Source organism: Choloepus didactylus, chromosome 17 (assembly GCF_015220235.1).
Source record: "Choloepus didactylus isolate mChoDid1 chromosome 17, mChoDid1.pri, whole genome shotgun sequence".
In the NCBI taxonomy this organism is placed as follows: domain Eukaryota; kingdom Metazoa; phylum Chordata; class Mammalia; order Pilosa; family Megalonychidae; genus Choloepus; species Choloepus didactylus.
Window position 1 is genome coordinate 65,741,746 of NC_051323.1, and position 144,179 is coordinate 65,885,924.

A 144,179-nucleotide genomic window follows, 5' to 3' on the forward strand; every position below is an offset into this window, starting at 1 on the left:
TATGATGTTTCAAATGTCTGTAAGTTCCTTGAGGGTAGGAAAAAGCTTTAATTCACCTTTGGATGCCTCCTGTTGAGCCCAGAGTCCCTGTCACCTGGTATGCGTTCAATAAATGCCGAATTAAGTGGGTATCTAGTTAATTCTTTTCTTCTAAAAAGCCTTAATTAGTTAAATGAACCTACATAAGGGTTTTAAAACAGCCGATTTCGTGAAGGATCTGTGTCTCACTCCTGCAGGTATCAAGCTGGTGGGGTGGGGGTGGGGAGAGTGGTAACTCTCCCACACTGTCCCTGAGATGGGCACAACGTGGCAGCACCACCCAACCCAACCTTCCTCCACCTAGAGGCTCCCCACACCTGTCCAGCTCTCTCTGTCCGCTCGGGCTCCCAGCTCTCCGCGAAGAGGACCACCGGGTGGGGGGAAAAGAGTGAGGAGGGGTGCAGCTCCGGCCTCCGGCGCGGGGGTGGGGAGCCCCACTGAAGTTCGTGTGGGCGTGTTTACCCGCAGACAAAGGGTCCCGGGACCCCAGCTGCCGCCGCCTTCGGGAAAGCACGAGCGCCGCGGTGACAAATGGACATTCCGCACATGAGCAGACGGACACCCGATCTGCGCCTTCCCCTGCGGTCCCCGCCCGCCGGGTCCAGCTGCCAGGCCCGGAGCCGCCCCGCGAGGTCCAGCTGCCAGCTCTCCACGCGCCGGCGGCACCGGGGGCGCTCTCCCGAGTGTCAGCGGCGCTGCAACCCTCGGTCCCGGCCAGCGTCCCGAGAACTTTCCTCTCGGCGTCTGGGGGCCGACGGCGCTAAGGGATCGGCAGATGCTGGGGAGCCCTCGGGGAGCGGAAGCTGCTTTCCAGTTAGCTGCTTCAAAGGACTTGCGAGGCTCCTGCGGCGACAGGGAGATTTCACGCGGCTCCCAACTCCACCCCCAATCCGCTGGCGCTTTTGAGAAACTCCTGGGGATCGAGGAGAAGGCGGCAGTAAGGAGCAGAGTCAAAACGGGATGAACAAAGGAACCGAGCGGATCCCGGGGAAGATGCTCCCCTCCCCCTCCGTCCCCACCCAGCCCTGCTCGCTGGCTCTTTCACGCGCGCAGGTATCCACCCGGATTTTGGCGTTGCAGGAGTGTTCTGTTTTTATACAAAGAGTCACTTCCGCGGGGCCAGGCGCCCCAGACTCCCCTCCCCACCCACAATCTGTTCACATTTCCTTCATTCACTCCGCCGACAGGTACTTGAGTGCCTGTTTTGTGCCAGGTGCGGTGCCAGGCGGGGTGCCTGTGCAGGTAACACTTCTCAGGAACTAGGGATGGATGGAGGGGGCTGCTGCGGAGAGGCGTGCGTTTTTAGGAATCCCACGCAGCGAAGCGACGCCTTTTTCAGTCCAAGTCTGTAATCACTCTCTTTGCAAAAGGCAGGGCTCCGCGCTCCAGCCGGGGGAGCGCCCAGACCGTGCGCCCTGCGCTCGCCGCGGGATGGGGGAGGGGGATCCCAACTTCCAAGTGCCTGGACCTCGCTAGGTGAGCCGAGGCCGAAAGGGGTCGGCGGCCTGGAGGAGGTCTGAGGGATGGGGGATGGGGGTGGGGGCGAAGGCAGCGGAGGGGGAGGGGAGCGAGCGCCCCCCGGGAGTGGATGGAGGGAGCGCTGGGAGCCCAGGAATAGGGAGCCGGCTGGCGGCGCAGCCTCCGCGCGGGGGCCGGGAGTCGCCGCCTTCGCTCCGGGCTTCGCGATCGCGGTTTCTCCTGCAGCCAGCCGGCGCTGCTGCAGCGGCAGCGCTTCCCGGAACAATGAGGCGCGCGGCGCGGGGCTGAGCGCAGCCCCAGCGCTGGCCCGGAGGCCGCGGCATCCGCCGCGCACCGCCGCCGGCTCTCCAGGCCGGCGTCCTTGCCCGGGACGGCCGCGGCTGCAGCTACAGCACCGCGGGAAGGCGGCGGGCCCAGTCCGGCCGTCCGGCACCATGCGGCGGCGGTCCGCGGAGCGCTGACCCTAGGGAGCCAGCCCCTCCATCCGGTAATCCCACATGCTGCCCGGGACGCGAATTCGGGGTCGCTCCGGGCTCCCCAAGTGGCCCGAGGAGGCAATGCGGGCTGGGGAGGCGGCGGCGGGGGCGAAGGCTGGGCAAGGCTGGGAGTTGGCACCAAAGCCGGGCTTTGGGCGTCCGCAGCCCCCAAGTTCCGCGGCGCGCCCGGGTGCGCCTGGTCCCCACTCCGGCGGGCGTCCGTGTGAGTGTGGGAGCGTGTGGCTGCGCGCTCCCGAGCCGCTGCCGGGGAATAAAAATGTGACACGCTCGTCTCCGACTCCAGCTCCGCGCCGGCTGAGGGAGCGCCGAGCACCGAGGTGTCCGGGCTTTTTGAGGATAGGCGTTTGGGAGAAGGTTGGTAAAGGGGGGTGCAGGGTCGGGCATTGTGGGGCGACGGCTTCCTGGTGCTGGATGCCGCCTGTGCGCTGCTCAGCGAGGAGTTGAGCTCCGCGAGAAAGAGAAAGACCTGAGTGTTGGGAATGTTGAGAGTGGTTTGGGGAGAAGCAAGAAATTCTGGACAGGGTAAGCTAGCTGTGGCGGATTTGCGCTATGAAGAGTGGCGGATACAATTTTGACCCTGTGGCTCAGTAAGAGTGGTCTTTCAATTGTATTTTATTTTCCTTTGGATCTGGAAGGGAATGGAGATGAAGGGCCTTTCTCCACCCCTTCTCCAGACAAAACTGCCCTACTTAAAGCTTAAAAGTGTGTGTTCTATTGATTGTTGGTTCTCTATAGCTATGATGGTGGGGGGCAGAAGGGATCTTTAGAATCCTAAATATCCTAGTTAATTTTTACACAGTTGCACGCGGAACACTATTGTTTCGAGTTGTGTTTTTATTTTGTTTTGTTTTCTAAACTTTCCACCATGTACAAAGTGTATATTTGGATTCCTTCTTTGAAATACGGAATGTAACATATGTCTTAGTCTTATTCAGATTTGACAGTGCTAGAGGGACAGAGTGAAGTTAAACTTGTAGCTAGTAGCAAGTGTTGCCTTCTAAAGCGAGTTGAATAGCTGTGTTTAGAGAAGCTGTGCTTTCCAGGAATTTAAATGAGATTTTTTTTTTTTTTTTTTTTTTTTTTTGGATTGCCTTCCAAGTCTCTCATACTAGTAGCATGTTTGTTTCTCAGGTTGAACTGTCAAAGCTGTTTTATAAATCTGAGAAGCAAAGCTGTTTTATAAATCTGAGAAGCACTGGGGGGGGGGATATACTTCTTGACCTGTTTTTATTGGACATGCTGAAAATTTGGTGAGAGGCAAATTACATTTGGTTAAAATCTGACTCTTCCTCTTCCATTGGAGTTCTAATCATGAAGGGGCATGCACATGTCAAAGCCATGGATTATCTGCTTGAATGAGGGAATTGTTTGCCAATCTGCCACACATTTTGTATTTAAGAGTACTTTCAGCACATTTAAAAAGCCCACATGGGTTACTTAATACTTCAGTTTTTTTAAATTCTGGTCAACATATTTTGCCACTTCGAAATCAAATTTATGACTGAGGAAGAATTCTAATCAATTGAAGTGCAATATGTCATCCTATCATTGTAAATTTAGGGTTAACACTTCTTTCAAAAGGAAAACTGATGTCTGCCCTTTAAGTTATTTATGTCCCTGCTCTTTCCCCCATTATTTTGCTGAAACTGACAACCAAAATTTTTACAGCACTTGGAAGGCTTGTATTTTGTATTAACACATTAGAAAAACTGTTGACAAATGTGATTGGATATTATGTTCACAATGGAAAAAAACCTAAACTGTTAGGTGAATTGCCTTAAATTTTATTATTAGGTTTAAAAGGGCCGTCAAACATATCAGAATTCTTGATCCTATTTTTACTGTAATTTATACATATTTTAGCATCTTATCGTTTTGCTTGTTTTGCTTGGTGCTATTGAAGCTTCTCGAGTTTTGAGCTAAATCACTTGGAGACATTGTGATCCTAGCCTTAGCTCAGTGGAGTTCTGAGCCCCACAATTTAAAGAGGATGTGAAAACTATTGGAGAGAGTTCAGACTGGAGATCAGCATTTGCTGCATTTATTATGTAGTGTACACAATGTAGGGTATAGAGATAAAAAGATGAAGATATTTAGACCAGAGGGATTCAATACTGAGATCATTTATTATTTGAAAATATGTGAATGGATTTATTATGCAGAGAAAGGCAATCAACTGTGCTCAGCTTCTGATGAGGATAATTAAGAGGGAATGGATTTTACTCTGTGGGATGAACCTAAATTGGGTTTAGGGAAGGATTTGTGACCAGCCAGCAGGATTGGTTCAACAGTGAAGTAGGTTGCTGAGGAATTCCTGTAGATGTTTCTTCCCTAAGCTTCTCTTTCTGAGATAATTTAAGTGTGTGACATTCTGATCTATTGCTTATACCAACTGAAATTTTATACTCTAGGTCTAGAATTTACCCAAGCATTTCTCAAATGCTTAGGACTTTCCTAAAGTGCCAACTCATTCCTAGACTTCTGCAGCTCCTGCTGAGTTAAATAAATGATGGGTTCCTTTCCAAAAACTTTCATAGTGTTTATTTGTCCTCTGGGATAATTTGTTTACAGATTTGGTACCTCCTTTTTGATACTTTGGAATAAAAAATACCTTACCCATGAGAATATGGAGTCGTTCGTTAAATTCAGCTTCTTTCTAAGCATACCATATTATTCCCAATTATATCCACCCCCCTCCTTCATCGCCTGTAATGTGATCTTAAAATTTAATTGCTTAAATTAAATTACTTTATTCAACTTGCTTAAATGTCTGAAGAAAACAGATAGTGCCCTCATGGTAGGGGTGTTAAATTTTGAGTTTGTAGGCGTGAAAGTGCCTCCTTAAAAAGGAACTATGGAGTGAAATTCACAAATGACTGTAAAATTAGTAATTACATAGAGTCAGATACTAATTTTGGAATCAGGGAAGTGCAGTTGTACAGTTACACAGAAATTTCCAATGTTCTTAACACCAAACGTTTGAGGTTCAGATGTCAAGGCCAAAGACTGAACAGTTTGTGGAAGATGAACAGCTACTGTTAGTGGATTAACATCTGGCTTTCAATATAATATGTCTTCCATTTCTCTAAAAGCCCTTATTCCCACTTCTAAGAGATTTGCTTGCAAATATTAAGTACACAGGACAAAAATAGAGGCATTAGTAAGACATAGATTTATAACACCCCTTACCAAATCCCACTCTGATCTGAAAACTCCCAGCCCTCTCCCCTTCCCCCATCCCCAAATGATGAGGAACACTTGCAATTCAAAATACTTGGAACCCACCTAGTCTGTGGGTGAAAGAAGTTTAAGCTGTGAGGTATGAGCTGGGGAATCATAAGGCTTTGGTCCAGCATGTAGCATCAGTCCTTGATAATTGACACTTAGAAGCCAGGTTCTAGCAGTTGTCAGGCTCCCATCTTTTGTCACCCTCCTGCCAGTTCTGCCAGCCACACTGGATCAAGTGCCTCCTTGTTTTGGTGAGGAATTGCTAAGTGAATTAAAACAGCATCTGAGGCACTCCCACTCTAGAGAAATTGTGTCTCCACAGAACGGCCCTGTGACCCCTACATGGCTTCCCGAGGAAAGAATTCCAAATGCATGGCAAAAAGATAGATGAGTGGGAAGTTGGATTAGCAGTTTTGCACTGGTCTTTCATAGAGAGTGAAGTGGAATGGAAAGCTATTGGCTGGGAGTCCACAGAGCCAAGTGCCAATAAGTGCTGCCACTGCAGCAACCCGCTTTGATGCAAACCTCACCAGAGCTCAGTTTCCAAGCTTGGATTGAATCTTCCCCAAAATATCTTCTGATGCTAGGATTCCACAAAACTGAGAACTGTATTTTCAGCTACTTAATAGCTAATTCCCATGCTCAGAAAAAGAATTAGCCTTTAGTTAATATTCTAGACATCACTTCAAACATCCCGTTATCCCAGGGGAGAATAGTAATACAAAGAATAACAAGAATGACTGATGAGCACTTACTGTGCACCACACCCTGCCAGATGCTTTACAAAGCTATTAAAGTAACTCTTAGCAACTATCTTGTGATGTATTATTATCCCCATTTGCAGGTAAGAAAACCGAGTCTCAGAAAGGTGAAATGCTTTGCTCACAGGTCCCCTAGTGAAAACCCGGGTTGTGTGTCTCCAAAGTCTATGCTGTTAGATGAAATCTGACTCACAGAAGTGCCTCTCTCAGCGTAGTGTCAGACCAGAGAACTACTACTCTGATTGTGAGCTCTGGGAAAAGAAAGATCTCATGTCTTCAACCCACTTATGGGAGCTTGCTTGATTAGGAAGATTGCATAAAACTGAAAGGTAATGGCAGAGGGCACTGATGTATACTAAAAGCATGTATTTGCCAGAACCTGGAAGCAGAAGAAGGTTGGAGTTTCAACTTAAAAAATAGTCTGTGAAATTTGAAATATCCTGGTCGTCAGTACTGGAATGAAAGTCAAGTTCATATGAAGTGGGTTAGAGCAAGTGAAAGTTCCAGAGGAAAATTTAAGCTAAGATTCAAGAGAATTATCCATATGCATTGAATTATTGGGTTGGTGAAGAGAACAAATGCAGGAAGTAGTCCCTTGGGACATTTAGAAATATATTGGCTAAAGCATTAGAGAATACACTCTAAAGAAAAATCTGTAAGGTCTTGATTATAAGTCTTTGTGTTCAGAAGTTTATAATTCACAGATTAAATTCTACTGTAGGCTACTTCTAGTATTTGAGCCAAAGAAGAAACTCTTTTATTAAATTTAGAACAATTGGTTCTCCATGTTCAAATTATACAGATTTATCAAATAGAGGCCCATGCATGTTTGTAATTGTTGTGATTTCTAAAATGACTTAGCTTTTAAATTAAATTTGGGAAAGGGTAAATCTCTTAGATAATCCAGTAGATTTCATTATTCAGAAACAAATGTGAAAAGCAGCTTCCCTAGAAGGGCAGTGATTATTTTTCTGGGATATAAGTATATTATTATGTGCTAAAAACCTGTATTTGTAGCACTGACTGACCACAAATAGGTAGAAAAAGTACAATTAAAATAGGATTTATTTTCTGAATGATAGATTTAACCCAATTACCGTCTTGGATCTATAGGTGTATAATCCAACAAATGAATTTGTTTTGCTATTAGAAGAGGTGTCTTGTGATATAAATTATATCTTAAATTTGGGGGAAATATATCCCATTAAAAAATCCCAAAATGAAAAGGGAATTGTCTTTAAAATTAGCATGTGCGTACAACCACACGCATGCTTACTCACAAAAATAGCAGGAATCCATCTCTGCACTTTCATATTGTTACATTAGAAATTAGGAGTGGGGAATTGAATTATGAGACTTGAGCATTAATTGTTGGAATTCGTGGCTATCGAGTGACAAAATCAGGACCAGAACCCGGACCTTCTGAGTGTGAGAAGCTGCTTCTGTCTGCATCATCTCTGAGAGAACTGCACATTCCAAATTATGTGTGGAAGTTGTCAAAAATGTTTAGGATTTACACTTTACTCTTAGTTTATTATAAATAGGACATATAGGGAATAAGCACTTGTGTATTTGTGTGTAAGTGTGTGTACGTGTAAATGATCTTTGTAACAGTGGCATATTCGGGATACCCTTGGTAGTTTGCAGAATGTTTTCCGCCGTGGAGACACATGCCTGAGGGAAGCTTCTGGGGCAGGGCATCCGGCAGAACTGGCCCACGGCTGGGGGCTGAGGTGGTGTAGATTAGCTATTTGCTGGGATGAAAGAGGGTGAGCCACCTTTTAAAATTATTATTTGAAGTAGCTTTTATTGCGTATTTTTCTTATACATACTACACGTGAGTCCCTACAAGGTGCCAGGTGTTTGTCTTTTCTCCCTGGAGGTATATTCCAGGGTGCACATACCACAACAGGGTGATGTAGATTAGATCAATTAGATTCAGAATGCAGTTGCTACAGCAAAGATTATTAAATCATCCATTTCCGGTGAACATTTTAAATTACTTGAGCAAGTGTGGGCTACTCTGAGAGCAGTCGAGTCTCACTTTGGGCCATAAATCAATTATGTCCTATGGTGCAGTACGATTTTTATCACGACACCAGGATGAAGTGGTTGGCTGCCCTCAGCAACGAGAGCTCTGGCTTTGGGGACTGACAGGGCTGCATGAGAATCCAGCTGCCACCACTTCCGGACTGGGGGTGCTAAGGCACCTTATTTAACCTTTGGGTGCACATTATCTTCATCTATTAAATGGGGACTGTAATACCTTTCCAGAAGATTTCAAGTGAAGATTAAGTGAGGTAACAAATAAAGGTCCTCTCACAGTTCCTGGCTTGCAGTGGGAAACCCAGAGAAAATCCGTCCCTTCACACCTCAAATGGGTAAGTGCGTCAAGTTCAGCAACACCAAATAATATTGCGACTCAGTCCTGTAGTTCTCCTGAAGTGTACTGCCTTGCAAACACTTTAGATATCAAAAGAAGACAATGAGCTTGAATTTTGTTAAAAAATATTTTACCTTCTAATTCCCAAAGTAATTTTTGAACAATTTATGAATAAGTGGGGAAGCTCGCAGATGCAACGTGGTTTACTTTTCAAAATATATTCATATATGTGTATATAATGTGTATGTAAGTATATAAAATTTCCATTTTTAAAAGACCAGTTTTCTCCCTTTGAGCCACAGTGTCATTGCCTGTAGTTACTAACTATATTTCTCTGCCCTTTGCTCAAAATTAGTAGCTGGGAGAGTGGAACTAATTAAGTAATTTGCCTGACTCAGTACTTGGTATTTTATAATAATATGCCAGAGATGCCATTAAATAGGTTACCTCATTTAACCATTTGAGGTGGCAGCTTCCAAAAGATAAACCTAAATATTTTTTATCTTTGCCACATTCTATACTTTGCTACACATAATTAAAATATATCATGCTCTAATACAGTCATACCCTAGGAATACCCCACATATCACTGTTTGGTACAAATGCAGAAAGAGCGGAATTAATTTTTTGGTTTGGGTTTTTTCCAATTGTATTGCATGACTGGTAAGCAGATGTAAAGAACAGAAGTAGGTAAAAGGAAAGCTTTTAGACTGCATTAACCGACAGGACTCCTATGGGCTAAGTTAAAAGAAACCTGGACCAAGGAGCCTCTGTTGTCTCTAGATAGTTCTTAAAACCCAATTACAGTGTGGGTGTACTTATCACACCATATTGAAAATGACAGGTGAGTTTGTAATACAGAAATCTATAACCTGACCTTGCATGATGGCTAACTCATTTGGTCCAGGAGTTGATGTGTCGTGTAGTGGAAAAGCAGCAGCCCCTAAATGCTCAGTCTGATACGTCAGTTTTATGCAACATGTGTCCAGGTGCCAGGAAGGGGTTTTCTTCCAGGTCCCTGCTTAACCCAAACAAGGACTCAGTGACCCCTTTCCACAGAATGATCCCTTGCCGAACTGAAGAGCATACATAGGTTAGTCCATTTGCTTTATGTATGTGGGAAAAGATAGGTATAGAATTAAATTAGAGGAGCAAGGTCATGTGTGTGTTTGTTTACTGTTTACTATTGGGGGTATAAAACAAGAATTGATGATTGCAATTAGGTATTTAAACATTCCCCTTGTTTATCCTGTGTGGTTGTTTGGCAAATCTTGTAAAGCGCCTTGGAAAGTTCAGTTGTGCACTTCAAATGAAATTGTCTTCATTTGGTACCAGCAGTCTCTAGAGTGGAGAAAAAACAGTGACTAAGTCATGGACCCCATTGCCTGTGATGGTAGAATGGGAGGTAGATCCTAAAGTTCACCCACAGAAACTCACATCCGTGAGTGCTTATTGAATAACCAGGTGCTTGTGTGCTCGACTTCACTGAACAAGACAGGTCTGGAGTTTACAGACCTTCCTTTTCTTTCCTTTTTTTTTCCCCTTTTCTTCTTTAATGCCGAAGACTTCATTTATTTTGATGTGACAGTTTTCTTGCCAGCTACACATATACTCATGTATGAGATTTCATCAACCTCAAATACAAAAGATAGAGACAGTAAATGATCAAAACCCAGCTCGTTGTCCTCTCTGTGATCTCAGAAGGGACACTGAGGAGCAAGCTTTCACCCCCAGCTTGTAAGTCCATAGGCCATAGAGCATTTGCTGACACATCCAAAGCTGGTGTGCCACTTGGTAAAAATCACCCATGTGATTCCTCTCTCCCTGTTTCCCCAAGCCAGAAATGGATGATGTCAGATGGAATTGGGGAGGAAAAAACAGCTTCATAGGAACATGATGTCATCTTCACCTTCTCCCCTAAACTACCACTCTTTTTTTCCCTCCGAAGAGTTCACAACTCTAATTCATTCCTCATTCTCTCTAAACATGCCTATATCAATAATGTGCTTCTTGTAGCCCTAGGTAGGGGAGAAAGCTGTGTCACCTAAACTCACCAAGACTCAGTTTTATTTCAGCTTTTGGGCCACTATTTCACCTGTCTGTTTGCTACAGCTATCTACCTACCCCAGAAGGTTGCTACATGGAAAAGTTATTAAATCCTTTGCTAACACAAGCTCCAATTTTAGATCAAAGCAGTAGTAATGATGATGTGATTATGTGCACAGATCCTAAGTATACAGCTTGATGAATTTTCACCAACTGAATATACCTATTTAACCAGCTAGAGTCAAGGAGCAAACATGATTTTCACCTAAGAAGCCTCCTCATACTGTCTTCTCTTCTCCACTATCCTGGTTTCTAACAGAATGTAATTAGTTTTGTGTCACTTGTTTGCGTTAAAATTTAAACAAAATAATTTTTTAACATTTTCGTATACTTTTCTAGAATTAAGATAAAGCCAACCAGTAGTGAAATAGTGCTTGTACCATTAAAGTAGAAAAGTTTGATCTTTGTTCATCAATGAAACTTTCATGCTGTATGCGGCACATTTTGTTATTAACAACCCTAGAATTCTTCATAATTTAAGAGCTTAGTTTTGCCATTTATTGGATGCTGTAGCTCTTCCTTTGAATCACTGCAACAGGATCAGAAAATAAATTTTAAAATGTTCTAAAAACTAGTACGTTATGCTCTAAATGTTGAAGATATATTTCAACATATTTTGTTTTATTAAAAATAGAGCTGGACATACAACTTTTATATGGAAAAATATACTTTAGAAATGAAATTTGCTTTACTAACTGAATTTAATTTCATTTGGCAACTTGTAGCCTCTGAATTGTGACTTTGGAATAATTTAGTTCTCCATTTGGAAACTGATGGACAGATAGTTCTGGAGGATATTTTACATTCTATAGTTAGACCCTTAGGAGATATTTTTAAGGGACTAGCTAGTAGAAAATTCATCAGGAAACAGAATGTTAAAGTCACATAGACTCTTGGGGAATTTGTCCTCAGACAGAAATTCTAAACTGTATTTTGGAAATAGTAAATACAAATCTAAGAACCCAGTCCAGGCCTGTCAGATACACAGTTGTTTAACTGGCCTGTACTCTAGGGCACTGTCCAACTTTGATAGAAGCTTCCACTAAACCAAAAACTAAAGTTCAAAGAGATGTAAAGAAAAGGTAGAATGACACCTTAATTTTTGGTAGAAGGGAAGAGAATAAGAAATAGAAGTGTGATTTAAAAAAAAAAAAAAAAGAATAATAGAAAAAGATTGTTTAGTAAAAATCTGATATATGCAGATTATATTGTATAAATTCAAGGTTTTCCTAAAGCCAAAAACATTGGCTTAAACCCCAAAACCAATGCACGTGATTCCATTTGGTATTGAGCAGTGGATTTGGTAGCCAAAGCTTATGTGGTATCAAGATGCTCATGATTTGGTTTCTGTCTCCTGAAGAGGAAGCTGTATCTGCTACCTGCTGCTGAAAATACTGGCTTTTCTACAACATGCCTTTGGGCATGTGCTATTTAAGTGGCTTGAAAATATGTGATTATGCTTCATGTGCTTGTCCAGACTCTGTATCCTTATGGAGACAGTGACATTTACAGTTTCTGGAGGGTAAAATGTTTCTTGGGCTTCAGCTTCTAGCATTTATCATATTCTTTGCCGAAGAAAATTTAGGAGAAGCTCTACACTGTTAGTAGTACCGGTAACAGGTCATATACGAATTCATTTTATGGCTATTCCCACTCCATTCTTGCCTGCCCCCCCCATCCATTTTCCTTGCTGGCAGGAAGTCATTTTCTAAACCCCAAATATGATCATGTAACATTCTTACCTGATTAAGATGCTCCTTTCATCTCTCATTGCACACAGAGCAAGGCCTGACATTTTTAGAATATCATGAGCTTCTGGATTTGGCCCCAGCTTATTTTCTCGACGTTCCCGCTTCCCTTTTAGCCATATCCATTCTCATACTCTCTACTCTGACCATATCTTAGGCTAAATCAATCAAACGATGTGCCGGGTTCTTTCTCCCTGTCATCTCTTTCCCTTACCCCCTCCACTTCCTGTTAATTTTTCTAGCATTCCTTCCCTGACCTCAGGGCAGGTGAGCAAACGTTCCCCCTGTTGGCTCCAATTCGTCTATTATTGCGTTTACTACTCTGTATAATAATTGTTTACTTCTTTCTTGCACCTGTTTAACTGTAAGTTCCTTGGAGGCAGCCACCAGGACTTTGTCCCTGCTACTTAGCACATTGTGTGATACTATGCTCAGTAGATGCATAGTAAATATTTGTTGAACGAATGGAGCTACAAGTCTTATTAGTTTGAAATGCATGCCTATTTCCCACTTCCTAAATGTGATTTCTAAAAAAAAAAAACTGAGGGGCAGGATTTTTTCTCCCTCTTTTTTCAAGTTGAATTTCCATGCATATGGCTCCTAAAATTTTCTAGTGATCTTTTTATATATAGAACCTTCTAGGGACAAGGGGACAAGTCCAAGTGGACCATTATGTAAATACATTATGTTCTTCAGGTTGCAGTTAATCATTTTGGAGTAATACGTTTACTAACAATGTCAGGAAATCAAAGTTAAACCATTCAGCATTATATTTTATGCCATTTGTGAACCTCACACAGAAAACCTCACATTTCTTTTCATAATTATTGCAAATACGGTTGGACTTCTTTGTTCCTTTCGTTAGCAAAACATTCAGAAGTGAGGGATGTGTAACTGGTAACTAATTAGTAAATAAATCAGATCTGTCCATGGAGAATTTATGGAAGCACAATGTCTCAGACTTATAAATGTTGCATCAAATCCCAACAATTAAAGCTACATACATTATCTGTACCTGGTGTGATAAGTGTGCTCCAGAGCAAATGGGCTCACCAGTGTTTTGTTGTGTTGCATTTTTTTCCTGCCTGCTTACAAAGCACCTATGAATAGATCCTGTATGAATTAAAATTTGTAAAAGGTGCTTCTGGACAGGGAGAGCATAAAACATCAGCTGTTGGTGAAGAATTATAAATCCAATGCCTTGATCCTTATTAAAAGGTTTAGTCCACCCCAGCTGCAGATGGGAAAGTAAACATCTTAAGCTTGAAGCCTGGAGAAGGTGCTATGGGACATTCTGCGTGAGATGCAGAAGCTTCCACTTGCCTTTGTGTGGGAAGCATGGCCATGGCCTCGTTCTGCCAGGGCTCCCAGCTGGAGAGGGCCACAGGCAGGGGCTGTGGCAGCCCCTCCTGTGGACAGAAGCAAGGGTTGGTGCTCATTCAGGGTCATTAGTGTTTATGTGGAATGTCTTGTATTTTCAAAGTTTTTTCTCAGTTTTACATCTTCCCTGAATATCTGGTGTCACTGTACTAAGCACTGTGCACTTCCCTCTCCACTGTCTTCATAAAAGCTGTTTGTTTATTTTTTTTTTCCATCAAATTTCGCAGTCTCCGAAAAGGTCAAGTTAGAGCTAAGGGCATGCCTGGGAAGTCTCCATTAATTAAAGGGACTCTCTTCCTTACTCTGAACCCATACTGGAAGAAAAATTTAAAAGTCACCAGCAGTTGAAGTGAGGGACCTTAGGTGAGTCTCAGTGGTAGATAGAACATTGCTGGATGAGGCAGGGATTGAATGAAACCACAGGGAGTTAGCAACAGCAACTACAGAAAAGGTGGAGCTTTTGAATCAACTACTTCATTGCTCCGTTTACATATGCATAAGATACAAAAGACCACTTGGGTGTTAAGGGAGAAAGAGTAATTGAGAAGAACCTAAATGTGGAGTTCCTCACCCCCGTGGAAATCATTTTAAATCACTTTCATGATAAAGCTAAGTGAATTTGAATGAGTTCTTGCGTGTGGGCTGTTAGCAGCAGTGGAGCAGCCGACTGTGGGGCTTGGGCACTTCTCCCTGCCTGGAGGCTCCACGGCCGCCCCGATCCCTGCGTGATTTCCACATCAGGAGCACAGTCCCACGGTGAGTCCTTGGATTTGTGCACCCAGCAGATGTCCTTTAGGTAAAGAAACTTGATCTTCTTGAGGAGCACCAGCTGGAAGCCAGAGCACTGGGGTGTTGCTGTTATATAAAGTAGTACAATTTGTAAATCTGTGAAAATTATTTCGTTTTTATTAATGACTTTCAGTTTCTGCATACCCCCGAGCCCTTTTTGTTTTCCTTATGAGTTTTGATAAGCCAGCTTCATAAGGTTTACATTGCCAGTTGGTTTCTTGGCACTTTTTAATTATGTTGTTGTCCTGGACAAGGTTTTTGATAACTGGATGTGTTTAGGAAATTCCACTGCTGTGTTCAGAAGGTTGATGCCATCCAAGAAGGCCTAACCCTGGGATAACACCAACCTGTCGTCTTTTTGTTGCACTCTAGGAACACATAATCATTGGATATTGGGACCGGTTTCAGATAGATCCCAAGCTTTTGGCAGAGGGGGTGAACTTGGCCTATTCAATATTAGGGGTGTTTTGCTTGTTTATTTGTTTTGATTTTCTGTTTATTTGTTTTTTCAACTTCTTTGGACATCTTGGGGCTTGCTCTCAGGCAGTGAGCCTTGGAAGAAACACAACTGATCGTAAATAATCTGTCCCTAACAAGAAGGAGGAGTCCTGCACGTACCTCATTTATGTTTCATGAATATCTGAGGTGATTGGAAATTTCGGTATCTCAGGTCCTCCAAGTGAATTACTGTGAAACATTCCATTTACACATAAAAAAAATAATAAATCTGTCTTTATTCTTTCTTGGAAAGAAAGGCCTTCACTAGTGCCCCAGGAATCCTGCAGGGTGATGGAGAATGTCTTCAGCTCTTTCTCTCTGCCAAATGAAAGATCAGGAAGAGCAGAGCTTCCTATATGGCAATTAGAAGAAATCCTTGTCCAAATACTGACCGAGTTCAGCGACCATCCCCTACCCCCACCCCCCAGTTGACCGAGGTGAGAGAAACTCTTTGATCCTTGGTGCTGCCTGTGTAAAGCTGGCTCCTGGCTGCCCTTCCGTCCTTGCTGTTTTCACCCAGGAACCTCCAAGCGCTCACCGGGGCCAGTTTGTTACATTGGTCTGCCAAGCCTAGTAAAGGGTCTGCCTCCTAATAGGCTCCATGAATAAATAAATAAAGGATTATCTCTTTCCCAAGCTCAAAGGTCAGGTAACTCCTGGACAGGATCCTTTGTTAAATCCTGTTTAATATCAGGAAGGGGCGAGGCGCAGAGAGAAAGCAGTGGGGGTCCCGGCAATTTGCAGCAGGTGTGTCAGAGGGGGGCCACCCCCTCTGAGCTCAGCTGTGGTCAAACGTTACCCTTTGGATCTCTGCATGGCCAGAGTATGAGGCCTCTGCTATATGTCAAATTAATAAGAAGGGCCTAAAAAGCAAACAAATCCTTTCTTCTCTCTCCAGGGGTTGTTAAAGTTCTGGAAGGGTCTGACTGGCAGCTTTGAGGGCCCCACTCCTGGTCCAGAGAGAGCTCAGGCAGCGGGAGGGGGAGTTTTCTGCTCATTGTAAGCTGTCAGCCCTTCCCCTCCCTGAGCTGGAGAAAACAGGGTGAGGAGCACGATGGTCCCTGAGCCCCGCAATCTCTTCGGGCGTCCCAGGAAGGGGGAGCTAGTTAGTATGGAGTTCAGAGATCACTTTTTATTTGGGGACTCCTGCGGGGGAAGATGAAAGGATGAGATGAGATGATGTGTTTGTGTTTGCTGCAGAAAATTAAAGTCCAAGTTTGGTTTTGCTCAGAATATATAAGTGGACAAAGGAAAGCTCTGTTCACAAGAAAACGTGTCAGTTGTTCACATGCCCTTTCTATTGGTTGCAATTATTTAGAACCCAAGAAAACTGAATTCTGATGAATTAATAAGGTTCCTCTCCAGAACTTCCGTATAGCACTGTTTATATCATATACGTGTCTTGTATTTGTGGATATTCTGGTTACCACCTCCAAATCCTCTCCAAACCCCCCAAACTTCTTAAGACCAGGAGCTTATCTAATTTACCTTTGGATCCCCAATGACTAGCAAATCCTTTCCATAGATATTAGTTGAAAAAAAGAAGATTCTTCCTTTGATTGTAGATACGGGTTTGTTGCAACCTTCCAAAGGCTCTTGCCACCCATCTACTTGTTTTACGTGATCTTTTCTTACTCCTATCTTCATAGCAGAATTTAATGGCCCTCCTTCAATGAATAATGTCTTTAATAAGTTTTTTTTTAATTGTACTTCCTAATACATGCTCTCCAGCCACGACTCACACATAAAGAATCAGAAATTTTTATAAAAGAAAGGTTAGAAATTTCTTTCCTGAAAAACAGTTTGGCTTATTAGTATTGTGTCTTCATCCTCCAGCCTCTGCTTGCATGCTAGATTGATGACATTTCATTTTTATATATTGGATTCTCTTCTTGCCTTTCCTCAATTTCTTGTCTCCCATTCAGTTTTTCCTCTGTTGTGTCAGTAGTTTAGCAGGAACAAGCATTGTTCAGCACTATTGGAGCTTCCAGGGCAGTGGCAGCTGTCTTTGCTTTGCTTTGTACACGGATATTTAGTTTATTATGGCAGGTTCTAAAAATTTATGGTCTATGAAAAGTTTGTTTTTAGTGTAACTGAGGTCAGAATTGGACATTTAATCTGAAATCCATATGGTACCACATTGCACCGTATGTGAAAGCACTTTGTAAACTGCAGAGGAGGGTGGCTTTAGAGGAAAGGCTGGGGGTTTGATGTCAACAGATTTAGGCTCAAAATCCAGGTCCTCCACTTTGCAGGGATTTATTCTTCCCCCAAGTGAAACTTCTTCATGAGTTCTTCTTTTCTTCTTTTCTATCATTTGTTCTGACAAACACACACACAAAAATAACCATGCTCTAGGGAGGCTTTAGTTTTTGCCTCTGTAAAGTAAGAGTAAATTATCCCTGTCTTCCAGGGTTATATTGATTTTGATAAACAATATTTTTTGCCCCTTGCTTAAGTAGCCCTTTGGTAAAAGTGATACGGGTTGGTTGGTTGTTTTGCTATTTCATTATGCTCTTATATAATAACTTATTCTTTGGAGTGATGTTTGGCTGATATAATTTACAACCCGGAGAGTGGTTTGTGGGCTTGAGGAAGTCGGAAGTCAGAGCAGAACGTTTTGGGATGAAAATTCCCTGACTTTGAGTTCTCCACAGGACTCAAATACACAGAATTTTAATCTTCTGCTTCTAGTCCACCTTTGGTGTTCACCATAGCAAGCAGTCATTGAAGTGAATGCCTGCTTAGCAACCATGAGCCCATTTCTGGGCCTGCCTCCTTCCTGAAGTATCCAGTGCATCAAGATTGCACCTGCAATAAACTACAGCCTCTGGCTACAGAAATAATTAAGTATGGGGGAAGGAGGGTTGTAAGCAGAAAGAGTTTGAAGTTATAGAAATCTAATCATTTATGTGTTTTGTTAAGTTCTTAGAAATGACTTAGCCATCTTTGTTTCTAAAATTGTAGGCTTTGTTGATACACTGGTATTGGAGTTATATGTTCCTGGCACACAGTAAACACTTGTCGAATTAATAGAGAAGATACAGCTTAAATGATTCAGAGAAAGGAAAAGGAAAAAAAAAAAAAAAGACAAGCTAAAGAGAATGAACAATTAATTGTTAGATCCCAGATTGCTAACAGTGGAGTAATGATAAAAATTTTCAGAAACCAAGGAACCCTGTTGGTTTTATTGGTTGGATGAATACGATGGTGTCAACCTGGGTCTAATATCCTGGCCCTGCCACTTCAAGTTGTGTGACATCAGAGTGGCTACATCATTAGGGGGACCCTGCGCAAAATTAAAATGTGGGGCCCCTTGTTCAAAAGCAGGGAAAAATATCCTTAAAGGTATTAAAATATAACAGTTTTTCCTTTCTTCTTGCTCTCATATTGTCATGGTAATTTTAATGTTATTCTAAACAATGAACAATTAAAATCTTAAGTTAGTACATAAATTTTACTGTTAATCTTTATATTATACAATATATTATACAATACCAATTTGAAATGCAAATGGTTTGTGGAATCACTGAAATTAGACAATTCTTATTGAGTAGCCCATACATGCATATCTATTTTATTTTTACCAGAACAGTGGAAACACTGCACAAAACTGACTCAACTGTTTTTCACTTCTCAGTACATTCTACCAACACACTTTACCTACACCGTACTGATGAAGGACTTTGCTTCTATGGCAGGAAAAGAGAGTCTTTCCTTCTCTGTCATCATTTTCTGCTTGAGTGGTTGGCTATACAGGAAAGTAAGTAATCGTATAAGAGGGTTCCTTGGTCGATCACGTTTCTTAGAATACCATGACCGCCTTTTTGCTTCTGAGATATGTTCAGGTTCAAGGGGAAAGCATGGCTTCTTGGGGATGTCATCTCCCCCCTTAGTCACAAAGGTAACACATTTACCTTGTACTGACTTTGAGTCTTGCTGAGCTCCCAGACTTCATGGGGCCACCAGAATTTTGTGTTCATGGGTGTCAAGAATGCTACAGGTGAACAGGGACTAGCTGTGAACCATGGACATGCACAGAGCACGTACTGAACAGTGGACACACGCAGCGCACGTATCTCTTCCCTGAGCAGTGGACACGCGCAGCACATGAATCTCTTCCCTGAACAGTGGACACGTGTAGCACACGTATCTCTTCCCTGAGCAGCGGACATGCACAGTGCACGTACTGAACAGTGGACATGCACAGTGCACATATCTCTTCCCTGAACAGTGGACATGCACAGTGCACGTATCTCTTCCCTGAGCAGTGGACATGCACAGTGCACGTGTCTCTTCCCTGAGCAGCAGACATGCACAGTGCACGTATCTCTTCCCTGAGCAGTGGACATGCACAGTGCACGTATCTCTTCCCTGAGCAGTGGACATGCACAGTACACTTATCTCTTTCCTAAACAGTGGACATGTGCAGTGCATGTATCTCTTCCCTGAGCAGTGGACATGTGCAGCACATGAATCTCTTCCCTGAACAATGGACATGCACAGTGCACATGTCTCGTCCCTGAGCAGTGGACATGCGCAGTACACGTATCTCTTCCCTTAACAGTGGACGTGCGCAGTGCACATATCTCTTCCCTGAACAGTGGACGTGCGCAGTGCACGTATCTCTTCCCTGAACAGTGGACGTGCGCAGTGCACATATCTCTTCCCTGAGCAGTGGATGTGCGCAGTGCACGTATCTCTTCCCTGAGCAGTGGACGTGCGCAGTGCACGTATCTCTTCCCTGAGCAGTGGATGTGCGCAGTGCACGTATCTCTTCCCTGAACAGTGGATGTGCGCAGTGCACGTATCTCTTCCCTGAGCAGTGGACATGCACAGTGCACATCTCTCTTCCCTGAACAGTGGACATGCACAGTGCACGTATCTCTTACGCACATGTGTGTGCTTCATTGTCCCACCCTCCTAGTGCACCTCATATATGCAATATAGATTCAAAGATAAAATTCTTATGAATTTCAAGATGATGACAGAAGAGCGTTAAACCCAGCGTGGCCCTTCTGAGTGTGGGGCCCATTGTGTCAGCCCAGTCCTTGTGTCCATGAAACCGGCACTAGTGACATCTAACTGATTCATAATTTCAGGGAGCCTCTGGTTCCTCATCATAAAATGAAGGCAATAATATTGCCTAATTCATAGGTGGCTGTTACGTTTTAATGAAGCTATGTTTATTGTTTATGTAATACCACACCTGGTACATAGCCATACTTTAATAGCAGTTAGTTACCACCACTTTTACTACTGAGCAAGTCTTCCAAACATGATGGTTCTATCGTTGTAAAGACAACTGAATGCAAACACAAATCAGAGCAATTAAAAATCACTTCCAGAATTAATTAGACTACAAAAAAGTTGTTTACAAATACATTTTATTATCTCTTTGGAAATGTGTCTGTAATGATGAATAAGCAGATAAAATATCATGCCTTAAGAATTTTGAAGACTAAAGCTGTTTTATAAAAATGCAAGACATGGACTCCGGTTCCCCATCTCCCTCTCGAGACCTCTGTACGTGTGGGCAACTTGTTTTACTCCTCTGTGCTTCAGTTTTCTCTTCTCTAAAATGAGACTGTCACATGTCAGACTGGATACTATAACTTTTAGTGGCATAATGTCTTACAGCTAGGACAAACCTCAGATAAAAATAAACACAAATGTGCACAATAAGGACATCGTGGAGAAATGAGATACGATAAGTCAGTTTTATTATCACTTTTCTCATTGACTGGGTGCTCGCAGTGTGTAAAGCACTATATAGCTTTCTTTTCTATAAACAGGGCTTTTGCCCTAGCAGAATTAATGTGTGTGTGTATCAGTATAAACAGACTTGCACTGTTTGCTAGCCACATTTCACTCTTGTAGAAACTCTAAGAATGTTCTTTCCATATCTCTTTAAAAGGTCCTGCACAGATAAAGCTCTCTAGGAGGACTGAAAACCTAATGTCCTGGAGTTAATACTCTCATATAGTCATATTTTTCTTGATGGGGTGAAGTACAGTGATGTGCTGGTGCCAGCTTGTAAATTTGCAGGAATTTTGCCAGCCAATTCTTAAAGTCATTAGTAAAAAATGAATTATATAAAGTTACAATTTAAATAAGTTGTATTAAAACCAAAAGTAATAAATACTCAAAACTCATCATTTCCTAATTATTTTATTACATTTTTACCACTACCTGTGCTCTTTAGATTAATTGTATCATATGTATATAGGGGAAATACTATACAATGGTGCATTTGTACTCATCTCTTTCCAACTCTGCATTCAGAGACATCATATTGGTAGTTTGAAATTGACCGTGTTGGAAGTATTTACACCCCAGAAATGGACAAATGCTAAAAATCCAGGCTTTGCCCTGGAGAGACAGTTGTTAAATATTTATCAACACAGTCCTGGGTAAGAATCGGATTTAACGTATACGTTCCTTTTGGAAGATTTTCTTACAGGCTGTGGCTATTGTAGACCATTAAAGAACACATTAGGGAGTATGAAAAAGAAAAAGGAAAAGGGAATGAACATTCTTTGAGCACCTGTGCCTGAGAATACATTCATTACCTTTCGTATATAGCTCACTTAAATCCTCCTTGAGGCTGGCTGAGCTGGATGATACTATCCCTTTGTGTAATTGAAGGAACTGATCTATAGGTTAGTAATTGCCCAAGTTGATACAGCTAATACGTGAAAGAATCTGTGCTGGGAAGGTATTTCAGTCCAGGTGTTGTGATGCTTTATTAAATACATATTATCTTTTCCTATAGGATGGACATTTTTCAAAGTTTGTGAAGGGAAAAGTGGTAAATGCTATGATGAGAGTCTTGAAGTATAATTAATACTCTGTCCATTCTTTCATTCATTTATTTGTACATCAAACATGGAGAGTCAACTGTGTGCTGGCCACTGGTCATGGAAAGATTTGATCTGAAGGAGAAGTAGTTTTGTATGAGATACTGTGGTTGCACAAAAGAAGACCAAGGACTATCAAGGGGCATTTAAGCTGGTTCCTAAAAGATGAAAACTCCAGTTTTCCATGTAGAGAAAACAGCCCTTGCACAGGTGTGCGGGTGTGTGACTGGCAAAGCATGGGGTCGCCGGGTTTACAGTGCTATGGGCAGAGGCTGGATTCTGGAGCAGTGACGGAAAATAGAGCATTGTGGCCAGACAGGCATTTGTAGGTAGTTTGAGGATTCTGATTTGTATGTAGTTTGTGTTTAACCCTGTTTCTATGGGAAAATATGTTCAGAGTTCCAAACAACCACTGAGACACATATGGAATACAGATGTCTGAACTTCTGCCCCCTTTGGCTTTTTCTCGATCCACAGCAGCATTTCTAGGGGCATGGCATGAGATGGGAAACTCATGGTGCCCCCAGATTTTGACTCAGCAAGTCTAGTGCAGACCCAGAATCTTAGAGATATGGAGCTGCCACATATGGAGAAATACTGTTTTGTAGTTTGTGGTGCTGTCTTCACACACGGAGGGAATGGCACACACGTCGTAATATAGCTCTTACGAGGGTCATGTCGCTGTTATACTCCATCTCTATCTATCTGCACAATGACCCTGTGAGGTGTTCAGAGCAGTTAATTGCTCTCCTTATTTTAAAGCGGAGAGGATGGAGGATGGCAGGGGTTAATTAGGTTGCACTGGGTCCTGCAGTTAGTAAATGGTGGACGAGGCTACTCATTGTTTTGCCAGGCATTTTCCTCTAGTGCGGTGTCCCACGTGGGTGTCGTGTGTGTTGTCAGGATGCCTCCTCATGGTGATCTGCTTTGGAACCAACTTCAGAAACACTGTGCCCTAAAGATGGGGCCACCTGCGCTCCCAGAAAATATTTTGAACTCCTTTGGAAAGATTTCAACAGATTTTATACACATATTTTTATTCTTAAGGTTCCTTGTTCTCAATGTCTGCAGCATTCTGTTTAGCTACATAACTTTAAAATTTTCTAGAAGGAAAATCCATGATCCAATCTATTCAGTATCTTTAGATGATAAATAGCATACTGTGAATAGAATAGATTTCTCTAGACTTTAAGTATTTCAGTCTCTTTTTACCCATTAATGGCAGAGAACAAGACTTAGAACGAGAGAGGAAGCTTGAACCAGAAGAGCTGTATTCTTATTCTGTAGGTCTGCTGCCAACTTGCCTTGTAACCCTACGTGACTTGTTTCATTTCCCCGGATCAAGAGGACCTCATTTGTAAAAAGAGAAGGTTGGAGTCCTGGTAAGGTCTCTCCCAGCTTTCACACACATGAAGCAAGTTCCTGAGTCTCCAGGATGAAGGGAGAAGTGTCAACACTCATATATGCACTTTGGCTTTTGTAACACAAATGAAACATTTACTTTGTAAGCAATGAACTCATGATTCTATTATTGTATTCATTTGTATGGGGGCTTGGGAAAAAACAGGAACTTTGTATTTTATCTATCAAATTAATTCTATTTAAAACAGTTCAATTGTTTATTTTCTCTAGGCATTAGTCACTTTTTCCACTGCAGTGCCCTGCCTCAGTCTAGAGACATGGTTTTCTTACATGATCTTGCCTCTATTTAATGCTTGGGTCATAAAGTAAAGCATAATAAAATTGCGTTCATTTCAGCCCATGCTTTTCAGTTGCTTCCACTGAAAACTAATATTTTGTTTTATTGTAGAATTGGAACTAAAAATACTACTAAAATCAGAAGGGCAACCAAGTCAGAAATTGTGTTTTTTAACACGTAATTCAATGTAAACCCACAGTAGCCAGACTTGACTGTACATTCTAAAAAAGCCAGAACATTTTTAGGGTAAATTGTTATCCTTTGAATTCAAAGTAATAATTCTACACTGTATGGAAATGAATTCAGATGCAGGTTTTTATCAAACTCATCTGACATTTTAAATAAATTTTTGACTGATGAATTCAGTGTTTCCATGATAGAGATCATAAACAGTTTTCTTTTTTTGAAAAGCAATCTGGGGAATGTATATTTGTACTGTAGTTAATGCTGTCTCAAGTCAGTGTAATATAGCTGCTGCAAACATTTGTAGAGCAAGGGGGAGAAAAAGCCTTTATTTAAATCTTGCCAACAGCAAAAATAAAATGAGCAAATGCACACTGGAATGAGAGGCAACATAAAGATTGGTAATGTTTTCTTACTGTGGTGCAGTAGTGTTGGCCTCTCATTTAAGCTACATGTAATATAGGGTGTTGTTGCTAATAATCTTATGTCTGAATGTGTGACCTGCAAGACGTGTTTGTTGAGTGAATAAATGTTGGATGAGTGATATCGAGGCTACCTCAGAGCTGTCATTTCCTCAACATGGAAATTGGATACAGATACTCTAATTGTAATCCATTTGCATATTTACATGGGAGTAAGAAATAAGAATAAATAAAAGCCTATGTTCCTTGCTGACACAGGTACTGTGAAGACAACTTTACCAGTTATTTCCATTAAATTATAGGATCTTGGAAGATGGAGACCATGTTACATTGACTTTTTTATTCCCACCATCTAGCACAGTGCCTGGCCATATAATACATGTGTAATACATTTGCATGTCTAATATAAGAATGAATATTTTCATCAAGGGTAGGAGGGACAGTTTATATGCAATTAATTAATTATAAATTGGAGGAAAGAGCTTTCCACAGGCCAGAGAGATTACAGCAGTAAGGAAAAAGGGGGGTGGGGCGGGTGGGAAGGTATACATATTTAACATAGATAGTGAAGCAGAATTTATCAGATTTTCGTCATGCATAGTGTCATATCAGACACTTACAGTTTTAAGACAGTATCTTTCTCCTCCATTGCTGCCATATTTTCCTGTGTCTTCCTGGTTAATTTTAAATTCGAATTCTAGTGATTCAGCTATGACTATAGGCTCACCCTTTTCTATTCCTTTAATTTCTGGTACTGACATTTCAAGAGGTGAGCTGGCCCACTCTCCAGAGCATATTTGGGTTTCTCCTTTTAGTGTTGGTGCTTCCTAATGTGTTATGACTGTAAAATATTTGGTCCTGCAGAGGCCCAGTAAAAGTTTTGTGCAATCCAAGTTGGGTGAATGCAGATATGTTGTTATTTTCACTTTTCGCTATTCTTTCTAGTTCCATATGTCGCCAAATAAACTTCCGGAAGTCATGCTTCTGATATCCCAAATATTAATTGTATGCGGTTGAGTTTTTATGTAAAACCATTTGTGAGGGATGGTCTTTAATACTGAAATCTACTGCATGTTATTTATGGCATTAGATGTGACAGAGACACTCAAATTAGAGTATGCCTCGTAAGTTTTTGATAGTATATTTCACAGAGGCTGGCATTTCCATACCATGGTACATTCGTAGATTAGGTAACAAGTAGTCTGATCTGTGTAAAGAAGATGATCTATTATAAAACCATGCCCTTACCCAAATTACAAAACATAGGATATAAGTTCGTACTCACCTTGTTATTTCTGCCACTTGCAATGCAGCCCTCTCACCCCCATGGACCTGATGCTTCACCATCCATTCATTCTCAGCTTAAATTTTACTGCCTCCAAAAGACCTTCGCATGCTCTCAAACTAAATTATGCCCTGATGTCTTTTGTCTCCACAGCACCTTACTCATTTCCTTCCCATCTCCTTCCCTGACCGGGTACTGAGGATACAGATGGGTTCCCTCGTGGAGCTTACATCCCACTGGAGAAGAAAGGCAGTGAACACGTATATGGGTGGTGATCACTACCATAAATGAAAACAAACCCTCCCAGAGGGGTAGGCAACAGAGCACTGTCATGGAAAGCCTTTCAGAAGTGGTGATATTTGAGCTCAGACTTAAGGAAAGTGCAGGAGAGTTTCTAGAGGAAGTAAGGTCTCTAGAGGAAAGTAAAGTTTCTAGAGGAAGTAAAGTCCAGCTGGGTTTCTAGAGAAAGCTTGTTCCAGGCAGGAGCAGCCAGGGGAGCATGGGAGTGAGGGGAGAGTGGTGGGAGATGGGGACTGAGAGACAACCAGGGGACAAGCCTTGTAGGTCAATGCAAGGAGTTTGTTTTATTTATTGAAGTATAAGGGAAGTGTAGAGGGTTGAGAGCAGGGAATTGGCTACATTGAATTTATATTTTAAATAAGTCTCACCCAGTTGTTGCCTGAAGAACCTGTAGAACACAGGCAAGATGGAAGCAGGGAGATCGGTTAGGTTGTCATACTGATCCGTGTAAGAGACAATTGTGGCTTGGACCATGCTGGGCAGTGGAGAAGGCATCTGGTGATCAGAGTCTGGGGATACATTTTAGAGTTAGGGCTGTCAGGATTTGCTAGTGGTTGGGATTGGATTTGTATATATGTGGGACAAAGGAATCGACCAACACCAAAATTTTTGACCTGGGCAGTTGGGTGAATGGCCATGCCATTTCCCAAGACAGGGGAGACTAAAGGAGGAACAGAGAATAACAAATGTTAAGTTCACGATGCCTGGAAAGCACTGACATGGAGATGCTGCCTGCATAGGCAGTTGGTTACAAGGATGTGGAGCTCAGTGCAGAAACTAAGGCTACAGACATACACGTGAATGGCAAAGTATATAGAAAATATAGCAGAATTATAACTACACATGTATGTACAGGGTATACTTTAATCCGTATCCACGAGTGTTCAAGAACTGTAACTTCAGCTAAATTCAACTTAAACTCGATTTGAGACCCCATTCCACTCAGCGGTGGACCACGTAACGGCTAATTCAACCAAACCTTTTAACTGATTCAGTCAAGTCAACATTGCAAACATAGGTGATTTTCCGTTCTTCTCCCTGTGGTGACATCTGGGGGCTTGGGGAGCCTCCTGGCAACAGGAGGAATTGTCTGGTCCCTGGTCTGCACCTGTGACATCCAGTGACATGCATGCTGTACCTGGGTGCTGGCTTCCCCACCTGATTTCCTGCCTTGTGGTACACTTCAATACATGTTGTCCTCTAGTGTCACCACTGCCCCAACTCTCCCACCACACCCAGTCCTGCAAATGTCCTGCAGCTCTCGGGGTTTTCTCTCCTTAGGGAGACACATTTGGGTGGGCACAGAAAACTCTGGCTCACAAGCTACTATTCCCAGTGGGGTGAGGAATACCTGCAAGACTTTTCCTTCCTAAAGTTTAAAGTGCCAAGAGGGGAAATCTCCCTCTGCATTCAGTCCCCACACTTGCCTAGGCTTCTAGTGTCCTCTTCCTCTGGGCACTAACCCTGCTGGGTTTGGGGGTGTCAGAGCTTAAGACCCCTCCTCAAAGACCCTTGCTAGCATCTAACTCTCCTGTTTCACCTCCTACTCTCCTTTTGCATCAACCCAGGGTTAGTTTTTTATCTCTCTTGGGTAGGAGGAACCTGGCTCAGCAAGCATTCTTCCTAAGTGCTTGACCCCGTTTCCCACCCCCTTGATATGCAGCTTTTGAGCTCAAAAGCCAGGAGCTGACATAACTGTCCCCTGGTTCCTTTGTGACAATTATCCTCTGTGACACTAGAGGTCTCATGTTTAAACCTGTGAATGGAGGAAGGTCATGGGGTAGAAGGGAATGTGGTGAAAGGAACCAATATCCTGAAAGATTTGCATACTTAATGTCTGTTTTTCCCACATCACTGTAGGCCCAATGAGGGGAGAAGTTTTGATTTTTTCCACCACTGAATATCTAGAATGCAGCACATAGTGGGGGCTCAGATATCTGTTGAACATATGAGTGAATAAAGTAGTAAGTAGGGGTGTAATGAAAGATTCGCATGGTGCGTGTATGTGTACACATGCTCATGGGTGTAAAGAAAATTTTGTGTTGCTGTTCACACAGGAACTGTGACTCAGTGACCCTCCCTGGCTAAAGTTTGTTGAAAATTAGAAGATATTATAAGGGCCAGCTGGTCCTCAGCCAGAACTAGAGACCTAGAAATTATTTCATAATCTGGCAACTTCTTGCTGGCTTTGAAAAATGAATACTCAGGAAGCAGACAAGAGAGAAAACATATGAACTATGTCTAATTATTCCTGAGTCTGCTGGAGACCTCTTATTTTTGAGTCTCTCCCAACCACCTCACAAGTCAGTGCTACTAAAACTTTTCCTTAGGGTCAACTCTGGGGACAGAAAAGAACATTCGGCTTTGGAGGACCATAGGGCATTTGAATGCCCCACACTTGAGAAATTTCTTTCATGTCTTGTGTTTTATATTAAATGTTCAAGTTGATTTTTGTTATTGACATTATAATATGTGTGTGATTTTTAAAAATTTTTTACAAACACTCCCTCTTGCTCCCTCCTCCCACCCCCTCTATCCCAGTAATCATTAACTTGGTCTCTATCGCTGCAAATTTGCTATTTCTAGTCATCTCTTATAAGTGATATCATACAATTTTTGTCTTTATGTGTCTTCCTTTTTACACTGAGCATAATGTTTTCAAGATTCTTCTATGTTACAGCATCACATAACTTCATTTTTTATAGCTAAATAATATTCCATTTTGTATCTGTAAAACATTTTGTTTACCTACTTGTTGATGGGCTTTTGGGTTGTTTCCAGCTTTGGGCTATTGTGAATAATGCTGCTATAAACATTGGTGTACAAGTATCTGTTTGCAACCCTGTTTTCAATCTCTTTCAGTATATACATAGAATTGAGATTGCTGGGTCAAATGGTAATTTTATATTTAACTTTTTGAGGAACCATCCTATTGCTTTCCACAGTGGCTGCACCAGTGTACATTTCCAGCAACAGTGCCACAGAGTTCCAATTTCTATGCCTCGCCACACTTTTTTTTTTTTTTTTTAATAATAACCATCCTTGTGGGTGTGAAGAAGTATCTCATCATGGTTTTAATTTGAATTTCCCTAATGGGTAATGATGTTGCACACCTTTTCATGTGTTCATTGGCTTTATTTGTATATCTTCTTTGGAGAACTGTTTATTCAAGTCCTTTGTCCATTGTTTAATTGGGTTTTTTGTCTTGTTGTTGAGTTGTAGTCGTTCTTTATATATTCTGAATATTAAACCTTTATCTGATAGATGGTTTAAAAGTATTTTCTCCCATTCCATCACTGTCTTTTCCCTTTCTTGATAATTTCCTTCAATGCACAAAAGTTTTTAACTTTGATAAAATCAAATTTATCGATTGTTTCTTTTGTTGCTCATGCTTTTGGTGTTTTATATATAAGAACTCATTACCAAATCCCTGGTCATGAAGATTTGTCCTATATTAGGTTCTAAGAATTTTATACTTTTAGCTCTTATGTTAGGCCCTTGACCCATTTTGAGTTGATTTTTGTATATGGTGTGAGGTAGGGGTCTACCTTCATTATTCTGTATGTAGATATCCAGTTTTCCCAACACCATTTGATGAAGAGACTATTCTTTCCCCACTGCATGCACATAACAGCCTTGTCAAAAATCAATTGGCCATCAATGTGTGGGTATATTTCTGGACTTTCAGTTTTGTTCCACTGATCTATATGTCTACTTTTGTGCCAGTACCACACTGTCTTGATTACTGCTGTTTTGTAATACAATTTGAAATGGGGAAGTGTGAGTCTTCCAAACCTGATCATCTTCTTCAAGATTATTTTGGCTATTTGGGACCCCTTAGAGTTCCATATAAATTTCAGGATGGGTTTTTAAGTTTCTTTAGAAAATGCTGCTGGAATTTTACTAGGGATTGCATTGAGTTTATATATTGCTTTGTGTACTATTGACATATTAACAAGGTTAGTTCTTTCAATCCATGAATGTGGGATGTATTGCCATTTATTTAGTTAGGCCTTCTTTAATTTCTTTCAGCAATGTTTTGAAATTTTCAGTATATAGGTTTTTTGTAGCCTTAGTTAAATTTATTCCTGCACATTTTATTGTTTTGGGTGGCATTGTAAATGAAATTGTTTTCTTAGTTCCCTTCTTCAGATTGTTCATTGCTATTGTATAGAAACTCATTCGTTTATTAGCCATAATAGTTTTCTTGTGGACACTCTTGTGTTTTTTACATATAAGATCATGTCATCTGCAAACAGAGATAGTTTTATTCCTTCCTTTCCAATTTGGATGTCTTTTATTTATTTTCCTTGCCTAATTGCTCTGGAAAGAACTTCTGGTACAATACTGAATAGCAGTGGTGAAAGTGGGCCTCCTTGTATCATTCCTGATCTTAGGGGGAACTCTTCAAGCCTTTCATCTTTGAGTATGAAATTCATAAATGCCTATCATCATGTTGAGAAAGTTTCCTTCTCTTCCTATTTTTCTAAATGTTTTTATCAAGAAAGGGTGTTGTACTTTGTTGACTGTTTTTTCTGTATCTATTGATACAATCGTGGGATTCTTTTCCTTCATTCTTTTATGTAGTATATTACATAGATTTATTTTCATAGTTGAGCCACCCTTGCATTACCAGGATGAATCCTACTTGGTCATGGGTATAATGTTTTTAAGACACCATTGGATTTGGTTTGCTAGCATATTGTTAAGAACTTTCACATCTATTTTTATAAGTGAAATTGGTCTGTAATTATCTTTGCTTGTGATTATCTTTACCAGGCTCTGGTTTCAGAGTACTGCTGGCCTCATAGAACAAATTAGGAAGTATTCCCTCCTTTTGAATTCTTGGAAATGTTTGAGCAGAATTGATATTACTTCTCCTTTAAATGTTTGGTAGAATTCACTGGTGAAGCCTAGACTTTTCTTTGGTAGAAAGTTTTTAATTACTGATTCAATCTCTGTACTTGTTGTAGGTTTGCTGATGTTTTCTATTTCTTCTTGAGTCAATTTAGATAACTGTTGTATTTCTAGAAGTTTTTCCAGTTGTTTTTTTTTTTCTTTTTAGATTATCTAGTGTGTTGGCCTACAATCGTTCATAATATTATCTTATTATTTTTTATTTCTGTAAGGTCACTAGTGATATCACCATTTTCCTTTCTGATTTTAGTTATTTGGAACTTTTTTTTTCTTAGTCAGTCTAGTTAAAGGTTTGTCAACTTTTGTTTTGTTTATTTATCTCCACTCTAGTCTTAATTATTTCCTTTCTCCTACTAACTTTGGGTAAACTTTGCTCTTGTTTTTCTAGTTCCCCAAGATGTAAAGTTAGGTTATTAATTTGAGATCTCTTCTTTTTTTGATATATGCATTCTTATCTAAAAATTTCCATATGAGCACTGCCTTTCCTGCATTTTTTTAAATGCAATTTTATTGAGATATATTCACATACCATGCAATCCATCCAAAGTATACAATCCATTGTCTCACAGTGTCATCACATAGGTGTGAATTCACCACCACAATCAATTTTAGAATGTTTTCATTACTCCAAAAAGAAAAATAAGAAAACAAATGTAAAAGAGAACCCAAAACATCCCATACCCCTTATCCTTCCCCCCATGTTGACCCCCAGTATTGGTGTGGTAGATTTGTTACTGTTGAAGAAAGAATATTAAGATATTACTGTTAACTGTAGTCCATAATTTACAATAGGTACATTTTTTGCCATATACCACACTAAATTTATTAACTCCTTATAAAAGTGTCATAGATTTCTTCTAGTTCATGAAAGAATTTACTTATATTTGTCATGTTAATCACAATCATCGTCCACCACGAGGTTCATTGTGTTATACATCCCTATATTTTAACCTCTAGCTTTTCTTCTGGTGACATACATAGCTCTAAAGTACCCCATTCAACCACATTCACATACGATTCAGCATTATCACTTATACTCACAATAACATGCTACCATCACCTCTATCCATTTCAAAACATTTAAGTTCAACCTAGTTAAAAATTCTGCACATTTTAAGCAACCACTCCCCGTTCTCTAGCCTCATTCTATCTCCTGGTAACCGAAACTCCAGATTTTATGGGTATAAGTTTACATATTATAGTTAGTTCCTATTATTGAGATCACACATTTGTTGTTTTGTGTTTCACTTATTTCACTCAGCATAATATCCTCAGGGTTCATTCAGGTTGTCACCTGCTTCAGGACTTCATTCCTTCTTGCTGCTGCATAATATTGCATTGTGTGTATATACCACATTTTATTTATCCATTCATCAGTTGATGGACCCTTCTGTTGTTTCCATCTTTTGGCAATTGTGAATAATGCCACTATGAATATCAGTGTGTAGCTGTCTGTGTCCCTGCTTTCAGATCTTATGGGTACATACTGAGTGGTGAGATTGTCAGATCATAAGGCAACTCAAAATTTAGTTTCCTGAGGAACCACCAAACTATCTTCCACAGTGGCTGCACCATTTTTCATTCCCTCCAGCAGTGAATGAGTGTTCCTGTTTCTCTACATCCTTTCCAACACTTGTAGTTTCCTGTTTATTTAATAGTGGCCATTTTTTTGGTTCCTATTTGCATGAAATATCTTTATCCAACCTTTCGCTTTCAAGGCGTCCTTGGGTGTAAGGTAAGTGTCTTGTAGACAGCATATAGTTGGATCTTTTTTTTTTTGTTAATCCATTCTGTCATGATTGGGGAGTTTAATTCATAATATTCGATGTTACTACTGTAAAGGCAGTACTTACTTCAACCATTTTCTCCTTTGGTTTTTAAAAATCACACACATATTATAATGTCAATAACAAAAATCAACTTGAACATTTAATATAAAACACAAGACATGAAAGAAATTTCTCAAGTGTGGGGCATTCAAATGACCATATTTTCTGTATGATTACTATGGGGATTATATTTATCATTCTAAAACTATTACAATTTAGTATGTATTGAATCCAACTTGACTTCAATAGCCTGCATGTACACAGTACCCAGGTCCTTCCAAACCTTCCTTTTATGTTGTTTATTTCCGCACTATTTGCTCAGTAACAAAGATTTATGCTTGTTTATTATGCATTTAAATTTTAAGCCTTATAAGAAGTAAAAGAAGACAAATGAAAAATAATATTGGCACATTTATTTACCCATATTGTTATTTACACTGGAGATCTTTATTTCTTCATCCAGCATCAAAATACTATCTAGTGTCCTTTCTTTTCAACATGGAGGACTCCCTTTAGCATTTCTTGTAAGGCAGGTGTAGTGGTAATGGCTCCTTCAGTTTTTGTTTGTCCATAAATGTCTTAATTTCTTCCTCATTTTTGAAGGACAACTTTTCCGGATATATTATTCTTGGGTTACATTTTTTTTTTTCTTTCTGTACTTTAAATATGTCCTCCCACTGCCCCTCTCCATGGTTTCTTTTGAGAAACTGGATGTTGATCTTGTTAAGGATCTCTTATGTGGTACATCACTTTTTGCTTGCTATTTTTAAAGATTCTGTCTTTTTCCTTGCATTGGACAGTTTGATCATAATGTGTCTCTGTGTACATCTCTGGGTTCATCCTGCTTGCTATTGGTTGAATTTCTTGGATTTGTATGTTTATATCTTTCATCAGATTTGGGAAACTTTCTGCCAATTTTCTTCAAATATTTTTTTCTGACCCTTTATCTCTGTCTGGGACTTATATGGTGCATATATTGGCATGCTTGATGGTGTCGCATAAGTTCTTCATGCTCTATTCATTTGTTTTTCATTCTTTTTTCCTTTCTGCTTCTTAACCTGGACAGTTTCAATTGGTTTGTCTTCAAGTTTGCTGATCCTTTCTTCTGCGTCCTCCAGTCTGCTCTTGAACACCTCTATTGAGTTTTTCATTTCAGTTATTATATTTTTGAGTTCCAGAGTTTCTATTTTGTTCTTCTTTATAATTTCCATCTTCTTATTGAAATTCTAATTTTGCTCATGTATTGCTTTCCTGATTTCCTTTAGTTCTTTGTCCATATTTTCCTTTAATTCATTGATTTTATTTATGAGAGTTATTCTGATATCTTTGATTAGAAATTCCAGACACTGTGCTTCTTTCAGAATATGTTCCATCAAATTCTTCTTTTCCTGTGACTGGGTCATACTTTTCAGTGTCCTTGTTTTGCAAGTTTTTTTGAATTTGGACATTCTGAGTATTATGTTGTGGTCAGTCTGGAAATCTAGTTCTCATACTCTTCAGTCTGCCAGACTAAGAGCAAAAAGGAAAAAGAAATGGAAGGACAGAAAGAGAAAGAGATAGCCTGCATGTACATAGTAACTATATCCCTCCATACCTTCCTTTTATGTTGTTTATTTATGCACTGTTGCTCAGTAACAAAGATCTATGCTTGTTTATTATGCATTTAAGTTTTAAGCCTTATAAAGAAGTAAAACGCAAATGAAAAATAATACCCAAGAAAAGAAAAGATAGAATATAGTAACAAACAGAAAACATACCACTACCACCACCACCAACAAAAACTAAGGGGAAAAACATAAGAAGTGCACTGCCTTTCCAAGTGTCTTGTTATGTGCTTGTGGGAAGCCAGAAGCTGCTGCTTTTGAGGCTGAAACACAGGCCAATGCCCCTGGCCTTCCCTCATTGATCTTTTAGTCCCCAAATAACAAAATGGGGGAAAAAAAGATATAAAGACAAAGCGGTGCACTGGGAGCTCTGGAGAAGACTGTAACCAAGGCCAGAGTCTCTTTTGTGCCCTCAGCAATCTGCTAGGGCAGGAGACACCACACACAGAGGGGCAGGGTTGGGGGGACACACACTAGCTCTTTATGTCCAGGTGGATGCTGGGGTAGGCTGGACGTGCTACTGCCCAGAGGGCCCAAAATGAGGCCAGCTTCCCTGCTGGTCCCTCATGGATCCCCCAGACTGACCTTGACCCTGAACCCCAATTTTTAGAGAAAGAGGTTTCTCTCCCAGTCCTGGCCCCAGCCGGCTGCTCCTGAAATCCAGACTGTGTTATCACAGCTGCAGCGATTTAAGCAGTTCTCCCATAGGGCTGGGCACTGGTTTGTGCTTTCACTTACAAAAGCTGAACTCTTAATATCCTCTCACTTCTTCTGGTACTTCTGTAGGTATTCTAAATGTACATTCTGGTTCCAGGGTTATCAACTAGTTAATTCCATCTCTTTTTCCAATTGTTTCATTTTTCTAGTGGAGGGAGTGATTTATAAAATTTCCTACTCCATCATTTTTTGTATGTGTTTTAATATAAAAATTGATGTGTTTCTCCCACCATATGCCTTCCATTAAAATTGCCATCCCAGGAAGACATGACTGGTTTATCACATGACTTCTTTGGATAATGTATATCACCAAAATGGTGCTAAGTCATTAACAATTGGGTGTTTTCTCTTGATAAGGTTTTAAAAGTTCCATCCCTATAATCAAACTTCAGGACTGTTAAGGCTATGTTACCACAGTCACTAAAAAACCTTAAAAGCAAATAACTATCATCTTTACTTTCCCAGAAAAAATGTTCACCTGGTACTTCTTCATTTCCCAGGTGATTTTATATACACCAGGCTCATCTTATTTACATGTATTTTATGAAACAAAAAATGAACTAATATTACTGCGAAATATAAATACTGACTATCCCCCATATCCTGAAAACTGAATGCAATTGTAGGATGTCTAAATTTAAAATGTTCTTACTAATATACTTTTTCCTTGGCTGTTCCAACAGCACTGGGAGGAAAGGAAAGCAAATATTATCATTGTCTTCATTTTGATTTCCTTCAGTAATACCTGTTACTGTGCTCCATCACATAATATCAGCAGGGCTTTTAAATAACTTCACTGTGACTCATCATTCTCATCTATAAAATGGCTTGACCATTGTTTCCAGGATTTCAGGAAGACTCAAATAGTAATGGCTCAGCCCCTGAGATGGGAAGCACTTGGGAGACAGAGGTAACCATGAATGTCAGACAGATGGAGGGCAAAATATCATCTGCATCACTGATAAGAGCCATGCAGAGCTTGCAGCCTGGACGTGAGGAACTTGCTTCACCCAGACACCCAGTCTAGACATTGGGCCAACCAACTGAGGGATAGTTTGGGTTTACTGTCTCTCAGTGGACGGGGGACTTCATTATTGATTTAGATTTAATGAATAGATTAGCTCCACCCAGTTGAGAAAGACTAATCTTCTCCTTGAGGAGGGTTGAGGGACGGAGTGAGAGGATACGGATGTCCGTCAACAGGGTGATATGAGGACTAGAACAGACTCCACCTTCCCAGGCAGTTAGGGTTAAACAAGATGTTACATGTAGCTGCTCAGCACAGAACCTGCTGGACACAGCACAGCTAATGATCTTAGATACTCATTATTTATGGTAGCAACAATAGGTACTTTAGGTGCATTTTCTCATTTGAAATATGTTATTATATAACAACCCTATGAGATTCATTATCTTCATTTTACTGAAGATGAAACTAAGGCTCAGAGAGGAAAAGCCACTTGCTCAAGTTCCCACAGATAGCAGGAGTCAGGGCAGGGATCCTTCCTTCACTGTAGCCCAGTGCTCTTCTTTTATAATTATAGTCTTAAATTATTTTTTTCTGGACTGATAATGTTATCTCATGAAAGTTTTAACCAAATCTGGAGTCCAGTGTAGAATGTTATATCTGTCTTGTGCAAATATATTAGAAGGAATTATTTTCCAAAGAGATTTAGAAATAGAAACATGAGTATAAGCATAATTAATGATTTCTCATTCTTATTTTAACTGCTTTTCCTTTTTATAAATTTTATTACAACTTTTATTTAATTGTGTAGATTATCAAATACTGTAAGTTTGAGGTAAAATAGGAATTTATGTGCTCAGATAGGGTAAAAGTTAATAGTTTGCAGTATTTATTTTAGATCTTTTCTTTGTAAGAAAGGAAGTACTTTTGGCAGCGGCTCAAGCATCCCTTCTTCTCCACAGCCCATCCAAATCTCTTTTCTCCCTTTTCAGAGGTAACTACTAGCTGAGGTTTGAATTGTGTGTTTTAAAATTTTACATAAATGGTATAGTTCTGTGTGTTTGCTTTTGTAGCTGCCATTTTTTCCCTCTGCTTTACACTTGCAATTTACCCATGCTGACCCATGGAGATGGAGCTAAGGCATTTAGCTTTTATTCTTTTTAGCTGTGGCTGTGCCACATGAGAGAAACAAGTGCCACATGGGTGTCTTTGAAGTCTTTTGAAGGCGATTCTTCTCCTAAGCACCTTTTCTTCTCTGGGTTTCTTGTGAGAAAGGTCTTTGTGTCTGGACAGAGGAGACATTTTGGAGTTTGAATTTATAGTATCCCTTTTGTTCTCTCTTTTTTTATTCAAAAATTCACATCCTAATTTCCCAGAGAACTAAGACATTTCCCTAAGGGCAAGGCATTATATGATATACACCCAACCTTACATGAGGTTTAATAAAAATTTTAGAATTATAGCAGCATAAATTATAATAAGCTGATTAACACAGTGAACCCATTAGAAGAAACTTATCAGGCATTCAGTGCATGACAGTTTTGCTTTTCATGACTTTGAAACACCAGAGGTCTTTATTTAAGCAGAGTTTATTTAGTGCTTATCAGCTTGAGTCAGGCTCTAGTGTTTATCTAAACTTGGACACATCACTTTAAAGAAAAAGACACTTACTGGTAAACATGGGACCAACATTCACGAAGTGAAATACATAAAGTTAGACCACTTTTTCAGTTATGCAGACTGTTGAGATCAGGATTGAAAAATAATACTCATGGGGCTCTACCTTTGGACCACGCACTATGTTAAGCATGTCACATCTAACATCTTATTCATCCCTCCAGAGCAGGGATGATACAGGTAGGGCTGCGACTCATGTATGATGAGGAAACAGGCTCAAAGAACTTATCCCAAATTGCATAGCTAGCAAGCATCTGAATGGGCATTCAGACCACAGGGCTTTGTTGTCAACCATACATTGTCTTTACTCTTTATAACAGAGATCTCACTTGTCTCAGTCTACAACTCCAAATCTCTAGAATGGGGACGGTGCCCTTGACTCATAACCCCAGTGGTGCCAATACTCCCTTGCCATCCCAAGCTTCCTCTGCCTGCCCACGATGATCCTCTGGGTCCCTCTCCAGGCTGCAGAATGGGAGGCATGTCTTTCCTGCAAAAGGGTAACTTCTGCTAGCATGTAGATCTGCTTTTAATGCTACCTGCCAGCTGCCTACACTTTTTTAAGCAGAAGCCCACTTATATTTTAGGAATCCAAAGTAAAACTTCCAGGCCTCCATGGCAAGTATGTAACCTTCATTATTCTTGACTATTAAACATCAGTGCTGAACCTCACTTACAGCTCCAATGATGAGCCTTGGCACATTATTCATTTAAAATGTAAATATTTGAATACTAATTATCATAAAACAAACAGGCCACAAAATGTCCAAAGCAGATGAATGCTGTTTTAGGAAACTAGCAGACCCTAGCTAGTAGGCAGCTTGTGTTGTCTCTGCACAACTAGAAACAGACTTCTGGAATCATATCTACCTCCCCCTGCCCCAAAAGCACCTGCTACCTCATTGCAAATAGTTCTCTAAAGCTCAGAGCTGCCCAGAGTGGCTCATGCATGTGAATCTTTGCCTTTTAAACAATTTTCCGTCTGCCCTGCCTCTTGAGCAGAAGCCTTGTAGGGCTGAAATTATTTGACCCAGAAAGATAATCTCATTATTTCATTTTATAGCAGTTGTCCCACCCTTGTCCAGCCTGAGCCCACTGCTCAGATCAGTTTGGTTGTCCCTCTGCTCACCAGTCGTGGCTGAGGCTTTCATTCCACCTGGCTTGAAATGACTAACTCTCGTCCATACCGATGCATCCTTCTATATCCACCTGTGGTCCCTCCCCCTCTTTGAAGCATTCCAGGATCACATTAATCTACATCGCTCTTAAACTCGTGTATATTCACTGGTCCTGGGTCTAAGAAACAAGGTCATGAGAATTGTTTTGTCCTCTTAGCTAGAAAGCCAACTCCTGGGATCATGGACCTTAACACCTTTATCCTCTCTGGAGCCCCCAGTGAATTGGCACCCCATTCTGACTCGATAAAAGCCACCGGGTTGGTATTCCAGTGCTGAGCTCTCTCTGGTGAAGGCCCAGCCCAGGCAGTGTGATTACCAAGGACTAACTAGGAAGATCAGTTACTCCGGAGAACAAAAGCCTGGGTGTTAGGGGGATCACTTGGTCTGCAATTATACATAGCACTTTGTGGCAGAAAGCAAAAAACCTGAAAATTATAAATATGGTGCTAGACTAGCAGCACCCAAGCAACTTTTCCTATCTTGGTGATATTGGTGAGCAATTCACCAGAAGGTAACCTCTTGGAGCTTCAGTTTCTGTACATGTGAAATGTGGGCAGTCACGTTCACTAAGGAGTTTGTTATAAAGATTAAACTGAGATGGCTCATGGTTGGCATCCGATAAAGGACTGTGTCTGTTATCACTCCTGCGAATTCTACTCTCCCAGCACCAGGACTAGTACTACGACTACTATTAATGGCACTAACCATGCAACAGGTGACTTATATCTGCTTGGATCCACCCAGACACTCCTACTGACCTGGGAAGTACAGCAAACCATGTGTCTCTTCCTACAGCAGCAAACCAGAAGAGAATGAACTAGGGAGCAGACCCTTAGTGTTCTGCGTTTAGCAGCTGGAGGCTTTCTGACATTTATGAAAAATGGAAAGAAAAGAAAAGGGTCATTTGTAAAAAGGGTCCCTTTGCAAAAATCTCCCCACTTAGTTAAATTTTATGAATTCTAGTTGTTCATTTTGATACCAATCAAAAGTGGTGGGGTCTCTGCCCTATTTGCTCAAATGACCAATTCCTGAGACACCAGGGTTTCAAAGAGAGAAAGATTATTGTTAAGCACGAAGCAGGAGAGCATATGGCCTGTCGGCCTAAAAATCTGTCTCCCCCCAACTGCAGTAGCTCTGATAGTTTTATGGTGTCAAAAGATGGGTAGGTTGTAGGATAATGAGCACCATGGCTCTACATGACATAATTAGAGGTGATCTAACTATTGAGCATACGCAGATTGATTATATGCTTAGCAAGACAGTTTAGGTATGGGATGGGTTAGTTCTGGGCTGACTCCAGTTCCTTCACTAATAAACATTAGGAGCTGTCTTTTATGATTATAAGACTCTAAAGTTGAAAAACAGGACTACGGGGTACAAATGAGGACCAGTCACAGGTTTTTATAATCGCAGTATAAAGGCCCTATAGTTTTACAGTTATTACCAAAGATCAAGGCAGACGGGCCACATTTCAGTAATTCCAGTTATTTCCCTCTGACTACTCAAATATACTAGAAAGTAAAAAAGAAATATCTATATAATGGTTCAGTAATCATAATCTGTTAAATCCTAACTTCTCAGTTACAATTTCATTTATTTCAAAAACACCAGCTGAGTTTCTTCCATGTGCCAACCCACATCCCGTAGGATGTGGAACCTGCCTTCCGGTAGACTACAGTGCTCCCCACTGTGATTCCTCAGGCACCCCAAATTTTAAATTAACCAGCATCCCTGCCACAATTTTTTCAAACTTAAGACGTTTGCCAAGCCAGGTCAGTTGAGTCTGCCAGCCCTTCCCAGCACACGGGATTGCCACATCGTTTCCAGAGTCACACAGCTCAGGGTCACAAGGGGAAGACGCTGGAGTTGCTGAGCTGGCCAGAGTGGCTGGCTGGGAGAGGCGTCTCTCGTTCAGGCTCACGTCACCTGTGCAGTGACCGTCCTTCCCAGGACGAACTGACAATCCCATCCCACCTCTAATGAGCGAAGCCATTGCTCTTTAGAAAGAGAACTGCCCTCACCACTACCCCAAGGCCCCTTGAACAAAGCTGAACTGACTCTCAACTTGACCTAGCTGACCCTTTTTTACTGTGTGTTCTGGAAATTAGCGTAAGAATGGGCCGGGACTAGAGGGAGAATGAATTAGGGAGCAGACCCTTAGCAGTCTGCGTTTAGCAGCTGAAGGCTTTCTTACATTTATAAAAAATGGAAAGAAAAGAAAAGGGGTGGTTTGTAAAAAGAGAAGATGAGGCTGTGAAGAAATAAAAGGATTCCAGCTGGGGGAGGTACCTTTTTTTCCTGCAGAATGTAATTTTTTTTTGGCTCTGTGACAAGAGCTAATTTTAGAACAATAATTCTTGAAAGAAAATGACTTCTGAAGGCTAAGATACATGGAGTGCCTCACTATATAGCTCACATACTAAATCGTCTCGATTATTTCGATGTTAAAATAAATACTTAGATTTAAGATCAGTTCAGGCAAGCCTTCTACGCAAAAAAAGACACAAAGGTTTTTCAAACCCGCAGAAAACCTGGCCAGCTGGCACTTGTAGCAGAGCGATCAATCAAAATGTGTTTTAAAAAAATACTCCCCATTCAAGAAAACTGGCAATAAAGTTTGTCAACCACAGGGCTTAAGAGGGACCTCATTAAAGTGGCAAAGCACAGAATTAACTTGTCTTTAAACCTTTGAACAAAGTAGAAAGTTAGCTGTACTAACTCCCAAGCTGCATTATAATGTTTATCTGTAATGTTTGCATTTCATAATTTCATCTGACAACTTGTAATAAATTGTGCCTTTTGGAAAATGATTTCTTTCAGAACAATTTGAAGGAGAATTTAAACACCCTTTTGTACTATTTTGAATATCCATGAAGGCAGTGTGACTCGTTTCTTTGTTTGGGAATTAGTATTTAAGATATGGGCATCAAAGTTCCTGAGCAAGTGGAATAAGCAAAATGATTTCCAGCAGTGGGGTGCTTTTGATTTTGACTACAATTGTAACCTTCCTGTTACCATAGAAGTTTCCCGGGAGCTTGGCTGGAAAAGGGAGAGAAAGCGGAAAGAAAGGGGAATGGAGAGTAGGTCAAATAAGCAGAGAATATCCACTCGGGAACTTAAATTTTAGCATTGCCGGGTAAAAATCACTATGGAAAGGAGGAGAAAGCCACACATCAGCTATGCAAAGTCTCTTGCCCACTCTCTTCCCAGGGGAAAGCTGGCAAGAACTCAACAGCTTCAGTCACTTCAGCCGTTCTCAACAAAGCACACGTGAACATATGATTGGGGAGCACTTTTTTATTGGCACCTGGGGACAGATGATTTGCCTGATGGGCCTCTTATATCTCCCTAATGCAATTTATATCACACCAGCTAATGATGGGGTATAGCAGTAAGCATTACAGAGTACTTTGTTTAAGCTATATCATTATAATATTCCAGACATCCTATATTAGGGGGAAAATGTGTTTTTTCTATTGCTTAGGCAAACATTTCTTTTTATTAGGCTATATGGTCATTTCAAGGAAAAGAATGATCGATGGCGATTTATGATGCCCCCAATTCAATCTAACCAGGGTTTTTAGGAATCTGCTGATGACAGAAACCCATGATCCTTATAATGATTTCTGTAGCATTTTGCCAGCCGAGGATTTGCTGTTGCCTTGAGATTTAATCATTTTGGAGAATGTTCCCTTAATTGGCAGCAGAAGTTTGCAGCTCCAGAGTTGCAGCGAAGCTTTTGGATTATTAGAAGTTGAGGCGTAATCATGAGTTGAGGCAGTGATCCCACTCCTTTCTATTATTACCATGCATTAGGAGCCACATAATTCTTACCTAATGAAAAATCATAATTCTTCGTGTTATAGTACTTATTCCTTTTGCTCCGAGGGCTTCGCAGTTATGACCTCTTTCTCCTAACCAGCACACCAGGCGCAGAGAACAAACTCAGTCACCAGGGCTCTGGCCTCACCACAGACCCCCTTATCCTAGGCTTTTCCTTTACTTTCTGTGGGTCCCCAGAGGTCCTCCCTTTAATGTCTGTAAACTCCCCTTGAAAAAGTCGTGATGTTCTCTCCAGTTGGGAACTTGGCATTTTCGTATTATGAAGTCTGTATGTCAGATCCTCTGCAGCCTGCCATGAAACTGTGTAGAGCTTGAAATGAAGTCAGATTCACCTTGGCTTGCGTTCCTGTGGCTTGCTGACATTGTTGATCTGAAGGAACATTCAGTTCATCTGTCATGATGGTGTTCAGTATGGGTTTCGGGTCATTTTCCCCTCCTCCCCAACAGATCTAGGTTTCTTTTTCATTGTTTCACCTGCAGCTGCTGTCTGCAGACACCCTGCCCTTTGACTCTGTGTTTAGAAAGTATTCTCCCAAGTCAGTGGCTGAAGATAAGGAATCCTCAGTTTTCCATTCTTTAGTAATTCACCAGTGCAGGGAAACCAGGCTATGATGATTTCCGGCCAGCAGGAAGTAATTTAAAAGGCTGCCTTTTAAATGAGCAACTACATCTTATTAAAGGCAGTTTTCTGATTTCTATTAGAAATGTTCAAATACTGGAAACAACTTCTAGACCTTCAGGTTGGGCCTTAAACCACAAAGCATTATCTCAGAAGTGGGCAGGCTTAGACAGATGGCTTGAAGGTGCTATTCAAAGTACATTCCCCAGATGTTCTTGTCTGCAAACTGTTTATTAACTGTGCTCAACAAAATATGTACAGAATTTGAGAGTAAGAATTTGGAAATTTTTACAGCAGTTGGACATTGCCAAAACATTCAGGCACGGCAATATGAAAGTATTATTCTGTAGCAATTTGGTGGTGGGAGAAGGGGATGTTCCTTTACCACTGATAGTTTGAGAAATCTTTCTTAGAAATTATAGCCACATTCGGTATGATCAGATGGAATCAGAATTTAGGGTTTAAAGGTCCTTAGAATCAAGCTAATCAGTTTATATTCAGTATCTGCTGCTTGCTATGTGCATGGCTTTGGACAAATGACTTAGCTAACTCTTTGGGCCTCAATTTCCTTATCTGTAAAATGGAAATAACCTATTAGGTGCTGGGAAGAGCAAATAAGATAATTCAGGAAAAGTGCTAAGCACAATGCCTGGCACATAGCAGTTTAACTGCTGGTATTATTTCTTCTGTGTCCATTTTTTTTTCCATCTGTGTTTTTTTGGCTTGGAGAAAGCAAGTTCTGCATATGTGTGTTTGATTTGTGAGTGTATATGAAATCTGTAGCCATGCTTTCATATGAATATAAGAGCAAGCAAATATTTTTTAAAAGCCACGACTTATACATCTAAATGAATGTTGGAGTTTATGGAATCCATCTGGGTGTCTAGACCCTTATATTGCCATCATTCAAAACACTTTTTGGCTTCCTTATTGGACATTTCTATCAGAGCCTGTTCCGGTGACTTATTCTGGTGTGACCAATCACATAAAAACTTAGTGCTTTGCAGCAACAATCTGTCATTTGCGAATGGTTCTGCGGGTTGACTGGGCTCGGGTGGGTTCTCACTTGGGGTCGTTTGTGCAGTTGCAATAAGATATTGGCGGGGCTGGAGTCATGACCGGGCCTGCATGCCCAAGATAACTTCTTTGCTCTTCCTGTCTGCTGTCTGGACTGGATGGCTGAGACGGCTGGGGCTGGTTCTGCCTTTGTCTCTGCATATGACCTTTCCGTCTGACCACCTGGGGTTTCCTCACTGCCTGGTGGACTCGGGCATTCAGACATCTTAGTTGTGTCTGGCTTCCCGCAGAGGGAGAGTTCTAAGAGTTTGGAAGTGGTTGCTGCTGGGCTCTCTAAAACCTGGGCCTGGTACTGGCGTAGTATCACCTCTGCCATATTGTTAGTCAAATCCCTGCTTTTCTCCAGTGGAGGGAACAGAGACCCCACCTCTTGATGGGAGAAGAATCATAGAATTTGTGTCCATTTAGCCTGCTTCAGAGCCACAGAAGAAATGTGGTTTCCTTGCTTTGGCATATCTTTTTTTTTCCCACCAGATACAGTGTATAGTTTCCCAAGGTGACCACACTGACATAGGTAACACTCATTTTGATTAAGTTGATTAAGTTTTTACCTGTTTGAGTGAAACCACCAGCCGATGACATTATGGGCGCACGTCACATGCTGGTGTGTTTTCAGCCATCAGCCTGTGCCAGGGAAGGAGGGGGATGGATGAGTCATTAATTTCCACTGAGGAGCTTATCCTCAGACTTGATTTTCTGTGTGTGCAGTTTCTATTACTGACTTCCTCATCCCCCTTGTTGCCTCCCTGTGCTTCTCCCTGACCCCTGTCTTATCTGCCACCATCTCCTGAAAGCCCAGCTGGAATCCATGCTACTCCCTTGCTCAAGTAACTTCACTTCCTCCTATTTCCCCTACAGTATTGACCCCTACATCCAAATAGGCACTCAAGGCCTGTGCACTCTTGGAAGGGCATAGTTTTCCAGTTGTTTTCCCCCAAGTATTCTCCCTTTTTCCAACACTAGCACCCAAACAACCACCCGTGCATGCTCTCAGACACGCAGCCCCTATATTCTTACCCTCCACCCCTCTGTCATGTCATCCATGCAGCCAATATTTATTAAGTTGCCTGCTTGTGCTAGGCTCTGTGCTGAACTTTAAGCTCCAGCAAGCACAATTATTATTCCACAAACAAACCTTATGTTTTTCCCTTGCTGGGGCTTTGCTTGAGCTCCTTGAAGATTGGGAGCATTGCTTATTAATGTTTTATTGTTTCCTTTAATACTAAGCACTGTGCTACCCACCTCACAATATACATTAATTGCAATACTGTACAGACAAGAAGGTCGTTCTGTCTTTCATTATATCTCATGCTTTTCATCTCTGTCTCCTTTGTCACCCTTTCTCAGTTGGAGTCTCATCTAGAATCAGCATGCTTTCTCCCTATTCCACCCTTATTTAAAATTTTAATATACTTCCCTCTTGGTTTACCATTGATCCCTGGTAAGGGTGAAGTAGGAGGGCATTACTGGAAGTTAACAAGCACCCCGGTGTCACTTTCCTCCAACAGCCACAGCCACTGAAGCATTGCTTCATTCAACCCTATATGTGGGCTTCTGGTATGTTCCAGGCATCCTGCGGGCCCTGGGGGAGACCCTGAAGAATCAGGTCACCTTTTAGGAACAGACAGCACAGCTGGCATAAAGTAGATGAGCTTTGAGGCTTGGGTGGTCGGATAAGCTGGTAGGAGAGGGCAAACTGTGCTTGGCTCTCCTGCTTTGCTTAGCCATGTTGTTATTCTATAAACTCAGATGTTGGGAGAGGTTGCTGGGATGAGCCTTGAATAAGTGGTTCTCAAGGTGGGGAGGGAGATACGTAACTGAATCACCTGGGGAGGTTTCCCCAAGTATATACCCACCTCCACCTACTCTCTCCCAAGACCTTAGCTGAGACAATGAAGCCTGTCTTGCAAGCTGGGGGGATGGGATGGGGGTTGGGTAGTGTGGGATATGAACACCTGATTTTAGCCAAAGCTCCCCAGATGATTCTAACCCTCCTCTAAAGAAATACTGCTCGAAATATATTGTTCCCAAACAATGTCTCTGAGCACTTGTTCCACGTCTGCTGACTGCAGCACCTGGTTATTTTTCAGGTTCATTTCTCGTGCCACCGCTTTAGGACACAAGCGTGCTGACCCAGGACCTGCCATGAAACCAAACTTGAAACAATGGAAGCAACTCATGCTTTTCGGGATATTTGCTTGGGGGCTCCTCTTCTTGGTGATTTTCATCTACTTCACCGATGGCAACCCTGCTGAACCTGTGCCGAGTTCCTTCTCCTTCCTGGAGACCCAAAGGCTCCTGCCCGTCCAGGGGAAGCAGAGGGCCATCATGGGAGCCGTGCACGAACCCTCCTTTTCGGAAAGTTTGGACTGGAACAAGGAGCTGCTGAATGGCGACCTTTTGGACCCCTTTAACTCGGGGCCCGGCAACCTGCAGAAATGGACCCCGGTGAAAGACAGGCTTGATGATGAAGAGGAATTTGTTTCATTCCAGATCCAGAGAAGATCTCAAAGTGCTTTCTACCGGGGAGACAATGACTTTTTTGCTGCAGGACAGCCGGGGTCCCACAGCCACCCTCCGGAGAGGGTGCGATTCATTTCTCCCGGGGAGCACGACCTAAGGGAGGGGGTTTTGCCAGCAGGTCAGGTCCAGAGAAGGCGAATGAAGAAAAGGCCCCTGAAACAGAAAAGCCTTGTGTTTGCGGAGGGTGATGACTGGGACAGGCTGTCCTCCCCCATGTCCAGGGCCTTCCTCTACCGGCTTTGGAAGGGAAACGTCTCCTCCAGAATGCTGAACCCACGCCTCCAGAAGGCGATGAGAGATTACCTGAACACCAACAAGCACGGGGTGCACTTCCGGGGGAGGCGGGCGGTGGGGCGGTCCAGAGAGGAGCTGCTGTGTGAGCTGAGGACCAGGGTGCACCCCAGGACTCTGGACGGGAAGGAGGCGCCTTTCACCGCGCTGGGATGGGAGAAGCTGGTCCCCGCGGTGCCGCTGAGCCAGCTGCACCCCCACGGCCTCAGGAGCTGTGCGGTCGTCATGTCCGCAGGGGCCATCCTGAACTCCTCCTTGGGGGAGGAAATAGGTGGGTTCTCATCGTGAGGACTTTGGCCTCTCTGCCTGGGGGTAGGTCCTGGGGTGGAACTAATCAGGGATTGGCGCTTTCCATGGATGATGCTGGATCTCGCTGGTGGGGTTGACCGGGATCCCAGCACTGGACAGATTTCTGGTGTTGGCTGGAGAATTTTCAGGTGCTTTTCCCTTGCAGAGAAACAGTAAGTCTATTTGAAATCCCAGCAGAGGACTTCTTTGGGGGGATTTTGTTATAGTCTGCAAAACAGAGGTAGAGAGGTGTGGGCTGGAGGAAGGGGTGCCTGGGAGCAGCAGAGCTGCCCATGGTGTCCTCCTCTCTCTGCCCCTTCTTAGACTTCATTTCCTGCACAAATCATGGTCTACAACATTAGCTCCCTGCCTGGCCCAGAAAAGCCTACTTTTAAACCCATAATGCGGTGGAAATGTAGGAATATGAACAAGAAGAGGTGGGAAAGCAGGAGAACTTCCATGGCGAGAATGATTAGGAGTGTCAGCTCCCAAGAAGGGTGTAAATGATAATTTTAGTTACTTCAGGGATTAAACCCATGTCGGTGGGCCCACAGGAGAGTTCCCACTTCTACTGAGAACATCGCTCCCTTAGGAGAACGAGTGTTGACCTCCAACCATTAGTACACAAACCATCTCGGCAATTTGACCCCTTTGCCCCAGGGGCTTTATGCCTAAGCTAATTCCATTGCTGCAGCCAGTGAGCAAATGTCGTGGCCTTTTATCCTTATTCATTCATTTGACAAACATTTGTTGAGCCTCTGCTGTGTGCTAGGTTCTGTACTAGGTGCAGAGAATACACATGTGAATCAGGCACAGCCTCGGCCTCCAATCTTGATGTAAAAAGAACCACATTGAACACATCCTCACAATAGAGTATTAGGTCATAACTCACGTGGAAGTGATATCCAGTGTGCATTGCTCACCTGTTGCAAAGCAATAGCTTTTATTTCTTGGTTTCATTTGAACATTAGTTGTTCTGTGTGCTTGAAGAGTTGCAGATTTACCCAAGCTGTCTTGGAATAGGGCTGATGCAATTGTCAACAGGCTCCACAACCCACATCTAGTCTCTGATAATTTTAGAGAATGAGGCTGAATGCAAATTTTTTTAAAAGTTAAAAAAAAAAATCACAAACAAGCCTGGGCTTGAGGTCTAGAGTCCCTGTACCCATGCTGGCATTGCAGCAGGCTCATAATAACCCAGCCCGTGTGTCTGATAAGCTTGGATCACCAAAGCCAGAGAGCACAGCCCGCAACTGACTAGGAAACAGCAGTGGTTTAGAGGGCCCTGGGGTGAAAAAAACACCACAATACGTTCTTGTTTCCGAGGACCAGTATTAATAATGTAGAGAAGGAATTTAAGTATTATGCCTTGAAGCAGGCAGTAACTTGATTCTGGTTTTGTTTTGTTTTAAATATCTTTGCAGCATAGTTGCTTATTTGGATTGCTCCTTTGCTCTTTATTCCTCCATAAATATCCCTGGCCAGAGCCTTGTGAACTCTCCTCTGTTCAGCATTCGGAAGACACAGTATGAAAGACGGTGGGAATTAGAATGATTCTGGGGAACATGAAATGTCGGTATTATATCTTTGTTAGTTTCTAGTATCTACATTTAATTTATATTGTATGCACTTATTTGAGGCTTCATGATTAGAATTGTAGAACCCACCTGAAAACCTGTTTGTTTGTTTTTAATTCCCTTACTGTTCTGACCAGTTTCCTCTGAATCACGTCGTGTGCCCATCATTTTATGAACATGTGGTCATGACATAATTCAATTTGTAAAAACATAAATCTTTGTTTTTCTGAGTTAGCATCTCCGAAATCAGCCCCGGGCATGCTAGGGGCTGCAATCTTTCCTTCCTGCTCTCCTGCACATATACATACACAAACACTTGGCTATTAACAGCTTTTTAAATAAATACAGATTCATGTAGTGTATTCCTGTATGGAACTTGGCATATGGGACCATGCTGTAGTATTTAGCAAAATTCATCTTCATCCCTAAATATCTACCTGAGAATTGGCTAAGTGAAGATCAAAAGACTTCACAAAGGTCATGGTCTTATGCAAAACTGAAGGTAGAGCTGGAAAGTACTGGAGGCCGTCTTTGCGGTACTGGGAGGCCTCTTCGGGCTAAGCTGTCCGGAAGACACTGTCAGGGAGCCCCGTACCCTTCAGCTGTGCTTATTGGCTGCCCTTTAGCTCCCTCTTGTGTTTCCTCCATTGGCAATGCACCCCCATTTTCCTCTGATCTTAGACTGAGTCCTACCATGTAACTGTTTTTGAGAAAAGTGTAGTGATTGTAAACATCTCCACTTCGAGTATGTTATTGGAAAGCAAAAGGAATTATTTTGGAAACATGAAAAATTCTTTCCTAGAGTCATGAGATACTTTTCACCCATACGTATATGCAATAATAATTTGCTAGAGAGAGCACCTGCTAGCTGTCCTGTGAAAACACACAGAGGGGCAAATGTCTATTCTTAATTAACATGAGTAGCCTTGACATTGGAAATAAAGATCAGCTTACTCCAAACTCAAATTCTGGGAAGTGTGTGGAAGATGGGAGATAGGAGAGAGAGGGAGGTGGGGGTGGGAGGATGCCTTTAGCATTTGCTGAAGAGAGCTTGGGATTTAGCATATCCTGTTACCTTACCTTAAAAAAAAAGTGAGAACGAAGATCATAAAGTCATTCAACAAACATTAATTATTTACCAGATACTGTGCTATAGCACTAGTGACAAAAAGATGAATAAGGCACAGACACCCAAAATTCAAACCCTCCACAGTCTAGTTGGGGGCAGGGGAGACCAACTGTAAACAGACAATTCCAGCATGATGTTGTTAGGACAGTGGCAGAGAAACATATAGGTTGGCATGGTGGAAATGACAAAGAAATCATAACCTACCCCGAGGTTTAAAGTCTGGGCAGAGAAAGGAAGGTTAGGAAAAACTTATCAGAAGAGACTGGGGGAAGAGAGTGGAATTTAGGCTGAAGGCCCAGCATAAGTCAGTTGGTGAGAAACAGTGAGGTGCCCAGGCCTAAGAACTACAGAAGAGTGCAAGGGGCAGCCGGGGAGAGGAGAGAGGAGCTGAGCTGGCTGGGCAGGCAGGAGGTCAGCTGGAGGATGGCTGTGCAGGCCATTCTGCAGACATTCAACTCCATTTAATAACTGAATTAACAGGTGCTTCTGATAAGCTGCTCATTACATGCAAGACTCTGTGCATGTTAACTGCTGGAAGCCTGGCAGCCCTTAGGGATAGATAGGATTGATCCCATTTTACAGATAAGGAAATGGAGGTGCCTGGAATCACTGGGTTGAGCCTAGATTCAAACCCCGGCTCTGGGTTTCCGGAAACTCCAGTTCAACCTACCCTGCAGGGGATGCAGAGGCACTGAGATCTTTTAAGCTGGGAGTGACAGGCAAGATTGGCATTTGAGAGAGGTTGCTCCTGAGGCTGGAAGTGAGAGCCTGTCCCAGGTGACCCAGTGAGGGGTGAGACAGGCCCGAACCAGAGGCCAGAGTGCTGGGAGGGGAACAGAGATGAATCACGGCGTTGTCTTCATTCACTGGCAAGCTGTTTCCCTCTTTTGCTGTTTCATTTCATCTTCTGTATCGGTGCAGAGTGGTGGAGGAGGACGTGGATCTGGGGGCATGATCCCAGAGGCAGGACTGGGCTGCTCCTTTAGGGATTTTAATCTTCCTGCCGTGGAGGCACTTAGCCCTGCTTCTGCTCTCAAGGTCACATATAACGCTCTCGCCTGGAAGTGCCTCTCCAGAAATGATGCTTTACTTTGTGCCCCTGGTGCTTGCTGTCTGAACTGTTCCTTATTTTCTAAATATGAATGGACAGCTTAAATTTTTAAGGCACATTATCAAAGAGATTCACAGCCAGGGATACATTTACAAAACATGCCTGCGTGATAGATACACTCTCAGCTCTTCCTCCCATGTGGACTCCTTCTCCCTCCTCCTTTTGAATTGATTCTACTCACTGGCAGCTTTAACTAGGTGCAACACAATTTTCCACCCATGGCAGCCTTTTATCTCCACCTCACTTCCTCCAGCACGCATTTGGCTTTTTAACTCTTCAGACTAACACCATTTCCAAAGGAGTTAAGCTAAATTACCTTTCTGTGCCCTGTGCCTTGTGAAGTTGTTCGAAGGCTTAAAACACAGCACATTTTAGGACAGCATGCATTTAAATGCTGGAATGTTTTCAGGGGTGATATTATTGGAATTACTACTTAATGTGACATGTACCCACTGTTTGGGACCCTTGGCTTGTTCATATTAACTTTAGTTAGAGACTATGTCTAAGGAGGCAGCAGGGTTTAGTGGAAAGAACCATACTTTAGGCTTGACAGCGTCACACTTCTTGTCCTGGTGTTGTAACTTCCTCAGAGCTCCCAGGCAGTCACCTAACTATTTTGAGCCTCATCTCTCACTTTCTGCCTATTCTGAGAGAATTGCCCTGGGTCAGCACTTCACATAATATGGTCTTCTTACTACTAGGATCCCCAAAGCCCTATTTTTATAACAATACTAAGACTTTGTTTTACTTTTTAACTGTTGACATTTGCAGTGATGATGCAAAAGCAATGGTGGGTAAAACTGTTGGCTTCTTAGCACAAATAGAGGCATTGACATTATACTATACTAGTGCTCATTGTATTTTTCACTAACTCACATTTTTCATTTTCATTCACAGTAAAAGGAGAAAATATGCCAGTTTTACTTATAGCCCTTGATGAAGCAGTAAAAATTATTAATTTTATTAAAACTCAATCTCTTGAGTGCATGTGTTTTTAAGGTGATGTATGACAAAATGGGAAGTATGCAAAAAGCAATTCTGCATACCAACACACAATGGAAGAGACTTGTGCTATTGAGTTGTGGGCTGAACTAGGCATTTGTGTCATGAAACACAATATTTATGTAAAAAAATATTTACAGTCATACTTAGATTATTCAGACTTGGATACCTGGCAGACATTTTCCTGAAAATGAATTAACTGAGCCTCTTTCACTTATAGAAAAACACCTAATGATATTTGTTATGAATGATGAAATTCAAACTTTTAACCATGAACTTGGAAGCTTCTCATACTGAAAAACCAATGATATCCATGGTGATTTTAACGTGTGATTTTTTCATGCTTTATAATGAAATGCATCAATACTTGGAAAATCTACCAGTTATTGAACCAACATTTTCCAAATGGTCCTTGCATGATGTCACAAAATTATGGATGGGTAAAAAAATATATTTTAAGAGCAAGATAAACAAATGAGTATTAATGAAACAGAGTACAAAAAGTTCATTGATACTCTTTGATTCCACATTGGACCTAACATTTGAGAAACTACCGATCATCAAGTTTTGATGAAGTATCAAAGAATACCCACAATTATCTGGAAATACTCTTCCTTTGACCAATGCCCAAATCTGTGTTTCTATGTACTTCAGCTAAAATAGTATATTGCAGTAGTCTGAATTCAAAAGCAGATATGAGAAAGAAACCAACTGTCTTCTGTAAAGCCAGACATTAGAGAGATTTGCAAACATTTAAAACAGTGCTACTTGTCTCACCAATTGTTTTTTGTTTTGACAAATACAGTTAATTTTTTAATGTTAGGTTACTTTAAAATGAAATAACAGAAAAACATTTTTAAATTTTGTTTTACTTGCTAATGTGGTAAATATCAGTAGATACAATCCATATAAACAACCTGTTTGGATTGTCAACAATGATTTTTTTCAACAGTGTAAAGAGGTTCCTGAGAACAAAAAGTAAAAACCACTGCCTTAGGTAATCTGATTTACTCACTAGCTCAAATATTGTTTGAATTTATAAGAAAATAAATAGTAAGGTGTAAGGAAGGAAAGAAGGGAGGGAGGAAGCAGAGCAGGTTGTTAAATTGTGAAGTAAAGAACTAGCTCTTTGGTGAAAGTTTTCAAGTTGAGTTTGTACTCACAGGCAATAAGGAGAAGACTCTCTCTCCCAAGGAGATTGCTCAGGAGGTGGTAGAAAGACTCAAAGTGAAGAAGGCAAACCACCTCAGGTACTTGGGTGGTCACAGTAAATGCTGGGCAGGAAGGTAGGAGCTGGGGTGGCAGGGGCTGTGGGTGCACATGGTGCTTGGTAAGATGAGAAATTCGTCAGCTCACCTCTTAGTCTCTCACTAAGAGCCAATGTAATTACTCCAAGTTAAACTTGAAATGTGCATGGGATTTTTGAAGCTCAAGACAGCCCATAGAAATTCCCATTAGCTGACTGATTCTCCTTTCAGGCTGGTTTCTGGGAAACACATTAACTGGGTCAGGAAATTTCAAGACAGATCTGTGTTTGTAGACTGCTTTGTGGAAAGGGAAATTATCCCCCATTCCCATCCCCTAATGAGGTGAGCCTATTTCCCTCTACTTCACTCTTCATCTGCTTGTCATCCTCCATTATATGGGAGTTGAGGTTCATGCTTTGTTCTCACCGAGGAACTCTCAGCCTGGCACTCAGAGAACTGGGGAAAGTCTCAAGTCAAATGAAGCGAGATGGTGATTTATGTTGTAGTTCAAACTTTGTGAACCAGGATGAGCCATTACGGAATAAAAGAGCCTGGGTAGCTGGTAACGTTGATGGTCCTTCCCACCCTCCAGGGCTGCAGCAGCAAATCATCCTTTGCTGGGAAGGTGGAATGCTCTAATATTGCTCTCACTCGTGTCTTCCTGGCATCACCACCAGCATATAGGCTTGCATGGAAATAATGGGTTGGTTTTCTTTTTCAGCACAAACCAGCACCACAAAGTGGCAAGGTTGAATTGAAGGCTGTAACCATGTGAGTCACACCCTTGGTCTTTGTAAAGGCAGCAGCTTTAGACACAGTTCTTGTGCCCTAGGACCAAGCATCCATGCTCTGCAAGCAGTAGGAAGCCTCAGAGTAGCAGCCACTGTTTTCTGGCATCTTCGCATGTTCCAGAAGATTCCATCTTCCAAATATTTTGGAACCTTCAGAAGAATGGCTGCATAAAGCATGTAATTTGTAAGGAATGTGAAAACTTAACAAGCATCTAAATATAACTTAGATGATATAGCATCACTTATAATTGAATGGATTTATAGGTGTACATTTCTATGTCGATTTTCCCTCCTACCAGGATCTCATTCTAAATAAACCATAAATTATCTGTGTATGAATATCTTAACTTTATTGGTAGTATCTAATTAGTTCCAGGTTTTGAAAGGTTTGTGTTAATGTTTTTTTCCTAGATTATGTGATTTTGCAGAGGAAAAAAAGTAAGCTTGTCACTTATGTGCCCTTAGATTCTCATGATGCTGTTTTGAGATTTAACTCTGCTCCTACACATGGTTATGAGAAAGACGTTGGGAACAAAACCACCGTGCGCATCATTAATTCTCAGGTAAGAAGTATGGGATGATTTTATGATGTATATTTTGTAGATGAATAGTATAACAGGATAGTGATGAGAAATTGATTATCCACTACTATACTTGTTTATTTAAAAGGAAAAAAAAATGAGAACTAGGACTTGATACCAGAATAAGTAAATATGATCAAAAGAAAAAATCAAGAGTAGATGTACATATAAAATAATCATAGACTTGTTGCATTTTGTGATCTGAGGAGAAGCAGTTAAACTTAGAATGGTGCTAAGAAAGGAAAGGAATGAAGAGAAGAAAAGCAGTGGTACAAAAATGAGGTATCCAGAGTATTACAAGTTAGGAAGAAGGCAGAGTGAGATGCTTCGAGGCTTTGTTCCTCCACCGAAGCTTTGAACAACCAGCAAGAACTGGTAGAAACATCTCTCTCAAAGCTCTAGAAAAGAGTTAAAGGGACTACAGAGCAGCGCGAGCACTAAATCTAGACAAATCGTTACTTAAAAGTGGTGGTCTCTCTTGGCACCTTGACTGGCCCCTCCATGCCTCTTTCACCTCTCAGCACAGAGCCAGTCTGCACATCAGTGTGGCTCTCTGGTCCCGGTACTGGAGGGAGCAGAGAACGAACCCTTGTGCACATACTAGGAGCTTGCGTGTCTGGCCCAATCAGTAGATGGTGGCCTGAGGGAGTCAGTGTCCCGGAACTTGCCCTGCGTGTAGAAGGCGGCCCACACAGCTCTCCTACAGATCACAGCGGGAAGACAGTCAAGTCTTGCCGCCTGGGGCAAGGGATTGCTGGCTTTTAGACACAGTGCAATGCTCCAGATCATGAGGAAACTGTTTCCTAGAGAAGAGGAAATGTTTGTGTCCCTGTAAAGGGGGACTTCCTAGAGCTACATGTGCATGCACAAGACAAGGCACAGAAAAAGATGAGGGAGAAAAGGATCAGGGAGGCTCCTACGTTTCAGCCTCAAGCTATTCTCTAAAACTAGTTTTATGTCTTGAAGGAGAGCACTCACACAGGTCAATCTGCAAAGTCTGGGAAAAGCGTTTTCTTTTCCTCCCTCCTCCCTCTTCCTTCCTCCCTCCTCCCTCCTCCCCCTCCTCCTCCTCTTCCTTTTTTTGTTAGCTTCTGGCATCAGAGGAAACCTCTACAACATCAGCTTCACCCAGCTTAAAGAACAGACAACTCGGGGTCTAAATTCCAGTGATAACACATTAAAATATTAAAATGTCCAGGTTTCAACAAAAAATTACAAAACATACAAAGAAACAGGAAACAATGTATCAGGCAAAGGAGAAGATTAAAGCATTAGAAATCATCATTGAGGAGGGTTAGACCTAGGATATACAGGACAAAGACTTAAAAATTGTCCTAAATATGCTCAAAGAGATAAAGGAAAAATAGACAAAGAACTAAAGAATATCAGGAAAAGATAGTTGAACACAAAGAGAATATCAGTAGACAGCTGAAAATTATGAAGAGGAACCAAATAGAGCTGAAGATCACAAAAATAAAAAATTTCCTCGAGGGGTTCAATAGGAGATTGAAACTGACAGAAGAAAGAATCAGTGAACTTGAAGATGAGACTATTGAAATCATCCAGTTTGAGGGGCAGAGAGAACTAAAACGCAGAAAAGTGAATAGAACCTGAGCAACCTGTGGGACACCGGCAAGCACACCAATATATGCATGTGGGAGGCCCAGGGGGAAAAGAGAGAAAGGGGCAGAGAGAGTAATTCAAAGAAATCATTTCTGAAAACTTCCCAAATTTAATGAAAGATACGATTTTATAGATCCAAGATGCTTATCAAGCTCCAGTGTAAACCCACGTAGACCCGCACTGCGCCATTTTATAATCAAACTATCAAACGCCAAAGATGAAGAGAGAATTCTGAAAGCCACAAGAGAGAAGCAAGGTGTCACATACAAGGGAGCCTCAGTAAGATTAAGTGCTGATTTCTCATTAGAAACTAGGGAGGCAAGAAGGCAGTGGGATGACATATTTAGAGTGCTGAAAGAAAAAAGTAGGCAAAAATTATAAAAATTCTATGTCTGGCAAATTTTTCTTTCAAATATGAATGAGAGATTAAGACTTTCCCAGATAAACCAATACGGAGGGAGTCTGTCACCACTAGACTGGCCCTACAGGAGATGCTAAAGAGAGTTCTGCAGCTTAAAAGGAAAGGAACAATACACAATAGATCGAAGCTGTATGAAGAAATAAAAATTTCCAGTAGAGGTAATGAAGGGTAAATCTAAATGCCGATACCACTATATTTTCTGTTTGTAACTCCACTTTTTATTTCCTACAGGATCTAAAAGGCAAATGCATAAAATGTAATGATAAATCAGTGGTTTTAGACTCACAACGTATAAACATGTAATTTGTGACAAAAACTACATAAAGGTTTGGGGACAGAGGGGTGTAGGAGCATAGTTTGTGTGTACTATTGAAGTTAGTTGGTACTAAAGTAAACACTTGTTATTGACTTAGGATGTTAAACTGAAGTCCCATGGTAACTACAAGAAAACATCAGAGAATATTCAAGCTCAAAACAGAAATTGGAGTATAGGCTGCCAGGGGTGGAAGGCGGGGGAATGAGAGTTAAATAATGGGTATTGGGTTTCTGCTTGGGAGATGGGGAAGTTTTCGTAATGGAAGGTAGTGAGGGTACCTCAGTATCATGAGTGTGATTAATACTTCTGAATGGAAAGCTTGGGAGTGGTTGAGATGGAAGATTTATGTTGTATATATGTTCCTAGAATGAATGGAAGGAAGGAAGGAAAGGAGGAAGGAAATGGATTGGCAAACAGACCAATGGATAGATAGAGGGATATGGCAAATGTGGTAAAATGTTAAAATTGGTGGATCTGGGTGTCTTGGGGGTAGGGTATGTTGAAGTTCTCTTTATGGGGTGTGTGTTATTTTTGTAACTGCCCTGTAAGTTTGCAAGTATTCTAAAATACATTGTTTAAAAAAATGAGTTATCCAACATGTATTAAATTTTTCCTTTGTTTTGGTGTCCTGTTCAGCCTCACATGCAGCATCTCACTTGGGCCTCCCAATAATCCTAAATGGTTATTACTTCCATCTTATGAAGAGGACGCCTGGCTAGAGCGATTGAGTGCTTGCCCATGGTCCTCCAATGTACATGGACAAGCCAGATCCATGTCCAGGCTGTCTGCAGGCACCACCACCCCACGGCTCCTGCTCAGTGACACCTAAAGATAAATTCTGGAAAATTCGTCCAACTCTTGGAAAACAAAACAAAACAAAATGAAAGAAAGATGTTCTTGAGTATTCTCTTGATTACAAGTTATGAAAAAATAGTTCTGCAGTCACTGAGTTTTTAATGAAAATAGGAACAATCGTTTTAGAGCCCTATTTGGTATAAAGTTTGTGATACACTTCTAAACATTTCCCAGTCTTCCACAGAGTTTATTGAGTACCCACAGAAGTGTGTAGTGATTTAAACTATTAAAGTTGACATGTGTACTTTAGTTACTGGATATTTTCTAAGACTAGTAGATACTCTGTTAGGAATTGATTCATTGAAATCTGAGGGTTGGTAGGGGAGTTTTGAACTGTAGTCTGTTATTTGAAAATTTTAAAAATGAAAATCCCTCTTTTCTTCAGGTTCTGAGAATGTCTTCAAAATTTATAGGAAAATTATTCTCATAAAAAACCACAAGTTCTAGTGTTTGGAAAACACATAGAAAGAAAATGAAGTGATGAATGATTTATTACGAGTTGCTTGCAGAACCAAAGATTAGCTTTTTGCATAGTTCACTGAGCCAAGCCACCTGCAGCAAGTTAAGAAACAATTACTGTATTTCCACAGATGTCATTGATTGTAAGATCCACCATTCATTTAATAATAGCTTTTGAGAAAGGAGATAAACCCCACCAAATTAAAATGTACATCACCTGTAAGATACATCCTACTTTCAGTAACATTAAAATATGAAGAAAAAAAATAGTGCGTCTTAAAACTGCGGAAAACAGTATGTTATTTTTTTCCAAAACTGTAAGTGGGAGAAAAAAAGATGATTGGCAGGAGAGATTGAAGAACTTGTCCAGAACCGGAGAGAGCCATCGAGAGAGGACTGTCATCCTCTGGGGCCGTTTCAAGTACATTGACTCTTTTTATGTCCCGTTTGTCTGGAGATTGGCACTCTGGAGGCACCTTAATAACCCAATTTATCCACGCCTGCCTCTCTCCAAATTACCTGTCAAGGCAATTATAGAGGAAGAGGTTGGGGGTTTTGAATTAGCTAGGAAATTACATCTCTCAGGAGCTGATTCGATATCGCTAGATATAGGTAAAGTGCTGGTGAAAACTTTAAGGACTGAGGGTTTCTTTTAAAAACCTCATTTCCCCGAACATTCTTTGGAAGGTACTGCCATTTGCAAAGCCTGTCTCTCTACTGAACCAGAGGAAAATAGAAGTCTGAGAAACATTGCCTCTTGCTCTGAGTCCTCTTTTTAATTGTCAACTTTTTTAAAAATATATAAATTTGAAGAACCAAACACTGGCTTTGAAATTGGTTTTCTATGTATTTGCAGATTCTGACCAACCCTAACCATCACTTCATTGACAGTTCATTGTATAAAGATGTCATTTTGGTGGCCTGGGACCCTGCTCCTTATTCGGCCAATCTTAACCTGGTAAGTATTTTCTTCAGTGCCACTATCCCCATGGTCAGACAGTGCCTTTGTCTGATTAATACTTGAAGCAAGTCAAGGATTAAGCTTTGGGAGATAGAAAGAAACTGATCAAGGGTGCTAATTAAATGTCTAACATCACGGCACTACCCAGTTACAAAAGCGTACTTGGTGAGCATAATCCATCTAATGCTAAAGTCTGGAGGACTTTTAAAAATTAACAACAACAACAAATAGAACAAATGTAGAATGTATAAATGTTCAGAAATTCCTAGCTACTAGTTAATTAAACTCAGAATTTTTTTTATGTGTTGGGGTTATGTCATCACCTTCCAAGTAGTTACTAGACCTTTTGAAATAAATTGGAAGTACTTGAGAAGAAAATCTAAACTTTGTGAATCAACAGCTAATTAATATTTAAATGGAACCCAGTGCAGGATTTTCTTGACTATGCCTCTCTTTGGCTCAAACCTCCAAGCCCTTTTAATCTTACGTGATACAGCTTAAACAAGGTTATTTTCAGCTTTCAAAATACATGCAAATTACATTAATGATATTCTGGTAAATAGTTGCCTAGATGTAGGAGAACGAGCAGCTAGCTTCTTTTGGTTAAAGCTTTCAAGAAAAGCCAGGGCACTACTTGTTTTTTAAAGTGTGGGAAAGTTGGATGATATTTATTTAGTCCAGTAAAATGTACCATCAGTTGTATAAATGAGTGTCTTTTGACTTGTTCTGCTATGGCAAGAGAGTGCATACTTCATGAGGTGAATGTGGGCTGACAGATTTTTCTCCACATTCAGGGATAACTTTCTGACCTGCCCAAGGTAGAATGGTTCCCTCGGGTCACTCTTCACCTTGAGACTGGGGCAGGACATTCACCCAGCATGACTGCATGATTGCTAACTGCGTCTTAACCAGGGATGCACATCAGAATCATCTGGCAAGATCTTTTCAAAATAGATCTGTCTGTACCCTGTTTCCAGAAATGTGGAATATGGCCTCAGTGTATTTTTTGAGAAAGGTCTCTAGATGATTTTGGTATGTGCCCTCTACTGAGAACCAAGCATCAAATGCGTGTTTGTACTTTTTAACTTCCTTCTCAGTCTGAGGTTTTCTGGTTCCAAACTCTGACAGCTCTCTTGGTTTTTGTGAACTGGCAGAGAGCTTCTAGCTGTTTGGCCTTGTTTCTTCCTCTGTTGCAAGCATCCGAGCCCTGGGCACAGTGATGCTGCTGAAATCCAAGTGGCAAGGGGGCCTGTGCTTGATACTGCTCTGTGAGGGTCTGGAAGGAGCAGGGATAAAAGGAGCAGTTCCATACCTGACCCCATATTCCCTTCACTTCCCTCCCCTGGCCTCATGGCCTGGGGGCATAATTCCTTAAAGATAAGCTCACCTACATCTAGAAGTCTTAGAATTGAGTAGAGTGCAATACTAGTGGTCAGTGGGGGGTGGGGGTGGGGGGGGTAGTTAAGGGGTATGGGATATGTGGGCTTTTTTCGTTTCCTTTTATTTCTTTTTCTGGAGTAATGCAAATGTTCTAAAAATGATCATGGTGATGAATGCACAACTATGGAATGATATTGTGAACCACTGATTGTGAACTTTAGATGGATTGTATGGTGTGTGAATTATCTCAATAAAATTACATTAAAAAAAGCGGCCCAGTCATTTTCAAAATGATTAAAGCCACAGAGCTTTTCATCAATGGAGTATTACTGGGGGTCTTACATACAACCCAGCACGTCTGATTGAAGGGAGCATGGCAATGGCAATGGGCCAAGCATCACCCATTCCTCTGTGGACTCCGCTGAAAACTTTTCTTTTTAAATCAAACTTATGGTGCTATAATTTATGTACAATAAATGAAAGTGTACATTTTGATGAGTATTGACGAATTTATACACTTGTGTATCCACCAACACAATTAAGATATAGAATATTTCCATTCCCGCAAAAAGTTCCCTCATGTCCTCTTCTAGTTAGTCTCCCAGACCCAACCCCAGACCCAGGCATCTACTGATCTTTCTGTCATTATAGATGAGATTTGAAAAACTTATTTTTTAAACACACTGATCGGGTACAGGGATCAGTAAACTACAGCCATGGGCCAAATCTGGCTGTCACCTATTCTTGTAAATGAAGTTTAATTGGAACACAGCCATGCCCATTGATTGCATATTGTTTAGGCTGCACACATGCTACAAAGGCAGAACTGAATAGCTGCAAGAGATACCATATGGCTCACAAAATTTAAACAATATTTGGACCTTTGCAGAAAAAGTCTGCCAACCCCTGATCCTGGCCCACTTTCCTCCTTTTACTAAAGACTAAAGCATTATTCCCAGCTAGAGCTAGACCCCAGGTCTCTCTTTGGGCTCTTTCCTCCATAAGTGATTGGGACATCTTCTTCCCCATCTCCCTTCAGCCATGCCTGAGCCCTCGGCCTCTAAATCCTCCTGCCTGGGTGCTGCCCTGTTTTCCTTTTACTGTGTAATCCCCTGTAATTGATTGTGTTGATTCTTTTTTTCTCTTAGTGGTACAAGAAGCCAGATTACAACCTGTTTACGCCATATGTTCAGCATCGTCAGAGAAACCCAGATCAGCCATTTTACATTCTTCATCCTAAATTTATATGGCAGCTTTGGGACATTATCCAGGAGAACACTAAAGAGAAGATTCAGCCCAACCCACCTTCTTCTGGTTTCATTGGTAGGTATATATTAAAAACTGGAATGACTGGGTGGGTGGGCAGGGTTATCCCTAATATTTAATATGTGTATATATACACACACACATTAATATATACATTTTATATATGCACACACATTTGTATATATATACACATATACATACACACACACTTTTATCTAAATACACACATTAGTAGTAAAGGAAGTTAACAAACCATTTTGGAGAGAAAATACATAACTAACGAAAAGAAAAACACTTCATTCCAGTTATCCATTACTGCATCATAAACAACCCCAATATTATAGGTGTAAAGCAAGAACCGTTTTATTTTCTCATGATTTTGTGGTCAGGGCGGGCTTGGCGGGTGAGTCTTCTGTTCCCCATGGCATCAGCAGAGGTGACTTGGTGGTCAGCTGCTCCATGGGGTGGCTTCACACACGTTGTCTGGCCCCTTGGCGGGGTGGCTGGAAGGCCAGGCTCAGCTGGCTCTGCTGACCATGTGCATGGTGGTCTCAAGGCAACTGGACTTCTTAAATGACAGCTCCAGGCTCCCAGGCAGAGTGTTCCCAAAGACAGGCACATAGAAGCTGCCAGGTTTATTTTTTAAATTTATTTCAACTACAGCAGTTGAAAAATTATGCAGAAAGGACAGGGTTCCGTGTACCCCTCTCTCTCACACAGTTTTCATAGCCCATGTACATTCTATGCTTGTTTTTCCTTTCTGGTAACTTATACACAACCTAAAATTGCCTGCTTTATCCATTTTCACATATAGAATTCGGTCATGTGATTACATTCTCAAAGTTACTCTCCATCACCATCATCCATTGCTAACACTTTCCTTTTGTGTCGGGCTTATTTCACTCAACATGATGTCTTTGGGTTCACCCATGTTGTAGCATGCATCAGAATTTCACTCCTTTTTACAGCCAAATAACATTCCACTGTATCTACATACTGCATTTTCTTTATCCATTCATCTGTTGATGGGCACTTGGGTCATTTCCACCTTTAGACAATTGTGAATAATGCCACTATGAACATCATTGTGAAAATACCTGTTCAAGTCCATGCTTTCAATTCTTTGGGGTATATACCAAGAAGTGAGATTGCTGGGTCATGTTGCAATTCTATGCTTAACTTTCTGAGGAATCACCAAACTGTTTTCCACAGCGTCTATACTTTCCCACCAACATCATACAGGAGTTCCTATTTCTCTGCGTCCTTTCCAACATGTCAGTTTCCATTTTCTTAATAGTAGTCATTCTAGTGGATGTGAAATCTTACTGTGATTTTGATTTGCATTTCCCGATGGCTAATGGCATTAAGCATCCTTTCATGTGTATATTGGCCATTTGCGTATCTTCTTTGGAAAAATGCAGGTCTTCCCCATTTTTTAATTGGATTGTTTATCTTTGTTGTTGAGTTGTAGGATTTCTTTATATTTTCTGGATATTAAATCACTATCAAATTTATGGTTTCTAAATATTTTCTCCCATTCTGTAGGTTGTCCTTTTCCTTTCTTGATAAAATCCTTTGATGCACCAAAGTTTTAAATTTTGAGGAAGTCCCATCTGGTTTTCTTTTGTTGCTTGTTCTTTTGGTGTAAAGTGTAAGAAGTCATTGTCTAAAACCAGGTCCTCAAGATGCTTCCCTATGTTTTCTTCTAGGAGATTTATTGTTTTGCTTCTTATATTTAGATCTTTGATCCATTTCAAGTTCATTTTTGTATATGGTTCGAGGTTGGGGTCCACCTTCATTCTTTTGCATATGGCTATCCAGTTTTCCTAGCACCATTTGTTGAACAGACTATTATTTCCCCACTGAGTGGACTTGGCATCCTTGTCAAAAGTCAGTTGGCCATAGATATGAGGGTCTATTTCTGAACTCTCAATTTTCTTCCATTGGTTTGTCCTTGTGCCAGTACCACGCTGTTCTGATTACTGTAGCTTTGTAGTAAGTTTTAGAATCAGAAAGTGTGAGTCCTCCAACTTTGTTTTTCTTTTCAAAATAGTTTTGGCTGTTCGGGCCCCTTACCCTTTCACGTGAATTTGATGATTGACTTTTCCATTACTTCAAAGAAGACTGTTAGAATTTATTTGGGATTGCTCTTGAAGCTTTGTTGTGGATTTTTTCACAATTTCCTGTATATAGGATTGTGCCATCTGGGAATAGGACAAGTTTTACTTCCTTACCAATTTGGATGTCTTTTCTTTCTCTTTCTGGCCTAATTGCTCTCGCTAGAACTTCTAGTATGATGTTGAATAACAGTGGTGACAGTGGGCATCCTTGTCCTGTGCATGATCCTAGGGGAAGAGCTTTGTTCTTTATTGAGTATGATGTTAGCTGTGGGTTTTCATATATGTCCTTTATCATGTTAAGGATGTTTCCCTCTATTCCTAGTTTTCTAAGTGTTTTTTTATCAAGAAAGAGTACTAGTTTTTGTCAAATGAGTTTTCTGCATCAGTTGAGATGATTATGTTGTTTAGCCTTTCAATGCTTTTAATGAGGTTTATGACATTAATTGATTTCCTTATGTCAGACCACTCTTGCATTCCTGGGATAAATCCTGCTTGATCATGGTATATGGTTATTTTAAAGTGCTTTTGGATTTAGTTTGCTAGTATTTTGTTGAGGGATTTTGCATCTGTATCCATGAGGGACACTGGTCTGTAATTTCCTTTTCTTGTGATATTTTATCAGATTTTGGGTTTAGCGTGATGCTGGTCTCATAGAATGAGTTGGGAAGTACTCCCTCCTCTTCAGTTGTTTGGAAGAGTTTCAGCAGTATTGGCGTGAATTCTTCTTTGAATGTTTGGTAAAATTCACCAGTGAAGCCATATGGATCTAAGTTTTCCTTTGTTGGGAGGCTTTTGAGTACTGATTCTTTATTTGGTTTTGGTCTGTTGAGATCTTTGATTTCTTCTTCTTTTTCAAGAATGGATTTAACTGCTGTAAGAGCTTACAATCTAGGAACCTTTACCATAAGTCTTCCTCTGATAACCTATGCTCTCAGATTCAGTTCTCAGAGTTTACATATTATAGTTAGTCCATGTTAGTGAGGCGTTATAATGTTTGTCTTTTCATTTCTGGTTTATTTCACTCAACATACTGTCATCAAGGTCCATTCATGTAGTTGCTTACCTCCCAACTTCATTCCTTCTTGTAGCTGTTCAATATTCCATTGTATGCATACACCACTGTTCATCATTCTATTCATCAGTCGATGTACCCTTAGGCCACCTCCATCCACTGCAAATCATGAATATGGTCACCAAAAACACCACTATGCAGACGTCCACTCATGTTCCTGTTCTCAGTTCTTCCAAGTATATACCCAGTAACAGGATTGCAGGACCATATGGCAACCCCATACTCAGTTTCCTGTGGAACTACCACACTGCCCTCCAGATGGGCTGCATTATTCAGTTTCCCCACCAACAGTGATTAGGTACATCCCTCTCTCCACATTTTCTCCAGCACTTGTATACTTCTGTTTTTTTTTTTTAAACAGTTTTATTCACACACTGTACATTCCCTCCTAAGTAAATAATCAAAGGTTCCCTGTATAATCGCATAGTTATGCATTCACCACCACTATCTATATGAGGACATTTCCATTTCTTCCACAAAGAAAGAGGAAGAAGAGAACTCCCTTGTTATGTTGTTTGTTTGAAATGTTTTTTTACTGTATATTTTAAAAATTTTTTTTGATATAGTTAATTTTTAAAAAAAGAGTTAATTAAAAAAAAACAATGAAAAAAAATATGCAGAGCCTTCTTGAGGAGCTGGTGGAGAATTCAGGGGTGTTGGGCTCCCCCAGCTCGATAGTTGCTGATGTGCTCACAGACATAGGGGACTGGTGGTTTGATGGGCTGAGCCCTCTACCACGGGACTTGCCCTTGGCAAGACTGTTGCTGCAAAGGAGAGGCAAGGCCTGCCTATAATTGTGCCTAAGAGCCTCCTCCCGAATGCCTCTTTGTTGCTCAGATGTGGCCCCCTCTCTCTAGCTAAGCCAACTTGGCAGGGGAAATCACTGCCCTCCCCACTACGTGGGATCTGACACCCAGGGGAGTGAATCTCCCTGGCGGCGTGGAATATGACTCCTGGGGAGGAATCTAGACCTGGCATCGTGGGATGGAGAACATCTTCTTGACCAAAAGGGGGATGTGAAAGGAAATGAAATAAATTTCGGTGGCTGAGAGATTCCAAAAGGAGCCGAGAGGTCACTCTGGTGGGCACTCTCATGCACAATATAGACAACCCTTTTTAGGTTCTGATGTATTGGAATAGCTAGCAGTAAATACCTGAAACTATCAAACTACAACCCAGAACCCATGAATCTTGAAGACTATTGTATAAAAATATAGCTTATGAGCGGGGACAATGTGATTGGGAAACTCATATGGATCACACTCCCCTTTGTCCAGTGTATGGATGGATGAGTAGAAAAATGGGGGCAGAAAAAAAAGGCACCCAGTGTTCTTTTTTACTTTAATTGTTCTTTTTCACTTTAATTTTTATTCTTATTATTTTTGTGTGTGTGGGAATGAAAATGTCAAAAATTAATTTGGTGATGAATGCACAGCTATACACTGGTACTGTGAACAACTGAAGGTACACTTTGTATGACTGCATGGTATGTGAATATATCTCAATAAAAATGAGGTTTAAAAAAAGACAACTAAAAAGAAAAAGAAAAGAGAAAATAAAATCAAAATAAAATAAAATACAGTAAAAAGGTCAGACAACAATGAAAACACCAAGAATCCCATACCCCTCCCTTGTATCTCTGTCTTATAGACATTTAGTTTTGGTATGTTGCCTTTGTTACAATTAATGGAAGCATATTACAATGTTATTGTTAACTATAACTCTAGTTTGCATTTTGATTGTATTTTTCCTCAATACCCTCCCATTTCCAACACTTTGCAAAGTTGACATTCGTTTGTTCTCCCTCATGTAAAAACATTCTTAGGTTTGTACATTTAACCACAATCATTGACCACTCTAGTTTTCACTAAGTTGTACATCTCATTCTGCCTCTCCAGGTCTGCTGTTGTATGTCTCCATTGTGTTTTTCATCCTTCTTTTCTGTCTTTCATTCCCATAAGTTTTGCCATTATTTTTTCAAGCTTGCAAATTCTTCCTTATATCCTTCATCTCTTTTGTCACATTTTCTTTCAACTCATTGATTTGATGTAGAAGATTTGTTTGAACAGCTTTAATTAATTGTTTTAACTCCTGAATCTTGGTTGAGGTGTTAGTTTATTCTTTTGAGCCATATCTTCATGTTTCCTGGAATGGCTCATGATTTTTTGCTGTCTAGGCATCTGATTTTCTTAATTAGTTTATCCTGCAATTATTGTCTCTCTTTTGCCTAGGGTTTTCTTGTTGGTTGTCTTTGATCATCATCTGTTCTTTGTTTTTCTTGTTGGCCAGTTGTCAGATTGGTTCTGCCCCCAGTCTTCCTCCCAAAACATGGGAGGTAGGCACTGGGCACCCCAGCAAGTTCACTGTGTGTGCTAATACAAATCTGCTGGCTTCCAGTGGTGCTCTGCTTTCTGCCAGCCAGCAAGACCTGGGTTTGTTTTGGAACCCTGCTTTAACAGTTGGGTCTTCTGTATTACTCAGCCAAAACAGGGCCAGGATTCTGTACAGGGCCTAAGAAAGGGTCTGGAGCAAACTTTTTGAAAGTGTTTCAATTCTCTTGCACCTTCTGGACTGTCCAGCAGATGGTGTTGGTAACTTACTCGTCCTCAGAAGCTGCTTTTCCTCTGAGCACAGGCTATGTCTTTGTGGGTGAGCTAAAACTGTGGGATTTCTATGCCCTCACTCTGCCTGCCAAAATCCGGCTTGATCTAGGGTTCCTCAGCTGACCCAGTACTCCAGCCATCCCCCAGGCAAGGAAACGGCCACCAGCTGCTGCTTCCCTCAAGGGTGGGTGAAGGGCTTTCAGACCCAGGGCTAGAAACACAGTCTCTGTCCACATTTGCTCAGTCTCTTTGTCTCTCACTGACCAGGGCCTTGAAATGTCCTTCCATTGTCTTCAAACAATGGGGGTATGTCTCACAGCTGTGAGAGATTTCATAATCTGTGTCCTTGGTGAGAGGGGTCCCGTCTGCTGATTCTGTGCCTTTCCCATACTGAGACCGGGTAAGGGGGCGGGGAGAGGACTGGCTAGTCTGGGACAGAAGATTCCTACTTGATATTTCTTCTCTTTCTTCAGTTCGCCATTTGCAGGGTTGTTCTCCAGTCTATATTCTCCTCCAGAATTTCAAACAATTCAGAATTGGCTTTTTTCTTGTTGAATCCCTGGAGAGATATTTTCATTAGCTGTTTACGTTGTCATGTTGATGACGTCACTCCCCTTTGATTTCTTCTTGGGTCAGTGAAGGTTGTTTGTGTGTGCTTCTAGGAATTTGTTCATTTTGTTTAGATTAACTAAAATATTGGCATACAATTTTCATAGATTCCTCATAATCATTCTGATTTTTGCGGGGTTGGTAGTAATGTCTCCGTTCTCTCTGATTTTAGTTAATTTCATTGTCTCTTTCTTAGTTTAGCTAAAGATTATAGATTGTATCAGTTTTTTCAAAGAACCAACTTTTGTTTTCACTGGTTTTCTCTTTTGTTTCTGATTCTGTGTTGCATTTGCCTACACTCTAATCTTTGTTATTTCCTTCCTTCTGTTCACTTTGGATTTAGTTTGCTTATCCTTTTCTAGTTCCTCCCAATGTGAGGTTAGTTCTCTGATTTGAGATCTTTATTCTTTTTTGATGTAGGCATTTAGAGGCATAAATTTCCCTATGAGCACTGCCTTCACTGCATCCCAGAAGTTTTGGTATATTGTGTTTTCATTTTCATTCACCTCAAGATATTTCCTGATCCCTTGTGATTTCTTCTTTGACCCACTAGATGGTTTAATAGAGTGTTGCTTAATTTCCATATATTCGTGGATTTTCCATTTCTCCGTCTGCTACTGATTTCTAGCTTCATTCCATTGTGACCAGAGAAGAGAGTTTGTATAATTTCAGTCTTTTAAAATTTATTGGGACTTGTTTGTGACTTAATATGTGTGGTTCATTGTGGAGAATGATACACGTGCACTTCATAAGAATGTATATTCTGTTTTTTGAGGTGCAATGTTCTGTATTTGTCTGTTAGGTCTAGTTCATTTATAATTTTGTCCAAATTCTCCATTTCCTTATTGCTCTGCTGTCTAGATGTTTTATCCATTGTTGCAAGTAGTATATTGAAGTCTCAAACTATTATGTAGAGATGTCTATTTCTCCCTTCAGTTTTGTCAGTGTTTGCCTCATATATTTTGGGGTCCTGTGGTTAGGTGCGTAAATGTTGGACATCATATCTTCTTGGTGACTGAAACTTTTGCTAATATATACTGTCTATCTTTGTCTTTGTAATGACCCTTTTATTAACATATATTGCCCTTCTTTGTCTTTGTAGTACTTGTTGTCTTAAAATCTATTTTATGTGATATTAGTATAGCTATCTTAGCTCTCTTTTAGTTACTACTTGTGTGGAATACTTTTTTCCATCCTTTCACTTTCCACCTATTTGTGTCTTTGAGTCTAATGTAAATCTCTTGTAAACAACATATTATTGGATCATGCTATTTTATCCATTCTGCCAGTCTGTGTCTTTTGTATTGGATAGTTGGCTCCACTTGCATTCAGTGTAATTATTGATAAGGCAGGATTTACTTCAGGCTTTTTGTCCATTGTTTCTTTTTTGACTTACATCTTCTGTGTCCCCCTTTATTGAGCTTTCAGTCTCTTAAGGCATGCACCTGGAAACTTACTTAGTGTCACTTTGTGCTGTATTCTGTTGTTTAGCATAGTCACAGAGTCTCCCAGATTCAAGGGAAGGAAACATATCACACCTCCTGATGGGAGGAGTAGGAGGATGTCAAAGAAGTTATGGCTACCTTTAATCCACCACACCCTCCATTCACATTGGTTATAGGATGCCAGGCTGAGGAGCTGAATTTGTGACCACAGAATAGTATGATATGTCTGCAAGATACTGGTAGTTTGGGACTTTGGTGAGACTAGATCTAGTATCTTGTACAGCTTTCTCAATCAGGCAGTCCACTTGCTCTAATCTTAAAATTGCCCTTATATAACAAGATAATCAAACTTGGGTTATTATATTTTTTGCAGCCAGGTTTAGTTCCTCAACGTTTGTGGTTTTACCCCATTTTCTTTACCTCTGTTTTTGCATATCGTCCCATTTTTTCCTGCTGACTTTGATTTTACATGAGTTGGAAAATGTTAAGGAATATCTGGGATCTCCTTAGCAATACTGAAGTCTCTAATATAAGCCCAAAGGATATTTGTATTGTCCAGAAAAAAATGTTAACATTCTCTACCCTCACTCAATTAATTGACTACACCCTGCACTTTATGTGGGACATACAGTGGGTCCCTATAGATAAGTGAGAGTTTTATGGAAATAACAGTTGTTTGGTTTGGATACAGGACACACAGGTTTCCAGAGTTGAGGCTTGCAGATTTTGGAATTGGCTGTCTGTGTTATAATAACATGAAATATTTTATGTAAAATTCAAGAAAAAATTTAGAATATGATTCTGCTTGTTATTTTCCTAAACATTGCTTATTTTTCCCTTTTAACGTCATGCTTTTGAGAGTCTTTGTTTCCAAATCACTCTTCTGAAATCCTGAACTCTTCACCTTTTGTATGGTTTAGTGGGATCTGGTTGATTTAAGAAAGAAAGTGTAATTTAGTTTGTCAGCAAAGTATAAACAGGATAGAATAATGCTTAAATAGCATTATAGGATGTGGCACAAATTTAATAAAGTCTTTTTCATATTGTTAGCTTCTCATGAACTCATGTGGCTAATATTTGATTAGAACAAAAGCTTTAAAGCACAAGGGGGTGGGGCTGTCAGATACGTTTATTTACATGTAGCTTGAAAAATTCAACCTAAATAGTTATCATTTTAGGAAAATACTTTCCCATTTTTTTTTTTTTTTTTTGAAAGAAATCTTGCCACATATGGCCAGCTTCCTTTCATGACTATTTATTGAGAATTTGGAATAGGGGAGACTGATGCTTGCCTTTACTTCTTTTACACAAAAAAAGGGGATATGTAGTTTGATGTCACCTTGGGAACGTAGGTCCAGTTTGAATTCTACTCTGCCACTTACTAGCTTTCTGAGCTGGGGCAAGTAACATAATCCTCTGGGCCTCAATATCTTCGTATGAGAAATGGGAATAATAATAGCACCTAAGGATGCTGCCCAATTTGCAATTATTTTCTAGCACTGTGCTGTCCAGTTTGGTAGCTATTTACCACATGTGGCTATTTAAGTGTAAATTAATTAAATGAGTAAAACTCCAGTTCCTCAGTCATGCTAACCACGTTTGAACTTCTCAGTAACCACATGGGCCTAGTGGCTACCATACTGGACAGCACAGTACGGAACATTTCCATCATCCCCAAAAGTTATCTAGGACAGCGCTATAAATTTAGCTAATCCCCAGAGAATGAAAAATGGCTGGATTATGTTCTGTGGGTGGGTGCAATAAAAGACATGATCTGGCATTACTAAATTGATTTTGCTGCTATTGTCCTTTGCCATATTTAAGTGTGAGCCATCTCACAAAGGATTGGCAGTACTTACAGCCCAGGAGAGCTTGCACTGCATAGTTCACCTTCTGAATATGCTGATGCCATTTTAGTCCTTTGAACTCCCTCTTTGATCTTTCTCAGAAATATTCTGAGCCAGTGTCTATTTTATAATTTAGCTAACACTCTTAAACATCACTAAAATAATGTTACCCACATCTCCATCTATCTTCCATAAGAATTTTTAAAAATCAATGAGTGCTTTTTCCTTCAGTTATCAAAAAGTGTTCTCCAAATGCCTCTTCCATGCTCTGAGGTCATGTTGAAAGTAGTGATGTTCTGTCTCACCACCTCATCATTTCCAAACACTCTAACCTGTAATGCCAGTTACTGCACAAAAGAACCCATCATAGAGCTAAGCTAGATTAGAATATTTCAGCTTGTAAACTGTTTTGCCCCAGGTACATGAATGAGCATGTTTCTCATCCGAGAACACCATGGAAGTTTCCCTGGTATTCTACCTTCCTAATTGACCTAGGGATCCCCCTGGAGGTGAAAGCAGTATGCATCCATTCTTTACTGATGGGCTTATCCATATGTGAAAAATAGCCCCACACTTAATTACCTGTAGTTTCTAAACCAGCTGTATACATTTTCCTTATATGTGTTCGTGTAAAATAGAGGGACTCTGCTTCATTTGTTTTCAAAGTTGACTATTTTGAAAACACAGGATGTTTCTTCTTAGGGAAATTCTTCCAATGGTAGTTAAGTCCCAGGGAATGCACTTGAACCCATTCAATGTAGTGTTGTTTGTACTATTCAGAGGTTTTGTGACTGGTGACCAAATTCTTCATGTAATAGGAAGGCAGTAAAATGAAATGGAAGAGTCTGGACCAGTTTACTACTTACAAGCAAGCAGTAGGAGGATCAAGGTAAACCAGAGTTACTAGCTGCACCAACGTTGACATATAACCTGAGCACCATCAGACAGAAAGCCCTTATGGCTGTGGATCCAGTCCAACATAATCACAGAGATGAACTCACGTATAATGTGAGACTTGACAATTTTTCTATTATACAAACCACCACCTCAACCCTCCCACCCCCTTTAAAGGCAAGCACTACTGATAATATTATAAGTAACATTGCTGGAATTCATAGAGGCAAACATTATAATTTCCATTTTATATTGCATTTTAAACAATCACAAATATGGATGTCAAGTGCTTATTATTTTGTGTTAATGTTTTGAGTTTGATGAAATATTGGAAAATTAGAGTATGAAATGCAATAAAAAATGGAAAGGAAAGTTATGACTTGTTTTAAAGGATATTATTCTTAGGTGTATATTAAACACCCTGAAATTATAATGCTTGTATCTGTGAATTCCAGAAACATCACTTACAACATTGTCAGTAGTGCTTGCCTTTAAAGGGGATGAGAGGTTTGAGGTGTTGGTTTGTATAACAGAAAAACTGTCGGTCTTGTATTATGAGTTCCGGCTCTGTGATTTATGTTAGACTGTACCCACAGCTACAAGGGCCGTTTGCCTGATGGTGCTAAGGTTATGTGCCAGTGGTGGTGAAGCTAGTAACTCTGGTTTTGCCTTGATCCCCCTACTGCTTGCTTGTACCCGGTGAACTGGTCTAGCCATGCTTTATGAGTTTACTCACCTTCTATAAAAATGTCTGTCTTTATGAGAGCAAAATAGATGCCAAGGGATTCCAAGTAAATTATTCTTGATGGTCAGTCAGGCTATGGTACAATCAAAATGACTTCAGAGTACGGAATAATAATATAAAATCCCTGGTATCCAACTAGGATGAAAGAGAGAAAAGTCCCTCATATGTGAACAAGCACCTACCCAATGGGTAGATGTCAAGCTACCTGACATCCAGGAACTTAATAAAGTGAAAAAGTTGTTCCCAAAGAAGTGAGTCCTTATGCATCATCTAAATTGCCTTGGATCCATGTTGTATCTTTTTAACTTAAAAAAAAAGATGTGCAGTCCAGTAGGTATAAGAATGCATTTATTGCTTCTCTGGAGAAGGGGATGGTACATGTAATACATTTCTCAGATACCTACTATCATATCTCTCTGTGAACTGTAAGGATGAATATGAATGCTGATTAGAAACTCATCTAGATAATCCCTGGAACAGCAGCATGTCAGCACTTATCGACAATCATTAAAATGTCATACTCTTTGCTCCGGCATTCATCCTCCTGGGAATGTATCTTAAGGAAATGATTTAAAGAAAGAAAAAGTCTATATAATATTCAAATATAGAATAAACTATAGTGCATAGTACTACTTGACTATAGTAATGACTCATCAATTGTTTGAGCATATTGAACAATTTGAAAAAACCTAAATGTTTAACAACTAAAGAAAGACATATATTATCAAATAATCAAAATTACTTATTTGATATAGTTGTATGTCCTCTGTAATATCAAAGAAAACAAAAGTATATTTTCACTCTATTTTATATGTCTTAATCAAGGAGCAGTTCTCTTCTATTTGGGACTATAGTCTTACCTGACCTAATGAAGTTTCAGATAAGGCACAACACAATAGTAGTATTCAGTATTAATTGTGCTGGGTTACTTGTCTAATTTAAACCACACAATTCAAAAATGGAGGTACAATCTTTATATTCAGTTTACAGATGAAAAACCTGGGGTATAGAGATGTTAGGTAACTTGCTGAAGGTCACACATCTAGTTGATTCTGGCCTGTGCAGAACCCAAGATCTTAACCAGTGCACATAGGATGAGAAGGGAGGACAGTGGGCAGTCTTCTATATGTGAGACCAGTTAAATCAAAAGTACGTCTATTAGATGACCTAAATTACAACTTCTCATTCATTCATTCTTTCATTCATTCTTTTACTCATCAAATATTTATTGTGCTCTTGTGTGGTGCCAGGATGAAGGTGGCTTATTCATTACAACAGAGCAAGTCTAGGTATGACAAAGATTGGGTCTAGCATACAATAAAATAAAATCAGGATGATGGTACAGGGGGGAAATCACTGCTCTCCATTTAATGACCATCTTATCAAAAGTCAAAACATTTATACAGTTATTGTTAAATATTTTGAAAAATATTTATCAGTAATCAATGTGTTCTAGTTTGCTAATGCTGCGGAATGCAAAACACCAGAGATGGATTGGCTTTTATAAAAAGGGGGTTTATTTGGCTACACAGTTACAGTCTTAAGGCCATAAAGTGTCCAAGGTAACACATCAGTAATCGGGTACCTTCACTGGAGGATGGCCAATGGCGTCCAGAAAACCTCTGTTAGCTGGGAAGGCACGTGGCTGGTGTCTGCTCCAAGTTCTGGTTTCAAAATGGCTTTCTCCCAGGGCGTTCCTCTCTAGCAAGCTTGCTCCTCTTATGCGTGTGGGCTGCTCCGCTCTCCCAGCCTGAGACCTCTTCCTTGGGGCTTGAGAGAGCGGGAGTCTAGCCCTTCCTAAGGGCCTTTCTGGCAGCTCTTTCCTCTTTCAAAATGGCTTTCTCCCAGGGCGTTCCTCTCTAGGAAGCTTGTTCCTCTTCAAATGTCACTCACAGCTGCACTCAGTTCCATCTCCCTGAGTCAGCACGTTTATATGGCTCCACTGATCAAGGCCCACCTTGAATGGGTGGGGCCACGCCTCCATGGAAATATCCCATCAGTTATCATCTACAGTTGGGTGGGTCGCATCTCCATGCAAACAACCTAATCCAAACATTCCAACTTAATCCCCACTATTATGTCTGCCCCACAAGATTGCATCAAAGAATATGGCTTTTTCTGGGGGACACGATACATTCAAACTGGTACACAATGTAAAACTTCGAGTTAGGTTTCCATATATAATGAATGGCAGTACATGTTCATCTCTTTAGTAATGACTTCAAAATATTTTGTTACTTAGAGTTGCTTCATAATAATATGGATTTGATGTTACAAAAGTAGAAAACATTATTTTAAAATTTTCATTTAGAAATTGGAGGACTAACTGCAGTATACATTACAGATATTAAAACTTTATTATGTATCTTAATTTTAAAGTAAATGTGTCATTAAAATATAGTTTAATATTAAAATATATTGTGTCAGTTACATTCACATGTACTCTAACTCAGTTTTATTATTTAAAAAGCATAATAAATTATTAGCTTTGAAAAATTCTCTACCTATAAGAATTGCAAATATCAGAAGTACCATGTTTTTCCAACAATGAGTTTTGGTGAAGAAATTCTTAGATTTTGCTTTCTTCAATACCAGGTCAATGTGTTCCTCAAATCCTGCAACTTATCACTCTTTCATTTTAAATAGAAAAATAAGACCTATTATTTGCTAATTAAAAAAATAATTTACTTAGTTTCAAACAGAGTATTTCTGTCTTAAAACTGATTTCACTAGCACATTCTCTGGCATTTACATTTTCCAATTTATCATCCAAACTCAAAACATTAACACAAAATAATAGGCTACTTGACATCCATATTGGTGATCATATAAAATGCATTACAATTATGTTGATTAGCAAAAGCTTTTTGCTTTTTCTTGTAAATAATAAATCCTTTATGTGTTACAATCAAATAATACAATATAAGTTAACTACAAATTGTCCTTCAAGTATTATTCTTGCATTAGATTGTTTTATTTAATATGGTAGATGCTTCTTAGATGCTTGTTAAATTATTATTTTATTACATCAGTTCAAATTTCCAATAACCTTTTAATTATAAATATTTTTGGAAGTGTCACTTAAAAAGTCACTTTTATTCTTTAAGAAATCTTAGATCTCATAATTCTCCATTTTATGTTTGAATTTATGGAGAAACCATAAACAGTTGCTAGATTTCTGTTAGACTAGCATATCAAATACACTTATCCTTTCACCCTTAACCACTCAGTAAGTTATCATGTTCTATTGGTCATTCTCAAATTCCTAAATTATCTCACATATGAATTAAAATTATGCTCAAGTGTTTATTAAAGTTGGTTTAAGCCAGTATTTTTCCTGGTATTTGCTTTATGTTATGTTTTATATTCATAGCTCCTATGCCATATGATGAAAGGACATTTTCATCAAGGAGAAAATTCTATTCTTAATGATTTCAGATGTTACTTTAAATATTTTGCCAGATGAAAAGCAAGATAATTTTATCATAATCACAATTAAGCTAAAGGGTAAATGATTCAACTAGACTAGACTCTAAAAATGCATCAAATATATCTGAAAATGCATCAACTATATCTGTGCATGTGAAGTAGAGTCTTTACAATGGATGTCTATAAGGGAGACCTGATTCATTCTGAATTTGTGGTAATCTAAACATGGGTTGAAGTTTGCTGTTTATCCAGGTTTTGGAGCAAATATATGAGTGTCCATACTGCCTGTCATGCTGAGTCATATAAAATGATATTTTATGAAGACCAGTCAAAAAGCTTTTTAATCGGTTTGATAATTACATTGTACTATAAAGTATTTAAAAACATGCATTTTGGCAACTGAATGCCTCCTGAGTCATTATAATTGCCTGGAAAAAAAAATTAACACTTTTATTCTTCAACTGAATCTCTAATATTGGACTCATTTGTAAAAACTGGCCAAGTTAGAAACTTAACATTAATTGAATTCTGTTTAAGAATTTTAAACAGCTGGCTACTTGCCCATTCAATTGGTTTAGAAAAATACTTTGAAAAACTTCTCAGTGTTCATTTGCCTATCAAAAAGTCCTCTCAGTGTGGAAAGCACATTTTATTAGGGATGAAAGCAGTTAATTTTTGGCGGTCAAACCAAATGACTCAACATAAAGGTTCTTGAAGTGACTTTCTCCCATTCTTTACCAAGTAACATAGTATTGGATGGTTTGTATTCTTGATTCTTAGAGGCAGCCATGAGAGAGGAAATGAAAAAATAAATCAACATTTTTAGCATAAACAGATGTGAATTCCCCATGTCGATCTGGCATGAGGAGTTTATTATAAAGTAAAGTGATAGTCTGAATTGACAGATAGATGGCACCTGTGCAGAAAGACAAGTGTTGCCACCGCAGGCCTGGCTGCTTATCGTAAGAAAAACCTGTGTACAAGGTTGGCCTGGGGCTGCTGTCTGGGAACTTGGGTTTAAAATATAAACATAAAAAAAATACTTAGAGTGCACCGATTTATTTAACATTGAAACCATAACTTTTTGCCTAATCTTGTGACCAAAAAAATTAACATATTGTATATTTAGCAAATACATGTTTTGATTTAAAAAGTAACACTTAGCTGCAATAATAAAAATGTTTTCTGAAAAAAAAAATTTGAATAAAAAAAATCAGATTATGCATATAATTGTCCTTTGAGACCAAGATGATAGCAAGTACATCTAGGGAATCTACCAAAGGTTCATCTTAACTCTAGATTAGCTATCTAATATGCAGAAATGATTGGCTACAAATGAGACAACTCGGGGGTCCCTTACAAAAGAACTTCTCAAAGAATATGATTGTTAGACCAGTCCTCCAGGAAGTGTACTCAACAGACCAGCGCTGGTCCAGGAATGTTAGTTATTGGTCTACAACTAAATCGGTGTAGAAATTGAAAGTATTTAGAAATTTTTATAGCAATTTGACATTGCTGTGAAATACAAATATGTGATCACTTTTGTAATAAAAGTATTGGTTTGTGATGGATTGGAAATTTTCTTACGTGGCCCTTCTTCCACAGATAGTTTAGGGATGTTTATTAAATATTCAGATTCCTGGACTCCCAACACTCACCAAAAACCCAAATCCTTGGGAATGGAGGCATGTCCCAGGAACCTGCATTGTATCAAGCTATATGGGTCATTCTTTTTCACAATGAAGCTTAAAGACTATTCCTTTGGGGGAGAGCCAAGTGCATGACTCACATATTTTTGTCAGTATAATGTTACCTTTTGCAAGCCGTTAGTTTAAAAGCCAGTGTTGTGAAGATAATTCATACAGCATTTATTATGGTCCCACAGCTGAGATTGTGCCCCTGGGTCATAAAAACGTCAGGCAACAGTCTCTATAAAAAGCCTGAGACCTGGGATACCAGAGGGATTTCGGTTTTCCCCACAAACAACCATGGGAGAACGCTTCAGCCTGTGCATGAGCCAATCTTCTTTCTGACAACCCCAAATTGCTGTGAAATGCCCGCTTGCATCGTACACATTTGAACAGTCCTCTCCTGGCGGAGCAATCTTCGCAGTGGTTTCCACGCTCACAGACAGTAAGCATATGGGTGTGGGCAGGAGAAGAGCAAGTTCTAAACCTGGAAGTGCTGCGGAACCCTGCCAGCCCTGCCAGCGTTGCCCTCTGCCCTCGTGGTGCTGTTCCTGGAGAAGCATCACTCGGAGCTCCGGCCGCCCACTCCCTGTGCCCACCACACTGAGGGTCCAGGAGGCCCAGCTTCTCCTCCGGCATTTCAGGAAAAACATGCTGGCGGCTTCCTTGACTTTTCTTGGCTCTTCCTGAATCACTATCATTTTAGAACAACGTGGGGGTGGGGGGGGCAGGGGAGGGGAGGGAGGGAGGGGTCGGTCCAGGGACACACCAGGGTAGGTCGGCAGTGGAAGGGGGGAGCAAACACTGGTGGAAGGGGAGGAAAGGCGTCTTCTGAACAGGATGCTGTTATCTTCTGAGGCAGCATCCTATCTCCTGTTTCCCCTCCACGTCCCATCCCCTGTTTCCCGTCCACTGCCTTCCACCTCTTGTCCACCAGGCAGCTCCTTTCCAATCAAGCTTTACATCCTCTGGGCAAACTTTCCAGATCCCTGGGGAAAATGAGGCCACTGCTCTCTTCTCTCCCAGCTCCCCTTATATAGGCGTTTCTCTGGTCCTGGGAATTTTCATGGTGAAAACACAGTCGATGAATTGGGGACCAGGATTGTCCTCTGCAGACAAATATTGCATATAACAGAAACTAGCTGTGTTGCCTTATTTATTTATTTTTGGTAACAAGGAGTTCATAAAGGGGATAAGCATACATTTATGATTACAGAAGCGCCACTCTAGTGGTGGTGCTCATGGTGCTGAGAAAAGAAAGGTTTTTAGCTTGGATCAAAAATTAGATTTGCTCAGTGATCATTAGGTTTTATAGCTGTTTACTTGAAACATTAAAAAAGATGTTAAAATAACTTTAACAATGATAGTTCCAGTGAGAAAAATAATTTTGTTAATATATCTTAAACTCTGAATCCCCTAATACCATTTCCTTTCATCCAAACAACTAATTTTATAATTCATTTTCATAGCATTTGTTTCTTAGGAACGTAAGTTTTACTACTGCAAATCAGACTGTACCCACATATATAATCCAACTTTGTCATATAACTGCATTGTAACTTGGGTTGCAGATCTGTGGCTCCCTAGATTTTCTTCTCTTCAAATTCACTAGTTTTGCTTTTCTGCTCTAGTTCCCTGAACCTCAATAATCAATTGAACTAGTGAAAATATATGGTATTGCATTCTAACATGCCCACCCCCATTATCTGCATAATATCATGTAATGGAAGTTATGACATGGTCAATGTAAAGATAGCAAGAAAGTGAACGCCTTGCAAGTATCTCCTGCCACAATCGTTCCCAAAAAAGTCTCTCTCCCACTCAGAGTTGTTTGTCGGTTCTAGTTTTCTTTCCTTTTCATTTCAGGAATCGTCCTCATGATGTCCATGTGCAGAGAAGTGCATGTGTACGAATATATCCCGTCAGTCCGGCAAACAGAACTTTGCCATTACCACGAGCTGTACTATGACGCAGCCTGCACTCTCGGGGCGTACCACCCGCTGCTCTACGAGAAGCTGCTGGTGCAGCGTATGAACACGGGAGTCCAGGAGGATCTGCATCGCAAGGGGAAAGTGGTGCTGCCAGGGTTCCGGGCCATCCGCTGTCCTGCACCCAAGCCCCTTCCACACTCTTGAAAAGGGACTTTGGGGAGACAATGTGCAATAAGGTACTACTGTTGTACTCGAAATCACAGAAGAATACTTGAAGATACATTTCAGACAATGACGTCTTCAGTCTTTTACCTGTAATTTAGCGGTGGCCACAAGAATTCTTCTCTTCCTAAGCCATTGAGTATTAATTACTGCTTTGAATATAGAAATGGAATAGATGCAAAAAAAAAAAAAAAAAAGGGTAACCAGAAGGAAAACAAATGTATGTTCATGAGTAAAACACCTCCAAAAATGTTAACCTTTTCTTGTACCAGAGCTACCCCTTATCAGACTTGATTTCAACTACCTGTTTAAGTGATACCCCAAAATTGTGAAATGGTTTATACCTAGAAACTTCCAAGTTGAGATATAGTATCTATAACCTCTAGTGCATCACTTGCACATACATTCATTAAATATTTCTAGATTTTGATGAATGCCTGAAGTATCACCCATATGTGTTATCTAACAGCAGAAATTCCCAGTATATCCTATAAGGTGTATGTTTCCAAATTGTTAGAGTACCAATCTCTGCTTCCCTTTTCCAACCCAATGCTCTGTTCTTGGAGCATCCGGACAAATTCTTAAAACCACAAAACATCAATCTTGAGCAGTTTTAAAAAAAGCCAACTCTGGAACATCATGACAGAGGAGACAGAGTTTCCCTGCAAGATTTTATGACACAGTTAGAAAAGTCAGTACCACAGAGACTGAGCTGGACATCACAGGGATGTAAATGCAGAATCACAGCACTGTGAGGTTGCACTGGGACATTCTCTGGCTCGGCTTTTCTGCCTTATACCACCTCACCACCACTGCGCCTGCGAGTCCACCCCACAGCCCCTTCATGCCCACTTATATACACTGAAAATTACTACAGTACAGGGAGGGTGAGCAGGGGACACCCGTGCTCCTTACAGGGTGGAAGGAAGGACTGCAGAGCAATTGCCCAATGTTGCTAGGAGGCATGCCCGACTCTTAGGTTTTTTGCAGGTTAGTATCAGCCATTGGGAACCCTACAACAATGTGCACTGAATTTTGTCTAATTCTGCCTACAGACAAACATTTAGTAATGCAACCCCTGTTTTCACAGATAGATTTTGTGTCAGCAGCATGGCAAAGCCATATAATTAAATAAAATTGTGTGAAAGCATTGCTCTTTAACAACAAGGAAAATACATATTTCAGAGGGGAAGGCAGCTAGAGGGGAAATTTTCATCCTGATGTGTTAGTTTGATTCAGAGGTTTTGTTTGTTTTTAATCTTAACTTCTTACACTGCTACATAGAAAAAAAAATTCGCTATAAACATAGTGAAAGAGCAATGTTTTGGGATACCTTAATTAAGCATGCTATTATCTCAATATATAACTAAAGCATATTTCAGTGATAAGGTTAAGACACTCCTTGATATTGACAACAGCAGCTTAATTAAATATGTTCTCCCTTGCAAATGTGTGAATGTCCGAAGAGTTTAGTGAATACATTTTCTTTTTCCTTTCAGGATTGTTTTTTCCCAGAGTGCTATCAGGATTACTTTCTTTAGCAAGAAGGGTTTGCAGAAACTGACAGCATCTGTTTGGTTAGTCTGCTCAGCAGAAATTAGCTTGGGTAACAGATGTATCATATGTCTTGATTATCATCATTGAAGTGGAAGCAATTAATAAGTTTTAATGAAGACAGTTCCAGTAAAAGCAAAGGCAAAGATAATTTTGTCCTACATATTAACTTAAGTCTGAGCAGACACTGCCAAGCCACTTTCCTTTCAGATTTCCTGAAAGGGCTTTGTCTTGTCCACATGTTTAAGTACGTAATAAGTCAGTAACTTCCGAATGCTAATGCCGTAGCTCTGATATGGGACACGCAGTCCTCCTGCAAATATCTGAAGTTCTTTTTATAGTCTTCCTACTCAATTTTTGGGAATCTTTATTATGCATAACAACCCCCCTTTGGTGACATGAGAACTTGGCTAGCAGATGACTTATTGGACTTAATGTAAATGTTTAAGTTCAAAAGCCCCTAGAAAATACTTCAGAGATAGTTAATGGGCTTTTGTTGTAATGCATGTAATCTTGACAAATTCTTTCAGTCTCACCAAGGTTATAAGAAAGAGAAAAGCATAAAGGAAAAAATAATTAAAATTTTGAGTTTATTTTGGCCTTAAAGACTCTTAGGAATCAGGATCTGTTAAACGTTCAGAAAATGTAGTATACATATTAATGTAGCATTGGCTGAGTATTCTTCTTTTTAAAAGTTGAAATTGTTAAGCTTCTCAAAAATGTTATGCAGTTATAGGTAACAGGATGACTGCTTCCAGCATTAGCTAAATTGGTCCTAAGTGGCAACATTTTGCCAGACATTGATCAAATCCTTATATGTCATGTTTACTGAGCTGCAATAAACACATGGCCTTTCTGTAGAGTAGTTAACAAGAAATAACATCTATTGCATTTCTCCCAGGTTCTGACCCTTCCAAAACCCTCTATTCTTTTCCTTGAAGGGAAGCATATAAAATCCCTATGGTGCAACCTGAAGCCATCATATGTCCCTTTTTTGTCACTCTCAGGACTAACAAAATCATATTCCTTTACATTTCAAGACAATTTCACTCTTTTTTGTGATGACAGGAAACAAATGTTGACCAAGAATGATGGCTCACCTGCATCTAGAACTGCGTGTGCAGTTCGTCACACCAGACATGAGGGTGACGCTCAACAGGTGTAGTGTTCTCACTGTCCACATCGAATATCTGAGCAGGTCCTGTGTATCTGACCTCCCCCACCAGTCCTCACCCAGCTGCTTTTATCAAGAACACTGAATGCAGGGCCATGAGGTGGTCAAATAAAAAGCTGCATGTCAGCATCAGAGGTGTGCATTCAAATGGGCCAAGTGAGAGGGCTATTGCACAGCTTTGAATTCCTGGGTCTTTTCTTGTCTGTCGGAACCCAGAGCTCAAGGCCTCCTGCTTCAGAAGCAGCACTGCCCAGGGAGGTGGCCTGTGTCCCATAGGTCCCGTGCCCTTTGTCTCTCGGCCAGCACTTAATCAATTCTGGGCTCTCCAGCAATTGCAGCCATATCATCCGAACAAAAGAAAAGCTGAAATAGTCATTAGCATTTTCAAAACTGGGAAATAAAAGTAACTGTTTAAAGCTTCCACGGGGTCACTATATTATGTGTTTATGAGCCAGTTCATTCTGATGGAACAGATTATACCTTATGTTGTTGGCTGACCCTTGCGGGCAGGAGCCATTCACAGCCACTGAATTAATTAGAACTTGTTTTGGTACATTAAATGGGAGCAGTCGGAGATCAGTAAAGCTATGTGATGGAAGAATTTTGTATGCATAAATGACATGATTAAATTTATTTCTCCAACCTGTCTTATAGATCAATGCACAGTGTTTATTTTTGAGGCTAGTGGTCCAAGTAACATGGCCCATTTCTGCTCAGCTGCAGAAAGAGAGAAGTGGGGGAGTTATTGAGAAATACGTGATTGAATATGTAAGCCAAATAGTCTCTGAATATAGTCGATCATATTGTCTAAGTTTAGAATTCTTACCCAGTGGTTACATTACTAAAAGAGGCAGCTACATTTAGAAATTAATTGCTTAGGTAAAATGTGCCTGAGTTGAAACTTGTTTTTTATACTCTGGATATTTTGGTTGTGAAATTATTCTGCATGTTTCTGTTATTTGGGCATTATTTATGCTACCGGCAAATGGAAGGTATTTTTTTGTCATTTCAAGGAAATAAAATGTAAGTTTTGATTCTTGTTTTATTAAATGATGAAGCGTTTTAGTAAAAAAAAAAAAGATAATCTAGCATAGGCCTCTATAAGCTTGGGCTAATGAAAATGTAAAGAATTAAAGGTATTGATATAGTTCTTACTTCATATAAAAAGTGTGCATGTAGATATAGTTATATAATTGTATATATACATATCTACACACGTGGTTGTTTTTACATTGTCTCTTCATCAATCTGTGAATCAGACTGATACATACATTTTATTTTAATTATGCAAATGCCAGTTTTTTAAAAGAAGGAAGCAAATGTTATGCGTCCTTCTGTTAAAAAATCAACTAGTCTTCCCACTGTTCCCTTTCCCACACAATCATATTCTATACTTCTTGGCTATGTTAAAAAAAAGCATGGAGAGAAATATTTAAAAGGCACTATGAATTGTAGGAATCATTGGGCCTGAATATTATTTCTGTGTCAGATGCCTGATTTAACTCTAACTTTAAAAAGAAGTTTATCTATAGCTCATGGCTTTTACAACATTAGGGGAGGAAACATGTATGGTTCTATGGAAAATAATCTTCTTACTGGGTAGGTGTCAAACAATTTATTTTCATTGTTAGTGTTAAAACCTAATATTTATGATGCCACACATCTTTTTGCTCTAGATAAAACAGTTATGAAATTCTTCTGATGGAAACCAGTGAACTTTTTTAACAGCTTTGGGAATTTTTTTGTATGGTAATTTTTAAAAGGAAGGGTGTACTCTTCAAACAAATTAAAGCTTGAGGTTTTCCAGGAGTCACATTTTAAAAGTGTTTGTACACATTTTAACACTTTGATATTTTCTATTTTGGTTTTGTATATTTTTATGTATAAACAGTGTACAGACTTTTTTCTTGTAAATAAAACATGTTTTCATTTGTCTAGAAGCTTCTCTGTTTTCATTTGTAGACGTTACAGATACGAATGAGCAAGTGGCAAAATAATGAGCCAGCCCTAGAAAAAAAAGGACACAAAGGCGAGACCTAATTAGAAGCTTGAGTGGCAAAAGAAGGAACAAAGCATGCCTTTAAACTAAGCAAGTGAAAAGGGCTGAGGCCTGAAACGGGAGGTGGTGAGTTGTTTTGTATTTTCTCCAGGGGTTAAGTGTCACCCACAGGAGAACGGCCTTGGCAAAATCAATCAGAAAAAGCACTCTTTAGTCTAAAATAATATCTGGATGTTGAAGTAGTCACCCATCATTTTTACTCATTTAATTGCTTTGGGGGGCTCTTCCCCAGCCTGACCTGGCTTCAAATCTTGGACAAAGTAAATAAGTTAATAGAGAAAGCCTACAGACATTAAAGCCCACCACAATGTCAAATTAACCTTGGTATTTTCATACTTGCCACCTGGGAGGAAAATTAGTTAATGAGGCTCCTGGAAAGAAGTTCTCTGTCATTTGAACTTTCTCGTTAGACTCTGAAGGGATCCTTGAAGGGAAGCCTTAAGGGTTTTTGATGTGAGGCTCCATGTGAGCAGCTGGGGGCTTCGGAAGACACAAATCACTTCTGACAGGTGCGTGGAATTGGCGAGGACTCCTGCCATCTTTACATCATCTGCATTTTTCTTTCCCTACAAGATGACTGTTTGCTTCTAGGTAACTAGTATGCAGGCCTGGCTCCTCAGACCTGATTAGGAAGGACTAGAGGGGGAAATGCCACAGATCTGATCCATACTCAGACGGCAGCAGGATCGTGCACACCCTGGGAATGCTGAGGTGCATGCAACGGGACCTGTTTGCGAGCTGGAGGCTATGGATAGGGTTAAGGGCAAAGAAAAATGATTTTAGAGAGCGCTCACAGAAATAAAGGAGCCACTAATGGGAAGGAGGCAGAAAAAGAGGGTAGGGAAAAGGAGGACTATGTAAACTAGTAGTAAAAAATGAGGGCCAGGGATCTTCAACCATATTTGCACATCAAAATCATTAATTCAGAAACTACACCATGACAAAAGGTGCACCAGGTACACACAGTTGAATGCACTGCTCAAGAAATTCTGGTGCACAAAATCTCTGGAAAGGGCCCTCTTTCTGCACTTAAACTTCTAACAACTCCTCATTGCCTCTAGCACTAGTCAGGAAACTACATCCCACCACTATTTTTGTAAATGAAGTTTGATTAGAATACAGGCAGGCTCATTTATTTCCGTATTGTCTAGAGCTCCTTTTGCCTAAAACGGCATGGTTGAGTAGTTGCAGCGGAGACTACATGGCCCCAAACCTAAAATATTTATTATTTAACCCTGTACAGAAAAAGTTTGCTGACCACCAAGTATAAATACCATTTGCTGAGAACTTATTTAGACGAGCATTGTGGTAGACAGTGTGCAGGTAATCACACGTTCTCCTTGTGAAGCACCCTTCTAAGGTCAATGTTAACGTTATCCTCAAAAGGCTGGGTCAGGAAAGTGGAGTCATCGGCCCACAATCACACAGCCAGCAAATGCAGAGCTGGTTTTGCAGTCTTTGGGTGACTTCAATGTCTGTGTTCAGAACTGTTACATTAGGTTTTTAAAAACAGCTCCTTCCTTACAAAGGGAATATAATTCAGCCATAAAAGGGAAAGAAGTTCTGATTCATTCTAAAATATGGATGAACCCTGAAGTTCATGCTGAGTGAAATAAGCCACACACAAAAAGATAGATATTGTATGATTCCACTTATATGAAATAACTAGAATGTGCAAATTCATAGAGACAGAAAGCGGATAACAGGTTTTCAGGGTGGGGACTGGGTGGGGAATAGGGAGTCAATTCTTAATGGATACAGTTTCTTTTTGGGGTGATGGAAAAACTTTGGTAATGGAAGGCGGTGATGGTAGCACAACATTGTGAATGGAGTTAAAACGACTGAATTGTACACTTGAAAGTGTTAAAATGGGAACTTTTATATTATATGAATACTACCACAATAACAATTGGGAAAAAAAAGCAGCTCCTCAAGATAGTGCCCTAATACTAAAAATATCCCAAGCCCTAACATATTCCAAGGAGCCAGCTTCAGAGGATAAACTTGGAATACTTTGAGAAACTGTGCTTTGAAATTTATAGAGATGAACAGAGAACTCGGGCTTTTCCAATTCTCTAAATCCAGAGAAAACATTAAAATGTATCCTAACTACATGTGACTGTCAGGTATATTTTTAGTTTTTTATATGTCAGACTGGACCTAATGACTCTCTAATTGTCACAGCCCAATGGAGAGAGTACTCTGAAATGGCACTGAGAAAGCAGACATGAAGAATTGACATTCCATAAGCTCTATTTCCAGCCACTGTTCTAACTAAATGGTATCACGTTGGAGAAACAAATAGTAGTTAATGTGAAGAATTGAAGCACCAGCTGAAAAACTGATCAAAAAGTCAAGGTAAAAGAAAAATTAACAACTTTGGAAAACACATCTTCGCCTGTCATTGCTGACACAAGAGTGGCAATAAAAAAAAGAGAGAGAGAGAATTAAAACAGCAGCCTGCCTCTTGGCTGTTTTCCAAACAACTCTGGCATAAAAAGTCCAGTGAGGATCCTTTCTAACTGCCCTGGTTCCCATCTATGAAAGTGTTAGGAGGTGTTCAGGAGGGTACTGGAAAACCTAGAGGAAAGCATCCAGAGGGCTCAGCTGCCCATGCTGCACCCGGGTTGATGAGCCAGCAGTCTGGGTACTGGCATGTGCATAGATGCTAAGTCACAGATCCTGTCTAGGAAAAGTGATGAAGCAATCGCTTTCTCAGAGGTCTCTCATCCAAACTATGAAGTAGGTGTATGTCAGAGAGGTAACTATTTTACCATAATGAAACAATTTCTTTCTTGAATCACCCTTCCTCTATGAGGTAAAACTAACCTATTTCACTTAACATAAGACACCATTAAATATAAGATGTACCATTGTTTAATTTACAACTGCAAAGAAAAACACCAACATTAACATGAGTTTTATGTCTCACTCAGGTATGCACTGTAGAATACAGTAGCCATCAGTAGCCACTAATCACACATGGATAGTGAACACGTGAAATATGGCTAGACTGAATTTAGATAGGAAGTGTAAAATACACACTGGGTTTCTGAGGCTTACTATGAAAAACTGAATATAAAATATCCCTCAATAATTTGGTTATATTGATTACATGTTGCAATAATATTTTATATATATTGGGTAAAATGAAAATACATTATTAAAATTAGTTTCACCTGTTTCTTTTTACATTTGTAGCATGCCTATTAGAAAGTTTAAAATTATGTCTGTGCTTGCATTTCTGTTACACAACAGTGACTTGGAACATCGACTTTATATTTGTTGGGAAATTGCTTTTAGACTTATTTAGAAATAGATTTTTATTATATATTGCATTTTTATATTCATAAAAGCAAAACATAAGCACAATAAATTGATTAAGGTATTCTTAAAACTTATTCATATTTCAGAGTCTTTCTCTTCTGAGTTTTTTTTTTGACTCAGAGTCATTGATTTCTATGTTGTTCTGGCCCCAAATTGCCTGCTACACTGTCGGAAGCAGTAGTGATATGTAAGTATTTAAAGAGTGCTCTATTATTGTCCCCAGGGTTTCTTCTAAACCACTGACACCCATTCTGCAATTTTGATGCCCACAAGCAGACAATGACAAATTCCTCAGGACTGCCCCCTGGCCAACAATCATTGCAAGACGCATTTCGATTTCAGAAATTTCTAAATATGGGGGGTATGCCAGTTTGAATATATTGTGTCCCCCAAACGCCATTATCTTTGATGTAGTCTCGTGGGGCAGACGTTTTGGTGCTGATTAGATTTGCTTGGAATGCGCCCCACCCAGCTGTGGGTGATGACTCTGATGAGATATTCCCATGGAGGCATGGCCCCACCCATTTAGGGTGGGCCTTGATCAGTGGAGCCATATAAATGAGCTGACTCAAAGAGAAGGAACTCAGTGCAGCTGTGAGTGACGTTTTGAAGAGGAGCAAGCTTGCTAGAGAGGAACGTCCTGGGAGAAAGCCATTTTGAAACCAGAACTTTGGAGCAGACGCCAGCCATGTGCCTTCCCGTCTAACAGAGGTTTTCCGGACGCCATTGGCCATCCTCCAGTGAAGGTACCCGATTGCTGATGTGTTACCTTGGACACTTTATGGCCTTAAGACTGTAACTGTGTAGCCAAATAAACCCCCTTTTTATAAAACCCAATCCATCTCTGGTGTTTTGCATTCTGCAGCATTAGCAAACTAGAACGGGGGAAATGCATCTTGGTATTGATGGAATACAGTATTTCAGGTTTAGTCTCATTTCACCCACCAGCAGTCACTGGAGAGGGTAGAATGGGTTTGGAGTGCTCCCCAAAAGCCCCATCCCTAGAGAACTGCCACTATTGACCAGTCTGACACTCCTGGGAAAGCTCCCTCTCCAGGCTGTGTCATTATTGTATCTGACTCAGATCTTCTTTTATGCTGACAGCCCTTTCCTTGGTGTGTTTGTCAAAAACAATCAGCAGGAATTGTTAAAAATCACAACTGCTTGATGCAGCCATAACAGTGGGGGCTACAAAGAAGCTGGCCAAAATGTTAAAACGAAAAACTGGGTAATAAGATGTCCAGGAGGGACTTTTCAAAACTCCAACGTATTCTGGGAATTTAGAAGGCCAAGCACGAGGCCCCAGGAAAGACCTGAGCTGGTCCTAAGCTCTCAGCTCTAGTTGATCTTGGGGCTTTGTGCAAGCAGGAAGTGAAGGCAAAAGACAGTGGACAGCTGCAAGCCAGCAATTTGAAAACATGCTCAACACACACACACAGTCCTGCAGCAAAGACTGGGAGACTTACTGGACTATGGTGTTTAAGGACATCTCTGTCCAATCCTTACTTGACCACTAAGCTAACTAGGCAGACTTCAGGGCAAAACATGGCAAAAAATACAGAATTTATAGAATTAATCCAGGAAATTCATTAAACAAACTAGTATCATTATCCACAAAATGACTTCTTACATACAAGCGGTCCCCAATGAGATTAAGAGCTGACTTCTCACAGAAACCATGTAGATCAGGGGGAAGTGGGATGACATATTCAAAGTGCTGAAAGAAAAAGGCTGTCAGCCAAGAATTTTATATCCAGCAAAAGTATCCCTCAAAATGAAAGAAATTAAGACATTCCAAGATTAACAAAACTCGAGAGATTTTATTGCTAGCAAACCTGCCCTACAAGATATATGAAAGGCTAAAAAGGCCATGAGCCGATGGGGGAGGCATTCAGAAGATAGAAGAACAAGGAAAGTGTTCTCCCCTAGAGGCTCCAGAGATGAATGCTGTTCTGCCAACATCTTGGAGACCCACTGCAGACTTCTGAGTTACGTAGCCTAAAGATGATAAATTTGCATTATCTGAAGCCCCTAAGTTTGGGGTATTTTATTACAGCAGCCAGAGAAAACTAATACCACACCAAAGAGAATTGTAAACATACGCCTACACAAAAATGTCACGCATGAATGTTCATAAAAGCCTTATTCACAACGGCCAAAAAGTAAGAACAGTCCAATGCCCATAAATGCAGGAATGGAAAAACAAAATGTTGTTTGCCTATACAATAGAATATTATTCATCCATAAAAAGGAATTAAGTACTGACACATAGTATAATACGGATGAACCTTGAAAACATTTTGCAGTCAAAGAAGTCAGACACAAAAGGCCACATATTGAATGATTCCATTTATATGAAATGTCCATGATAGGCAAATCTACAGAGACAGAAAGTAGATTGTTGGTTGCCAGGAGTTGGAGGAAAGGGGAAATTGGGGTTTCCTTAGGGGTGGGAATGTTCCAACATTACATAATGTTGATGGGCTGCAAAGCCACTGAACTGTGCATTTAAAAAGGGCAAATTTCATAGTATATGAATTATAACTCAATAGAGCTTTCATTAAAAATATCTCAGGTGCCATAGGGAGCAGCTGCTTAGGGTGTATGAGGCACCAGGAGGAAGTCTCTAGTCATCAGTCATCACCTGTCCCTACGGAGATGTCCTCGCTGCTACCTGGTGTCGGTCCAAGCAGATATGCTGCATCATCCCTCACTCCAGTCTCATGGGCTGGAGTCCGGTTCTCTCTCAGGCTATTTCTTTCCCCTGCTGGGGTTCATGATTCACATTTGGCACTTGCTGTGTCTTGCTGGGGTCCTGGGACATGCTGGGCCTGTCTCAGGTGTGTCTCTCATAGAGTCAAATTTGCTATTCCATGTCACCCTGGGAGTGGGACAAGGGCTCCTGAGGTTTCCCAGGATATGTAAGTCGTGTGTTCTCTCACTGTGGGATCTTCAAATCCACCTTGGGGTTCTATTGCCCCTCTCATTTCGGATTTTGCCTCAGGAGAGGAGGAACAGGGAAAACAGCTCCTTTTCCTCGGCCCACTAGTGACTAACTCTTTTGATTCCTCTGCAACTTTTCTCTCACCCCCAGTTTGGAGAATCTTTGGCCAATCTGGGGGTAGATAAAAACTAGCTCTTCCTGAGGACATATTCTACCAAATCTTTTGTCTTAAACTGAACTGTGGCAAGTGAAACTCAGAAGCCAAAAATCTGACCCTTTCTTTCTCTATATTCTATAATTATATCCCTTCTCTGAGGCAATGATGGGAATATACCTTAACTCCCTGTGCTATGAGAAAACTGTGTTAGGAGTTATTGGAATTATTGTTGAGTGTGTGCTGATAATATCTGCAGGATGGCAATGTTTGGGATAAAGTGCAAATTAGAAATGGTACATAGTTCATGCATTTAGTCCTTATTCATAAAATGCTCTACCTCAATGATTTGTCAACATCTGAAGACTTTTGTGAAACTATTAAAATAACTATGTCCTAAATTCATCTCATATACTAGAAAAGTTTTTTTTCTAACAGAAAATCTGTCTCTCACAAGTGCCTAATATAAAATTATAACCATGGGAATACCTGACAACCAACAGAACAAATTACTGAGCCAAGAATGATCATTTATTTCTCAGTGTTACAATTTATCTTCATTTACTACTTGTTTATTTGCTTTACCATTTGCTGGCATCATTAGCAGACAAGGAATACTTCTGGGCCAAAGGTTTAAGAAACAAATATGGAAGATGCACTTTAATTTGAGGAAAGTCTATGAATTGCTATATTTTCTGCTGAAAATCAGGAGTATCTTGGTGGGGCACAAGTTATTGCTGTAACAACTCTCTATTACCAATTTTTTTTGCTTATATGATAGTCAATAGGGTGTGGGGCCAGCACCCTTCCACTTGGTGAATAAAGGACACAGTCTCTTCTGACTTGAGGTTCCGCCATCCCCTGAGGGTTTCAGAGCCTCCACTACATCATCTGCATGTGGCCACAGGACAGAGGAGAGAGAGCTTGTAGGATCATTTGGGAAGTTTTAGAGGCCAGGCCTGGATGTGGTATGTATCACTCTACCCACCGTCCACGGGCCCAAAATCAGTCACATGCCCCTGCTTAATTGCAGGAGCCTGGGAAATACAGTCCAGCTGTGTGCCAGCAGGAAAAGAAAGTATTGCGAGGTCTCTGTCTCAGCTGCTATTCATCTAGAGGCAAAAGCTCCTTGAATACCAGCATTTTGAGCAATATAATTTGAAAAGCACTCCTCAGACCAAAAGTGCTAACCAGACCAGGCAGAAAAGAAGTTACAGAAACTTGTTGTATCTAAAGGAGCCACTAACTCATGCTCCTGCCAATTGAAATGGCCACCAAATAGGAAGTTTGGGATTAAAATGAGGACTGTGGATACACCTTAAGTAGAGATGTTATATACTGACAATGAAAACACAGCAAACATGTCACTGCCCAAACAGAGATAAATGGACAATTTCTGCCAGGGTGACTAAAAGCATGGTTGTGAGGCTTTAAGAGCCGTATTTCTCACACTGGAGAAAGGCACAGAGCATTTTTAAAGAAAAACTTTCTCCTGGATCATCACTACCAATTTAAATTATTCTTAGTATAACAAAGCTTTGATGTGTTCCAATATAAAACTCAGTAAAAACTCTGTATGTATATAGCTTTCATACAACTCTACCACAAAAAAACATTTTTTAATTAAATAGAAATAAGCAACTAAATGAATTAAATTTCCATTAACTATTAACAATGTGACAGATAATATTGTTCCATTGAAGCTGAATCATGTGAATATGGGGCAGATTTCTTTTAAATACTTGCTATATCCTAGCTTGGATCATTCTTCTACCACTTTTCTCTATGTAAAATTTATATATAAATAGTGTATCATAACATCATCCGACATTACATTTGTGCTCTTGTGTCAATAACACACAACATAAAAAGTAGCATGTCATGGTGCCAACTTGAATATGAAAAGAAATAAAAACCAAAATACTGAAATATCATGACAGAAACTGGTTAGCAAACCATGGCCCATTGCCAAATCCAGCTCACTCCCAGCCCCACCCCACTCCCGTTTTTGCAAATAAAGTCTTACTGGAACCCAGCTACATACATTTGTTTACTTCTTATCCATGGCTACATTCACGCTGCAACCACAGAATTAAATGGTCACATCAGAAAAATACAAGGCCCTCAAAGCCTAAAATAATTTCTATCTGATCCTTTACAGGAAGAGTTTGCTAACCAGGATCCAGATGATTCAGATAAATGCATACCATTGGGCTAGTTATCTATTGTTGCTTAGTAAACTACCTCATCATTTAAACAAAAGCCATTCTATTAAATCTTTCCACTTTGTAGTTCATGAATTCATGCAAGACTAAGCTGAGTGTTTCTTCTGATGGGCTGGCCTGGGGTCCAAGATAGCTTCATCCACAGTAGGCTGGAAGGCTAGGCTCAGTTTGAACTGTTGAACACAGGGTCTACCAGTAGTCTCTCCAGCAAGTGGTCTCAGGATTGTCAGAGAGAGCATGGCCAAGTCAGGGTGGGAAAGGAAGGATTCTTCTGATCTATCCTCAGAAGACTCAAACTTCACTTCTGCCACCTTCCATTGGGTAAGAAAGGCACTAAATCCAGCCCAGATTTAAGAGGAAGAGAATTGGACTCCACTTCTCAGTGAGAAGTATAGCAAAGAACTCACAGCCACCTTTAATCAGCAACATTGGTTTTTTGGCTATCACTGCCACAAAAGCACATAATTTGAAATAGTCATAGAACAAACTCACAAAACCTGAAAATACATCTAAGAAGGATGATGAGTCTGTGAATCCTGGTTTGAGAAAAACTGTATGAGACCACTGGAAAGAAACAGGAACATGGGGCAAGGACATCTAAGCTTTGTTTCAAGTTTCAATTCAGAGGGTCTTTATATATGTATATACACACACACTCACACACACATATTTCAATTAAAGTAAGAAAGCAATCCAGGGAAAATAAAGATACTTGGAAGTCTTTATGGATCTCTTTGGAGGTAATAAAAAATATATAAATTGAGGTAATCTAAGGTTTAGATTACTAAAATCCAAAATGCCATATGGATAAACTCAATATTTCTTGACCATCAGCAAAGCAGGAAAAACAACGAAATAATATATTCTGTTCCTCTGTAAAGTGAAAGATATATTTACTTACTAAGTGAGAAAATGGAGCTGCTGGCAAGGAGAGACAAATCATTTAACACGGTCTTTGTTTTTATAGGCAGGCAAACACTGGGGCAGTTTCTCTGAGGGTAAGGTGCCAGAGAAGAAACTTCCAGAGGAGTCACAGTTTAAGATGAAGATTTTTAATAATGAGGGCTAACAGTTAAGTACTTTATTCTGTCTAATGTGCTATTATAACCATATAACACATATTAGCTTATGTAATCTCACAAGGGAAGTACCATTGTTTTTTATTTGACAGATGAGGAAACTGAGGCAAACAGAGTAATTTGGAGAGCTGGTAAGTGGCCAAGCAAACATCCAAATCCAGGCAGCTGGTTCCAAGCCCAAGCCGTTCTCCACTTTGTGTGCTGCTTCTGTGTCACTGACTGTTAAAAGGAGCCGACTACAATGCCACATCAGCTGCCAGACCCACTAGACATAAGGACGTTTAAAAACACATGAAAACAGCCTTCCCTCAGCAGAGGCCCTAGGAGGGCACGGCTAGAAAGAGGGACCACTCGGAAATCCCAGGGACAATACGCCAATAACAAGGACTTGTGGGTCAGTGGCAGAGACAATCTGTGGCAAGACTGAACTGAAGGTTTAGACTCTGGCAACAGCTTTAAATCTCCAGGAACACCTGGGAGGTTTGATTATTAAAGCCGTCCTCCCTCCCTAACTGCTCAGACACATTCCCCACATTCCGGGCTGACAGCACCAACAACACTCCCAAACTTGGTGCACCAATTGGAACCCCACAAGAATCAGACCCCCACAAATCACAAAGACAAAGTTGGGGAGAACTTGCTTGAGGGGAATAGGTTGCTCATGGATGTACCTGCTGTTTAGTTAGAGAAAGTGTTAAGCCACCAAGCTGTACATCTGACAAATTAGAGATTAGTCTTTGTATTAGCCTACATATCCCAAAAGAACCCTATCAAGTTAAGCAAATGCCAAGAGGCCAAAAACAACAGAAAATTTTAAAGCATATGAAAGAAAAAGACGATATGGATAACCCAAACCCAAACACCCAAATCGAAAGATCAGAGGAGATGCAGTACTTGGAGCAATTAATCAAGGAACTAAAGAAAAACAACAAGAATATGGCAAAGGATATAAAGGACATGAAGAAGACCCTAGAAGAGCATAAAGAAGAAATTGCAACAGTAAATTAAAAAAACAGATGACTTTATGGAAATAAAAGAAATTGTTGACCAAAATAAAAAGATTCTGGATATTCATAGTACAAGACTAGAGGAAGCTGAACAATGAATCAGTAACCTGGAGGATGACAAAACAGAAAATGAAAGAACAAAAGAAAGAATGGGGAAAAAAATAAAAAAAATCGAAATGGACCTCAGGAATATGATAGATAAAATAAAATGTCCAAATATAAGACTCATTGGTGTCCCAGAGAGAAGGGAAGGGTAAAGGTCTAGAAAGAGTATTCAAAGAAATTGTCGGGGAAAACTTCCCAAACCTTCTACACAATATAAACACACAAAGCATAAATGCCCAGCAAACTCCAAATAGAATAAATCCAAATAAACCCACTCCGAGACATATTCTGATCAGACTGTCAAATACTGAAGAGAAGGAGCAAGTTCTGAAAGCAGCAGGAGAAAAGCAATTCACCACATACAAAGGAAACAACATAAGACTAAGTAGTGACTACTCAGCAGCCACCATGGAGGCAAGAAGGCAGTGGCACGATATATTTAAAATTCTGAGAGAAAAACTGCCAACTAAGAATTCTTTGTCCAGCAAAGCTCTCCTTCAAATTTGAGGGAGAGCTTAAATTTTTCACAGACAAATAAATGATGAGAGATTTTGCTAATAAAAGATCTGCCTTATTTCAGATACCTTAAAGGGAGTCCCACTGACAGAGAAACAAAGAAAGAAGAGAGAGATATGAGAAAGGTTCAGTACTAAAGAGACTCAATATTGGTTCATTAAAGGACACTAAGAGAGAGAGGGAAAAAATATATCTGACAAACATAAACCAAAGGATAGGATGGCTGATTCAAGAAATGCCTTCACAGTAATAACATTGAATGTAAGTGGATTAAACTCCCCAATTAAAAGATATAGATTTGCAGAATAGATCAAAAAATATGAACCATCAATATGCTGCATAGAAGAGACTCATCTTAGACACAGGGACACAAAGAAATTGAACATGAAAGGATGGAAAAAATATTTCATGCAAGCTACAGCCAAAAGAAAGCAGGAGTAGCAATATTAATCTCAGGTAAAATAGACATTAATGCAAAGATGTTATGAGAGACAAAGAAGGCCACTACATACTAATAAAAGGGGCAATTCAACAAGAAGAAATAACAATCATAAATGTTTATGCACCCAGTCATGGTGCCACAAAATACATGAGACAAACAGTGGCAAAACTAAAGGAAGCAATGGATGTTTCCACAATAATTGTGGGAGACTTCAACACATTACTCTCTCCTATAAAGATCAACCAGACAGAAGACCAATAAGGAAACTGAAATCCTAAACAATATGATAAATGAATTTGATTTAACAGACATATATAGAACATTACATCCCAAATCACCAGGATACACATTCTTCTCTAGTGCTCATGGAACTTTCTCCAGAATAGACCATATGCTGGGGCATATAAAAAGTCTCAATAAAGTTAAAAAAAAATTGAAATTATTCAAAGCACATTCTCTGACCACAATGGAATAAACTTATAGGTCAATAACCATCAGAGACTTAGAAAATTCACAAATACCTGGAATTTAAACAACGCACTCCTAAACAATCAGTGGGTTAAAGAAGAAATAGCAAGAGAAATTGCTAAATATATAGAAATGAATGAAAATGAGAACACAACATATCAAAACCTATGGGATGCAGCAAAGCGGTACTGAGGGGGAAGTGTATAGCACTAAACGCATACATCAAGAAGGAAGAAAGAGCTAAAATCACAGAACTAATGGAGCAACTGAAGAAGCTAGAAAATGAACAGCAAACTAATCTTAAACCAAGTGGAAGAAAAGAAATAACAAGGATTAAAGCAGAACTAAATGACATAGAGGAAAAAAAATAGAGAATAAATAACACCAAGAGTTGGTTCTTTGAGATCAACAAGATTGACAAGCCCTTAGCTAGACTGACAAAATCAAAAAGAGAGAAGACTCATATAAACAAAATAATGAATGAAAAAGGAGACATTACTGCAGATCCCAAAGAAATTTTAAAAATTATAAGAGAATACTATGAACAACTATATGCCAACAAACTGGATAATGTAGAGGAAATGGACAATTTCCTGGAAACATATAAACAACCAAGACTGACCAGAGAAGAAACAGAAGACCTCAACCAAATAATCACAAGAAAGAGATCCAATCAGCCATCAAAAAACTTCCCACAAATAAATGTCCAGGGAAGATGGCTTCACAGGGGAATTCTACCAAACTTTCCAAAAAGAACTGACACCAATCTTACTTAAACTTTTTCAAAACATCGAAGAAAATGGAGCACTACCTAACACATTTTATGAAGCTAACATCAATCTAATACCAAAACCAGGCAAAGATGCCACGAAAAAGGTAAACTACAGGCCAATCTCCCTAATGAATACAGATGGAAAAATTCTCAACAAAATACTTGCAAATAGAATCCAAAGACACATTAAAAAAATCATACACCATGACCAAGTGGGGTTCATTCCAGGCATGCAAGGATGGTTCAACATATGAAAACCAAGCAATGTCATACAACACATTACAAATCAAAAGAAAAAAATCAAATGATCATCTCAGTAGATGCTGAAAAAGCGTTCGACAAAATCCAACATTCCTTTTTGATAAAAATACGTCAAAAGGTAGGAACTGAAGGAAACTTCCTCAACATGATAAAGAGCATATATGAAAAACCCACAGCCAGCACTGTACTCAATGGTGAGAGACTGAAAGCCTTCCCTCTAAGATGAGGAATGAGACAAGGATGCCCACTGTCACCACTGTTATTCAACATTGTGCTAGAAGTGCTAGCCAGGGCAATTCAGAAAGACAAAGAAATAAAGGCATCCAAATTGGAAAGGAAGAAGTAAAACTGTCATTATTTGCAGATGATATGATCTTATATCTGAAAACCCTGAGTAATTGATGATACAGCTACTGGAGCTAATAAACAAATTTAGCCAAGTAGCAGGATACAAGATTAATGCATATAAGTCATAAATGTTTCTACATGCTAGAAATGAAAGAACTGAAGAGACACTCTAGAAAAAGATACCATTTTAAATAGCAACTAAAAAAATCAAGTACCTAGGAATAAACTTAACCAAAGATGTAAAAGACCTATACAAAGAAAACTACATAACTCTACTAAAAGAAATAGAAATGCACCTTAAAAGATGGAAAAATATTCCATGTTCATGGATACAAAGGCTAAATGTCATTAAGATGTCAATTTTACCCAAACTTATCTACAAATTCAATGCAATCCCAATCAAAATTCCAACAACCTACTTTGCAGACTTGGAAAAGCTAGTTATCAAATTTATTTGGAAAGGGAAGATGCCTCTAATTGCTAAAAACACTCTAAAAGAGAAAAACAAAGTGGGAGGACTTACACTCACTGACTTTGAAGCTTACTATAAAGCCACAGTAGTCAAAAACGCATGGTACTGGCACAAAGATAGATATATTGATCAATGGCACTGAATTGAGAATTCAGAGATAGACCCCCAGATCTATGGCCAAGAGAGCTTTGATAAGGCCCCCAAAGCCACTGAACTGGGACATAACAATCTTTTCAACAAATGGGGCTGGGAGAGTTGGATATCCATATCCAAAAGAATGAAAGAGGACCCCTACCTCACACCCTACACAAAAATTAACTCAAAGTGGATCAAAGACCTCAATATAAAAGACAGTACCATAAAACTCCTAGAATATAATGTAGGGAGACATTTTCAAGACCTTGTATTAGGAGGTCACTTCCTAGACCGTACACCCAAAGCACAAGCAACAAAGGAAAAAATAGATACATGGGAACTCCTCAAGCTTAGAAATTTCTGTACCTCAAAGGAATTTTTCAAAAAGGTGAAGACACAGCCAACTCAATGGGAAAAATTTTTTGGAAACCATGTATCTGACATAAGACTGATATCTTGCATATATAAAGAAATCCTACAACTCAATGACAATAGTACAGACAGCCCAATTATAAAATGGGCAAAAAGGTATGAAAAGACAGTTCTCTGAAGGGGAAAATACAAATGGCCAAGAAGCACATGAAAAAATGTTCAGCTTCACTACCTATTAGAGAGATGCAAATTAAGACTATGAGATACCATCTCACACCAATTAGAATGGCTGCGATCAAACAAACAGGAAACTACAAATGCCAGAGATGATGTGGAGATATTGGAACTCTTATTCATTGTTGATAGGACTGCATAATGGCTCACCCACTCTGGAAGACGGTTTGTCATTTCCTCAGAAAACTAGATATTGAATTACCCTATGATCTGGCAATTTCACTTCTTGGTATTTACCCAGAGGATCTGAAAGCAGTGACAGGAACAGATACATGTACACCGAAGTTCACAGAGGCATTGTTCACAGTTGCCAAAGATGGAAACAACCTAAATGTCCTTCACCAGATGAGTGGATAAACAAAATGTGGTATATACACATGATGGAATACTACACAGTAATAAGAAGAAATGAGGTCATGAAACATATGACAACATGGCTGAACCTTGAAGACATAATGGTAAACGAAATAAGCCAATCACAAAAGGAGAGACATTGTATGTTACCACTAATGTGAACTCTGTGAAAAATGTAAAATAAGTGTCTTATATTGTAGAATATAGGGGACCTAGAGATAGACAGCAGCTAGTGGAGGGGAATGATAATCTAATAAGAGCAGACAAGATATTGAGGGTGATCTTGACATGGGAATGCTCACGTGTGACTATGGCTTGTTAATTTTCTTTTGGAAGGAATGAAGTTATTTCCGGATATTTGTTTTACCCATTGCTTTGCTTTGTTTTGTTTGGGAATGATTTTTTATTTGAGAATAAAGTTAATTTAAAAAAAATAAAGATGTCATTTAATGGACATTATAAGACAAATAATCAATATCTGACAACTAGTCACCCACTCCCTTCCTTGAAGAAAAGAAACCTGGAAAGAGATGAACATAAATGGTAACCCTGAAACAAGCACTGAACACCCCTCTGTGACAGATGGTTCACCAGCATCTCCTCCTATAATCCTCACAACCTCTTTGGGGTTAGATCTTATCACCCCCATTTTACATCCAAGGAAATCGAAGCCCCATGAGGTGCTTTCTTGATCAAGGACTTCCTGATAGGATCAGAACTTGAGCTCAGGTTTTGTTTACCCAAGTTCTGTCATTTGTCCACACCATCTTTCTGCCTAAGGAACAAACCAAATGAGGGAGTAAATATTAAGGCTTGCCCTATGTCAAAAACCTGAGGGCATCAACTGTGAATCAGTGGGATTTCCAAGGAAATTGTCCTAGGCTCTCGCTCTTCTGTGCCCTAAATTTGGTGAAACATCATAGAACTGGACCAAAGCATAAAGGGAATTCAACGCAGTCATGAAAAAACATGTTTACAAAGAAAAATTAATGACATGGGGGAAAGTTCATGATATAATACTAAGAGAAATAAGTAGGATATAAAATTATATATACATTATAATCTCTTCCTTTCTCTTTCTATGTATATATATGCACAAACATATGTATGACACACATTTATACATACATACACATATGACATACACACATCTATAACATTTTAAAATCTTTAAATATACAAAAATAATTATAATAGTGATTATCTCTGGATATTGGAAAAATGTGTGGTTTCTATGTTGTTCCAATGCTTTATCATACACATTTTTCAAAAGATCAATAAATGTAATCACAATTTTTTTTTTTTTTTTTACATTTACGCGGAATTGTGCTATAGTGGAAAGAACATAGGCTTTGGCGGTGTGGGGAGTGGAGAAGAAAATACACCTCCCTGCTTTTTGTTTATGTATTTTTTTAGTCCTGAAAGTACGATGGGGACATTAGCCTTCAAACATCCACAGAAACACAGGTTAGCACGGCACCCGGGACTCTAGCAGAATTTGACCACCAAAACTCAGAAGTGACAGCAATGGCATTGTCACCAAAAACCATGCCCTTTTGGCAAGGGCCTAGGCCTCTGGGATCACATGATTGATTAGAAAGCTGACCCTCAAATTCTGCCTCTTTAAGTAGCTACATGACCTTGGATAAATCCCCTAATCTTTCCAAGTTTCAATTTCCTCATATGTAAAGTGATGTTGATAATAGTCCCACTCACAGAATTATTGTGATTATTAATTTAAACAATGCATGTAAATTATTTAGCCCAGAGCCTGACACCAAGTGAATATTAATTTTTGGTGGTATTATTATATTTTGATCTCCCCAGTTTATTATATCTAAATAATTAATAAAAGAGAACATTGACTGATGCTAAGCATTGTAGATGGTTGCCTTTTCAGAGAAGTTTCAGATGCTTAAATTTTTAAAGTATAAGAAAAGCAACTTTTTGTGGTGATGATTTATTTTCAAGGCTTTCTAAACTAAACTCGGCAGGAATCCTCTTTCATGAAATGAGAAAACACGGGTAAATATGTTTTTGAATGTTTTTTCTTGTTTCTGTCTTTTTTTTTTCCATAAAAAGGATCTACACCTGCTGTCAGGATGTCTGCAATTCATTGCCCCTAGGAAGGTGTTAAACATCCCTAAATGATTCTTGTCAGAATCTACAAAAACACTCACTAAACAAAATAAAGCAAGCAAATAGAGGGAGTGTTGTAAATAACACAGATACCATTTGTTTTCTCATCTTCACAGTTTTTCATTCTATTTGAGCATTTCCACAGTTGGTATGTTGGTTATCTATGGAGGCACAGCAAACCATAATGGCATAAATAAGAGCAATACTATTTCTCACGATTCTGAGAGATAGTTGGGCAGTTCCTCCGCTAGTTTCTTCTGGGCACACTCATGAAGTTACATCCCACTGAAGAGCTGGCTGGGCTGGTTGGTTCAAGATGACCTCATTCACATGTCCGGGCATTGGTGCTGGCTGTCTGCTGGTGTTTTAGTTTCTTATCCTATTTAGGCTGCTTAAAGCAAATACTATGAAATGCGTCAGGTTAAACAACGGGAATTTATTTGCTCACAGTTTTGAGGCTGGGAAAATGTCCGAATCTAGGCATTATCAAGATGATACTTTATTCCTGAAGACTGACTGCCAGTGATCCTTGGCTTCTCTGCCACATGGCAAGGTACATTGCAGTCTCTGCTGGTCTCTTCCTTCTCTTCTGGATTTTGTTGATTTCAGCTTCTTACTTCCATGGCTTTCTCTGTATGTTTCATTTCATTTATAAAGGACTCCACTAATAGGATTAAGACCCATCCTGAATGAAGTGGATCACACATTAACTGAAGTAGCCTTATCAGAAGGTCTTACTTTCAATGGGTTCACACCCACAGGAGTGGATTGAGTTTAAGAACATGTTTTTTGGAGTCCATACAGCTTCGAACCACCACTGTTGGCATTCCTCATTTCTCCCCCATGCTCACCCTCTAGTGAGCTAGAGCAGCTTCCTTACATGGTGATGTTGAGGCAGTAAAGGGGTGAAGGTGGAAGCTGCAAAGTTTCTTAAGGTCTGGGCTCCAGGGCTTGCACAACATCTGCCATATAAGTCATAAGGCCAGCCCAGGTCAAGTGGAGTGGAAACATAGCCATCACCCTGGATGGGAGGGATGGCAAATTCACATTTGCAAAGGGTCATGCATCCTGAGATGGGAAAAATTCATGGCTATCAGGCAATTTATCACAATTGGGTAGGAGTCCTCAGTTATTCTACAAGCCGTTCTCCCTTTGCCTAAATCACTATATTTTCGTCTGCCTACAAATATGTCCAAATTTGAAGGGAAGATTACTGTCCCATAGGAAAATACAAAGATATGTCCTTGTGCAGGGTTGTGTGTTGTCAACTTGTTATCACCAAAGTCTCCCCTACACTATAGAAAAGCAGCCATACATTCCCTTTTCCAAAATCCTAATCCCAGTGACAGTTCTGGGTAAGGCTTTGCCTTTCAGAGGAACCCAGGCGAGAGAGAATGAAGGGCTATTAATTTCTAGAAGCAATTGGGGGCAGACACATGTGCAGTTGTGTGATTGATGGCAGCTTTCCAGCAAGCTCTTGAGATCTGCCTGCTTCACTGTTCCAACTGAGATAGTCGATCTGAACCTCTCAGAAATTCCTGAAAATTTCAGTGGCTTCCTAGGGAGCTCTTAAAAAACACATTCTGGTGTGTTAGGTTGAGATTGCTAGTGGTTTTCCTTGACTTTCATTCATCTAGTTCTTTTCACAGTTGTCTAAGACATTATTTCCCTATGCTAAAACCACTAAAATATTGAATACATAGAGTGGCTTCTGTTTTCCTGACTGAATTCTGACTTAAACAGTTTTGGGACTAGAAGATTATTTCTCAGTTCTGCTTAGATTTGAAAATAGTAATGACCTAATCACCAATGGAAAATGGGATGTTCACAGTCCACAGCATGTTGCAGCAAAACCACCAATTCTCACCTGGAATCAAGTGCCTATGGAAGTCAAGTCTGGGAGTTCAAGAGGCTATTGCATAGGACTTTATGTTGGAAATTAAGAATTCAAGGTCTGTGGTGCTCTCACTGCACCAGAGATTTGGGGGAAAGTGAAAAGCCTGATGCCTTAAATTCTCAACTCAAGTCACAAATATAGAAGAGGCTGCTTCAATGACTGCCCTAAAAATATCTCGTTTCTCATAGCCAAAGGGCAAGACTTAGGAAAACCAAACCCAACGTCTAACCCTGAAGGTGGCTGAATTATAATACAAGTTGAAACCACAGCCTTGCCAGGTTTTTTATGTTAAAGTTAGAACACTGATCAGGAAAGAAAGATTCGCTGAGATTACAGTGGGATAATTAGAGGAGATTCCTATGATTCTAGGCCTTGAATTCCCATATCCCATCAAGCTTCTCTTGCCAGCAAAAGCAATCCTTCCTCCCACATCTGAGGTGAACCTCCCCTTACCTGAAGACCATGTAATAACCTCACCTGAGATAGACAACCTTACCTTGCAGGGGGATGCTGATTCTCCCCAAGATCCACCTTGCCACTTATCATTGCTTCCATACTTGTGATTAGAGTCTAGTAATAGGTAAGGATTCACTGCAGACTATAGGAGGATCTCAAAGGAGGCATTATACACATCAAAATAATGGCAAAATTTTGCTGGTTTATATCGGAAGAAATCTGGGGAATATGTATGGAAATAGATTCTGCAAGCAACACACTTGACAGTGCTGCTCCAACCCATTTCACAAGTTACCCATAAGGCTTTTGAGTGGGTCCCAGAGTGAGAGAACGCTCTGCAGCAGATCCAGGCTGCTGGGCAAGATGCTCTGCACAAGGGCCATATGTTCCAATGGAGCCTTTAGCAGGCCTGATAGGAGACTCACATGTGGACCCTTAGGGTTTTGGAACCAGGACATGGTATCTTCTGCCAATAACTCTTCTCCCCTGGAAAAACAGCTCCTAGTTCTCTACTGGGTCCTGGTAGTTCATACGTGATGTGAACTGCGTACTGAAAGCTAGGTGTTCTCAAGCTCACCAAAAAACAAAGATGGGTATGTGCAACTGCTGCCCATCATGAAGCAGAACTGGTGTATAGGAAACTGGGCTCTGGCATGTCCTGAAGGCACAAGTAAGTTGCTTGAACAGGTGGATCAAACTCCTGTGCACCTATTCCTGCTGCCCTGACACCTTTCTCTCAACCCATGACCAGTGAACTGAGTATGAAAAATGTGGATCTCTGTTAGAGATGGTTCCTCTGCATATTACTCTGGCACATTCAAAAGTGGGCAGCGCTAGCTCTGTGGCCCCACATAGGAGGGAACTCAAAGAACAGTGGGGAAGAGAAAAACCTCCCAGGCTTGTCCAGTATGCCTGAAACGAGAGATGCCAGAGGTACAGAATGACACTGATTGAGAGACCATGGCTAATGGTTTTGCTGGATGCTTAGGGACTCAAAGGGAGCAAGAGAGAAAATCAATGAGAAGTTGCTCTGGAAAAACGTATGTGAGTGGACTCTTCTGAACGGACACAGTATGAGGATACTGGTCCCTTGTGAATGCTCCCCAAAAGGCAACTACTGTACAGGAGCTCTCACTAAACAGTTGGACAAGATAAAATGATTGGTGGGTGTCAGTCATTCTCTCTGCTGCCTCCCTAAAACTTGCCCAATAGGCTTCTGAGCAAAGTGACCCTGACACATCTGGTGGTCATGCACAGGCTCAATCCACAGCATCCCTGGTAACAGGCTCTGATGAATTCTGAACCTGTCAACAGCAGAAGGAAACACTGAGCCCTCTGATTTAGCACATTCCTCAGGGTGGCAAACAAGGCACCTAGATAGGACACACGGGACCTCTCCTATTTATAGAGGGAGAAGGGTTGCATCTTCACTGGAATCATCACTTACTCTGAATATGGATTTGTATTCTCTGTCTGCAATAATTCTGCCAGTACCATGAGCTTCTAGAAGGGCTTATTATCTACTGTCACACTACTCTACCTAGCATGGCTTCTGATCAGGTAACTCATTTGATAATGCAAGAAGTGTGGCAAAGAGTTTATCTCCCTAGAATTCACTGGTTTTACCACATACTCTATCACTACAGCATCAGCAAGGTAACAGCAACATTGTATACATTCTGAACCAGTTATTAAAACATGTTGTCACTTTGCCCACAGCTAGCGTGCATAGCTGGAGGAACCTTTCATAAGCCTCTAGCAAAATATCAGCTTTCCCATCCCACCTCATTGACCATGGGCTTGGTCATGGACTTGCCTGACCAATGGAACTTGAGTAGATGTGCATATGCCATGTCTGAGCAGAAGCTGTAAGAGGTCTTCTACAGTCTCTCTACTCTCTTGCTCTCTTCTCTCTGCCCTGAGAACGGCTGTCCCAAATCAATGCTGTTTCTTCAGCCTGGGTCCTGGGATGAGATATGGAGCAAAACAATGCCAAGGGCAAAGCTGACTAATAAAATCCTGGAGCTTTCACTAATGATAGTTCCTTACACCTGCACTTCTAAAATGTATTTCATGGGAAATGTGAAACAGTGTTACCATCTCCCCCAAAATAAGGGTTTCCAGAAAACAATTTCTTTACTAAATTTCTTTACTGCCGAACGTTTCCAAATCTTTAATATGGGAGTCTCTAATACAGAGGAATTAAATGCAGCATTTCTCACACTTACTTAACCAAAGAACTCTTGTTCATAAATATGTTTGCTTATTAAGCCCTTATATTTATCAATACTCACTTGGAGGAAGAGTTCCATAGAACATTTTTTGGGGATTGCTGCCTTATACCAAAATGCCAAGTAATAATGCCCATGAAATGCAGTTTTTCCAACCTCATTTCTTTCCTAATTAAAGCTATTCTGCTTTTAAAGAGCAGGCCAGGATTTAAATGTTTAATACTGAAAATTATTATTATATCTAAAAGAATCCAATGTGATTTACCCAGATGTGCACTTGGATTTGATGTTTCTTCCTTAGGTTAGAGTCCTGCCAGGGGATTCTAGCACATCATTGAAAATTGTCTGCAGATCTTTCAAGGCTGGTAACTAGCAATTGGTGCCTTGTCAATGTTCCTTACCTCCCTAGATACTTTTCAAGAGCCCCTGAGTGTACAACATGCCATGACTCAGTGCTAAGACCTTTACTGCACTCAATTAAGTGCTTATCAAGAATGATGGGGGTGCTAAGGGGATGTGCACGCAGGATCAAGCCTTGACATTTTGATTTATCTCTTGCTGGCTCAGGGAGCTCTGGGAAGGATAAAGAGTTAAGTGTGCTGCCACAGTTCACAGGAGAGTTAACTCAACAATGGCCACGCCAACAGACCATGATGTTTCTAAAAGGAATCATTAAGGATTAAAATTTTTCTGAAACTCAAATGTCAAGTTTATAATTCCTTTCCCCAGGGAGTAAGCTGATAATTTGTTAAGTCTCACAAGCTCACCACTGCAGGCAGAACCACAATGACATTGAGGAATATTTGGGAAACATGTGAGGAGCCTTCCCAGAGAAAAATCTCCTCTTCCCAGTCTTCACACCAAAAAGGAACAACACAAACAAAACCCCAATGCTCTAGGGAGAACAAAAATCCCTCCTTTGATATCCTAAACCCTATCCGGAGGTGTAGGGACAAGCTTCTCTTTCAGAACTGGGGCGAGATTGTGAGGTGTTTTCCAGAATCCATGTGCTTCTTTTCTTCCAGGAATAAAAGAAAATTTTATTCTGAGACTTCCTGCTGGGCGGAGAGGATTATATGGGGTCTTTGTGTCCTTAGAGCTGTGGAAGGTCAGAGCTCAGTTTATTGGTAAAATTCTATCCATGTCACTACGGAGAAAGTTCAGCTGCTTTATTCTCTATTATGAAATAGCATTGTTCTTGATGTTCTTTCCATGTACTTCCTTAATCACTATAAGTCAGTAATATATAATTATAAGGATAATCTTTGCATTTGTGTAGCACTAATTGCATATATGCATATCTATCTAAGAAATGCCACAATTTATAAAAATAGGAAATACATTAAAATTACCGGGAAGGCATTATTTACTGCTGTTTATGAAATGTGTCTCAATTAAAACCATCAGTGTTGAATTTGTTTTTTGGTCATTTTACTCTAGCTATATTCTTTAAAATTTCTTGAATAAGACCAGTTATCATCCCTCACAATGGTGGGAAAATATTAGAGAAAACAATCATCAGCATCGAACAGACCAAAAACATTAAGTGGAATCTTAAGTGATGTATTCATATTTAAAACAACAAGCATTTTTTTAGTAGGAGGTACTGTTCTAGCTGATGGGGTGTTCAAAGAAGAGAAAGACAAAGTCTCTGCTCTTTGAAGATCTTAAACAAGAGAAACAAACACATGTAAACAAGCAATCATTGTTCAACAGAACCCCATCCCTTGGTCTCTCACTCCTGTTAACCCCACAGGAATTAATGATGCAAATCCAGGAAAAGTAAGAGGACACAGTAAATACGGTACTCCGAAGAGTGGCGTGCACTGTTAACTAGTCAGAGGCCAGATGAGAGAAAAAGCAAGCTAAGAGATGGAAAGCTATGGCTCCTGCTCTAGAAGAGAGAGGAATTGCAACACCATATGCATCCATAAGAAAGTACAGTAGTACATGTGTATTAAAATGTGAATGCAGCAGAAGGGTGGGAACGCCCAGTGTAGGGCAGGGAGACAGAGCAGTCAGCAGTTGGCTTGGTTTTAGCACAGGGCAGCTTCCCCACTCCCAGGCTGGGGGCTCTGAAAGAGCATATAGCCTCTAGAGGATGATAACCCAGTTAGAAAAACAAAATAAACAAGTAACTATTAGAGAGTAATCAGGGACCAAATGAATTACAAATGAATTTATTCTCTGGATCATGATGACCTAGTCCAATCCCACACCAACACTTATTAGCAGCATGTCTGCTGCTAAGTTTCTTATCTCTCTTGTCTTTTTCTATAAAGTGAGGGTACATGAATAGGACCAACTTTTCGGGTTGTGGTGTTCAATGAGAAAACTTGCATGAAGTGCTTGGAAGATGCCCAGCACACTGTGCATGCTCAATAAGACTGAGCTATGCTGTTATTTATCCACTGACCGGAGCCCACAGAGAATCTGCCCTGGCCAACGGTGTGCCAACTGGAAGCTCTGTGCCTGAGAACTCTAAGCAAAAAGTTTCCTGATGAGAGGTCACTCCATCTTGCAGAGGAAAGCTGTAGCTATTTCAACAGAAACAGTGACAGGTCGTGACTGTGTGTTGAAAGCATCATTACCCTCTTATAGGGACGGGGCTGTTAGTGGTGGGCTTCCTGCAGCAGGTGCCAGCTGGTTGACAATATGCCTTTTCTCTAAGATTAGTGGCAAAACTACAGCCCTCCCAGGACAGTTTATTTTTTCTCAAATGAATGACTCTGATTTCTTTCCCATGAAAACTGAACTTCAGTAGCAGCCTAGTTGAATTAGAGGCATCTCAAGGCTTCATTTAAAGAGAAAATAAGGTTTGCCACAGTAATTAACCAAAAAAGAGACAGAGAGCTTCAAATTATCCCAGTGCTGAAGTTAATAGGAATGCTTTTTTTGCTTTTCTCCCTAGAGGTTTTGTTGATCTGGCAAATAGTGCGGTGCCTCAGCTCATTGGTATTCCTCACCAAGAACTGCTGCAGAATGAAAGGAGATGACTTTCGAAGGAAAACCCAACCATACTGCCTTTCCCCTGAGCTTTTCTAGGGGTTATCTGCTTTATTCACCCTTCCCTTCCTCAGCCTGCTGATTTCTGAGTGATCACCAATGAATTCCTATTATGGAAAAGAAAAGGTAGACAGTAGGGTTGTTTTATACCATTAGTAAGAAAGGCAAGAAATCCAAATCCTAAGGAATATGTAAGAATTCAAGAAAACACCCAGGGAAGAAGTATGATGAAGACCCAGGGACATGCAATTGCACACACACAGTACCTCCAGTGGCCCAACACCGTCTCTGGGCAAGTCTCTCAAGCTTCCAATCATTCTCTCACCCTTTCATTCATCAGATGTTTCATAGGCATCTACTGTGCTTTAGGCATTCTGCCACGCACTGGGGTACAGACATAAATTAGATAATCACAGTCTGTCTTTAGGGTGGGTGTTTCACAGCACTGATTTTCTATAAACCTGTCCACCTTCTCAGGAGAACTAATGAATAGTTCTCTCTTTATTATTCCTTGGATTTTTTTTAAAACACCCCTTCCCCCTCTCCTCCCCATTCCCTGGTTGTCTCATTTTTCCTGGATCTACATAACAGACATTTCAAACACTAACTTGAATAACTTCTTAGGGGATCTCAAGTTCTCTCTAAACTTTAAATACTATCTAAATACCAACAACTCCCAAATTTACTCTTCAGTCCTTGAATTCTAGACTTGTAAATCCAAATGCTTTTTTGACATAGCTATTTGGATATCTAATGGAGATGTCAAACTTAATGTGTCCTCAACTGAGCCCTTGATCTTTCTTCCCAGAACCTCCAACACACCCCATCTTCCCATCTTGGGTCTTGGTAAGTACAATTTCCATTCTTCCATTTGCCCAGCACAAGAACATTGCATTCATCCTTGACTCTTCTCTTTCTCTCACCCTCCCTTATCCAATCCATTAGCAAATGTTGCTGGTCTTCTACCTTTGTTAAATCCTGAAGTCCACAACTTTTCACTACTCCAACCTGGCTTAAGCCACCATTCTCTCTTCTGAGGTATATCACAGGAGACTTCTAACTAGTGTCCTTGCTTCTCCACAGTTTAACCACTTGAGAAAGAAAAGTGTTCCAAACTCGGCACAGGATAAGCATTCAATCAGTGTCTGCTAACTGAATAAGGAATGCTGGAAATCTCCCTTAGTTCAGCAGCCAATGTACATTTCATGTGGTTTTAGCACACTGGTGCAATATCAACAAGATGGTTTCTTTTCTTAACTTCAACGTATGATAGTTCAACAAGGAAACTCACTTCATGCTTTGCACTTAAATTCTGCAGAGCCACATTGCCACATTTATTAACTGTTTCTATTGTGGTTCTTCCTTAACTGATGAGTGGATCCACTTCTTTGGAAGGAAATAGTGCCAAGCAGTGAGCCAGCAGTGACTAGCACCCACTTCACCGAATGGAAGCAGTTGCATTCCTTCTCAGCTTGTCACTCATGAGATCTAGCTATAGACATTCCCCCAGCCCCCACCCCCACTCTGTGAATTCTCATTTCTGCAGCTACTGCAGATGTCTGCCACCTGACAAAGCCATCTTTTTCTGTTTTCTAGCTCACTGATTCCTTCATTTAATTTTAAACCTCAGCAGAACATCCTTTCCTACTTCTTTCCTGGGATTCTTTGATTCTCTGCTTTGATGCTGCATGCTTTGACTGCCATCATTATCACCTAATTCAGCAGAAGCATTTGGAGAGATGCTTAAGAGAAACACACAATTCCTAATGAAGCTATAATGTATGTCCTTACTGCCACCATTACCTTTATATCAAGGAAGAAACAGTTTTTACAAGATTAGCAAGTGGAGCTGAGAATTTAGGAAAGATCAGAAATATGTGTGAAAGTGTTTTCTGTTAAAATTTACGGTTTATAGGAATAAAGATCTGCTACTTTATATGAGAGCAAGAAAGAAAAAAGAAAGAAGGAAATCATTTACAAACTTTCCAGGAGCCAGTTCACAAGTTTTTCTTGTTGTTGTTGTTGTGTTTTTTCTTCTGGAAACCACAAGAAATCCCTGTTAGATGTTACAGGACTTTCCAAATATAATGAGGCTCACACAATCATTTCATACTTCCACCAGATTATCAAATAAAAGTAGAAACTAAACCTGCAGCCATTGACCTCCCCCGCCCCCCAAAACATCGAGGTAGGCAAAGCAATCACCCCTGCTCAATGGAAAAAAGAGAGCATTTTTTTCTAGGTACCAGGAAATGCAAAAATCAGAGAAGAATCCATCTCTATGTATAAAAGCCATCTTGCTGACTGAATTCAAGTAAGTGGTTGAGGATTAATAAATACTTTTATAAAATGCATGTTCTGGTTTGCTATTGCTGCCAGAACGTAAAACACCAGAAATGGATTGGCTTTTATAAAAGGGGGTTTATTTGGTTACACAGTTACAGTCTTAAGCCATAAGGTGTCCAAGGTAACTAATCAACAATTGGGTACCTTCACTGGATGATGGCCAATGGTGTCCGGAAAACCTCTGTTAGCTGGGGAGGCATGTGGCTGGCATCTGCTCCAGAGTTCTGGTTTCAAAATGGCTTTCTCCCAGGACGTTCCTCCCTAGGCTTCAGCTCCTCAAAACTGTCACTGTTAGTTGCTCTTAGCTTCTCTGGAGCAAAAGTCTGCTTTCAAAGGCCGTCTCCAAAATGTCTCTGTAAGCTGCAGCTCCTCTCTCAGCTCCTGTGTGTTCTTCAAAGTGTCCCTCTTGGCTGTAGAAAGCTAGTTCCTTCTGTCTGAGCTTATACAGTGCTCTAGTAAACTAATCAAGGCCCATGTTGAGTGGGTGGGGCCACACCTTAATCAAGGCCCATGTTGAGTGGGTGGGGCCACACCTCCATGGAAATTATCTAATGAGAGTTATCACCCACAGTTGGGTGGGGCACATCTCCATGGAAACAACCTAATCCAAATGTTCCAACTTAATCAATACTAATACATCTGCCCCCACAAGACTGTATCAAAGAACATGGCTTTTTCTGGGGGACATAATATATACAAAACGGTACAATGAATATCCTTAAAATCTACTGCATTTGATTGTTTTTGATAAAACTCACAGAATGAAAAAATACATAATAAAATTCAAAGACATTATTTAAAATATATGCATGTTACTCCCCTCCATAGCTATTTATATTTAGATAGAGCCTTATTGATTTGGAAAATACCATTTTTTAAATCTTTGCAAGTATCAGAACATTCATAGTCTTTTATCAAATGAACAACTAGTATGGGTCAGGAACCATATTAAGAATTAGGAATACAATGGTGAACGGACTAGAAATGGCAAAAATTCGGGGCAGTCAAAGCTCAATAGATTGTGTCGTACCATGAGGCCAAGGATGATCAAAGCAGTGTTCACGCAGACTCTGCACTTCTGGGTGCTAACACCCTGAAAACGGACATATGCCTGTGTTGACTACATCACTTCATCATCCTTCATCTCTGCTTCATGTCTTTTCTCAGGAAAATTAGGAGCCAGGCTTCGCATTTTCATAAATTCTGAACTTTTCTTTCACACCACTTTGCCTACTTAAAATCCATTAAGGTCTACTCAGGCAGGCACTGGATTTGTCTTATTCACCAGTTCCATGGCAAGTCACTCATAATAGGCCCATACTAAGTATATGTTAACTGACTGCTATATTAATAAAAGACAATAAATCTAGAGAAATGCAACTAAAATGGCCTAGGGAATAGAGAATTAAAATATTCCATTCTGAAAGATGAAAGTTGAGGCAGGATTACATGTCTATGTAATATGTAGAGTGGGTTTGGGTTAAGTTTATTACCCATTCTAGGACATTAGACAAAGGGGCATGTTATGGGCTACATCTGCTTCACCACTTAAAAAGAGTAAGCTTTCTTCCTGTCTTTGCAATCTCTTTGTGGGTTGCCTGCATCACATTCTGGTTCAATGCTTTTTCAGTAATAAAACTGTTTTTCTTTTTCTACTACTTTTTTGGAGAGGTTTTCTGGGTTGGGGGAAGATTTTGTTTTTAATTATATATCCTGAACACTTGCAAATACCATGATTGAATATTAAGGATCCCTGATCTAAATTTCTTCTGCCACTGCTGTCAATTTGAGCACTAGACTCCAACTTGCTTGCTTGCCCCTCTCTATGTTTCCAGACCTTAACCCTGCAACCCATCTTTTCATTCCCCAAGGGCCCATCAATATAATTTGCTTAACAAGAGGCTACGATTTCGCTAGAGCAGCTCTGTCTGATGGAAATATAATGTTACCAGTAGCCACATAAAAAACAAAATAATGGGAAATTAATATTCATAATATATTTTATTTAACCTGATAAATCCAAAATATCATTTTGACCCATAGTCAACCTATTCAATATCTATGAATGAGATATTTTATATATTTTTTACATTCTTTTTATTGTTTTACTAAGTCTTAGAAATCCAATGTGTATTTTACAGTTACAGCCCACTGCAATTTGGACTGGCCACATTTCAAGGCTCATTGGCACAGGTGCAATGGCTACAAATTACACAGCACTGCTTGAGAGAAATTCTACCTCTGCCTTTTAGAATACGTGTATGTTTGTGTGCCTAGTTCCTGTTATATGAACATATAAAGTAATCTGACACCTACTGTTCCAGGAAAAGGGAGTAATCAGGTTTCCTTTTATTTTAAGAGAGGAGTCCCTTCTTTGCACCCCTGTTGGCAGGTTCTTGGGAAGAGTCAGATGGGCTTATACAGGAGTCATGGTACCTCCAGGTTCATGTCCCAAGACTTGACATTCAAAGTCCAATATTATCATCACACCTCTGATAGACTGAGGAGACTGTATAAGGAATCTTCATACAAGGACAATGAGGACCCCAAAAGTCACAGCACAACAGGGAAGAAATTCTAGAAAGATCCAAGGCTCAAACTTAGGGTAGATTGTAAGGGGAAAAGACTCATTCTGCTCATGGCTTGTGATGATGCTGGAAATGCTAACACTATGAGCTTTCCTTAAGGGAAGGGTGTGTGTGTGTCTGAGTATGGGTTGAAAACGCCACCTACCTAAAAAGCTGTAATGGTGGGAACTTAGTGCTCAGTGTTACAAACTCACTGCTACAGTGTGGGCCAGAGGCTTGCTTTACCCTCAAGTCTTGAGAAATCACTGCCAGACTGGGTACCGCAGTCACCAAAGCAAATCCCTCAATGTGTCGACAGGGATGGCGGGAAGTTGGGTTTCAGGAGCAAGGCACACATCGCTCATGCTATGCTTCCAGCAACGGAGAAGGACTCCCCGCCTGCTGAGACCCTGGCTTCAGTGGCACTGCATTCAGACCACCTACCTGAAAAAGTAACCCCCGGGGCCTGCTGGGGACTGGGCCTCCCAGTGCTTACTCCTCTGAATGCATCCTACAAACCAGCAGCACTGGCTTTTCCTCGGAGCTTGTTAGACATGCAGAACCTTGGGTCTCACTGATGCCCACTGAATCAGAATTTGCGTTTTAACCAGATTTCCAGATCATTCGCATGCAATTAATGTTTAAGAGATTCTGCCTTACTGGATTTTCCCATTTCTCCCTCAAAGTCACTAAAAGCAAGCATTTGTGGGGGAAGAGAAAAGCTCTCTTAGGTTTAGCAAGGTAAGCACTCATTGGATTTAAATTTAAATAGGAAAGGTAATATGAACTAATTTATATTAATAACTTATGTTATAATACTAACAATACCATTATTTTATACTTGAAACCAAATGTTAAAAGTAAAAATATTGAAAGTAAAACAACATATGTGTGTGTGTATGTGCGTGTGTGTATTTGTATTAGATACATTATCAGATTCTGGCTGATTGTTCTTTCCCATCATGGGCCACTGTGGGCTGGGTATTCAAGGATCTGAGTGTTGAGCCACACATTGAAAGATGGAGGGAATTCAGAAAGGCTGAGCGGGGCCAAAAAGAATGGTGGGCAAAGGCACCAGCTCACAGGGTGGGGAGTCGACTTACTGCAGTCACCTGCCCAGCAGACTCACTGGGGGCTCCGGTCTGACTCTGTCTGCTACAGAGATCCCAGAACATATAATTTCTGAAAGATGGGCTTTCAGGAGATCAGGGAAATACTAGATATTGATTCCCATAAAAGACAAATGGAAATGTTTCCTTTCAGCAATTCATTCAAAAATCAGGCTGGATTGATGAATAACAGAGGGACAGACAGACAGATAGATACATAATAAAGCAAATACATGTTAATGGCAGAATTTAGATGATGGATATATGGATATTCACTGTAAAATGCTTTAAACTCTACTGTAAGATTTTTCCCAATAAAATGTTGGGGAAAAAAATCTGTATCAGGCAAATATATTTCTTGTTTACAATTCTTCCGGGCATTTTGGCTAGGGAAGAGACCCCCACCACTAAGCTGAATAAAGTTTCAGAGTTTATATAGATTTCACACACTCCATGTCATGCATCTCCCTCCTCCCAGCCTCCCTCTGCAGAGATGAGAGGATTCTGGTGGCACTCTGTATTTTATTGGCAATGGCTTCTAAAACTTTCAAAACACTTGGTTAAATGTCTTAATATCTCTGGATGGCAGGAACAGACAACGTCAATTACCATCATAGCCTGATTCCATGGCGCCTTAACCTACAGTGAAAGTTCTTCAATAAAACCCAGGACACTCTCCAACCTCCTAGCAACAACTGTCAACAGCTCAGGACAAGAAGGCAAAAGGATGCCTCCGGGAAGACGTGAGAGAGAAGCAGGCAAACAAGGAACTGAAATTTACCCAGAGCACCCTCTAAGGCAATTGGAGGCTGGGGCTGCAGGCCATGATTCTCCCAACAGAGCTGGGGAGCGCTTCTGCCCTATATCACCTCTGAAAAATTATAAACAAACTCTGAGCAATCCCAAGGAGTCAAGGAAAACAGCTCTTAGCAAAATCAAGTGGATGCAGGTTGCAATCCAATTACTATCCAGTGTGATTTGCAAGTAGTAAATTAGACACTTGTAAATTGAAAAACTGTATTGCAGCATCCCATACTGCCATCTCAATACAAAGGAAAATTTTAAATTATTGGTGGGAGTAGACAAGCTGAGGACAAGGGAAAGAGGAGGCCTTGCCTAAACTGCCTTAGCTGGCTGCTCAAATGTGACCACCGATTTCCAGCAAAATCTGCACATGCAATAAGCTCAGAGTTAGTTCTGCTTCAATGTTTTCAATTCCTCAATAAAAAGTGAGTGGAAATTGAATTTCAGTTATTTTATTTTTCCCTATAGCTCATCCCATAGGCTAATCATGCGAGGCAGAGAGGCAACATGGTTTCCACAGAAGTAAGATACTGATGAGAAGTGAGGGAGTTAGAGCTTGGATGTTGCCCTGGTCAGTCAACTTGTGGTGACCTTGAGAAAGCTATTCCTTCTGCTGGTAGCTGGCTTCTCTGTAATTGAAGATGACAGTTTTAATCTACCTCCCAGGGGGAGCTGAGAGGAATAAAGGGATCAAAATATCCTGAAGTTCACTGCCTATCAGATTCTGAGTCAATTAAAAAATATGACTTCCCAGCCTATATTATACAGGGCTCCCATACAAAAAATAATAAATAAAAATAAGGGAAGACTTTGGAAATATGAAAGTTTAGCACACCACATTAGGTGACTTGAAAAGATGGCACTTCCTTTATGTCACACATTGCCATTTTGGCTTAGTTTGGAGAAAGTTCTTTCGAAACGCATATGAATGAACATTGAAAATCCACAGGTACACTGATTTGTATTGGTCAAGATCCTAGCAGAAAACAGATGTTACACTCAAATTGCATACTTCAAGGAGATATAAGAACTGGATGATTTGTAAAGATAGGGGGGCTACTCAATAGAAGTTTTGAACTTTGGTAGAGGGACATAATCCAGCCTCAGGTCACCCCAAGATGTAGGAGTCAAAGAAATAAAGATTTCAAACTCATTCTTCTCTCTCCCTTCTCCTACCAGCCATCTCCATTAGCCCAAGTCAACCAGAAGCTCAGGGGCAAATAGGTCAGCAGTTTGGGGAAAAGAAAAGGTGGAGAAGGACCAAGTGCTTCCGTGGTCTTCATAGACTTTGAAGGAGTCTATATGGTGGTTAAAAATACAAGCTCTGAAGTCAGACTGTTTAGGACAAATCGTGGCTCCACCACTTACTAGTGTTAGTTATGTAAAGTTTCTGTAAAGTATTGATAATAATATAGCAAAGTAAGCTAAAAATAATTAAACACTTTTAAAAATTTGTAAGCATAAAATTTGTAAGCATAAAATCGTGATATTGCAACACCTAAACCTGTAGTGGGTACCCACAGAACTTCTCTTGAAGCCCCATCAATTCCTCTGGGTCAGAGGCTGTAGGTCTGACACAGGACAGAAGGTCCTGGGAGCGACACAGGATGCCCCAGACCCCTCAGCTTTGTCTGTGGCTCTGGATTGCTTGAATCCTAGAAATTACTAGCGAAGCTTGATACAGGGCAGACTTTTCTTATTCCTATGAGGCTGATTTAATAAGCCAGTCAGCACCGGGACTGGACAAGCAAGGCACCTAGGACACTGAATTCAAGGAGGCACTCATTTTCTCTTTTTTTTTTTTTATCTTCATTTTATTGAGATATATTCACATACCATGCAGTCACACAAAACAAATCATACATTCGATTGTTCTCAGTACCATTACATAGTTGTACATTCATCACCTAAATCAATCCCTGACACCTTCATTAGCACACACACAAAAATAACAAGAATAATAATTAAAGTAAAAAAGAGCAATTGAAGTAAAAAAGAACACTGGGTACCTTTGTCTGTCTGTTTGTTCATTTCCTTCCCCTATTTTTCTACTCATCCATCCATAAACTAGACAAAGGGGAGTGTGGTCCTTATGGTTTTCCCAATCCCATTGTCACCCCTCATAAGCTACATTTTTATACAATTGTCTTCGAGATTCATGGGTTCTGGGTTGCAGTTTGATAGTTTCAGGTATTTACCACCAGCTACCCCAATTCTTTAGAACCTAAAAAGGGTTGTCTAAATTGTGCGTAAGAGTGCCCACCAGAGTGACCTCTCGGCTCCTTTTGGAATCTCTCTGCCACTGAAGCTTATTTCATTTCCTTTCACATCCCCCTTTTGGTCAAGAAGATGTTCTCCGTCCCACGATGCCAGGTCTACATTCCTCCCCAGGAGTCATATTCCACGTTGCCAGGGAGATTCACTCCCCTGGGTGTCTGATCCCACGTAGGGGGGCAGGGCAGTGATTTCACCTTTCAAGTTGGCTTAGCTAGAGAGAGAGGGCCACATCTGAGCAACAAAGAGGCATTTGGGAGGAGGCTCTTAGGCACAATTATAGGGAGGCCTAGCCTCTCCTTTGCAGCAACCGTCTTCCCAAGGGTAAAACCTACGGTAGAGGGCTCAACCCATCAAACCACCAGTTCCCTATGTCTGTGGTCATGTTAGCAACCATTGAGGTGGGGTAGCCCAATACCCCTGCATTCTCCACAGGCTCCTCAAGGGGGCACTACATATTTTTTTCCTTTTTTTCCCTTCCCTTTTTTTTTAACCTTTTCTTCCTTTTTAAATCAACTGTATGGAAAAAAAAATAAAAATAAAAAAACAAACAAAAAAACAAAAAAGAAAAACATACAATAAAAGAACATTTCAAAGAGAACATAACAAGGGAGTAAGAAAAAGACAACTAACCTAAGATAACTGCTTTACTTCCAACCTGTTCCTACTTTACCCCAAGAAAGTTACCTAATATAGCAACATTTCTGTGAACTGGTTCCTACTATATCCATCAGAAATTAACAGACCATAATCATTCCTGGGCATCCCCAGAACGCTAAATAGCATATCTATTATTCTTGGATTACTGTTCCCCCTTCCTTAATTGCTCTCTATTGCTAGTTCCCCTACATTCTACATTATAAACCATTCGTTTTACATTTTTCAAAGTTCACATTAGTGGTAGCATATAATATTTCTCTTTCTGTGCCTGGCTTATTTCGCTCAGCATTATGTCTTCAAGGTTCATCCATGTTGTCATATGTTTCACGAGGTCGTTCCTTCTTACTGCCATGTAGTATTCCATTGTGTGTATGTACCACATTTTATTTATCCACTCATCTGTTGAAGGACATTTGGGTTGTTTCCATCTCTTGGCAATTGTGAATAATGCCGCTATGAACATTGGCGTGCAGATATCTGTTCGTGTCACTGCTTTCCGATCTTCCGGGTATATATCGAGAAGTGCAATCGCTGGATCGAATGGCAACTTTATTTCTAGTTTTCTAAGGAACTGCCAGACTGACTTCCAGAGTGGCTGAACCATTATACAGTCCCATCAACAATGAATAAGAGTTCCAATTTCTCCACATCCCCTCCAGCATTTGTAGTTTCCTGTTTGTTTAACGGCAGCCATTCTAACCGGTGTTGGATGGTATCTCATTGTGGTCTTAATTTGCATCTCTCTAATAGCTAGTGAAGCTGAACATTTTTTCATGTGTTTCTTGGCCATTTGTATTTCCTCTTTAGAGAACCGTCTTTTCATATCTTTTGCCCATTTTATATTTGGGCTGTCTGTACTATTGTCATTGAGTTGTAGGATTTCTTTATATATGCAAGATATCAGTCTTTTGTCAGATACATGGTTTCCAAAAATTTTTTCCCATTGAGTTGGCTGCCTCTTTACCTTTTTGAGAAATTCCTTTGAGGTGCAGAAACTTCTAAGCTTGAGGAGGTCCCATTTATCTATTTTTTCTTTTGTTGCTTGTGCTTTGGGTGTAAAGTTTAGGAAGTGGCAGCCTAACACAAGGTCTTGAAGATGTTTTCCTACATTATCTTCTAGGAGTTTTATGGTACTTTCTTTTATATTGAGATCTTTCGTCCATTTTGAGTTAATTTTTGTGTAGGGTGTGAGGTAGGGGTCCTCTTTCATTCTTTTGGATATGCATATCCAACTCTCCCAGCCCCATTTGTTGAATAGACCATTATGACTCAGTTCAGTGACTTTGGGGGCCTTATCAAAGATCAGTCGGCCATAGATCTGAGGGTCTATCTCTGAATTCTCAATTCGATTCCATTGATCTATATGTCTATCTTTGTGCCAGTACCATGCTGTTTTGACAACTGTGGCTTTATAATAAGCTTCAAAGTCAGGGAGTGTAACTCCTCCCACTTCGTTTTTCTTTTTTAGAGTGTCTTTAGCAATTCGAGGCATCTTCCCTTTCCAAATAAATTTGATAACTAGCTTTTCCAAGTCTGCAAAGTAGGTTGTTGGAATTTTGATTGGGATTGCATTGAATCTGTAGATGAGTTTGGGTAGAATAGACATCTTAATGACATGTAGCCTTCCTATCCATGAACATAGAATATTTTTCCATCTTTTAAGGTCCACTTCTATTTCTTTTAGTAGAGTTATGTAGTTTTCTTTGTATAGGTCTTTTACATCTTTGGTTAAGTTTATTCCTAGGTACTTGATTTTTTTAGTTGCTATTGAAAATGGTATCTTTTTCTTGAATGTCTCTTCAGTTTGTTCATTTCTAGCAGATAGAAACATTACTGAATTATGCGCATTAATCTTGTATCCTGCTACTTTGCTAAATTTGTTTATTAGCTCTAGTAGCTGTAACGTTGATTTCTCAGGGTTTTCCAGATATAAGATCATATCATCTGCAAACAATGACAGTTTTACTTCTTCTTTTCCAATTTGGATGGCTTTTATTTCTTTGTCTTGCCGGATTGCCCTGGCTAGCACTTCCAGCACAATGTTGAATAACAGTGGTGACAGCGGGCATCCTTGTCTTGTTCCTGATCTTAGAAGGAAGGCTTTCAGTCTCTCACCACTGAGTACTATGCTGGCTGTGGGTTTTTCATATATGCTCTTTATCATATTGAGGAAGTTTCTTTCAATTCCTACCTTCTGAAGTGTTTTTATCAAAAACGGATGTTGGATTTTGTCAAATACTTTTTCAGCATCTATTGAGATGATCATTTGATTTTTCCCTTTCGAATTTTTAATGTGTTGTAATACATTGATTGATTTTCTTATGTTGAACCATCCTTGCATGCCTGGAATGAACCCCACTTGGTCATGGTGTATGATTTTTTTAATGTGTCTTTGGATTCGATTTGCAAGTATTTTGTTGAGGATTTTTGCATCTATATTCATTAGGGAGATTGGCCGGTAGTTTTCCTTTATTGTAGCATCTTTGCCTGGTTTTGGTATTAGATTGATGTTAGCTTCATAAAATGAGTTAGGTAGTGTTCCATTTTCTTCAATGTTTTGAAAGAGTTTGAGTAAGATTGGTGTCAGTTCTTTCTGGAAAGTTTGGTAGAATTCCCCTGTGAAGCCATCTGGCCCTGGGCATTTATTTGTGGGAAGATTTTTGATGACTGATTGGATCTCTTTGCTTGTGATGGGTTGATTGAGGTCTTCTATTTCTTCTCTGGTCAGTCTAGGTTGTTCATATGTTTCCAGGAAATTGTCCATTTCCTCTACATTATCCAGTTTGCTGCCATACAGTTGTTTATAGTATCCTCTTATAATTTTTTTAATTTCTTCAGGATCTGCAGTTATGTCACCTTTTTCATTCATTATTTTGTTTATATGGGTCTTCTCTCTTTTTGATTTTGTCAGTCTAGCTAGGGGCTTGTCAATCTTGTTGATCTTCTCAAAGAACCAACCTTTCGTGATATTTATCCTCTCTATTGTTTTGTTGTTCTCTATGTCATTTATTTCTGCTTTAATCCTTGTTATTTATTTTCTTGTACTTGGTTTAGGATTGGTTTGCTGTTCATTTTCTAGCTTCTTCAGTTGATCCATTAGTTCTTTGATTTTGGCTCTTTCTTCCTTTTTAATATATGCGTTTAGTGCTATAAATTCCCCCCTCAGCACTGCTTTTGCTGCATCCCACAGGTTTTGGTATGTTGTGTTCTCATTTTCATTCGTCTCTATATATTTAGCAATTTCTCTTGCTATTTCTTCTTTAACCCACTGATTGTTTAGGAGTGTGTTGTTTAACCTCCAGGTATTTGTGAATTTTCTAAGTCTCTGATGGTTATTGACTTCTAATTGTATTCCATTGTGGTCAGAGAATGTGCTTTGAATAATTTCAATCTTTTTAAATTTACTGAGGCTTGTTTTATGTCCCAGCATATGATCTATTCTGGAGAAAGTTCCGTGAGCACTAGAAAAGTATGTGTATCCTGGTGATTTGGGATGTAATGTTCTGTATATGTCTGTTAAATGTAATTCATTTATCAGATTGTTTAGGTTTTCAATTTCCTTATTGGTCCTCTGTCTGGTTGATCTATCTATAGGAGAGAGTGATGTGTTGAAGTCTCCCACAATTATTGTGGAAACATCAATTGCTTCCTTTAGTTTTGCCAGTGTTTGTGGCACCTTGATTGGGTGCATAGACATTTATGATTGTTATTTCTTCTTGTTGAATTGTCCCTTTTATTAGTATGTAGCGGCCTTCTTTGTCTCTCAAAACATCCCTGCATTTAAAGTCTATTTTATCTGAGATTAATATTGCTACACCTGCTTTCTTTTGGCTGTAGCTTGCATGAAATATTTTTTTCCATCCTTTCACTTTCAATTTCTTTGTGTCCCTGTGTCTAAGATGAGTGTCTTGTATGCAACATATTGATGGTTCATTTTTTTTGATCCATTCTGCGAATGTATATCTTTTAATTGGGGAGTTTAATCCATTTACATTCAACGTTATAACCGTGAAGGCATTTCTTGAATCAGCCATCTTATCCTTTGGTTTATGTTTGTTATATATATTTTTCCCCTCTCTCTATTAATATCCTTTATTGTACCCATACCGAATCTCTTTAGTACTGAACCTTTCTCCAAGTCTCTCTGTCCTTTCTTTGTTTCTCTGTCTGTAGGGCTCCCTTTAGTATCTCCAGTAGGGCAGGTCTCTTGTTAGCAAATTCTCTCAGCATTTCTTTGTCTGTGAAAAATTTAAGCTCTCCCTCAAATTTGAAGGAGAGCTTTGCTGGATAAAGTATTCTTGGCTGGAAATTTTTGTCACTCAGAATTTTAAATATATCGTGCCACTACCTTCTCGCCTCCATGGTGGCTGCTGAGTAGTCACTACTTAGTCTTATGCTGTTTCCTTTGTATGTGATGAATTGCTTTTCTCTTGCTGCTTTCAGAACTTGCTCCTTCTCTTCCGTGTTTGACAGTGTGATCAGAATATGTCTCGGAGTGGGTTTATTTGGATTTATTCTATCTGGAGTTCGCTGAGCATTTATGATTTGTGTATTTATGTTGTTTAGAAGATTTGGGAAGTTTTCCCCAACAATTTCTTTGAATACTCTTCCTAGACCTTTACTCTTTTCTTCCCCTTCTGGAACACCAATGAGTCTTATATTAGGACGTTTTATATTATCTATCATACCCCTGAGGTCCATTTCGATTTTTTTGAATTTTTTTCCCCATTCTTTCTTTAATGCTTTCATTTTCCATTCTGTCATCCTCCAGGTCACTGATTCGTTGTTCAACTTCCTCTAGTCTTGTACTATGAGTGTCCAGAATCTTTTTAATTTAGTCAACAGTTTCTTTAATTTCCATAAGATCATCTATTTTTTTATTTAGTCTTGCAATGTCTTCTTTATGCTCTTCTAGGGTCTTCTTGATATCCTTTGTATTCTGTACTATGGTCTCATTGTTCATCTTTAGTTCTTTGAGTAGCTGCTCTAGGTGCTGTGTCTCTTCTGATATTTTGATTTGGGTGCTTGGGCTTGGGTTATCCATATCGTCTGGTTTTTTCATATGCTTTATAATTTTCTGTTGTTTTTGGCCTCTTGGCATTTGCTGAACTTGATAGGGTTCTTTTAGGATGTGTAGACCAATTGAAGTCCTTATCTCTAATTTATCAGATCTACAGCTTCGTGGAGTACACTTTCTCTAACCAGCAGGTGGTGTCCACGAGCCACCTGTTCTCCACAAGCCAGTTCTCCCCTGCTTTGCCTTTGTGGTGAGTGGGGGAGTGAGTCTTGTGGGGTCCAATTGGTGTACCAAGCTTGCGTGTGTAGTTGGTGTTGCCCGCCCTGTATATGGGGCGTGTTTCTGGGCAGTCAGGGAGTGGGGGTGGCTCTAACAATCAAATCTCCCTGGTGATCCTGGAGTTTTAAAGCTGCTGCAATAGTCTAATCCTTCAGTTCAGTCCTGCCACAGTTTGTCTCTGCCACTGACCCACAAGGCCTTGGTATTGGTGTATGGCTCCTGAGACTTGCAAGTGGGTCCCTCTTCCAGGCCGTGCACCCCCTGGTCCTCTGTTGAGGGATGACTGTGCTTTGTCACAGGTGAGTGCCGTCCCCCCAGGGCGGTTCTGGGCTGCTGGGCTGTGTAAGGAGGCTCCCAGTCTGCTGAAATGATGGAGATTTCACTGATCTCAGCAGTTCCACATTTTCATGAGTGTTGTATGAAGTATGCCCAAAGTCAGATTGCTCTGTGGTGTCCAGTCCACGCAGTTCCTGGCTTTCTACCTACTTTCCTGGAGGAGTAACTAAAACATACAGCTCACCAGTCCGCCATCTTGCCCCCTCAGCATTCATTCTTAACCTTCATCACAGGAAGAATGCATAAGACCTGGCCCAGCCCGCTCCACACTCTCGGGTTCGCTCAGCTGCTGATGATGGTGAGGGAGCGGAGGACTGTGCCGAAGAGGAGGCGCTCCGCTTCAGGCCGCGCTTGCCACACTTGGGACACCTCACAGCTGGCGGGACCCGGGACCACCTGGAGCCGCCATCTTCCTCCACTCAAACGCTGCTGCCACTGCTGCTCTGGCCTCATTTTCTTTTAGTCATCCAAATGTAGGCTGGAACCTGAAAGTGAAAGCTCTTGCAGTTTTGTGTCCCGGCCCCTTGCTTGCTCATTCTTGACCTGGCCCTAAAGCCAATCCTCTATGCTAGCTCACTTGGTTATATGTGACTATTAGCCCAGGTTGTAAAGGAACTGTCAAAGTTATTGCCATAGTTGTACAAATGCTCAGTAGATGCCTCTTATACTGCAAAGCTTGCCTCAGTCCCGTCATCTAGTTTCCTTTTCTTCACTGTGGGCTCCAAGAATCAGCAGGACCAGCTTTACCTGCAAATTCTCAGACCTCACCTCAGACCCCTTGGATCATGATCTGCATTTTAACAAGATTTCCAGGTGAGGTGGGTGCATATTCAAGTTTGAGAAGCTCTGATTCCTCTGCACCTTTGGTGGCATTTCATGGTTAACGGCTGAAATGGCAGTCACAGCCTATTTCCTCATTTCCTCAAAACTGTGAGACGTGAAATACAATGCAAGGTGTGTGCAAAATTGTTTGACAATTTTCATATATGAGCTAGTTTCCAAGGAATACATTTTTAAAGTGCTCAATTCCTTTTTTTATTTCTGTGTGCCTAACCCATTGGGTTGTTGTTGAGAGTAAATGAGTAAACAGAGGCCAAACACCTGGTATGGAACCTGGTGCTTGGAAAGCAGTCAATTAAGTGTGAGCTCTTATTATTTTAGGTGGATTCTACTTAGGAAGACAAAAAAGAAAAACAAAACAAAAAACTGAGTTACATATTCTATTGATTTGGGGTAGTATAGTGACAAAATTTAACCCTTAAATATTCCTGAATTTATACTCCAGAATCAAAGTTTCTCACCCATGTTCCCAAATAGATGTGCAAATCAGCGTATTTAATGAATAATGAGGCAAATGAATCAAACAAACAAAATTAAGGAAATGCACCACAGATAGGAGTGTTTCATATTTTTTGCAACTGTATTTGAGGATTATTTGTGAAAAAGGGAATTTGTTGTACGTAGGGGTCATGTGCTTGGCACTCTATGACGGAAATGGGAGTTTGTAAATAGAGATATGCAGTTCTTCAAGGCTGTGGAGGAGAGAATTTTCTGGTTTCCTCTAGAGAAAAACTACCTATGAACTCAAGAAGGAATATAATTTTTCAAATTTGTCAGTTGTCAAGCAAAATTAAACAGTGAATTTGAATTTTAACTCAAAGTCAATGTGTGTCTATTTAATGCAAATTTCTTCTACAATGTCTTTTAGGACAGTGGAATTAACAGAGGGTTAAAGCTGTCATATCTAATTCATTTTTAATTGTGTTCAAGTCAAGTTAGGCAGAGCTAATGTTGGTGGCCATGACGTTTTACAATTCCTCACTGTCAAACTTGTAACTCGAGTCCCTAGATACATAATTAGCAGCTCAGACAGGTTCTGATGTTGACTTTTTAGAAGTTTTCCCTCAAAGAATTCTGAGGTATCAGTCAGAGTAATATATGTTTACCATCTTCTCATGATGACAAGGCACAGACCTCCTGGTTCCTCAAACAAGTCAGCAGTTTGATAATGTCAGTGTTGATGCTGATAAACACTCTTGAAACTGCAAATTGCTGAGAGAATAAGAAACGTGGTTTCAAATACCAGTTTGTGAACTTTACTATTGATATTAATCACATGCGAAAACAAGCAAATCCTTGATTTTCAGGAAACTGGCTTGACAAATCACACATTGGATTACCATTTAGAAAACTTGCTGTGTTTCTGCAGATCAAGTGCTACAATTCTGCGGAAGAAAAGTTAACTCATATCGAATGGGCATTTTAGACAGGAAGATCTTCTCAAGGAACATGCCTTCATAGCAAATGAGACATGTTTAAATTCATTTTAGTTAATATTATGACATGGTAATAAAATATTTTCTAAGAAAGGTGCAGGATAATGTGGAAAGCCGCCTCCCGAATCGGGCCTAGCGTATGCGCTGCAGCCTGCTCTAGAGTTACCCCCGCCCATCGAGTGAGCCAAGATGGCGCCTGCATCCTGTTTCCGCATAGTGACGCATGTATCCGCCACCCGCTCCTACCAATCGAAATCCTGTATACGCGATACTAGCCTAGAAGCTTATTGGTTGTTAATTGTGTATAAAAGGTCTTACCCGGACGGGGTAGGGTGAGACAGCCCACAAGGAGCCGTGCCTGACGGCCACATCGAGGCTGCTCTCCCACGAGGCGCCGTGCCCCGTGTGGGAACCAGTAACACAGAATGTTCATCTAGCTGTAGTAAAGGGCTTGCTTTCACAACTGCCGTGTGGTTCGAGTCGTGATTCATGACCAGGTTAGTTCGCGCAGTCTGCATCTCTCTCTCTCCTTCCCTGTTTCCCCTCGCCGGCCGGGAACCGGGGACCGAGCGGGGCAGCGCCGGACAAGTGGTGGCCCGTACGGGGAAGCTCCTCCTCCTGCCTCGCTCTCGACGGTCCCTCTGTGAGGAGAGCAGCGCTGCGCGTCGAGCTTACGGCGGACTTCCCGCGCCTGATCAACGCGAGAAGGTGAGTGCGTCTTATTACATGATAGTTAGGGCCCGTGGGTTTTCAGGTGACCCCGGGGGACTCGGAAGAGCTCTCCGAGTGACTGAAGTATAGTGCCGACTGCAATCATGGGGCAGTCCGGAAGTTCACCTCTCTTAGCTCCCTTAAAGAACCTTTTGAAACAACGGGGTATCTCGGTCAGGAAAAGCTCCCTTCAGCGTTTTCTTGATGATGTTGATACTTTTGCCCCTTGGTTTGCCTGCACCGGCAGCCTTAGCCTACCCTCTTGGATGAAGCTCGGTCGCGACATAGACCGAGCGCGCCAGACGGGCGTGTGTATGGACCCGATTCTAGTACCCATATGGGAGACCGTCCGTGCGGTCCTTGAACTAGAATCGGCTACCGGCCTAAGCCCGTCCTCTGTCTTGCAAGAAGCACGGTGCGCGCTCCAAGAAACCCAGTCAGTTTCGTCAGCGGACGGCTCCTGTAAGGGCAAACCGCCGGAGTCCAGTGACTCTGACTCAGAGTCAGATAGCGATACTGACGAGAAGGCGGAAGCATCCCCGCTAATTGAGTGGGAGGAGCCTCCCGCCACACCCGTGCGGCCTTCCGCCCCGCCAATGTCTACCGCTGCACCCCCAGGGACACCCCAGCTCCCAACTGACGCCTTGGGCGGTCCCACCAAAGGACCTTGCCGAGAGCTCCCTCTAGTGGCCATGCCCAGTAAATGTAATTATCCTTTGCTGCCAGACCCGGAAACCCCGATGGGTCGGTCAGGGGAGGGGCAACCTTTGCCGTACCCCCCGCCCGAGTACACAGGCCCTCAGGACCCTTTGCCATTAGGTAGTGGTGGGAGACATTTCTGGAGATGGAACCCTTTCACAACATTTAGACCTTTTGGCATGCTGGGTGGCTACCAGCCACTTGAGCCGCAGCCAGTCTCAGAAATGTACCCGGTTATTATCAATCCCCAAGGTGGCAATCGGCACGAATCATATGATTACAAACTATTGAGGGAATTGAGGCAGGCCGTCCATCAGTATGGCCCCAATGCCCCTTATACCTTGAACATGATCGAGAACCTCTCTGCTCTAAATCATACACCCGCAGATATTTTTCAGCTAGCCCGTGCTTGCTTGCCGTCAGGCCGATTCATAGATTGGAAAGCATGGTTTGAGGAGTTAGCTGAAGAGCAGGCCGCAAGGAATGCGGCGGGGAGACGTGGCGGGTGGAATGCTGACATGCTGTTGGGGAGAGGCGCCCATGCCCAGAACCAAACGGGTTTCCCACAAGAGGTCTATGCCCAGATCTTCCGCTGTTTTGTGGGTGCCTGGAAAAAGCTAACAGGTGAGGGAGAGGCTCAGGCCTCACTCAGCAATATACACCAAGGCCCCACAGAACCATTTGCGGATTTTGTAGCCAGGATGCAAACCGCAGCTGAGAGAATCTTCTCAGATCCAGGAGTAGCAGAGACTGTGGTTAAGCAAATGATTTTTGAGCAGTGCAACAAGGAGTGCAAAGTTATCCTGGCACAAAACAGAGCAAAAAATTTGACAGAGTGGGTCAGGCTCTGTAGAGATGCTGGCAGCCCTTTAACTAATGCAGGTCTAGCTGCCATGCTAGCCAGCTCCCTACAGGTGGCTACAAAAAGCCCGAGAACCTTAGGGGCAAAGTCTAACGGGTGCTATGGCTGTGGCCAATCAGGGCACTTTAAGAGAGATTGTCCCAATAGACGTCAACCCCCTGCCACTCAACGGTTTGGCGAACCAGGTGCAGCAACCAGGCCGTGTGGCCGTTGCCACAAAGGCCCCCACCGCGCAGAAGACTGTAAATCGGTTTTCGATGCGCAGGGTAGACGCCTCTCTGGCCGCCCCGAGCAGATTCCAAAAAACGGGAAGAGGGGGTCCGCCCTTTCGACGGACCCCCTTGCATGCCATTCGACAACACAGGATCCGATCAAATTCGTGCGTCCCCCGGCTCAGCAGGACTGGACCTCTGTGCCACCTCCAGACTCGTACTAACCCCCTCCATGGGTGTCCAGTTAGTAGGGACCTCCTTCAAGGGGCCCTTACCGGCTGGTACTGTAGGGCTCATATTGGGAAGAGCATCCACGGCCCTGAAAGGATTAACAGTTATACCAGGACTTGTAGATTCAGATTTCACAGGCCGTGCCCAAGTTATGGTTCAATCTCAGCGGGGCACCTTAGTCATTGCAGAAGGTGATAAGCTGGCGCAGCTCCTGCTCTTACCCAGCTTACATGCAGTCTTTCCAAGCAGAATCAGACAGAGAGGGGAAAAAGGGTTCGGATCCAGTGGAGCGATTTTTGAGGGACTCCATATGTCCCTGGAGTCTCGACCTATGCTAACCATTAAGGTGCAAGGCAGATCTTTCTTGGGCCTGCTCGATACAGGGACCGATCGGTCTATCATAAGACAACAAGAATGGCCCCCCACCTGGCCAACGAGCAGGGCGGAAGAGCCCATTAGAGGAATAGGCCAAATTTCAGCGCCCATGCTCAGTGCAGCTGCCCTTCATTGGGCCGATGAAGAAGGACACCAAGGCAGTTTCCAGCCTTATGTATTAGCCCTGCCTGTGTCTTTGTGGGGAAGAGACATTCTGACCCAAATGGACGTTACTTTAATTAGCGGCTACTCCCCAACCTCTAAGCGACTGCTAAAAGAAATGGGGTATACCCCCGGCAAGGGTTTAGGAGCTTCACTGCACGGACGTGCGGAGCCTATACAAGCTGCCCCCAAGTCTGACAGACGAGGCTTGGGTTTTTCATAGGGGCCACTGAGGAGAGATTCCCACCCACACCTATAAAACTAAAATGGAAAACCGAGGCTCCGGTGTGGGTGCCTCAGTGGCCCTTGCCACAGGAAAAACTTGCAGCGTTGCACGCCCTAGTATCAGAACAACTAGAAAAGGACCATATCGCCCCTTCCACGTCACCGTGGAACACCCCTATATTCGTAATAAAAAAGAAATCTGGTAAATGGAGACTGCTACATGATCTAAGAGCTATTAACGATTGCATGGAGCCTTTAGGGCCCGTTCAGATGGGACTGCCCCTCCTCTCGGCATTACCGGAGCACTGGTCGATTTTCATCATAGATCTGAAAGATTGCTTCTTTTCTATTCCGCTCCACCCTGAAGACACCCCTAAGTTTGCCTTTACTGTGCCCTCTAGTAATCAAGAGGAGCCCTGTCAACGCTTTGAATGGACAGTTCTGCCCCAAGGCATGGCTAATAGTCCTACCATGTGCCAGCTGTATGTCGCTGCGAAGCTAGCTAGCACTCGGCAGCAGTTCCCTCAAGTGAAAATCATCCATTATATGGATGACATTCTCTTAGCCCATAGAGACACAGATCTTCTTAAAACAGTTTTGTCACATTTAGTCCTTAGTCTTAGAGAAGCTAACCTAGAGATTGCCCCTGAAAAAATCCAAATGACTGACATTACCACTTTCCTGGGGGCGAAAGTCGCACCCACTCATGTTTCCCCCCAAAAGGTGTCTCTCAGGCTAGACAATATACACACTCTCAATGATCTACAAAAACTCATGGGGGATATCAATTGGATCCGTCCATACCTAAAAATACCCAATGTCAAACTAACACCTTTGTTCGACCTGTTGAAGGGGGATTCTAATATAAACTCACCTCGAAGCTTCACTCCAGAGGCAAGGCGAGCACTATGCCAGGTGGAACAGGCGCTCAGTGGCGCTGCATTGAAGAGAATAGACCCTGATGAGCCTTTTGAAGCCTGCGTGCTGCCGACAGAATTACAGCCCACTGCGGTACTGTGGCAGCGGGGGCCGCTGCTCTGGGTCCACCCTGGAGTTTCCCCCAAAAAAGTCCTAGAGCACTATCCTACAGCGGTTGCAGACTTGGCCCTAGAATGCATTAAAAGGGCTGTGCAGCATTTCGGTCAGCAGCCCAAAAATCTCAGGGTGCCTTATTCTTCCCAGCAGCTTGAGATACTCACCGGATGCATAGATCAATGGGCCATTCTCCGGTGTACATTTCTTGGTCCCATTAACAATCAGTTCCCTAAGGCTCCTCTCTTGCAGTTTGTCACCCGGCACCCAGTGATTTTTCCCAAAGTAACCTCTCCTAGGCCACTAGCAGGCGCCCCCACCGTATACACGGACGGCTCCAGCTCTGGAACAGGGGCGTATTGTGTGGAGGGGGACACTCCTAAAACAGTGCTCTTCCAACCACAAAAGCCTCAATGGGTAGAACTGCAGGTTATCATTGCAGTCCTGGAAAGCCTTTCTGAGCCCTTAAATGTCGTCTCGGATTCTGCTTATGTTGTGAACTCTGTACAAATTTTAGAAACGGTGGGCATTGTTAAACATTCCTCTACAGTAAGGACGTTCTTTGCCAAACTACAGGAGGTTATATGGACCAGGCAACACCCTTTTTACATAACCCATATTAGAGCCCACACAGGTTTGCCTGGCCCTATGGCCCAGGGGAACCATAGCGCAGATGTAGCCACTCGACAGCTGCACATCTTTCCGACGCTGGTACCGTATCAACAAGCCCGAGAATTCCATGCCAAGTTTCACATCAATGCAGGTACCCTAGCTAAGCGGTTCAGCATACCACGTGCAGCTGCTCGAGATATTGTCCGAGCCTGCAACAATTGTGCAGAGCAGAGAGCAGTCCCCTCGGTTGGGGTCAACCCTAGGGGTCTCACCCCAGGGGATACTTGGCAGATGGATGTCACTCATCATTCAGAGTATGGTAAGATCAAGTACTTACATGTGTCGGTGGACACATGCTCCCAAGTTTTATTTGCCTCTGCTGAACCAGGAGAAAGAGTCTCCCACGTCATTGCACACTGCCTTGCTGCATGGGCAGCTTGGGGTAAGCCAAAGACGTTAAAGACGGATAACGGGCCTGCCTACACTAGTAAATCCTTCCAAAAATTTTGTGACAACATGGATGTCCAATTAAAACATGGCATCCCCTATAACCCTCAGGGGCAAGGAATCATTGAAAGAGCGCACAGATCTCTCAAAGACTTGCTTAAAAAACAGAAAGAGGGTATAGGCCACGGCCTGTCCCCAAAAGCTCGACTGTCTGTAGCCTTGCTCACATATAATTTTTTAAACGAAAATTCACAAGGAATGACACCTGCCCTGCAACACACCACCCCGAGTCCTCCGCATAGAGGTCTAGTCCGTTGGAAGGATGTCCTGTCGGGGCAGTGGAAAGGCCCTGACCCGGTGCTCAGCTGGGCCAGAGTCTCTGTTTGTGTTTTTCCCCAGGAACCAGGACGTCAACCAGTGTGGGTTCCGGAAAGACTGGTGAGAACCGTGACATCACCTGAAGAAGCCAAGGAACAGCTGTCAGAAATGCCAACGAATATACAACCTGAACCATTAGACCAAGCCTCCGACCCTGCTGATGATGGCGACGACCGACAAGACGATAATAGTAGGACTGACCACCCCGCGGTTGCCCAAAAAGAGGATCGGTAACTCTGTTCTTTGCTCTCCTATAGCAATCCTTCTAATCTGCCTTTTTCTTTTTAGTGGAACTATATTTCCTCCACAAGCTTCAATGAGTCCTTCCCCCTCACCAATGACACACTGATCCTCTCTTTTGCTAACCTCTCTGTCAAGGTTGTCAACACCACAGTTGCGGCGAATGCTACTTGTGAAACTGGTAATGGCGAGTTAAGTAAGGGAGTCTTGCTTGAATTTCTTAACGTTACAGGGAAGAGCCGCCAGTCTTGTGAAGGGATCTTGAGTAAAAAGGAGACTCAAAGGTGCCTTTTCCTTCCAGGGCTTGCTCCTACAGTCTGCAACCGTTCCAAAGACCCGGATGCCTCGCCGCCCCGCTATCCTAGTGTATCGCCCAAGTTATGTCTGGCTCCCCGTCAAGGCAACCGACTGGGTTGGCCCTGTTTCTCAAGTTGTTTCACTTAACAATATCCCCTTCTCTAAGTCTAGGCGTCCAAGAGGCATAAAAGAATGGCTATCGAATGCTGCCAGTGTAGCTTCCTCTTTGTTTGTCCCAACGATCGGGCAGGCTGTGCTACAAGCATGGACAGATCGGCAGCTCGCCATAACGATGGAAACGGTAAATGGCTTGGTCAACCTTACCCGAGACGTGCTACGCCGCCACAATCAGATGCTGAACTTAAATTTCCAGGCCATTCAGAAACTCCAAGCGGAGATAGATGAACTTGGACTGGAAATAGATGGACTCTGGAGAGTGCTTCAGCAAACATGTGACACCCGGTGGCTTACGGTTAAACTCTGTGTCACTCCTGTCAGGGCCAACATGACCGGAAGCATTTCCAGAGTCTCTGATTGGCTGAAAAGGTCATATTTTCCTGAATTTGTTAATCTCTCCCAACAGGTGGAATCTAGTTTAGACACAATTGGGGGGATCAAGTTAAAACCCGTTAAAGTCGATCTCTCCGGGTTAGGCGAGGTTCTACAGAAACTATTGCACAGTGTTTCTTCCTGGTTCTCTTGGCCCAATTTAACTAATTGGATCCTCATTGCAGTGGGATTATTGGTGGGATTAGTCGTTGTTAAATGTTTGCTAGAACGCCTGTTTCAAGCGCAGCAGCAATTGCGTGTTACCACTATGATGGCTATGACTCCCACCTCTGTTACCCCCGATAGTGACCGATTTATTAACCATACCCCTTCCTGGTCGCCTCAGGTGGGGCGCTTTGGAGCAAAATTTGTAGCGAATCGCATGGCTGTTTCTCGGGTGTAAAAGGCGACACCAGTAGTCATAATTTTGTCTCAGGTGGGTCTCTAGGGCAGAGTCCTAGTTGTGGCCAGACTGGACCCTAGCCATTGCACAGAGACACCTAGTGACACCCCCGACTCTGGTTACTGCTGTTCCTGCCCCCGTCGTTGTTCCCCAGTTGCCAGGCAAAGCACTGCAGGGAGAGTCACGTTGCTTCCAGCTTACGGACTCTCCGGTCTCCATATGACGTGAGCATTCTGGTTGGTGCTAGAGGCTCCGCCGCTGGATGGCTGAGGCCTAGTCCAGACTCCCCAAAGCACCAAAGAGGTTGTGAACCATTTGGGTTCACGGGAGCACGCTCATCACTGGAGACACTGGGTCAAAAATAAATAAGAAAGGGGGAGATGTGGAAAGCCGCCTCCCGAATCGGGCCTAGCGTATGCGCTGCAGCCTGCTCTAGAGTTACCCCCGCTCATCGAGTGAGCCAAGATGGCGCCTGCATCCTGTTTCCGCATAGTGACGCATGTATCCGCCACCCGCTCCTACCAATCGAAATCCTGTATACGCGATACTAGCCTAGAAGCTTATTGGTTGTTAATTGTGTATAAAAGGTCTTACCCGGACGGGGTAGGGTGAGACAGCCCACAAGGAGCCGTGCCTGACGGCCACATCGAGGCTGCTCTCCCACGAGGCGCCGTGCCCCGTGTGGGAACCAGTAACACAGAATGTTCATCTAGCTGTAGTAAAGGGCTTGCTTTCACAACTGCCGTGTGGTTCGAGTCGTGATTCATGACCAGGTTAGTTCGCGCAGTCTGCATCTCTCTCTCTCCTTCCCTGTTTCCCCTCGCCGGCCGGGAACCGGGGACCGAGCGGGGCAGCGCCGGACAGGATAACTTCAAAACTAAAAATCAGAATAAACAGATTAGGAGAATAGGGTAGGCGTCAGGGAGAGATACGAAGATGAGGTCCAGTTTATAATAAATATTACTACTAGTTTGCAACCAACTAAAAACCAGGAGGAAGGAGTAGGAAGAAGAAGAAAGATAATGGTGTAGACAGGTTTGGAATTCAAATTGAAGAAACTGAAGTAAATTCCCATGAGACTTTAGGTCAAACTGTCCAGTAGATACTACACATTCTGGTATTACATTAAGAATTTTTAAAAAATTGTGCAGGGGACGCTGAAAGGAGGTGTCAAAAAGAGTTTAAAAATAGCAGAAGCATTGATAAGTAGGACGGAGTGCAGGAATCATTTAAAGTTGAGGTCCTTTGCCCTCCCCTGTGCCCGATCCATAGCACCATGGGATGCATGGGGTAAGAGCACCAGCTCTAGCTGCCCAGCCCAAGGAGACATGTGAGCTAGCCTTTGCTTAAAAAGAGAAGCTGGCCTTGCTTTATTCTCTACTATCTGTCACATCCTTGTTTGATTCTCACATCACTTCCAAGGAGCAGTTGTTCCTCGGTTTACAGAGAAGGAAACAAGCTCAGAGTTGTTGAGTACCTTGGAAAAGGTATCAAGGCTGGCCCCTGAGGACCTGGGGAGTGACTGCATTTCTTTGATACTTCAGTTCACACTTCTCCCACTATGCCATTGTGATGGGGGTGGGGACTGGGAGATGAACTGTAGTCATAGATGCGATGACTGGACAGCTGTTTATAAATACACCTGATCATACATTATAAGCAAAGAGTTTTCCTCCCCAAGACATTGCAGAGGATCACAATCATACCAAACTCCAGAAAAGAACATCTCTGATTATTTGCATCCAGGTCACGGAGTGTGGCCAGCTCAACCCGCCTCATGCAGCACACAGCATCACAGGGACCCAGCTGTGCTATTCCGTTTACTTCTCCAGCAACCCAGTGGAGGACATATTACAAGCCCACCTTCCCAAGCGAGGAAAAAGTTCTCAGAAAATTGGACCAAGGTCCCATAGCTACTAAAACTGAATTTGTCTGATTCTGAGGCTTCTGCCTTCCCTTCTGGACTAATTGCTTCCACTACCAAAAACGTGTGCTTTGGGAGATGGAAAGAGAAAGCTAGGCTTGATTTAAAAGTGGGAGTTTACAGGGATGAACCTGGACCCGGCATCATGGGATTGAGAACATCTTGATCAAAAGGAGGGTGCGAAATGAAACAAAATAAAGCTTCAGTGGCTGAGAGATTTCAAATGGAGTCGAGAGGTCACTCTGGTGGGCATTCTTATGCATTCTATAGATAACACTTTTTAGGTTTTAATATATTGGAATAGCTAGAAGTAAATACCTGAAACTACCAAACTCCAACCCAGTAGCCTTGACTCGAAGACGATTGTATAACAATGTAGCTTACAAGGGGTGACAATGCGATTGTGAAAACCCTGTGGATCACACTCCCTTTATCTAGTGTATGGATGGATGAGTAGAAAAATGGGGACAAAACCTAAATGAAAAATAGAGTGAGATGGGGGATGTGTGTGATTTGGGTGTTCTTTTTTTATTTTTATTTTTTTATTCTGATTCTGTTTCTTTCTGGTGCAAGGAAAATGTTCAAAAATAGATTGGGGTGATGAATGCACAACTATAAGATGGTACTGTGAACAGTTGATTGTACACCATGGATCACTGAATGGTATGTGAATATATCTCAATAAAACTGAATTTAAAAAAAAAAAAACCTCAAAAAAAGTGGGAGTTTAATAACCAAAGCATATTAAATAAATCTCCTGAGGTCAAGAGATTCTCTCATTAGACAAAGTCTAACCAATTTACAGAAAATATTGCCCTATGCACGGAGATATTGATGCTGCCATCACAGTAGTTTTTTTACTCTTCTTTGTAAGTTAGATTGAAGAATCATATCTAAAACTTTCATTACAAAAGGCCATATGATGAATTCTGTGGACTTCAAGGAGCATGACAATAGGTTGTCATTTGTCCATCCCATTCATTGATCATTATAGAATAATTATATATGAATGCCTATGCATGCATTGACCTCCCTACTTCTGCCCATTCACATAAAGTCTGCCATGTTCTCTCACCTCTAAACTTAACTCCTACACCATCTTCACATACAAACTATAGCTAAGGGGCATAAGGAAATCCGGTATTATATAACACACCAGTTCTAACAAAGTATTCTGATTTAGTCCTAGGTAAAGATGTTCCAAGAGAAGAATGGATGTCATAATGCTTCACTTCTAATCCAACAAAGGGCTCAATTTGAAACTGCACTGGAAAGTTCCTAACACTCCTTTACATTGGTGATTTTCCCAATGTAGAGTATCTTTCCAGATCCTATACTTTTACTGCCAAAGAAGCAGAAGTTCAGAATTTTTCATAAATAAAGGGTGTTTAATGATTTAAAAGCTTCTCCTGATCAGTGCTGGGATTTTACACCAGCAGGAGACAGACCTTGGGTCTGATACTTCCAAAGCCAGAGCTAAAGACTTTCAGAACTTAATGTAGAATAAATTTTCATTTTCTTCAACTAAAATGGCAATCCTCCAAATTTTTTTCTCATCAATTGGCAGTAAGTTTAAGTTCAGCACTTACTTATTTCCCTGGTTCAGCTAGCTAAAAGATACACATGCCATTTTGATAAAGATTTAGTAAAATTGCATCTTTTGAGGAGAATCACTTATTTGAATTTCACCAATAAAAATGGATGCAATTTCAAGAATATGATTTTTATTCTCAAAAAAGAATGTAGATTACTTTAAACAGATAAAGAGAATGGAATCATTCCCAAATGTATGGACATTTTATTTCTGTTTTTAAAATTTTTTCAGTTATTCAAGAAGTTTCCCATTACTTATGCCATTTGTCCTTTTTTCTAAAACAAAAACTATATTTTTCCCTCAACTGACAGATTAAGTTATATTAAATATATTACCAGGATAGATCTTTTTATCTCCATGAAACCACTTTAATTGCCATTTTCCTCTCCATCAGGATCAATTAATTCATACCTTATTTTAGTAACAAATATGGAAAAAATAGGGAAATAAATTCACTTATTTTTTCCTATTTTCTAATTTTCTTCTTATTACTTAATTTTCTCCAAGTATTAGTACATAATCAGTCCTATTTTATAATCACTTTAAAAACCCACATTTGTGTCTCTCTGGCAATGCTTTAATTGTCACAGTTCTGTGACAATTGTTGCACATGGAATCCCACCTTAGGCATGGACTATTGCTAAGAGACCCTCCTCTAGCATCCACCCCTTTGTGAATCCCCTTCCCAGGCCTCTCCCACGCTGCCCGGAAAAGTCAAAAGCAGGAGGCAGGTCACATGTGACAAGTTCTCCAGAAGATCCAAATGAGTCAAGAGGATCCAGAAGATGAGGAACCAAAAGTTTATAGGGAGCAATTAATTAATGAGAATTTATTGACCGGTTTCTACTTACCAGCCACAGACCAAGGAATTATCTAAAAATACCCAAATCAAGGCACTGGAAATGTTATTGGAATCTTTTTGTAACTGGAGGCCCAGAAAATATTTAATTCCATCTACGCAGATTTGGAAATTTGCTCCTTTATAATACTTGACTTGAGTTCATTTACTGAAGGCTTCAGAAACAAAGGAAATATTTGAGAAAATTGATATTATATCATGTGTGAACACTTTCGTTTGCTAAAATAATTTTTATAAAATATTAATAGTTACAATATGCTCAGGAGGCAAAGTTCTTTAAAATTTTATCTTTTCTGAAGAAGATATTTTTCTCTTTGTAATTAATAAATATTTGGAGGGAGATACTTTGTAGCTATGCAAATATCTGTTTCTCCTTAAACTTCTGTCCACTTAATTTTTTTTATCAGCAAAGATGTAGGCTACAGAAAAATCATGCAGAAAATATAGAGTCCGACTTTTAACATTTGTCAGTGGCGCTTGCCTACAGCAATTATTACTTTGGTGTTCCAATGGTGATTTTCTATTTCCCTCATTCCCACACTTATTAATTGGAATTTTTCTGGAATGAAGAGTTGCGCCCACATTTATTTATTTATTTAATCACTTCTATAATAAGGATTATAAGGATTCATGGATATTTATTTTATTCATTGGGCAATAAATCAATAATATCATTTTTTATTTTATTGCTCAAATTGTTCCAGCTTTGTCCATTGGGAGCTCTTTTAGGTTGCCTCCTGTGTCCTTTTGACATCCCCCCCCCCCTTTATTTTATTTTTTAAGCACTTCCTTACTTTCTGGTGCCATAAGATGCTCCAGGCTTTTCTTGTATTTTCCCTACCCCAGCCTTGGAATCAACCTCATGTTAGAGAATGGTATTTAGAAGCCAAGATCTGGGCACTAGATATGCTTGTTGTTACTGGGGTGTCACTGCTTCTAGCCCCCTTCAGAAGACAGAGATGAAAATATATGTATGTAAACAAATACAGGTATACACACATATCCATACACATTTTTTAAACCTCTGTATATGTATCTATTTATCTGTATCTATGTATCTTGATATTTATAAATTAGATATACTTACATCTCCCAATACCAGCAGGTTTATTCTAGCCTTGCCCCCTTGCTTATCTGCTTATTTATATTGATCCCCTTTCAATTGAGCAATAGGAGACAAAAGGATTGATAGGAACACAGAGCCTCCGGGAGCCAGAGAGGCAGCTTACAGAACAGAAGGTGATGCGCGTCTGTGCTGGGAACTGGACCTCCCCAGACCCTCAGGAGTAGCCTGACAAGGACACCCCAGACCTCTTCCATCTCAGAGAACTGTTACGACTCCTTCACTAAAAGGAACAGTTGGTCTTCCCCCTCTCTTTTGAGGCAGAGGCAAGCAGATGCACTTGTACTCTGGACAGGGAAACTCGCATGGAATCATTCAACACTGAAAATGTATTGCTTTGAGTCCAAAACCATTTATAGTCTAGTTAAGAATTGGCTGGAAAATAGCATGCATGAGAAAAGTACCTATTTGAAATAATGAATGTCATTTTAAAAAATTTTACTATGGGTTTGGTTCTTTTAACTTAAAGACTTATTAAAGCTATTCACTTGGGCATGGTGGTGGCAAAATGTTGTGAAGTGAGAAAGATAAATTACCAGTTAGAGAACAACTTGTGAATTGCAGGACCTGAATTCTAGCCTCAATGCTTCCTTGATCCACACTGAGAATCTGAAGTGCAATTTCTCAGCTTTATTAATGCGAGGGCTCTGAGAGATGATGAATGCTCATCTACACATCTCCTCAGGTGTGCCCACGTAGCTCTCGCAGCAGGTCTGGTTAGAGTCCCTATAGCCCCGTCTTCTAAAAATAGAACACTGGCCATGCCACCCCCACCCCCACCCCAAAAAAAAGGCGAGAAAAAGAAATCACAGCTGCCCAATCTGGGTCAGACCTTAGGCCATTTATGTGGCTTTCGCTCCAGCAGTTTAGGGGCAGTCCAGTTTGAATTTTAACAGGCAGCTTCCAAGGGATGGATTTCCTGTAGGCAGAGGTACGGGCACAGAAGGGAGCTCCTCAGGAACTGCCTGGGGAGCCCTTTAGGGCCAGCAGGGACAAGGCAAGGTTGCTCCTTCTTTCTCACAGTTGGTGTCAGCTGTCACTGAAAATAATTATTCTCCTGACAACATGTTTGCCAACTGCAGAGATAGGAAAGGCCCTTCTACTATTTCTATTCTACATTCAGACTTCCATAATTCTAAAATTCAGATTTCTGAATATTCTTAGTTTTAAAAGATGAATGCCCATGAGTTTCAATTTTAGAAATTTTTCCTACTTGTTTACTAAGAAGTGCAGACAAATATTTTCAAACTGCAATGTTTATTATATTATTACATATATTATCAAATTAGAAGCAATCTAAATGCTAATCATGGTGTTAAAATTATATTTTATCAATAAGATGAATATAATGCAGTTACTTAAAAATGTTTTCAAAGATCATTTAATGATATTTCCATCACTCCTGTGATACAGTGCAAGAGAGATTTTATTGGAGAGAAGAAAATGTCCTAAAACTGATTTATGGCGATGATTGCACAACTTGGTAAATTTACTAAAAATCATTGGCTCTTACTCTTTTTTTTTTAATTCATTTTATTGAGATATATTCACATACCACGCAGTCATACAAAACAAATCACACATTCGATTGTTCACAGTACCATTACGAAGTTGTGCATTCATCACCAAAATCAATCCCTGACACCTTCATTACCACACACACAAAAATAACAAGAATAATAATTAAAGTGAAAAAGAGCAATTAAAGTAAAAAAGAACACTGGGTGCCTTTGTTTGTTTGTTTGTTTGTTTGTTTTTCCCTCCTCCATTTTTCTACTCATCCATCCATAAACTAGACAAAGGGGAGTGTGGTCCATATGGCTTTCCCAATCACATTGTCACCCCTCATAAGAACATTTTTATACAATCGTCTTTAATATTCATGGGTTCTGGGTTGTAGTTTGATAGTTTCAGGTATTTACTGCTAGCTACTCCAATTCACTAGAACCTAAAAAGGGTTGTCTATGTTGTGCGTTAGAGTGCCCACCAGAGTGACCTCTCGGCTCCTTTTGGAATCTCTCTGCCACTGAAGCTTATTTCATTTCATTTCACATCCCCCTTTTGGTCAAGAAGATGTTCTCCATCCCACGATACTGGGTCTACATTCCTCCCCGGGAGTCATATTCCACGTTGCCAGGGAGATTCACTCTCCTGGGTGTCAGATCCCACGTAGTGGGGAGGGCAGTGATTTCACCTTTCAAGTTGACTTTGGCTTTTACTCTTTTAATGGGTGAGTTAGACGATATGTAAAATATGCCTCAATAAAGTTGTAAAAAATTGCTAATTCCTGGGGACCTAGAACCTCGCTGTCATCCAGTGGTCAGAGTGGGGGCACTGTGGGGGTGAAGGTCAATGAATAAAGGGAGCGTACCCTGAGTTCCCTTCAAAGTTCCTAGTTCTGAAGGAGAATAAGTATACTTGTGATAGGTATCCTCGACGCCTGGAATGATTTCCATATTGGCTTCCAGACCCATGAAGTAAGAGCTTTTAGAGTAAGGAGGAAGATTTAGAAGACCCGAAACTGTTACAGTAATGAAATCATGTTCTGGGCCTTGCCAAATAGGAAGCAGCAGGGATCTTGAATGACCTGGGAAAACACATGCATGCCAGAGGGTGGGAGATAAATACCATGAAAATACTGAGGTCTCACCCTGGTGAAGTATTATGGGCTGGTGTTCTGTGACAGGCCAGATTAGGCCTCCTAAGTGAAGGGCAAGCTGCCAAACCCAGTGCTGTCACCACCAGGAGGGGACACTGGGGGAACCTCTTTGGAGGCAACATATTCCATTGCTTTCGATGGTCCACTCCGACCCATTTGCTGTTTCCCCAAATCGCTTCCTGTTTTAAGTTGTGTCCAGAGGAAAAGAAAACTTCAGGTGGTTGGGGATGCTGCTGGGCCAATTGACTTTTCAAAACTGACAGAGCCAATGGAGGGCAAAATATCTGCAGCAGATTGGGATGCTCTCCGAAGCCCATGGTGAGTTTTGATGGAGAAGTAGAGGCCCCATGTCCTTTTCACTACTTATTTCCTTTTGGGAAAGAGCTCTTAGTTTGTTGCTAGGCCCTTGTTGAAAATGAATGCCTAGCTGTCATCTCCAGGCATAACAGACACTGTGGACTGGCCAAACCAATTCCCATGGCCTCTCTTACTCCCATGTCTGAACCATTAATAGGACTGGAAAAACTACATTATTAAATTCTCAGCCTCTTCTGCAATGGTAGGGTGGGATGAGTGTCCAACCTGCCACAGTTTTGGACACTGAAACTAAATAAAAGTCTCTGGGGGCATCTAGTGAAGATTTTCCTCTCCCGATAAAAGGGGACATTGAACCAG

The 144,179-nt window shown here is 40.8% G+C and overlaps 1 protein-coding gene across 5 annotated transcripts; it reads left to right on the forward strand.

Moving 5' to 3' along the window:
- Nucleotides 1-1,214: 1,214 nt before the first annotated feature.
- ST6GAL2 (ST6 beta-galactoside alpha-2,6-sialyltransferase 2) lies at nt 1,215-80,726 on the forward strand. Of its 5 annotated transcripts, none has more exons than XM_037807292.1 (6): nt 1,215-1,281; nt 46,176-47,170; nt 54,510-54,607; nt 59,156-59,257; nt 61,789-61,963; nt 80,225-80,726. In XM_037807292.1, the coding sequence occupies exons 2-6, from the start codon at nt 46,231-46,233 to the stop codon at nt 80,491-80,493; spliced, it is 1,584 nt and encodes a 527-aa protein (XP_037663220.1). In that variant the 5' UTR covers nt 1,215-1,281; nt 46,176-46,230; the 3' UTR covers nt 80,494-80,726. The 5 variants fall into 5 exon arrangements, with proteins under 5 accessions (XP_037663220.1, XP_037663223.1, XP_037663222.1 ...); XM_037807295.1 differs by having other exon boundaries at nt 1,230-1,281; nt 46,202-47,170; XM_037807294.1 differs by having other exon boundaries at nt 1,247-1,515.
- The last annotated feature ends 63,453 nt before the right edge of the window (nt 80,727-144,179 follow it).

What these genes read in the sequence shown, in the direction of transcription:
- ST6GAL2 (XM_037807292.1), top strand. Translation starts at nt 46,231, where the DNA reads ATGAAACCAAACTTGAAACAATGGAAGCAACTCATGCTTTTCGGGATA. An exon ending in ATTCGGCCAATCTTAACCTG is followed by an intron (nt 59,258 to 61,788) that starts GTAAGTATTTTC and finishes TTTTTCTCTTAG; the next exon opens with TGGTACAAGAAGCCAGATTA. An exon ending in ACCTTCTTCTGGTTTCATTG is followed by an intron (nt 61,964 to 80,224) that starts GTAGGTATATAT and finishes TTTTCATTTCAG; the next exon opens with GAATCGTCCTCATGATGTCC.